Below are 102,164 nucleotides of genomic sequence, written 5' to 3' on the forward strand. Positions count from 1 at the left end.
CCGGTCAACCAGCCGTTGCTCAATTCCCTTCATGCTGAACGCCAAGCGAGTAAGTTACAATTTCGTCTTTTCAGGTCTTAGGTGTGGCTTGACCCAGGATTGACACTGGAGTGACCCAGGATTGACCCTGGATCTACCACTCCCGTTGCGGACACTCTACCAACTGTTCTATCGTGGACGGTCGATATATTGATGATCTGCTGGCTTTAAACAATCCATATATAGCAAAGGCTGTGGAAGATGTTTACCCACCTTCGTTGGATTTATATTTGTACATAGATCAAAACGTTCCCTCTCTCGCAGACTTTACGACAAGGGGGATAGTTTCAGTTTTGACACTGTAAATTATCCTTGCTTGGACAGCAGCACATCGAAGGGACCTGCATATAGCGAGTACATATCTCGCCTTGTAGCATTTCGATCCTGCGTGTTGTGTGACGATTTCAATCAAAGTCACCACTTATTACTACAAAAACTAGTGTGTCAAGGTTATTCCATCAAACGCCTTCACTCCAGGTTTCTTAAGTTCTACAATGAATACAGTTCTCTTGTAAGTAAATATGGACAAAGCGTTTAGAATCTCTGGCAATCCGCTTCATGTCTAATTCCGCTTAACCCGGGGGCTAGGGGCTGTATATTCATCGTGTTGAATTAGATCGCCACGTTGAGATATGTGAATAGTTGCACAATAAAAGCCCAACTGAGATACATTTTTTGTTGTCGACAACTGATATTTTAGCATGGTACACAATTAGAACATACCGCGCGTCTTTCCTACATCAGTGAAAACCGTTGACCGTTTCTCTTTGTATCATTCCGTCCTATTTTCATGCTTTATATACTTTCTTAGTTCTTTGGTAATTTGTGTTAAACGTCGCTTTGGAAATTGGCCTTGTAATTACTGACACGGACGTCCTTATTGGTTGACGACAGGTATACGAATGTCTGTTTCGACGCATAGATCCTCACGATACCTCTACGTGAGGCAGGTGGGGCAATAAGGTACACTTAACTTTGGACAACTGTAAGAGCTATTAATATTAAACAGTTCGTCCCAAATTGGAGTTAGAGCTATTATTATACTCATTAAATATAAGATAATGTTCACCATATGTGTACTGGCGTATTTAAATTCAGGTACAAGCCCGTTAAAAAAAGCGAATTTCTCATTTTGTCCCATATTTGGGGCAAATTTGTACACTGTCTGGGGCAAAATGAAACGCAGGTTTCATGTTACAAAAGTACACAAGTGGATAAAAAAGTTCACAGTCTGAGGTAGAGTTCAAATTTATTCACTTCAGAGTTAGCACAAATATAATTGGGAAATTCTTCTCCTTGGAAACACTGCTTGGATGACTTCATTCGGTTTAATGGAATAAAAATACAACCAAACAAACACGCGAACAATAGGCAAAAATGCATTATAGATCGAAGACGTCTGACCCAAAAATCAGAAGTAGAGGAGACTTTGTCATCACTAATTCGTGCACAGGCTGGGGAGTGCCCAGCAAATAGGGCACTGTATCATTCTGGCCTGCATACTTGTGCTCCACAGTTCCAAACAGTAAATACATTCTACATTTTCTCCCACCCTTGTCACTGACCTTTCAAGTGTTGGTCTCGTCTTCCTGTAGTTTGTCCGACACGCCTCCAGCGGCGAACTGTTATCAGTTGTTAAGTTTATTGTACCAGGTGGATTCTTTTTGCTATTTGTGCTTTTTTTTGTGAGCCTCACTGCGCGTTCAAACAGCTTTTGTTTGCACGGACTGCTGGAGAGTACGGCAGCTCTTCCACAGCGAGAGTTTGGTTTACCTTATGGTCCGACAGTAGATTTTGGCAGACAGAAGTTAAATGGTGAAATATATGAAGCATCAGATTCTGTTCGCGCTAATGAGGATGGTAGATGAGCTGTGGATTGCATGGTATATGTACCTGTTACGGCAGCTGTCGAGAACACAGGAGCAGCGGATAGTACAGGTTCACTGGCTTGTATTGGATCAGTGAATGATAATGAAGTTATGAATGGGATGTTGGCTGTGGATGGTACAGAGGTTGTGGATGGCACAGGAGGAGCACATGGTATGGGATCACTAGCTGGTACGGGATCAGTGGATGGTACTGGAGTTGTGTATGGATTAGTAGCTGTGGATGGCGCATAAGCAGCGGATGGTTTGGGATCAGTGGATGGTACTGGAGTTGTGTATGGCTTGGTAGCTGTGGATGGCGCAGAAGCCGCGGATGGTATGGGATCAGTGGATGTTGCTTGAGTTGTGGATGGCACAGGAGCAGCGGATTGTACGGGATCTCTGGATGGTTCGGGATCGGTGGATGACATGTTGGCTGTGCATGGTACGGGAGCTGTGGACGGCTTAGGAGCAGCGGATGGCACTGGTAGATCTGTGAACGGACCATTGGCATCAGCAGGAAGTATGGCTGGAGCATGGAGAGCTGTAGGCCCAGCAGCTGCAAATTGGTGTGCCTCATATATGTCCCTGTTTGCAGGGAAAATTTCAGTTCCGCGAAAACCGCATTAAGCGGTTGCATCTTAACATAGCCATTTAAGTCCGTTTTATCTTGCTAGGTCGATCACACCGACAGTCTTTGTGTTTGTGGAATCTAGTCCATCTAGTACCAAAAGGACGCGGCTGTCTTTGGTGGCGCCTGGCGTCTTCACGAAATGTTTAGGTATTCGGTACTCCAGCGGCTCAAGGCAGGCGGAGCCTGGCCTGGCCACCAGGTGTCGCCTGTGTCTATAGCTTAGGGGATTCCCGATGTTGCCATGACACCGCAAGGATGAACCGGAGTCTAAAAACAGTCATTAAATCCAAAGATAAAGGTTTACCTTGCTAAATTGTAAGAAAATATTTATTCTGTAATGATCGCACTTCTCAATTAGCCTATCTTCCCGTCAGGTTGCCACAACAGTACTAGGAATAATATGTGAAAATACGTCACGCTTTCCACGTGATCGTCATTTCACTGAAACAACAGCAATGAAGGGCGACGACAATGCATATTTAGGCTACATGCTTGCGGAATGTCGGATTAAATGTGTTTGCTAAATTAATTTTAGTGGAAGGAACATACTGATTTTATACATCGAACATGTAACTAGGGCACGTGTCATGTATCAGCATGCGTTCAATGAAGTGTGTATCATTCAAGGGGAGTAACTCGTGTATTTAATTATCACAAAGAACGGAAAGACGCATCTATTTTCTGCATACTATTTGGGAAATGTTTAAATGTTTTGAAATTATCAGTCGATAATGAAAATAATCAAGCAGATAGTATTTATGGACATAATTTTCTAAAATTTCTCATTAAATCAAAGTTTAAAAAATGCAAACAGGGATTAAATTTTCTGTCGACATATCAAACAAGATACTCACTGAAGTTACTCTTGCCAACAGACATATTTACTGTTTAACTATTTTGCACCATTACACCAGTTTGAGGCCAAAGTTGTTTGGGATTGTGTTCCTTTTGTCTGTTCGTTCGGAACAGTCCAGGCCTACTTAGTGCATGATGACCTTCATGCGGTGGCCGTAATCCCGTCTGTGTCTTTGGAACATATGACACAGTTCAGATGCTTCGAAAGACATTTTTTCTCACAAAAACGTAAATGCTGAGCAGAATCAAGCCTCATGCCTTGGTTTCTCCTATGTATTTTTAATCTATGCTCAAAGATCTGGGCAATGTTGTGCAGCATTATTTGTAAAAAAATATTGCTCGGTCCCATGATTCCTGTAATATTGGGTGGAATTATAACTAGTAAGCTATGTGTTTTTATCTCCTTTGTTGATTACAAGAATTCCAAGCGCAGTTACAGAATTTCAATAAATCCTTGCAGTGTTTACCACCACTCAAAATTATCCATCATAGATGAACTTTCCAATTATCCAATCTGATGGCGCGGCACGGAGAGTATTTCAATCAAGTTTGCAAGTAGATATATAAAGACTACATTAGATTTTACCGTACCAGTACATTATAGTATAATAAAAGTTTTACAGCATTAAGAGTGAAACCAGAGCGGCAACGACAGATTGTTAGCTAGCAAATGGTCACAGGTAACCGGTGAAAAACACGTTACTGGTCTAGAATTTCTCAAAATGCTGTATTGTCATCACATTTTTATGGCATTCAATAACATCACAACAATGCAAAGGGACCAGGCCGCGGGGATGCTTAATCTACCAGCAGTATCCTGGTTTGTAAGACTTTATCAAGAAACATAACAAAGCTGTTCTTATTCATTCCAGGATTCAGTCCCTCTGAACACAGCTGGGGACACATCAACTACCGCCCACGATACCAAGTTAACGCTGGTGCCATGACGGGATTGGATTCTATTCATCAGACAACACGGTTTAACTAACAGACGTATGTAATTCACTTTTATCAATCTTATATGTCCAGATATGAGAACTGTGGCATTTCTGAACATCTTATGGAATAAATGCACGTTTTCCTCCAAAGAGTTCCGGTAAGTCATGTTACAAGTAGTAAGGTTGTTGAGATAGCTGACATGTACTGCTAATGATCGTGACCCGTAAATTTTCTGCTCTAGAATTAGGGAATAACGGTTTGATTTTTTTTGCATTATATTCCATGGTTTCGTGCGGAGACAACAGACATGCCCACTTTTTATCGCGGCATAAACCATAGGCACTTACAGCAAATCTAACCCTAATTTCTATTCAAATAAGTCATTTTCAACACAATGTTAGTTGATGAATTTCTAACCAGTTCCTTGTCAAAATGACTGAATTTTAATCTCTACATGCTACACACATAGAAGTGCCCGATTAGCCCAACGCGTATAAGCCGTGGATTTCAACGTGAAGACGACAGAGAAGTTAATGAAAGTGTGCTATTTATATATCTGATTTGTACTTTTCCATTAAACCTGGCACACTGTCCAATATTTAAGGGATCCATTTTGACCATGGCGTTATTTATCTTTTGTTTGAAGCAGAAGACACTTATAACCATATCTTATTTACCTTTTGGAAAAGTTCAACTTGGCTAGACGGTGCGAATCTTGGCAAGATGCCAACGTACATGAAACGTCATTTTACCTCGCGTTTGTCTGCCTAATGTTTTCCTGGCTTAGAATATGATTGAACCTGTTTTCATCCAGAAAGTGTAAAGCCAACAATTTCCATTCACAGAAATTTCAAACTATTTTCAGGTAAAATATCCATTAAAAAATCTCAGCCGAAAGGGCAAACGAAAAACTTTTAGCGCGTGCTTTGGCATTATCAATCATGATATGGCAGGGTAGTATGTAATGTATACAGAGGTGCAAACTTTGAAATGATAAAAGACACCGCTACATTGCCACCTGTTACCTGTTTAACTTGCAAGTCATAATATTTATCACTGAAAAGCAATTCTTCCTTTTACGTTGGAAATTCGTGTGCCACTTGGATAAAGATTTATGCTTAAACTCTTTCTCCAATATATAAGTTCTACTGTCCAATAAGTTTTGTTATTAAAAACATGTGTGGCAGATCACGCAGAGTAGTGAAATCCATCTAACGTTTGCAGCTTGGCTGATTAAACTGGACATTAAGCCCCGTCCAGACTACCCAACTTCTCTCGACTTTTGTTGACTCAACAAGAGTCAACTTGAAGATGAGTCAACAAGTTGAGCCGTGTTGAGTAGTCTGGGCGGGTTCTTCAATTCCATTCAACAACTCTCAACGCCATTCAACTTTGGAATCGGAAACGTGCATGTGTATTTTTGTCATCAAGTTGAGTCAAGTTGAGTGAACGTAGCCAATCACCGGGCGTGTAGAAATATCGTGACCGTCTAAACGCACGTGATCTGGGCAAAATGGCCGCGCCAAAGATGAAAGAGAGAAACTGGTCTCACCATGAGACAGTTTTGTTGGTACAAGATTATGGCCATGGCGATAAGCGCAGCCGATAATCTCACGACACAATTCTTCCGGCTGATCGACATTGTGTCTCGTGCATTGGAGAGAAAGATAGAAATTCCCTCCAGTTTATCGAAGTTTGGTTCAAAAGGACACAGCTCAGCACTGTTCAACACACGACAACAGTGTTGGACAGTGTTGACCTATCTGATTTGTAGTGTGGACGGGACACTCAACTTACTTCAATAGCATTCAACTTGCTGTTGAGTCAACAAAAGTTGAACGATATTGAATAGTCTGGATGGGGGTTTTACCAATTGTCCAACATTTTGCCATACAAGCCTAATGGTTTACACTAAAATGGCATTAGCTTTCGTCGTCTTATAGAACCTCTCGTCGTGAGAAGATTCCATTTGCTGCATGTTACCGGAGTTGTGAAGCTGTGACAGAAACTCTACACCAAATAGGTCAGCAAACTGACTCCCAGTTCAATTTCAGCGACAGAGACTCGATGTCATATGGCCTCTATAAAAGCAATCTTGACTTGGTTACATAACATGTCTCACCTCGACCACAGGTTCTCTATCCGAAAGTGTCTTAAATGGGAATTTGCAAAACACTGTAAATCCTACATAAAAAGAAAATAAAAATAGATTCGGGTGTAAGGTGGAATTCAGTCTATCAAAAATCAGTTCATACTGATGATAGGCTGACTGAATCAAGCAGGTTAATTGCATTATTGTAAACAGTTTTTAAGGGAATATAACGTAAGGATGTTCGCCTTACTCGTCAGGTTAGTGACAGGCTTCTTGTTAGAAAAGCTCAGACAGTCTGGCTGTATTGCTCAAGATTTATGTTCATAAACTTTGGCGTCTAACTATGAAACCGGTATTGGTCTCCAATTTTCTGCTTTTAATTTGTCGCTTATATTCAGTTGTCTGTAATGTTAGTCGTCCTCACTACAATGTACCAAAATTGCCTTACGTCAGTGACACATGACGCGACGAGCTCCACACATAAATATGTTGGGCGTACATAATATCGCAAACAAATGCAGTTAGATTTCTATTTCTGAGTCATAATGTTAGACTGCACGAGCTCGTTTTCGACACCTAGAGGTTAATGCTTCGGGTGACGTCATAATTGTTCAAAAGAAGGTAGACAATGGGTGTGGAATTTGTTTTGCAATAGCAGAACAACAAGTGGTCAGAACACACTCCACGCAGTGGAATGCTAACATCGAACTCTGAAGCTTTAAATCTGAACTCATATAGCCTCTTGTAGCTATCTTACTGGCTTAAGATCATATACATGTTGCTACAGGAGGGAAAAAAGTTTCATTTATTAGGATTATATTCAAACTTTAAACTTGAAATAATTTTAAACATGGCAGTTTGAGACTTCAGAGTCGATCATTGTTTATTTAACTCGTGTCGTTCTACGTCAAACACACCCAAGTCTGCCCATTACTCAGCCTGTCACTAGTTTTTGAGTAAATATGACACCAGAGTTAATGGAGACTCGATGTTGAAAACCAGTTTTCCTCTCTACACACATAGCCATGTCCCAACCAGTTTGGAGTGTGGAAGTCGTTTATTCTAATTTAATAATGACAACAGAGGAGACAAGCTTTCGACTGATGATAATGTTCTGTTTAGATTTCCATGCATTGTTTCTATTAAATTTAACACCTTGTCGAAGGGTTGCGGGAACCATTTTAACAAGTGCGTGTGAGTTGTTAGATTTCTGATTGAAGATGAACGCAACTATGACCTTGATGTATGCAATCTTTATTGGAAACAGTCGAATTTGGCTAAGTCCTAGTGGCTAATACGTCATTTAGATCGCGTCTATCTGTCCAGTGTGTACGAGACCAACGTGTCAGCATTTGTACTGCAATCTACATGTTATTCTGAAGGCGTTATCTCAGCAGCTCAGTTAATAAACGAGTATAAGTGCAATTCATGACATCAGAAATGAATTGCTGTGGTCCAAAATGACACCCGTCTATCAAAAATATCCATTTACACCGATTTCATACTGTTACAAGGCAAAATACTCATTACAAAAAGCTTTTTGTCAATCCCAAGCGCAAGTGTGACACCTTGAGCATGTGTTATGGGATCATCAGTCATTACATGACAAGTTTATATGATATGTATATCAATATATACACACAGAGGAGTACAGTGAGGGATGATGAAAACTTTTTCTACTTTTGCAAATAAGTTTTTATCTACACACCGCTACGTTCCCACCTGTTATATTATATAAGATTATGAAACATGTTTGCTGTTGTGGGGCAACTGCCTGTTAAGCCCAAAGGATGATATCCATCAATGAGAACCGATTCATCCTTTTACACCTTGCAATTTGTGTGCCAGTTTTGTGCAGCATTCTATGCAGAAAATCCCGTGCCTTGAAAGGCAAAGTCCTACTGCCAAAGTTTCCTCTTGTTTAAGTGCTTTGCCGAAAATTCCAAGCGGTAAAATGTATCACTTGTTTGCAGTTTGACTGGCTTGACTATAGACATGACCAATTATCAAAGATGTCAAATAATCTCCACAAGGTTATTTTTACTGCTTGCTTCCTCCTCGGAGTTGTGGCAGAAAGTCTAAGCTGACCCAATGGCACATTGATTCTCAGTTTTGTTTACGCAACACAAACGCGATGTAAGAAGAACAATCTTGACTTGACTAAATGAGAAGCTCAGAGTCAGATGTTATTAAAACAAAACACTTTTTGAAAAAGAGAAAAACAGAAACTGGCAAATCACATTAGATCTTCGCTTGAAAAACAAATAGATTCTATTGGAACTGAATTACTTGGACAAGAGTTGGTATAGAGAGAATTTTAATCCACATGGAAAGTCAGATGGAATGCCAAATGTCCCTGAAAAGTTAGCAAAAATTTATTTGTTTTTTGTGTAGTAAGTTGAACGTTTTACAAAATGTGTATATCGTGTCAGTATTTGCTGACGAACAGTCTGAATTTAATCATTAAGAATTCTTCTTCCAATACCTGACTTGCAGAAATATTCCTGGTTTGTACCGTTGCTCCTGACTTATACCACTATCCTTGTCTTGCACCAGTATCACTGATATGTACCGTTGTCCATGATTTGTACCATTGTCCCTAACTTGTACCACTGTCCTTGACTTGTATCGGTATCCCGGACTTGTACCCTTGCCCCTGACTTCTACCGTGCCCCTGACTTCTACCGTTGACTATGACTTCTACCGTTGCCCCTGATCTCTACCTTAGACCCGGACTTGTACCGTTGCCGCTGGCTCGTACAACTATCCTGGACTTTTAAAAGTCCAGATTGCCCCTGACTTCTACTGTTCCCCCTGATTTGTACCATTATCGCTAACGTGTACCATTGCCTCTGACTAGTACCGTGGTCCCTGACTTGTACCACTGTCCCTAACTTGCTCCACTATCTCTGATTTGTACTGCGTGTACCCTTACTCCTTACTTGTAATACTGCCCCTGACTTGTACCAGTATCCCTGACTTGTACCGTTGCCTCTGACTTGTACCAGCATCCCTGACATGTGCTGTTGCCTCTGACTTACACCGGTACCCCTGACATGTGACGTGGTCTCTGACATGTACCAGCATCATTGACAATCAGGGGCAACTTGTGCCGTTGCCCCGGACTTGCAGGAGTATCCCTGACATTTACCGTTGCCTCTGACTTGCACCAGTATCCCTGACTTGTACCGTTTGCCTCTGACTTGTACCAGCATCCCTGACATTTGCCATTGCCTCTGACTTGCACCAGTATCCCTGACTTGTACCGTTGCCTCTGGCTTGTACCAGTATCCCTGACATTTACCGTTGCCCATGACTTGTACCAGCATTCCTGACATGTGTTGTCGCCTCCAACTTACACCAATACCCCTGACATTTACCGTTGCCCCTGACTTGCACCAGTATCCCTGACTCGAACCACAACCTCTGACTTATACCGATGCCCCTGACGTTGTCCACATCCGGTGAATTGATTATTATTATTATGATAACGCTTTATTTCATTCATTATTAACACCGTAATCAGATATTTTTCACTAATATGTAGATTGCCAGGTTTATGGGTGGACTGGCAGTCCCCGAGTAAATGGGAGTAAATCTTCATAAGGTGCCTGACAAACCTCCATATTTAAACTCGTAGTAGAATCTGGATTCAGCGAAAACTAGATTCGAACACACGACCTGATTGTCATGGGCCTGATAGTCGGAGCCTTTTTAACGACGTAAACCAGTAAGGAACAGCGCTCTTTGAGATGTATAGGCCTTCTTACATCGAAGAAGATGCTTGCACCCAGGAAGGAGCGTACATGTATAGGTAGCAACTGGCTGCACTGTAGACCGATGCATAAATAACTGGTCAATCCAATGTATCAGACCGGCCCCGATAGGTCAGTTGGTAGCGTGCGCTACTGGGACGGTGGATCCAGGGTCAATCTTCAGTCGGGTCCCAACGAAGACCTTCCTTGCTTGGCGTTCAGCATTCAGCGGATAGTGCAACGACTGGTTGACCTGTATCACGTGCTATCGGTAAGTCGTCTCAGTGAAGCAGCACTAGATCAAAAAGCAGTGGAAATCCGTCCTGCAACAAGGAGGCACATTATATGCACCCTGAAGATTTCTTGGTCGTCATATGACTGAAAAGTTGTTAAGTACGTCGTTAAAACCCAAGAATTCACTCATTCCCTTCAATGTATTATTTTAAGTTTCGTCGCATGGAGCGTGAGCTCAAACTAGCTAGTGAATGTAACAGAGATGCAAGCCTGCTAATTGACACACGCAGGTGTTGAAGGACGTCTTTAAATAATGTCCGTAAGTGGGAAGGTCTGTCGGCAACCTGAGGATGGCCGTGGGTTTCCCCCGGGCTCTGCCCAGTGTCCTCCCACCATAGTGGTGGCCGCCGTCGTATACGTATAAGTGAAATGTTCTTGAGTATGGCGTATAACACCAATGAAATAAATAAATAAATAAATAAATAAATAAAATTATGTCCCTAAGACTATACTGGAGACAGAGTGGATTAGCTTAGTGTTGGTGGATATATGAACAAGTGCCAAAAGTTTTAGCATTTTGTTTGACAATGAATTTCTGATTTTACACCTTTGGCAGAGGATTACTGACGTTAAACCGTCAGTCACAGTTGGCCTTCGATATTCCACAAGGCTCCGCAAAGTCACAGACTAAAGCGGGTCACAGTGTAATATTATCAATGTTTTGAGCAATCAACACGCGTGCTGCTCTTGACAGGAATGTTATTTGTTTTATGGATCGTCTCGAATTCGCGGACAAAAACCGTGAAACTTTGAATAATCAAAGCCTTTGGATTTGTCATCCAAATCGCATTCTGAGCACGTCTTGCTCAAAAAGTGAGATTTAGTTCGGTTTTGTTAGCCATGTGGAAGTTTTAATCCCAATTTGCGTGAAATGCCTTATGGTGCTTAATGAAAGAAGTTTGGTGAAAAATGTCCAGAAACGAAAGTCAGTAAATTTGACAGATGACTAGTGCTTTGTGTCCTGTAATCAAGGCTTTCTTCTGCTACTAGCCGTGGGACGCATGGACCAACCACAAGTAATACACAAAAAAAGCAATCACAATCACAAGTTCTCTTCACCTTTTATGAAAAATAAAATCAGGAGAGTGATAATAACTGTCAAGAGAAAGTTGCATATTTTAACTGAGAGAATTAATGAAAAACAGAAGCCGAACAGAAGTTTCATGTACATCTATTATTTATTATATGCCACACAGGCCTAAAGGTCATGACCTTGCGTGTGGTCAAGACGGCTATTTTTCAATAGTTCGGAAATGAGGTGTTGGTCCAACAGACTCAGATTCAGGCATGGACACTCTGGGAGGCCCCTGTGTCTATCCATTTCATTCTGTGGTTCACAACACGCTCGTAAGATGTTCAGGGGGCGCTGCAATCAACCAGACGAAAAACTAATAATCGCTCCCAATCCTGAAAGTACAGTTGTCGTTGTTGTTGTTAAGATAATCAGACGTCAGTCATGGATGAGTTATGCTAATTACACAAAAAATTACCTGGACTTTTTAGTAGTTTTGCTGATGATTTAATTACAGGTGTTGTGACAATATTTGACAACCCTTTTGAATTTGTAATGATATTATGAGTGTTGTCAATATTTCAGCAGCTGATTCAAACCTGTTGTTGTTTACATTTTGGTCGAAGTAGTCCCTAGTGTCCACCATCATCTTGCATGGGCACACTCACAGTCAGAAGTTGCCCATCAGCCCCATGGGTTTAGGGGGCCCCTAAATTTACACTGACTTTCAAAATGTAATATTGTTTTTTTTTCCTTGTTGTTTTGTTTTTTGATTTTTTTTGTTTTTCTTTTTGCATATGTGGCAGGCGACAACCCATATGTTTGCCCAGGGACCCATGATAATATCATGGTTAGACATGTAAGTCTAAAGACGTACAGCCCTGGTGCCCAGGCAATTAACCCGATACACACTGAAACATTTGATATAGGTCCCCTTATGACATTGAAACATTAGTATTTTGTATGCCAGTGGGCACTAATCATGTTCTATGGGGAACTCACTTGGAATGTTACAAACAATACGTGTAACAGGTGGTAGTCTTCACATCTGACCGGCCCTGATAACACAGTTGGTAGAGCGTCCGCTTCTAAGGCGGTAGATCCAGAGTCAATCCTGGGTCGAGTCAAACCTAAGTTGTCACTTCCTCGCTTGTCCTTCAGCATGAAGGGGATTGTGCAACGACTGGTTGACCCATATCAGTATAATGGCTTGGGTGGTGCGGCGTACTTGCCTTCGGTAAGGCGTCTGAGTAAAGCAACAAAAGATAAAAAAAGGCGGTGAAAATCTGTCCTGCAACAAGGAGGCACATTACATGTATTCTAAGGATTCCTTCGTTGTCATATGACTGAAAAATTGTTAAGTACGACATTAAACCCCAACCACTCACTCACTCACTCTTCACATTTGCTCACTGAGTGTTACTTTCACTTTCAAGGACAACAATAACAACTGTGCTCTTCTATATATATTGAACGTCAGGCAGAAATGAAAACATGTACATGATTGAAAATCTAATCAAAAAAAGTAACGGTGTATTTGGGGCAGTGTTCTCGTAGACTTTATTTCACTATAATTTGAACTTCATGTGAGCCCTGTCCTTAATACCAGTAAAGTTCTACGGCCCGTTCATGTACCAAGAGTCATGAGAGTAGGCCTACTAGCCAACAGCCAACACAAGAATACATACCAAAAATGGTCTTGGGGCAATAAAATTTTAAAACATAAAGACTAATAAATTTATCTTTCACCAAAAGAAAATATTTCTTATGAAGTAAGAAACAAAAGAGCACACAAGTACGTCCGAACATGGGAAATCAGCTGAAAGGAAATGTGGTAATTCTTGACGCGGGAGGGGTTGTTATTTCAATTTACCATTGACAGAAGCGCCCCCTATAGCCATAACGGGGGCATCGCCACAGATGAGAGCAGCTCAAGCGCTCATCTGTGGTGATGCACCGCTATGATACCCAGGGACGCTTACAAGCTTTCTCGTTGGAAAGACAGAGCCTGCGGCATCACAATTTACAATGTTCAGATTACAAACCGTACCCACATTTCGGTAGCCACATAGCCGAATGTCGGTAGACGCACAGCCAAAGCTGCAGACTTACATAGCAGTGTAGAACTTGCAACGTTCAAAGTTACACGCATACAGTTTTGGCGGACATCCCCTCCCATAATGATTAGCCCTCCACCAATGTGAGTACTAATCGTATTTAAGCACCGTAAGGTTCCGGAAGAAAGAAGCCAGTATCCGATAGGTCGAACAGCGGACGGACTGGAAACAGATGTTACAATCATATCTAGTAAAAATCTGAGGTTATAAGCTGAGGTAAGTAGACATGACCAGCTTGCTTACAAAATCACCCATGATGAAATCCCAGTTGCTACACATCATTCACCAAAAAATCATCAACCCCCGATGATGAATTCCCCCGTTGGATCAAATCATTCACCAAACACATCATCAGATCACCGATGATGAAACCTTTCGTTGGTGCCCATTATTCACCAAACAATTCATCAGATCACCGATGATGACACCCTTCGTTGGTGCCCATTATTCACCAAACAAATCATCAGATCACCGATGATGACACCCTTCGTTGGTGCCCATTATTCACCAAACAATTCATCAGATCACCGATGATGACACCCTTCGTTGGTGCCCATTATTCACCAAACAATTCATCAGATCACCGATGATGACACCCTTCGTTGGTGCCCATTATTCACCAAACAAATCATCAGATCACCGATGATGACACCCTTCGTTGGTGCCCATTATTCACCAAACAATTCATCAGATCACCGATGATGAAACCCTTCGTTGGTGCCCATTATTCACCAAACAAATCATCAGATCACCGATGATGAAACCCTTCGTTGGTGCCCATTATTCACCAAACAAGTCATCAAATCATTGAGGAGGAAATCCCCCGTGGGCGCACATCATTCAACAAACAAATCATCAAATCATCGATGACGAAAGCTCCCATCATTCAACAAACAACTGATAAGCATTGTACAATTTTACAGCTTATAATGAGTCGTCCGGAATTTGCATAAAGTAACAAGTGAATAATTTGCTGACTTGACCCGTGGATTTATTAACAGTTAGCAACGTTTGACTTTGTGGACTAATTCTGGTGTTAATAATACCATTAACTTAGCCGTTTTTCCACAACTTCGTCTTCCATGTTGGAATATCTGTGGAATGGATCATGGAATCGCATAATGCATATCTGTCTTGTGTGCATGGAATCGCATAATACAAGCACACTTAACAAGGATTTCATCTCAACGCGAAAATAACAGCTGGAAAATTCTAGTGTTCACATTGTCTGCTTTGAACCGTTTGGATGTCGTCGATAAAACCGTACTTAGCACCCATACACTTAACCGCCATTAAAACGGTGAAAATAATAAAAAAAAACAACAAATAATGTTAATTAAAATATGGCTCTAAGTGCTCTTTCAGACAAAGCTTAATCACTTAGTCCTTTCGTTTACTTTGGGCTTTATAAATGGTTTTGGTAAACTGACAAATAAGCTTCATGTTTCGGTATCCATAAATCTATAACATAAATATAATCGGTGTTGTTCGTGATTTCTTCCTCAGCTTCTTCCATTATAGGATAAAGCTGAGAGACTTTGAATGATTAGGCCGCCCTGTTTTGTCCTGTCATCCATATTCCGAGCACGACTGCCATGGCAAATGAGTTGTGTTGTTTTGCCATCTCGAGGTTTTGGACCTGCCAGGGAGTGGTTGAAATGAGCAACATTTTATTTAATGTCCCACGCAAACTAGTTATTGGCAAACTTCTCAGGAGCCTTGAAACAGGACGTCAGTAAATCTTAAACCTCCCCAGAGTTCTTGAGAGCATAATTAATGTGTCGGCGACGAGATTTTTTTTATTCTGTCCAAGTTTTAGTTCAACGAATGACTTTAACGGATACATATGATATGTGAATGCAATACACAAGTAGATGGTCACTTAATTCTGATTCGACTTACCATCTACTGTCGTTGTGTCATTTACTCAAAGTTTTAATCAGATGAATTTTCTATCTGTACAGTTTCACGTTATCAAACTTTTCATCAACAGGCTCAGCCTGCGACCGAGTTTTTTTGAATATTTTGTGCATGAAAGTTTTAAACATAAATCATAAAATCTGAATCAAAGAACAGATACTCTTTGGAGGCGTCTTCAAGGCAAGGTCAAAGTCTCCCTATTAGTTTGATTTAATAGTTTTGGTTGAATACATTTTCACTGTGCTTGCACTCAAAGCTTTTAGTTAAATAAATGGCTCCTGCTTAAAGGACGGATGTCAAAAATGTGACCGCAGGCCGACCGACATACTGACGTGCAGACAGACAGGCAACAGACAGTGATTGAAACGACTCTTTGCCGTAGGCATTTTTATTTATTCATTTTATTTATATGATTTGTGTTTTACGCCAAACTTAAGAATATTTCACTTATGCCACGGCGGTACAAATTATGGTGGGAGAAAACCAAGCAGAGGCTGGGGGAAACCCACGACCATCTGCTGCTTGCTGGCAGACCTTTACACGTACAACCACAGAGAAAGCCAGCATGAACTGGACGACCTCACACCAACGGCATTGGTAAGAGGTTCCTGGTTCATTGCACCTTGATGGCACGCTAACCACCTCGGCAAGGGAAGCACCTAAGACACTTGTGGGTGTAATAAATAAAACAGAATACACATTAGACGTCCTAAACCAAACTAATAAGCGGCTAGAAGTTTTACGCTTTGTTTGTCTTTAGTTCCAAGAAAATTCCCCATTGGAGCCAGTCAAGCAGTTTATGTCCTGAAGATGGTCGTTGAGAGCAATGAATTCCCAGTCATCCGTGCCAAGTTGCCGACTCAGTATTCTCAAAGGGTAAGTCAATCATCATTTCGTACTCACCTCACCTGAACGAACAATGCTCTGTTCTGCATAGGTATTGTCTTATTTTGGTTAGATTCTGGAGAAGGAAGACGGTCCAGTAAATTTGGCGACGGTATCAGATCAATTGATTCAGCTAAGATGAGATGTCAGGTAATGATTCAGTAGTCTAATGATCCAATCAGGAATTACCAAGTCTGAGGTGTAGAGATCAATGAAAACTTAGCCAGGTGTTATTCCAAATTCGTTACATGCATGCAGAATATTGAATTTATCAACTTATTTGATTGATCTTTTACGCCGTATTCAGCAATATTTCACTTATACGACGGCGGCCAGCATTATGGTTGGAGGAAACCAGTCACGACCATCCGCAGGTTGCTGCACACCTTCATCTGATCTCGCCATGAAATGTAGATGGGTTGATAAACATCGAGATACACGTGGATTGAGTGAACCAGTGTTTGTAGATGAAGCGGTGTTATGGGCATATTAATTTTGTGATGATGCAACCGCATTGTTGATGCATTGGATGGACTGTGCTGTTGAGGAATAGACGATAAATGCTCGTTGGTGCTGGTGACTGGACTTTGTTGTTAGTGCTGGTGAATGAAGTGCTATTAATGACAGTGAATGGACGGTGCTGTTGGTGAATGGACGATTGGCTTGTGATTGTTAGTGACAGCGAGCGCACATTGCTGATCTGTATGATGAAAAGACGGTATTTTAGGTTATGGTAAGCAGACAGTGGCTCTTGCTAGGCTGACATAAAACGTTTATTCATATTCACTCATACAGCTACTACAGCTCTAAACTGACAAGAGGCCGTATTTCACCGGTTACGTGTGACCATCTGCCAACTATCACTCTGTCGACGTTGATCTGGTTTTACTCTCTATGCTGTAGCCGTATTTCACAGGTTATGTGTGACTATTTGCCGGCTATCACACTGTCGTCGTAGCTTTGGTATTACTCTCTGTGCTGTACGTCTTTAAGGAGCACAAGGTTTCACCCAACTCAAACGCACAGTTACAGATTTGTGAGTCGAATTCGACCACGGAACCGCTTTGGTCAAGGCCCGGCCATCTTTTGAAAGAGCCCATGGAACCACTTGGTCAAATCACACTTGTTCGTTTCGTTCCTGCACAGTTGTGCACACACGGCTACTGACAAATTACAGCAGTCGGCTGTTCAGAAATCCAGTATTTTCTTGTCACATGTAATCGTGGTTCAGAATTGATTCGGAATAAAAGTGTAATATGTTTCCTTTAAACAACTGCCGGAGTGTCCACTCCTATTTTTAGACGGCAAATGACTTGAAACAAAGCACGAAACCAGTGGGATAGAGCTGCCGTGTATTTCAGTGTGTCGTTCAATTTCACATATGGTCTACTTGACCAACTCGACTGTGTAACGGTATCTTTTGATTGGGCCAATAATCGCGTCTTCTTCACGAGGATATTGGTTTTACACGACCATTGTGTTGGCACGGGGTAAGGTAATCGTGCCCAATTACTGGCACTCTGGCATGAAATGGATCTGACATTTTCGAAAAAAGGAAATTAAGCTGTCGGTCTGTGGCTGCTGTACAATTTGTTGTGTTGCACAGAACATCGCATTCTCATTGCTTTTTTTACAAGATTTCAACAGCTGGATGAAAATTAGGCTCATAGTGTGACTGTCAGGTATAAAATCCTTTTCGCAAGGCTGGAAGCGGCAAAATACAATTTAAAATGAGACATTATACGTTAATTTGACATTGACAGTGTTTTAAGAGAGCACAGCAAAAGGTTTACATCTCAGATCAAACCATTGTCCAAGAAACACCAATTTTAGTGAATAAGAAATAAATGGATTGGGTCATAAATTCCAAAACTGGTCTAGGAGTATTGCCTTAGAGTGCTGTGTTTTACCGTCTGATTTGGTATAAACGCTCAATCCCTGTAATGCCTAATTGTAGACCCTTTTTACAAAACTTCCCGGCATATACACTAAGTCATCCAGAGTCACCATATTCATTTTGTCAAGATCGTTGTGGGTGATGTAAGTGGCATTTTATGACAGGCTAGTTAAAGAGAATATATCTTGAAGCCTTGATGATCAAGTTTCGTCAAAGATATGCACTTAGTCAAGGAAAAGAACCGTTTTGTGTTTCATTGATCTTAAACTACTTTTTTGTTGTTGTGCCTACTCCTCCGTTATCTTGTAAACACATCATATCTTCTATCTGTGTTCATGGCCAAGGGGTATTTAGTGAATTAGAAAAGCGCTGTGGGCGAGTGCGAAATATGTTTATTGTTTTAATCTCTTGAACACCTGAGGCGTTGTTTCATGCCGAGCCCAGAGCAGAAAATCACCGAGATAGCTTGTCTCTCATCAGTACGGTATGTGAGGAAAAGTTCATTAGGTTTGTTCATCGTGTAAGTATAAGAAGTTAAAACCTTATTGAAGAAAAAATGAACAAAATATCCGTGTTATGTGCTTTGATTCTAAACTACCATGAAGGTGTGGTATGCTGTAAATGTACTCTATTAAGTCTCGCAATTAGGACAATAATTATGAATTGTCATATTTAAGACATGGCATAGTAAGGCGCGGAGTCGGCCTGGTGCAAGAAACTGTGCACCTGAAGGAATAAAATAGACTATAGTTGTGACTGACAGCTGCTGACTCTGGTCACACTGAAATATTGGTGGGTGGGAGCGGAAGGGGTAGTGGGGAAAAATTGTGTCACAAATGACACTTTGTGAAAAGTTCTTGTCCACGTCGTTAAACACCAATCGAATAACTAAGTTCATAACATTGCTTGACAAATTAATCATAAACGACCATATGTGCTCAAAAGCAAGATTCGCTTATGTTTTCTGTATAGTTGTGACATATTACCTATCAGCATATCTTAACAATTATCAATTGTAATTCATGATAACACTTATTTATTATAAGTAGGCCTTTATTTTCACAAAAGTATGTTTCAATGGAAGTAAAGAGAAAAACTGAGATTCGAACTCATTCTTAAAGTGTTACAAGTTCACCAAATTGTTACTGTACTATGTAGGATGACACGTAAACATTGTTCTGCAGAAATACGGATTTTAAACTTCAGCTACCTGCGAATGGTCGTGGATTTCCCTCGGGCTCTGCCCGGTTTCCTCCGACCATAATGCTGGCAGCCGTCGTACAAGTGAAATATTCTTGAGTACGGCGTAAAACACCAATCAAATAAATAAATAAATAAATCTAATAAATTTTATGGCCATATAAACTCTATGGGCTCTTTGACCAAGTTTTATACGGAATTCGGAATTTTAGAGACTTTCTCTGGGATTTTGACCTTTGCACTTTCTTATCCTTTCTGTCTTTGACCGATTCTGCGCCCTACCGTACCAGGTCATTGTTGTATGTAGTCATATTTATGTAGGCATAGGTGTATGTACTGTTTGGCGTACATCGTCCAGCTTGGGTGGGTAGACGTCAATAATAGGGTTAATTCCTGTTTTATTATAATCTCGCTGGGGATAAGGGGTTGGGAATACATTAATAAATAACGAGTCTTGTCATTAGAGACATATGATGATATAACTGATGTGTGTTTGGTGGAAATGACCAAAACTACTGACCAAATTCGCGTTGAAATAGTGTTGTGTAATCCAATTCAGAGATATGATGAAACGGACTTTCAGGGGTGGTTTCGTTTTTGGCTCGTGTTTGGATCGTTTCATCTTAACATCACCATTTTCATTCCCCAGCCATCCGTATCATGATTACAGTCATTGCCAAAAACATCTGTTGTGTCGTATCCTTGAAGCAATGCGCCGAAAACAAATCTGTATATTCATGTGAATTGCAGTTGTGTGGTCATCGGTTTAAAAGTCCGTTGTAATCCCGATCGGTTGTGAGGATTTGGACTCAGTTGTCTCCCGGCTCTGTTCTTTTGTGAAGAACTTCACTTCCGCCATCGTACACCAACATGACCCAGATAAGACTCCAGGTGGTGTGATAATATCCTGCACTCAGAATCTCCTGGCGATTTGACATTGTGCTGACCACGAATCTCTTCTAAAGCCCCTTCTCAATATTATAGACGTGTTTAGTTGCAGATAGATTGTAATAAAGTGCTTTGATCACATTATGTCTGTGTTAGGAATATAGCAAATATCTCTGATTATAAATGAAAGGTATGTGCCGATTTGGTCGATGTCATTTTTAAAGTACTGTAAGTAAGAATGTTTTCGTTATTTAGAATTATAGTGAAAAACACTGATTTGGACCACTGCAGGTTTTGAACAGATATAGCTGGTGGGTTGTTTTTACGATGAAATATACATTTGGTGGATACCATATGCAAAGTGGATGAAAAAGAAAAAAAAGAATCCTCCGAGTGGTTTTAGCATTGAAATCTGTATTACACCATAAATGTGAAAATCCCAAATATCGATAAACTCATATGCAGTGAAATTCTATTTTCTATATACATATTTCCCAGGAGGTAGGTAAGCCTTATCAGGGTGTTGGATACCTATTGTGACCAGAGATAAAAGGGAGATAAGGAGACCACAGGAAATATATGGTTGCTCATGCAGTTACCGGGATTAGAAATGAGCGCTGTCCTCGGCAGAATTGCAAGCGGGGTTTGATTTCCTAGGGACATAATGTGGCATGAGTGCTAACATACATGTATTTTTAAGAAAAGAAAAAAACCTTCGAAAGCTAGATAATGGATACCGCTGAGCCAGGCTTGGGCTGTTAATGCGGAATCTAAGCATTCTGTTTCCATTAATAGTTCAAGAGGCCATCAGACAAGCCCCAGATGTTAACGGTAAAAAAGAAGACGTCAGCATCAGATTAACATTGGAGTTTAGACTGAAGGCGCTGAGTGTGTGGGGAAACAATCTCTGTCGTCCTGACCACCGGGGATTCTAAATTATTTCCTGTGAAATCCGGAGCGATTTGCAAGTGGAAATCATTCAGACGAGTCATTTTGGCTGTAATTGTTCTTAGCTTACATCGTAGTATTTGACAAAAACGGTCATGAAACCGAAATTGTGTATATACCGATAGACGATCGGCGTGTGGAAGTGATCCGCCACACTGCTTTCTCTACAAGTACTTTGTATTGTCGATTTGTATGAAGTAATTGTTTCCAGGATTATAAAACGAGTGTTGCGCATCTTGCTTGTGTACTTCTTTTTTGACTGGGCGTTTAACCTATGTGACGACAGTCAATTTTATTGGTGGCCTTAGTAAGGCATCAGCTTTCAAAGTCCAAACTTTCTCCACGTCTAATATGACTATACTACATGGAAAGTGATACAATAGCGGCGATGACTATGTCATAACCGGCAAATGTGGCCTCTTGTTAATTTACCTCGAGTGCTCGAAGTTTAAAGTCGTACTTAAACGATTAGCATTCAGATTTAGCTACTGGCCCTAATTATAAAGATTATAACCGGGACAGTTTCGTTATAATGACTTTAAATCAACCAAATAACCAGATTTACTGCCCTAGCCGATCTCCGGATCTCAGTTTTCAGTTCAGTTAATAAAATTTTAAAAGTACTGTGTCGTTGTGGAAATTCCGTTGTATTATAGCCTTCAGCTATAAAATGGCAAGAGCAGATACGGATGTTTTCGGTGGGAACAAAATCCTTCCTTTTTGTGCTGTAAATCCACTCCTTCCACGTCTGGAAACTTGAGATTCCAGGGTTCTTCGATGACCCGTGTTTATAAACGTAAGCAAATTATTTCGTGGAGAAATTCGATATTCTTGCAGTCACTCTTCACGACAGCTCTTGAAGGTTTGAACTGTATCCCGTAATTCGCCGGAGACCACCGATTGTTGGCAGAAAAAATCCATAAAACCAGTCTCATTATCTAGTGATTTTAAATGCCATATTATTCAGGTTAATGTACCCTTTTTCAATATTTTTTTTACGCTCAATTTAACAATATACACAGGTGTGGCTAATTATGAATAAATACTGAATCTGGACACTAATCCTTAAACAATTTTTCAGTCATACAACGACGGAGTCCTTATGGTGCATGTAATATGCCTCCTTGTTACTGGACGGATTTCCACCGCTCTTTTATCTAGAGCTGCTTCACTGAAACGACTCACCAAAGGTAAGTAAGCGGCACCACCCGAGCCATTATACTCGGGTGGTGCCGGTCATTGCACTTCCGCTTAATTTTGAATGCCAGGCGAAGAGGCTACAACTTCCTCTTTTAAGGTTTTAGGTGTGACCCGACCCATAGCTGACCCTAGATCTACCGCCCAAGAAGCGGACGCTTTACCAACTGAGCCATTGAGGCCGGTCGGTTAGTTAGATACACATCGATAAAATCTTAAGTTAATTCGATTAACATGCATATATATTCAGCGGTAATGTTTTAATGTTTTAGCGTTATTTTTTTTGTATTTTCTAATTGATTTTACATTGTACCTCGTTTAATGATTTATATATCTGTGTACATGTGTGTTCTACAATTGTCAACTCGTGTATGTTGACATCATCATCTTGTCTTTAGTTTTCTTTCGTTTCTCGGTAGTTAATAATTCCTACTTCAGGCACGCTCTATCTCGGCTCTCTTTCAGCTATTTTCTATCCACTGAGTACCCACTGGCTGGCTATGTAATCACTTATTTACAACTGACTACAGCCATTGCAGAATTAGAGCGAGACGGCTGAGCGGACCGAGGAGACTACATGCTGACCGGAAGTGGCCATATGAGTGTCACGTGACACATTGATTTTCCATATTCAAGGTTACAGCTGAAAACCTTCTTTGCCATCTGCATACAGACCATAAACAGCAAAACCTGGTTCAGGGGAAACTATGAATGTTGTTCCAGCTATTTTCAGCTGTAACATTGCTTTGGCTTGGCTTATTTTTGCCCTTTTCTGTTCTATGCTGGGTGTCAAACTGTAGGCAGCTATTGATTCAAGTTTTCTTTCTCAGCGCCTTCAGTCATTAGTTTTAACCTGGACAGATGCACTCATGGAACTGTGGTGAATGGTAGGTGTTATTCAGCTTACACTACTAGATTCTAAATCATTATGATCCCTTCAGCATATTTCCCAGTGTTTCACAGATGTGTCTGCAAAAGGCCAGGAGATTTTGTGACTTGTAGATGTAGGGACTGCTCAGCATCACCCATTAAAGTTAAAATATAAGTAAGTAGAAAATTCATTAACTGCCCCAGACTATCTGGAAGTTGTATACCACTCGTCAAAGAATAAAGACCGATTTGGGAAGGATCCAATTGTCCAAATCTGTATCTGAAGTCCGGATTGAACTCTAAAGCGGTCTTTAATAGCATACGACATGGTCTCTTTGCATATATCCGCCCTGATGTAATAATTTTTTCGCTTTCTGTGGCTTGTATTGAGCGTTGTTTTGGAAATTGCTCTTGCTCTTATTGACCAGGAACAATCGCAGGTTTGAACTCTTAACTAGGTTCCATTTGCTTCACACAATAGTGAGTGTGATGTGGGGCCAGGTCGTTTGAGCTGCAACAAGCGGCTTTACAAATGGCTATGTCTGTTTGTCTGTCAGTTCGTCTGTTTGGCACAAAAGATGCAACCTGTTATCGCAAGTTCTTCTCCCACCGTGAACTTGCAGGTTTCCAGCTCGAACTGAAATAATATTTACGGCCAGTTTTGCGTTAACTATCTACCTTAGGCACTGACCTTCGGCTAATCTTTCTCATGTGACCTAAAATTTCGTCAAAATAAACATACGATACTTTTGCGTTGTTATCTTTGTGTAGATGTTATGTGAATTTATGTAATAATGTCTTCCTTCTTCACGCATTGAATGGCACGATATTAACCCCGTGAGTGATGAGGAAGTACTTTTAAAATGCCTTACCAGCTAGGCTTGCGGGTTTGTGTGAGTTACCAACGCGACAGAGCATATATAGCTCTCGATGACGCGTGGATCTCGGATGACTTCTCTCAATAGTCTCAAGACCTAGGAGAACGTTTCTTGGGATAGAACCCCCGGTGATTTACAGGAAATCCCTTGCCAGTGAAATATTCTTGAATACTAGATCGGTATGAATGAGAAGATATTTCACACCTTTGGCTTTACTCAGTGTGTATCGATATACCAACTGAAAACTGATCAAAGACTAAAAATGTTTCTTGCTGCTGCCTCGCTTGGCGCTCAGCACTGACAGCTTGGATAAAAGAAACAGGACTGGTTGGCCTAATGTTAATATAATGTGACTGGGTGGGAGGTCATTTCTGGTGTCTTAATTTAGCATGATATGTTAATGTCGGCAGCACTATGGTGACATGCACTCGCTGTTTTACAAGAAGACTAAGTATACAATAACACCTAGAATGACTGAAAAAAACCTCAAGTATTCATACAAATATGTATTTCAACAGTGTTTTACAGTCCCTGTTTATGTATTAACGTCTACGTTTAAATTTGCACTATATCTGTTCTTTTTGCTTCTGTTGTTTTTCGTGACTTTAGTGCCTTTAAATTCTTAATTACGTAACTTATATTTTGTGTGTTTTCTTTTCATTTTATATAAAACATATCTGTGATCCCTGCAATATTATGTGCTGACCCATGTATGGTTTCGTTTTCTGGTAGGTCCATATATGCAAACTGTACACAGCCGATGGTGGCCTCCTTGACCGAGATGATTATAGCATGGTAAAGCGGCGCAATGACCCAGGAACCTCACACCAATGCGGTCGCGGTGAGTTCAAGTCCAGCTCATGCTTGGTTCCTCTCCGGTCTACGTAGGAAGGTCTGGCTGCGATCTGAAGATGATCGTTGGTTTCTTCCGGGCTCTGCTCTGTTTCCTCCGACCATAATTATTCTTGATTATTCTTGATAAGAAAATACATACACCGCTGAGGTGATAGGTCTAGACAGAAATTTGACTCTGATTCGTGTCGTTTTACATGAAAATAAACTGCGACCGGTGGCAATTGTCTTTCTCGGCCTAATAGTTTTCTAACCCATTATAAACATAGCCTGTCAAGCTAACGGTCAATATGTGTGGCTTGATTGCTCGTCGTGTACAACCTTTTCTATCATGTTCTAAGTTTCATATTGGATGAAACTTAGACAATTAGCTTTTTTGTCAAGGGCTAAGGCTTACAATTACATACATTGCTGCTTATTTAATGAAAGTAAAGCCTAAAGTGACAGTCTTACAACGATGGCGTGGCAGGTTTCGGGAAAGACTTCTAATATTTGTTTTATATCACCAGCTGTCATCACATCACTGAAAAATTGTTAAGTACGGAGTTAAACCCCAAACACTCACTCACTCAATAGCTTCCGGTTTAGCTTCTCATCATTAAAGTCGGAATTGGAACACTACGGTGGCCTAATGGTTAGAACGTCCGCGTCGAAGTGATCTGTGGTCAATTCCTGGTCGGGCCACCAAAGACTTCGAATGGCGCTCAGCACAGAGAGGCTAGAACAAAATATATACGTACATAATACACTTTACAGCGGTGTAGATTTAAGATTTAGGAAAGTGCTACCGGCATATTGTATTCAAGTGAATCCTTCAATTTGTATTTACCTCTTGAACGAGCGAATACCATGAATCTATTTCACTGATAGTTAATTTGGATTTCGTTCTTTTGATTTTTCCTCAGTGCTTAAAGACTCGTCCGTTAAGTTCAAGTTAAACACAGTAGCAGGATGAAACCAACCGAATACATATTCCTGAGAAATTAATTAATTAATTTTGTTAGAGATGCACTAATCATGTTGATGAAATGAAATACGCAATAAATATCCAATGGGTTGGTGGGGGAAGGTGAAGGTAACATCAGGCCTGCTGCGTAACGTGATTTGTGAAAAGTGTAAGGCGACATGTTGACATTAAGTAACACTTATCTCGTCGTGTTCCAGATGTACAAATGACACCCCTTTCCTGCGGGAACTTCACAAACGTTCAGCTCCTCAACTTTCTCTATCGTTCTCTTACTCTAAATAACTTTTTGTGAAACTTTTTTTCAGATGCCCTCTCTATAGTAAAGGCGACCAACAGTAGTACTCTAATATTTTTGCCAGGTCACGTGATGCAGTGGGACTTTTTTGACCTTTAGCTATAAAAGAGTTCTAACTCGAGACTCTCCTACTGCTATACATCTCAGTTTGGGGCTGGAAGAGATTGGGCTGTGAAGTGCACCCGTAACTAATACATAGATGTATCTATCACGCTTGCCCAGCGTCGTTAGTTTTTTTCTCCCCTGTTTTATGACGTCTGTAGTTTCTTCCCACACACGTTAGGTACTGTGTCCAAACCGCGCAGCCGTGCATATCAGAAACAAGCTGGATCTAATGGAGAAACGATATGTATAATTGGAGGGCGCGTCTAGCCTTGATGAGAACAGGCTCCTTTCTGTCAGTCCTCAGCTATCTCCTCCCTCCCCCTCCCAGATCGATACCGATTACAATGGCCACTGCCTCGAGCTGAGCACTGACTGACAAGCACGGCTGCTGTAAGGAAGGACAGTATAAAACAGGGTCGTTAGTTAACTGGATTGTTGGTGTTTACTGGACGCTAACCATCGAAAGAGTCCTGGACAATCGGGACCTGCAATTTAGGCATTGTTGGATTAGTCGGTGGAAGTGGAACAGAAACTTATGACCATCGATTTTCCAACTAGTGAAGTTCTATTTGTTAGTTTTCCTCTACCTGTGAGGGAGATCGCTGTGCGTTTTATTACAGGACATTTGCTATATATATATAAAAGGCATATACCCTTAGTCTTCTCAGCGTTTCTTTCCAGTAATTGTGTTTTATCGACGACAGCAAGAACACAGACACAACCTGTGGAGCATGTTTTTATTTTCTTGCAGTTGGCTATTGCCTGGGTTCTAAGAGGGAATATCGTCCGTCTCTCTGAAAGTCTTCTCCGCGGGTTGTTCCTAGAACTGCGCTCGTCCGATCTACTCTTAAATGTGTCCTCCAGTCTCAAATAATCGTTACTCCCACTTCGTCAAGCTGTGATGACCTTCTCACAAATGCGAAAACCAGCAGACTACATTGTCGTGCAGTATATGGTGGTGTCTGACTTACCTTCACATCCCAGTTCAGGGGTTCAATTAACTGGATTTCTATTGTCGCTGCAGTCTATTTCAGTTTACCACATGGTTTGTTTTCATTGCTCTTTATAACCAGGTTTCTTCTGTGACTTAATTTCTCACGCTTGTACCCATTATGCTTGAATTCTGATCACAGATGTGATATTCGTGAAGTAAGGATTAGGATATAAATATTCAACAGTAGTACTCTCATGTCCACTACCTACTAACTTTCTTCTGATGGTGTGGTATCCTTCGCAACGGGGACATTTTGACGGCCTTCCAAGTGAAAGTCTTTGGTGGCGAAACTACTGGCGACTGTTAAAAAAAACCTCAACAAAGGGTAAGTAATATGTTACTTCTGATTACTTATCTAAGTACTTATGATACAGTCTAATATGAATACCCCCCTCCCCCTTCTCTCTCTCATTACTCTTGTCACTGTTAATTACCCCATTTCTTTTAAACTTGGGACAACTGGTCTGCTCAGTTTAGCTAATTTATATGTAATTCTAGCAGGTATATTGAATTTCTTTTTTCTCACATGGTTCGACCATCTAATGAACAACATACTCATATCTTTACATTTCCAAAAGACTGGTAAAGAAATGTAATATTCTACTTTCAACACTATTAATATCTGTCCCAAATTTGAGAAGAATTAGGGTAGTTTTTTAGTGTTTACGTTATCTCACATGCGACATATGGTCAAATAGTTTTTGGGATAACGCCACCAATACCGCCACGGTGATCTCTTATCAAACATTTAAGAGTCTGTATAGCTGCTAATCCTTACAGCAGCCTACTCTATTGATTTTATCTGATCTCTCCTGTTTCATCTCAGTCGAGTCTAGAAATATAGGCCCATGTGGAAAGCTGCGCTGCTTTGATGCCAACTTTTATGTTTCGTTCCAACCGTATGCACTAACAATTATAACGACCGATCTCATGTATTTTGTCTCACTTAAGTTATAATAAAGATTTAATAATGTGTGAACGAATAACGATGATGATACAATCAAAGGCCCACAGATCTTGTTGAGTGGACAGAAACGCTCAAAACAAAATTATAAATGATTGTAGCTAGTGCAAAACGCCGAGTTCATGCAGATGAGATTTTTCACATGCATTCGTTAAATGCAACTATTCGACTAAAATTAGGACAAACTCTTTTGTCATGTGATTTGTACCTCTCCACTAAGATCGAAGGACTTTTTGAACGAATTCCGCAAGTCGGTACAACGAAAAACCCGGATTGTCCACACGGCTTTGGCGGTTCAGTAAAAGTCGGCATGTTGGTATGATCCATGTAACATCAGTCTTGGAACCCTGGCCGTTGGATTTTTTTCTTGATAACAAAACGATGCTGTCCATTTTGTTTTTGTTGATAGATTTTTTCTTTTTTTTTTTCTTTTTGTGATAGATAACGTGTACAGAAATAAGGTATTATCGTTGCTTCCATTCACTGCACACACAGAAACCGCAGTAAAATATGTTCTTCAATCGTTACATGTGTTTTTCCATGATTAGAGCTCCAGGCAGACCCACCCAGCGGCTGTCTGTAGTTATACATCTTCCCACAGGTCTTTAGCCTTTTATCGCCTCTAACTGGAATTATAGCTTATACGATTGTCTATTTTTGGCGTACAATTTTTTCAGAGTTATCCTTTCATCTTGTGTACTGTGTCAGATGGCTGTTCGCACATTATAAATAAATGAAGAAGATGTTATAAAGGTTAGTTGCGGTCTATTTCGCGATTAACGTTTCAAAGATCTCGAGTCTCACGGCAATAATGTCTCAAGTGCAGTCCCTTGAGACATTACTTCTCAGAAATTCTCATTCAGCCCACGTACCAAGAGAGAACCGAGCACCCTTGAAGTGTTTTAGAGAACATGGCGTAAGATAACGAGTTCAAAAGGACGACCCTGGTCAAATGGCTGCTTTTTCGAAGATGACCGACAGTTGCCAAAACATTTGGATCGTGTATGCTATAACTACAAAATTCCATGGTCGTTAGTTAAACGTCAGGATGGTTTGTGTTAACGTTGTTTTGGAAACTGATTTATCGTTTACTGACCTGTGCTCCCCGGCCACCATGCATGGTTGACGATATGCATACGGGGACCTATTAAACATCTGGCAGTGAGACCTTGACGTCAAACGTTCGTTCTCCACCTCATCAATATGACGTCACAATAAAGACAGAACGACGTGATAGTAGAAACTTATACACTGCAACATTGTAGACGTTGGGAAACATTTTGACATAACAGTAGATCGAGACCCTGCTTCACACTGGCGCCATCTTACTGGATTAATAAATATGCCGCCTTCCCATTGTTGTTTCATCTTATTCTAAACATTTATACCCAGTGTAACAATCCCATTTAGAAATATTGGTTGTCTGTCCATGTTGTTCGTTTCTCAGTTCCATTATTTTGTTTCATTATTTTACTATATATATCTCAAAGTGATTGGTCTGACAGCAATCTGCGGATGGTTGTGGGTTTCCATTGGGCTCTGCCCGATGTCCTCCCACCATAATGCTGGTCGCCTTCGTATAACTGAAATATTCTTGAATACGGCGTTTAACACCAATCAGATAAATAAATAAATGAATGTTGGAACACTGGCAAATGCATTTGATCCAGTAAAAGAAAAAGACAGGAGAAAAAATAAAACTTTAATTGCTTTGAGAGCTAGCACTGACGTCAAACGTGTATTGTAAATTATTTACCATGGAAAAAGATTAATTTAGATTTTTTTGGAGTTAATATAACTACTTACTTGATTGAGCTTTAACGCGTAGCTCGTGGAAAAACTCCTGATTTAAAGCAAGAGAAGAGCTGGATTCGAGCCTGCAAACTCATGGAGCAAGTATTATACTGTTATACTGCATGCATAGCCAGTACAAACAGGACGGCGACCCCAGTCATGTCAGTGAGTTAGCAAATCATCACACGTGTTAGGTGAAATCCGGCCTTTTGCGATTGTTGGCAAATCATCACACGTGTTAGGTGAAATCAGGCCTCCTGTCACTTACCGTTTTATTCTAACTGTTCATGTAAATACCGAAATAGTAGCAAATCACACTGCCTATAGTACCATGGCTTTAGCAGAAGTATGCTTAAAAAAAATTAGCGTTGTGCTATGTATGATGCATGACGTCAGTGGCCTAGAATTACTCAGAATGCCGTGTTTTTTCTTTACATTAGACAAGGCGCTAAGAGCAACGCTTTATGTATGAGCAATAAAGGATCTTGGAGATTTTTCTACCAAGTAATGGTCTCAAGTTAGTTGTTTAATTATTTAAATGATGACATATAAAAATCGCATAACTGCGTCAATGATTGCACACTTTGGAAACATTGGAATTGGCATTTGCCTTGAATCTATCGACACAGTTTAATCTTTAAAGGAGGAAAAAACATAATACGTGCATAAAGGTCAGATGAAAGAGTGTGAAAAATGAGTCTTAAATGTGGTCTTCAATATTTTTCGATATATATATGTATATAGTCTTCGTGTAAGTTATGAATGAGGATGTAGCACATGTTTAATAAATATATTTGCACTAGAATTTGCTCTTTTCAGATAACAAATGCGTTAAACCTTTATTGTGATCATGCTGATTTTTGTAATCTGTTCTTAAATATTATCATAAGTCAGATCAAATGCTGTTTGTTGTTTGGATATAAACAACAAATTTACATTCAAATAAATCTATTAGACATGCCTCACATCCTTATTTAGAACATTATTATGCAACAACGATAAATCTGAAAATGTGGTCCCAAATACCCGCCACTCAAAAATGCCCTTCAAATACCCTTTTCTCTAGAAAAAAAACCGAAAAAAGTATTAAAGACCATATTTGCAAATACGTTTTGAAGCTCTTTCGTCTGATTTTGGCATCATTTATGTTATTTTCTCCTTTAACCACATAATATAGTACATTTGCTTTGATTACATTTGTTCTGATGTGTTTATCATTAGACGTTCATTTTATATCGAAAATTTCTGTCTTTCCTTTTTTGCCTGTCCAGCTTCCAAGGAACTGAAATTTTCGGACACACGTCGGCTTGTTTGCATAGTTAATCAATGAGTGAGTTAGCAGTCACGTTATTGACGATTGCCACTGGTGTATATTGTATATACATATAAATGAAACTTTTACTCTTTGATAATCAACATCCCCTTTCTCACGTAAGGTAAACAACCTAGATGGTAATGTGAGACTTCCTTTACATTTTTGATTGATGTTTTACTCCGTACTCAAGAATATTTCATTTATACGACGGTAGCGAGAGTTCTCCTGTAAGCCTGACGTTATCTCAAAATTATTCTTTGTAAATGTTAAGGATGACGTGACTATAAATTGAACTGCAAGTGCAAAACTCACGGACCCCATTTAGGACTAATTTTTCGCACTCTTTCTTTATGTATTTTTTATGTTTTTTTCCTCCTTTAAAGATTAAACTGTGTCGATAGATTCAAGGCAAATGTCAATTCCATGTTCCCATAGTATGCAATCGTTGACGCAGTTATGCGATTTTTATATGCTATCATTTAAATAATTAAACAACTAACTTGAAACCATTACTTGGCAGAAAAATCTCCAAGACCCTTTATTGCTCATACATAAAGCGTTGCTCTTAGTTGCAAATAGAACATTACAACACTCTAAACATTCGCACTTTGATAACAAGGCCGCGTTCTGACGTCATTAGAACCCCTTTCTTTTCTGTCTCACAAGTGTCAGTTCCTCTTCGGTTGCACATGGGAAGGTCTGTCAGCAACGTACGGATGGTCATTGGTTTCCCGTGGCTCTGCCCGGTGTCCCCTCCCCCCCTCTAATAGTGGCTGCCGTCGTAAGTGAAATATTCGTGAGTACGGCTTAAAACACTAATCAAATAAATAAATGAATCAGCTAATTTCCGGTCCAAACAAATTACTGTGCAATTTCCATTCTGTCGGGCCGAAGATAAAGATTTTTAGCCTTTGGAGATTGAACAGATCGACCTCGTGCTGTATTTGTATCGACTAGAGCATTTTGTCTTGTAATGTGCATAAAATCACTAATTACAAAACAATAAAACTGAAAATTAAGATCCTGATAGAGTTTTAATTCTGGATTTCCTTACTAAGACGGCTCAATAGGATAACTTATTCTAAAATTTTGGAAATCATCCATTTTACTGAACTGGAGGTATCTCGTAATTAGGAGGAAACTGTCTCGTAATTAACTAACTGGTTTCCGATTGGATCAGCGTACCCCTCGAGAAGATATACTTACGTAAATACGCAAATACGGTCGCGAATACTTCACTTCACTTAGTCATGTCAATTAGAGGAAGCACATATGACCTTCATGTGACTTTATGTGTGCTTGGCCTGTTGTTTGTGTTCTAATTGCTGTTACACAATGAAGCTCTGTTTCGCTAATTATCGTGGATATAAGGTTCTCGAGGCTATTCATGCCAGCTTATGACAAGTCCAATAATGGACGTATATCAAGATTGGTTAATGGGTATCTAACTAACCGCCAAGGCCATTAGTAGGTGCATGGTTTGATATTTGTACAATGCCTGTAAACATGAATTTCATACGATATGCCTGGAATGCTTACTAAGCAAATTGTAAACACACACTTACTGGTAAGCTGTCAATAATCATCGAACTGATTCCATCAGGCAGTTCACTGTTATTGGAAAAATGCCTGGAATATTGGAGATCAAAACTCAACAGAACTCAGCAGAACGGTTTGAAGTGGTTAATAATCAATACTAACTACATAGCAATGGACTGTTTTCTAACATTACATATACATTTGCAATTGTGCCTTTTCCTTGGTTAATTACGATTTTCTGTAGTTAATAAAGGCTGTGTTCGCTGTATTATATTAATAGAGAAACTTGTTGAGCGGGGGTAGGGGAGGGGAGGGGGAGGCTTTTGTAAGCAGGTCGTTGGATTTTGTGAGCATAAACAATTGCTCAATTACAAGCCATTGAGATTAGTGTGATAGATACATCGGCAATGGAATGGGAATGGCCTCGGAAGGTTTCAGCGTTGAAGATGAACAGAATGGCTTTGCGCGTACGGGATATAGATTATAGGAAGGCCTGTAATTTTATCTCGGTTTTAACTGTATGCTACAGTTGAACTGACATCGGTAGATAATTACCCGTCTTGCATCCATACGTGTCAACAAAGTACCCTAGGCATTTTTATATTGGAATGTGTTGGTAGATAAGTGTCAAAACAGACATTTATAAAAAAGCTCTAATCCATGCAAGTCTAGTATATACAAAATGATAGGTTTCCAAAAATCTGTTAGACTTACAGGCAAATTCTCGTCTCTGGCGAGATTTCCTTGCTGTGTTGATCGGCTACCGCCTTTATTCATTATGTTAGTCAGGCACCTTGCCAGGTGTTTTGCTCGTTTTCGATCACTCTGGTCAGAACGGTGTAAAATGCCATTCACATAAAGAGATGTGACCTAATTCCCACATCTTTAGAGTTGGCATTTGCTTGATGTAGCAAAGACTGATTATAGCTGACTGTCATATGCTCGTATGTCTCTGAGCCGCGCCCTGTGGTCACGCCGCCGCACAGGCGATTGACTGACTTCAGCGGAAGCAACAGCTGTATTCTAATCAGACGGAGCTATTTGCCCAAAGAGACACAGAACCTAAATCCTCTTAGCCAGAAATAATCGTTCATTCACCAGCTTGAAGCAAAAACGTGTCTGAAATGTTTGGTACGGGAATATGCACCATCTTGAACAACCTCGCGCAAATTTGACTGTACCGTAAAGCATGCATTGCTCCCTATGTTCTCATTACATTGCTGCTACATGTATCACATAGGCGGGAAGTGATGTGAGAAAATACAAAATCTGTTAAGATTTGATGCACATGTTTTTTTTTTAATCTAAAGTATTTTCAACATGATTCTAATGGTCACCTGGCGCAGTTTCGTTGATGAATGCTGTTTACAGGTGAGGCAAACGCGCGTCGCACGGGCTCCAACGCTCAAGCTTACGTAGTAGTTGCAGTGGTGTAAAGCGAGCGTGTACAATTAGAGGGATTGGTGCCGGACTTTACCTCTAAAATATTTACAAAACTGGCTCCTAAATACTCACGATTTTTGAGTTTTAAGTTGATGAAGTACTGGACTATAATGCAGATCGATGACTCCATGTGAAAATCTCTCGCAGCTTTAGGCTTTTCCCTTCAAACGAACAACTCAGATTAAAGGCATTTGTATGATTTAGCAGTAAATATTGATTGACGATCAAAAGGCGCTGTCATCATGCAGGCTCAGACCTCTAGTGTCTAATAGACAAAACTGATACTCTTGCAAAAAATCGAAGGCCGCACATATCATTAAAGTCGCAGATCAATGTTAAATCAATCATGTTTGATCAGGTTAGGTACGGACGGTTAGGATTCAGATATACAACAGTGGCATGTTTGGCATCGATGCATTGTCAAAGACAGTGGAGGGCTTCTCAAGGACTAAACATGCTCGGCCTGGAGATGAAGTTTGATTCTTATTTGTATTCCCCTAGAGAAAGATATTTTTATAGTTACCTTTGTGTTTTCTAAACTCATCGAAATTTTAATCAGTTTTAAACCTATTTCCAAATAATAATAAAAAAATGCGTGTATATAAAAAAGAAACAAAAACACACAAAAAACAAAGGGTAAAATAATAATGGTTGTTGGATAACATTGTCTGCCCCATGTTTATCATGGTATGGTAACTGGCTATTTCTTTTAATGTATTTTGACACTTAACACCCAGGGCTGAAGTGTGTTCACACTTGTGTGTCAGCCTATCGGCGTTTGTATACAGATAGACAGACCATCTTCATTCCTTATATTCTCACGAGAGAGGAAGAACTTGACAGCCCTTCAATTTCTTGCTTTATTTGCCGTCTCATTTCTGTGTGTGGGCTACAGTTATCCGCGGTTGCTGTCAAGTGATTTATGAATATCCAAGTATTTGATACTTCAATGGGATATTCACGCAGGTAGCAATAAGCGATGGACAGCTTTGCGGGCCGTTTTTACATCAATCTAAAATGGAAGTACGACCCGAAAGATTTGAACACATTAAGGAGATAAGCTCCACAATGTATGCACGAAATTTTTGCAAGCAGCTAGTATGCAAATAACTCACGTTTTCTCGGTCGTAAAATTGTTGCTCAAAGCCATCTTGGGGGCCTTTGTGGCCGACTGGATGACGCGCCAGTGGTCATTGGCCCAAGAGTCTCTCACCAATGAAGTGCAGCTCAAGCTACCTTCCTCTCCGACCGTACGTGGCTCCGCGCGGTTTTCTCCCACAATATTGCTGGCTGCCGTCGTATAAGTGATATATTCTTGAGTGCGGCATAAAATACCAATCAAATAAATAAGTAACTAAACAAAGCCATTTTGTTTGTCAGTTAATATTTCAAACGGTCGTTTAACTGGTTGTTAACGGGTGTCATTGAACCACAAAGACACGTCCTTTCCCTCCCAAAAGTTTTAGTTTCGGTTGTGTTTTTTTCTGTCATCGTTCCACTTAAAGTTCGTTAAGGAAGCAATATGGCGTGTCCGCTGTGCTCGTTTTAAAGGTGAAGGCCGTTTGAAAGTTCATCAGGTAATTGCCAAAATGCCGGTGGTTTACTCCAGGCATTCCAGTCTATTTCACCCATTGAACTGACAACCGTGGTTGGCAATAAGAATGAATCAAATAAATAATAATAATAATAATGATAAAAGTATCAATTTATCAATTAAACTTCCTTGACATTTAAAGAGAAATAACAACCCGCGCTGGTATACACTGGTTTCGTGCGCAGTTCAAGAAAACGCGTACAAGACTTGCATCACAAATTTTCAAAGAAATGAATCATGATTGCTGATCATTACAACCCGAATTCTTTTAGAGTTATAGACTATGAAAGAAAAGAAACAAAACTGAGCTGAAGCCTAACCCATGATTTAAAACCAGGAAAACGAGCCACTTGTCCTCTTCTGAATCGAAATTCTATACGGTATTTAAACCAGGAAAACAAAACACTTTCGAGCTTAAGACCAAAAATCATATGAATAACCGTGTGACATATAAAATCCATTGACTCTTAACAAACAAAAACGTACTGAGATGTTAGTAGCATCAAGAATTGTGGTGATGTAGACTTTATATCCTCTAATTGATGAGGGCTATCGTAGCGTTTTTCGATAAAAAATGGTGGCACGCGGTGAAAAGGTGAGCATTGTTTAATGGTAGCTGTGATGTAAAGCGAAGGTAAAGAGAGGACCGCATGGGCTGTCACGTAGTATATTGTCTGAGAAGAGGCAAGTAATTTGTGGCGGTTGATCAACTTCCCGTGCCAGATGTGACATAGTTAGGCCTTTCCCGGCTCGGGAAACCCACGACCATCCGCAGGTTGCTGATAAACCTTCCCACGTACGTCCGACATAAGCATTGATATCTGTGACGAAATGAAGACCCATTGGCATAAAGTTGCACAATTTGTAATGTATAAAATAATACAACAAAACAGCCTTCTAACAATTCGTACGAACTCGTTGATCGGTTGTTGTCTAGAGTCGATTAACAACACAAGAGCACAACTATCAGTTGGCCCACATATAAGCTTGTTTGTATTCAATGCCGCCATATTTGTCTGTTTCATTTCACTATATAAATCCTTCGCAGTTCTTTTGTCTCTGATATGCAGTCAGTCATGTTGTTGATGAATAGTTTTGGCATTCTAATAACTGGGTCACGAAGCTGTTTTGAAGGAGAATGAAAATTATATTTCATATCGACTGATGGAGTAAAAGTATGACGAGACAGGCCGCTGATATCCCTAGCGTGTGGAATATGGTAGCAATACTTGGAGATCTTAAACTTACCGAGTACGTACCTTTTCTTTAAATACTTAGGCAAGAAATTCCGCGATAAGAAAGGAGCTTTTAACGGAATTGCTAATAAAAACTGACATCATGAAGCATGTGTCGTCACCGGTCAAGAGATGTGGAATATAAAAGACTTACATCTTAGGGAGGAAAACCAGAGCAGGGACGACAGTATGATAGATGGCGAATGCTCACACGTAACCGGCGAAACACAGCCTACTGTCAGTTTAGATTAGTGAGAGATTTATTCCAACTGCCCATGTAAAGGCTTAAATAAGAGCAATTTTGGCGGTCAGTTAAAATGTAAGAGTTGCAGCCTAAGCGAAGACATTATTGGGGCACACCTTTCCTTTGTAAAATGTTTTACAATGGTTAATAGTTTTCCTTCTAGTACAAGATTGCGCATAAACCGTTTCGTCTGAAACAAGGCTACCCGCCGACTTCACGAGTATTAGATTTGAACAAATTGGGATAGGAGTCTATTCAGTTCGCACCAATCGTTATGCTCCGCAGTTCAGAATTGTGTGTGTACCTCGACGAGTGTATATAATGATGGAAACAAAGTCACATAGGACCTGCAGTTTTACATGAGTAAATGTTTTCAGATGCATATAATACATCAACATACAGCATGGGAAGTATCACCTATTGTTTGTTAGACGAGTGAAAAGAATGAAATGAAGTTAATTTTATTTTTCATCTCGGCTGGTAGGTAGATTGCTGTATGCTCTAGGGCAGGTAGCTCTTGAGTGAATGGTTAAACATATTGATTTTCATATCAAGCCATTCTGCTTTTGAAAGCTGATATATCCATGTAGGCAGTTGCGAAATATCATAGTACATTGAAGTGTCAGTTCAATCAAAACTCAATTACAAGGCGGTAAAATATTCATACAACCCTCGAGTCCGCGGGACGAAGGATCGACGGTTGTATCAATATTTTTACCGCTTTGTGACTGAGTTGTGTTTGGACTGATACTTGATTAGTTCATTATTTCACTGTTTGACGAAATTATACCGGTTTAAAACATCTTCTGCTATATAAATTTCCATAGAACTTCTAGCCAGACATTTCGCACCGTTTCGTCGAAGTGATCCCCAGGATATAAAGGTAAAATTAGTTGAAAATGGACAGGAGAGCTTGAGGTGACTTAGCCTTAGGGCGCAATTCCAAGCTGCTGGCATAAGGGGCAGGGGTTCAATCCCAGTCATGGAAATGGAGATAGTAGATTCCCCCGCTATCACTGTTCGCGTGGCCTTTGCGACAATAACTGGTCATCGGTATTACTGTGGCGCCCCGGCTACATGTGATCATTCGCTAATTCTCACACTGTCGTTGTTACCCTGGTTTTACGCTCCATGCTGTCAGTCGTTTACTATATTAGTGTGTGGTCCTGCGTTATTTGAGGATCAAAGGTACCTCAGCAAAAAATGACGTGCAGGTATGCAAGTCGCAGGTGAGAAAGTTCACCAGTAACTTGCTAAAGGTCAAGGGTTTATCCCAGACACTCAGTAATCTTCCACCAAGGAAGCTGACAGCCATAGTACAAGTAGTACAGGAATTATGGTGTTAATCAACAGTCAAATAACTGAAATGAGATTGGACTGTGTCAAATTACCCTTGTATCTCTCCTAAAACTTCAATCTTTCATAAAGTTGTGCCAAATATATTTCGTTTACAATATAGCATAGGGAAGACTTAGCTTTTCATGCTAATTTCCTCGTGTCGTTTGATGTAAAGTGAAGCCTGCATAATTCCCGGTTTCTTCTTCTGACTTCATTATCCAGACGAGAAATTTAGGATTTTGTCTTTTGTGTTCTTCATTTTTTCCATTGTGAAGAAATTTTCATTCTTGGTTAAATTTGATACCTGAATCCTTTGAAATATCTCCTCCTACCTCCCCCAAGAAATGCAAATGGGCTTAATAATTAGTTGCAAGCCATTTGACGCACGAGGATGGGCAAAAAACGAGCTTTTGAGGTTTATTTGGATGGCAGTCGTGAGTTCTTTCTCGTGGAGAAGCCAAGTGAATATGTGCGCAACTGTCAGGCAATTCCAAAATGGACAGAAGACAATAAAATGCACGCTTTACTGAAATTTGGAACCTAATTACGACAACATATTCACAGATAACTTGGAGGAAACAAAATTAAACACAAGATTATTATTCGTTGAAAAATGTCATGGGATAGATCAGACCTTATCACCGTCACAGTCTGTAATCATGAGAATTCCAGTCCATTATTTGTAATTTAACTTTAACTATGTCATAACCATAACACTTAGGAAGGAACAAATCACCAAAATATCCTGTGAATGAACCACCAAGATGTCCTGTAAAATGAGTCGCCAAAATCTGCGGTGAAAGGAACCATGTCCGAGAAACGAACCACCAAAATGTCCAGACAAATCATCAAGGTTTCCAGTAAAACCAACCACTAAAATGTCCAGTGAAACGAGACTCAAAAATGTTCGGTGAAACGAATTACTTTCCAGCTTTCCGTATAAAATTTAACATTTATATCTATACCCCTAATGTCCGATGTGTTGATCATGTGCTTCAACGACACCCTTTAGAGTCAATATAGATCTGTGTCTACGTCCTGCATAAAGAAGACATAACTACATATATTTGGCCTGGCCTAGAGGTAATTATGGCTTAACGTGGCAAAGACAATATTTCAGCCATATCGTGGCAAAGCCTTATACTATAAATTGTTGATATTGCGTACCACCACACTGGTGATATTGTAATCATATCGTGGCTAAGCGGTAGTGTGAATGAATGATTATAGTTTAACGTTGCATCGACAATATTTCAGTCATGTCGTGGCTAAGCGGTAGTGTAATGATTATGGCTCAGCGCGGCAGCAGCAATATTTCTTAACGCATTTAGTCTTTGTATACAATATTTTTGAAACTCCAATTAAATAAAAAAATTGCATCACACTATGGAATTTCATTAAGCAGTAGTGTGAATAAATGATTATGGTTTAATGCCACGTCGACAATATTTCAGTCATATCGCGTGACGAAACGGTAGTGTGAATGACTGATTATAGTTTAACGCCACGTCGACAATATTTCAGTTATATAGCGTGGAAAAGCGGAAGTGTAAATGAATGATCATGGCTTAGCGCCGCATCTGCAATATTTCTATTATATGGCGTGGTGAAGCTTTAGCGTGAATGAATGATAACTGGCTTATCGCCGCCTCGGCAATATTTCTATCATATGGCGTGGTGAAGCTTTAGCGTGAATGAATGACAACTGGCTTATCGCCGCCTCGGCAATATTTCTATCATATGGCGTGGTGAAGATTTAGCGTGAATGAATGATAACTGGCTTATCGCCGCCTCGGCAATATTTCTATCATATGGCGGGGTGAAGCTTTAGCGTGAATGAATGATAACTGGCTTATCGCCGCCTCGGCAATATTTCTATCATATCGCGTGGCGAAGCTTTAGCGTGAATGAATGACAACTGGCTTATCGCCGCCTCGGCAATATTTCTATCATATCGCGTGGTGAAGCTTTAGTGCGAATGGATGATTACTGGCTTAACGCCGCTTCGGCAATATTTCTATCATATCGCGTGGTGAAGCTTTAGTGCAAATGAATGATTACTGGCTTAACGCCGCTTCGGCAATATTTCTATCATATCTCGTGGTGAAGATTTAGCGTGAATGAATGATTACTGGCTTTTCGCCGCTTCGGCAATATTTCTATCATATCGCGTGGCGAAGTTTTAGCGTGAATGAATGATTACTGGCTTAACGCCGCATCGGCAATATTTCTATTACATCGCGTGGCGAAGCTTTAGCGTGAATGAATGATTACTGGCTTAACGCCGCATCGGCAGTATTTCTCCACTTAACGCCTTTAGTCTTTGATCTATAGAACATCTTTGAAAACCCAATCAAATGATGAATTGCATCAATCTATTATCGTTGAGGAAATTCCATTTTCCATAACCATCTGGAACACTAACAATGCTTTGTATTAGCAACGTAATGTGTCATATTTCCATGCGATAGCATTAAGAGGCCTGGCTTTGAAAAGGAGGGATTCTCATATAGAGTATCGGAGTGACCTGATAGACTGAACTGATGCCTCCAACATTTTGAACGAGAGAATCCCATTTTCGTTAGTGACAAACACTGTACGAACCCACAGGGACTGTTGTTTTCTTCACATCAAAGTACAGCTGTCAGTGCAACAAATAAGCATGTGGAGCCACGGGGGCACGCAATCGATTCGAAATGAAAGCCATGTTAGGAGTGTGTCAGCTACTGGCCACTGATCTGAAACCTGATAGCTGTCAGGCTGTTTGCTAAAGTCAAGGACTTGTGGGATAACTCGGTCACTATAGTGGGGAACAAGCACAGGGAGAAGCCAGGGCAGAGGCCGATAAGCCGGCAGCAGTAAGCAAAGCGTCACCATCAATAAAACTGAGAGACACTGCAGCGGGGAGAAAACAGAGGAACGGACCTGCAAGGCGTTCAGTTCTCTCCATCTCGGAATTCTACCGTCTGTTTTCCATCACTCGCTCAAAAAATGTGCTGGCAGGAGAGTGTATGAAAAACGTAGGAGCGAGAGTAAAAAAAATGACATGAAAAATAACATCATTATCACATAAATGACAACGACTGCCCAATTCAGAATCCTGACCGCCTGTAAGTCATTAAGCAAAGTCCAGTTCTCAAGGGCAAGTTAAAAGAAATAGCACTGCAATTGGTTAAAACTATCTTACATGTACGCATGAGATGACATAGATGTTCTCAATGATCTCCCACAATCCATATTGGAAGCAGAAATATTCTGCAGATTTCATGTGACCAATCTACATGTCAGCAGATTGTACCTTGGGGATAGTAAAGCTGTACTAATTGACTTCTTGTAGGGAAATCAAAAACTTCATGGTCTGTACCATCGTTTTACGAAGCCTTAACCTGTCCATAACTCACCGTAGCTCATCGAATTTTTTTGTTTGTGTTTTTTTTTCAGTTGCAAATTTCTTACAGCAGCCACATTCTCGCTATAACGTTTTCAAATCCGCTGTGGATTTAGCCCTCGACCATGCTGATACTATATATTTCTTAATTTGGCTGCTGCTTAATGTTGTAATAAAGCCTATTTCACATATATGTCGCCTCCAGGGCATACTGAGAGACCTAACACTCTCACAGACCCAGTGCTTTAACCAGCGCCTACAAGTAAAGTGGAGTAAGTTTCAGTGTGCTGTGCTTACATATTGCTACAGGAAAATATCATATTACATTGACAGGGATTGTCGCAGCTTGAAACATATAGTCCACATTCTTTTTAAAATGAATTCGGCGCATTTTCTTCCTGGTTCTCTAAATAAAGCCGTATTCCTTATTCGTGTTTGACTAAATGATAGAAGACATGTACATTGGAGGAAGACAGCAGTTTTGCCCGAGGTATAAACTTCTCGATACGTATTCCTATTTCTAAAGAGATTATTTTCATACATAGAAACCATTATGATCTCACCGTCTGCTCAAACTTCGTCTTCTCAAAGAATATTATCCTAGGTAACAAGCCGTTTTAGGGGTCACAGAAGAAGTCAGCTTGATGCTAGAGAACATCACGTTCTTTAATAAGCTGTGATAGACATTAAAAAGCATTAGAAAAAAATCGAACATACAAGCCAGTCTAGGATAGTACACAGCGGGCACACAAGAAGACATCAATCCGACAGACATCTGTCACGCAAGAAGACATCAATCCTGGATACATCCGGCACACAAGAAGACATCAATCCGGGATACATTCGGCACACAAGAAGACATCAATCCGACCTACATCTGTCACGCAAGACAACATACATCCCGGATACATCCGGCACACAAGAAGACATCAATCCGGAATACACCCGGCACGCAAGAAGACATCAATCCGGGATACATCCGACAAACAAGACGACGTCCATCTGGAATACATACGACACACAACACAGCGTCAATCTGGAATGCATCCGCACACAAGACGACATAAATCCGGGACACATGGGTCACAAAAGACGACATTCATCCGGAAAACATCAGTCATACAAGGAGGCATCCACCCGGAATACCTAAAACACACAAGGCGACGTTCATGTGGAATACATCCGACACACAAGGCCACGTCCATCTGGAATACATCCAACACACAAGACGACGTCCATCTGGAATACATTCGACACACAAGACGACGTCCATCTGGAATGTATCCGCATGCAAGACGACATAAATCCTTGACACATCGGTCACAAAAGACGACATTCATCCAGAACACATCCGTCACACCAGGAGCCATCCACCCGGAATACATCCAACACACAAGACGACGTTCATGTGGAATACATCCGACACACAAGACGACGTTAATGTGGAATACATACGACAGACAAGACGATGTCCATCTGGAATACATACGACACACAACACAACGCCAATCTGGAATACATCCGCACACAAGACGACATAAATCCGGGACACATGGGTCACAAAAGACGACATTCATCCGGAAAACATCTGTCATACAAGGAGGTATCCACCCGGAATACCTAAAACACACAAGGCGACGTTCATGTGGAATACATCCGACACACAAGGCGACGTCTAACTGGAATACATCTGCACACAAGACGACGTCCATCTGGAATACATCCGACACACAAGCCGACGTCCATCTGGAATGCATCCGCATGCAAGACGACATAAATCCGGGACACAAGGGTCACAAGAGACGACATTCGCCCGGAACACATCCGTCACACAAGGAGTCATCCAACCGGAATACATCCAACACACAAGACGACGTTAATGTGGAATACATCCGACACACAAGACGACGTTAATGTGGAACACATCCGACACACAAGACGATGTTCATGTGGAATACATCAGACACACAAGACGACGTCTATCTGGAATACATCCGCATACAAGACGACATAAATCCGGGACACATGGATCACAAAAGACGACATTCGTCAGGAACACATCCGTCACACAAGGAGACATCCAAGAATCTGTGTCATTAAGTAAATGTGTCCTTAAATCGTGATAATATTTAGGACCTGACTCTCTGAATAGCTGTTTTTAACGTCATTAAACGCCGTTTTGGGAATTGGACTTGCCACTATTGCGACCTGCAACGACCATCTTGGTTGACGGCTGGTATACGAATGTTTGTTTCGATGCATATGTTTAAAAGCTGTGTCTTGGCGTATAGCTGTGTATTTGAATGAATGATTATGGCTTAGCGCCAGGTCGCTGTGTCCTTGTGCAATTATATGTTTAGCCACCATTGTCTCAGTAGCTCTGTTTTTACGTACTAATAATCGCTTATCATTAAGGAAAATTACAATTATATTTCTTTGTAGCAAACTGTAATGGCATGTGAACTGACATTTGACACGCGGGAATAACATGTAAATGTATGCAGGATAACTCAGAAAGTCCACGAAAGTTATGTTACTGAGTGGAAGGCGACCTGTGTCGCAACTTGGGAATTCTCGGCGATATATTTCGTTTCCCTTCTGACAATGCCTAATTTTCCAAGTACTGCAAACCTGGTTACATTGACATAAATGAAGAAATGTTGAGAGCAATGGGAAATTCCATGAAATAACTAACGAAAAATTTGATAAAGGAGATTATTATATCTCATAGGGTAATTCTCAGTTTTCAGTGGTCGAGAAACGGTCACATGATATTTTGTCAAACATGATGTACAACGATCACGCGCGCCAAGCAATGCAATGTCACGCTCACAAAGCATTATTCCACGTTGACGAGGCAATGTCCAACGATCTCGTGCTAATTCCACAACAGTTATCTTCCTTTGAAAGCTCTGGCGCCTGTTTGTTCGTAAAGTAAACACCAGACGGTGGTTATAGCTCCCTTATCGACGTACAAATGCATGCACTATCTGTATAATGTACCATGATCGCATGAACTGGTTTAGGCTCGGATGTGTTTTTTTATTGTCATTTTTTATTGCAAAAATGGGAAGTGGTTACACTATAGTAAGGTTCTCCGGAGAACGTTAAACTATTAAGTCCCTGGAGGTTTTCAGCCATTAAAACGTCACAAGTAAACTCGATTTGATATACGAGCACTTACTTACTCATGAGGAACGGCAGTGAATTCAAAACCTATGTTTCCAGCCATGATTAGACTTAACTCTTAACGGCAACTAATCTTCGTACAGTCAAGAGTATTGATTTTCCGTTAAAGTAGTGCGATTCAACTCATCTCCATATGAGATTGAATGTCTTATGTGTTATGTGTGTGTGTGTGTGTGTGTGTGTGTGTGTGCGTGTGTGTGTGAGAGAGAGAGAGAGAGAGAGAGAGAGAGAGAGAGAGAGAGAGAGAGAGAGAGAGAGAGAGAGAGAGAGAGAGAGAGAGAGAGAGAGAGAGAGAGAGAGATTTCCAAGGTCAAATTTGTTATGATGTCTGTGGTGGCTTTGATGTTAGATTTGCGAACGAGGCCATCTAATTCAGTGGATATCGTTAATATTTCTGTCCTCTGTGGCATTTTTTTATAGGGATCACGGTAACAAAGCCCTTTAGAGCTTAATAAACGACCAAATTGTTCACTTAGTCATGACCCTGTAGTATCAATTCCAGCAGAGCGCACGGGATTCCACTGGTCGTAGAAAGTCAATAAATTAACTCTGAGATAATCTGATTATGATATATGTCTCTATGACAATGCTGATTTATTGATGTGAAGATAAATGAGAATGTCTAAGGATGGGCTTATTCGGCTTATTCGGCTTAGCCCCCCCCCCCTTCCCCCGGTTAACGTTGACCTTAATGTGTAAGAATTTACTCTTGTTAGGAATCAGAAGGAATTAGGTCAGAGGACCTGGTTTTACAAACCCAGAGTGGGCTGAAATCTGAAATTTTAATTTCCTTTATTTGAAGCTGACTGCTCAAACTTGACAGAAATTGTAACAATACATCATAGAGTCAGCACTCAGAAATAATATCCATGTAAGCCATGTACAGAGTTATATAGGTTTAATTTGGACTCCAATAATAAGGTAAAGACTAAAATCGCCTGTAATTTTGGTGCTTAGCACAGTCGGTATGATTTATAATTGGTCGCTTACGTAACCAAAGAAAGCTTACTCAGATTTATATTCATTTCACCAATAGAAAAAGAAACATGAGACATCCCGTAGTTATGGGAACGCTTTGAGAATAAGCTGTCCTTACAAGGCGCCAGGAAGCGAGTTTTGCATGGCAACAATTATTGTTACCACATGTGACTTCTTTTGACTGCGCCATTGTAACAGTCACGTTATCAGACTCAGCCTGCGACATAGTAAGAGTCACGTTATCAGACTCAGCTTGCGACATTGTAACAGTCACGTTATCAGACTCAGCCTGCGCCATTGTAACAGTCACGATATCAGACTCAGCATGCAGTACTGGAACTGAATGGCTGCCCTAACATATTAAAATGTATTAAATGCACTCAATAATATTTCACTTATACGACGGCCACTAGCATTGTGGTGGGATTTTGATTTGATTTGTTTTTTGTACGCCGTTCTCAAGAAAATTTCACTTACACGACAACATTGTGGTAGGATGAAACAGGGCAGAGCCAAACGGGATCTAGGACCGTCAGCAGGTTGCTGCCAGACCCTATATGACTGGAGAAGAAGCCAGAATAAGCTGTATTTGGATTGATGCTAACCATATTAAGCTGAATTGCTGGAGTATCCAGTATAAACCACTCGGGCCACGGAGCATGTGTTTTTGAACATAAAATTTGACGAGCACATTATTATATGAATGGCATGAAACTATTCTGACAGACAATTCTATATTACGTTTTAAGAGAAGACAAATATAACACATTTGACGGACTCTTCTATTTGTCTCCGTACAGGTACATTTGGCACCTGTTACTAATGGGACACGACCTCCGTGGCTCAGTTGGTTAGCGCGCTAGCACAGCGCAATGACTCAGGAGTCTCTCACCAATGCGGTCGTTGTGAATTCAAGTCCAGCTCATGCTGGCTTCCTCACCGGTAAGAAGGTCTGCCAGCAACCTGCGGATGGTCGTGGGTTTCCCCCGGGCTTTGCCCGGTTTCCTCCCACCACAATGCTGGCCGCCGTCGTATGAGTGAAATATTCTTGAGTACGGCGTAAAACACCAATGAAATAAATAATAAATAAATACTAATGGGACAAATGTACATTGTGTTGCGTAAAAGTCGGTATTCTTTCAGACCCCTCTGTTGTCTCGTACTTTTTTATTTGACTGATTTTTGACTTCTTGAACTGAAACAAAGGTTACACATGTATAACCCTTAAGAAGTTCGCCAAAATATAACTCCTAACGCTTTACGTAAGCTGCGACACTCGGACGTTGCTAAACGTCTTAGCGTTAAAGACTTTACAATGGCGACTTACAGTGCCACCAGCATTACCGTAGGTATCTAAACTTATATTTACTGGCCCGGATAGCCCAGTTATGGAGCGTCCGCATCGGGAGCGGTAGATCCAGGATCAATCCTGGGTCGAGTCACACCTAAGGCTTTAAAAGAGGAAGTTGTAATTTCCTCGCTTGGCGCTCAGCATGATAGTGCAACGACTGGTTGACCCGTATCAGTGTAATGCTTCGGGCGGGGCAAATTACTTCGGCCCGTATAGCACAGTTGGTGGAGCGTCCGCTTCGGGAGCGGTAGATCCAGGATCAGTCCTGTGTCGACTCACACCTAAGAATTTAAAAGAGAGAGTTGTAACTTCAACGCTTGGCGTTCAACATGAAGGGGATGGTGCAACGACTCGTATCAGTATAATGGTTCGGGCGGTAAAGTAGCACTAGATAAAAGAGCGGTGGAAATCCGTCCTGCAACAAGGAGGTACATTACACACACCCTAAGGATTCCTTCGTCGTCTGAAAAATATGACTGAAAAATTGTAGAGCACGACGTTAAACCCCAAGCACACACTCACTCACTCACTGAAGTTATTATCCAGTTTGCTACTTTCTTGTGAATAACTACGTCGAAGAATCATGGATTAGAAGAGTATTCAAACTGGAAGGTCTTTGCAAGAACGCGGATGTACGATATATCGGTGTGTATAGCTTTTGGAATAACGTGTCCGTGACGAAATGCCTCTTTGGTAGTGAGTACTGATTTTACAGATAGCTGAATCTATTCAACATGTTAAAAGAAGCAGAAAATAGGAGAAATATTACCAAAAAGTGACCACGCCGTCAAGACATAAGCATTCAACCCTGATCTACAAAGTGACGGGTATTGGCTGTATTGTAAGTGTGACACTTACTGTGACAACAAGCCGCATGTCAGTGGTCACGTTCTAGTGTTTGTTATCATTCACAATGTTGACTCTGGTTTTACACTTTATGGTGTTAATGTTTTACATTGCATTCCTGCAACAATCAGAATTCGACTCGTGGACTAAGCATCCCCCAGGCCTTGTATATCTGGACTGTTTTCATGTTGCTGTGTGTTAACTGTGATGATGACAATGCACTGAGAGTAATTCTAGACCAGTGACTTCTGATTTTTGTTACTTAATTCTGCTCAGGCCATAACGGTAGGGGGCTTGTAAATTGCTACTATATAATAATTTACATGAAAAGTTAGAATAGAACTCTAGCTGAGTTTAGCTGAAAAGTGGCCGTCTTTCGCAGATTACGTGTAACCATCTGTGGTCCATTACACTGTCATCGCTGCTCTGGTTTCACTCTCTGTGCTGTAAATCTTTTATAATGTATTATTTATATGTTGGGTGATTGGAGGCACGGGATTCAGTCATTAACTGTGATGATAAACGCAATCAGTGAACCGATATCTTGGGCAATCAGGTCAATAACGCGAAACTTTCCTTCAAGATAAAAAAATTGTCACTTAGCATCATTCGGGGATGAAGATTTCGTTCCACGTACTCGAATAACTGTATTAAGCATGCGATTTGTCTTTCACGTGCCGAGATGGCTTAAATGCCACAAATATGAATAACAATCGGAAAAGTATTGCTTCTTCACTTAGTAGGCTATCCACATTTAGAATGATGCCATGCTAATATAAGGATTGTATAAAACAATTCAGAGCCACGTGCGAAGGTCACATTCGGGTTTAGATCCACTTAGGACTGCCCCCCTTAAGCGCGATCATCATTCTGCGGAAAGTGCCGTCAAATTTCTCATGCAAATCTGCAATCGTCTAGAACACGTTTTACTCGAGTGGTGTTTTCAACCCGGGAAATTCGGCGCTGAAATTCGCATTTCTGTGATAAGAGCATTCCTGACCATTCGATTCCCGACGGCATCAAATAAACTCCCTACTTTTGAGAGTAAAAGGGCTTTTCGAAATACGACACCCTGAGGTATATCTGGTCTGAGTGGTTCTGTAAAACGACGGTGTAGATACGATTACTTCGCGAAGAGTACAGACACGTAAATGACGACGTGTACTCTGATGTGCGAGCTAACGCCATCGAGTGCCATAAGACTTCATGTTTGTCGCTAACAAGCGTCTGTCTTTACCATTCACGATTGTTGGTCTTCGGTTGACAGAGAGACGTGCAACTGATATCATTTCATGTTGTAAATTTGACCCCAATCTATGATAGGATTACCCCTTAGATTGTTCGCAAGGCAATTTGAATCTTGTGTTCAGTATAACACAACAAGGCATTATAGTTGTTTTTGTTAGTTAGTTCCCCAAATAGATGGCAAATTTTGAGCTCAAGAGATGAGCGGGAAAAGTTTTAAAACATTGATAGTAACATTTTGTAGACCACGGGAAATATTTTCTTTGTTTGAAGAACGTTTATAAGGTGGATTTAAGAGAAATGTTACAAAAATGGTATCTGGTGTTAATATTTGTTTTTTTTTTCTGTTCCGAAGTACATTGCTTTTTAGCACTAAACGATAAGCAGACACGGCTCACAGTGAATATGTCAGAAAAAACACAATTTATATATGGTGCCATATATACCGCTTCTGTTTAACGGTTCACTAACGCATGGAGTGAAAAATCTTTAACACTGTTGTAAATCAGCCTGCTGGCCTTAACAATTCACACCTCATTGTTTAGCCAATTGCATTATACTCCCAGATGTAGGTGTGACCCCTTTTAGTCGTTAGAAACATTGCTTGCCTTCTCTACTTTATTGTCGTGTCTGGGGCTCGATTCACAAAAGTTTCTGAGATTGGCTTCGTGTGAGCTGTCTCACCACAGGGGCATCGACCGGAAGACAGGGTAATGAAGAAGAAAATGTGCTAAAGACGTTTGGGTGCGGCAGCGCCTAAGGGGGAAATTGTGCGGTTGTTGAAATGGATGCCAACTGTTATTGTAACGCCTGAAATCGAAGTCACATGCCCACCAATCATATAAAAGCCTAACACCTTGTCTGGAAGCAATTCCTCTGGGCATACTGAGCACTAACATGACTAGAATCGTACAACAGTGGAATTACTGAGTTTAGCTTAGCTATGGTAGGCCTATCGCATCGACCAGTCAAGTAGTGGACATTCTATGTTGTCTCTCTGAAGGCACAGTATTCGTAAGGAACCATTAGTTACGTACAAGCACATCAAATTAAGTATCCCGGGCAAAAACAACTAAATACCTGCAGCCTTTTTCTTCGGCAGGGGTTTCGATTCTGACTGTTTAGGATGAAGTTGTAACTTGAAAAGTCTGCTTTAAGAAGCGAAGCGTAGCAAAACACTATTTCTTACTTAAGCATAATAGCCACAAAAGACGTTGTTATTCTCGTATTGGACCCTCGGTAGTCAGACGTATACATATAAGTCACAGCATACCATGTAACAAATGCACCACCTTTTCCAGCGCAGTTGTGTCGTGGATCCAAACCAGAGTGATCCTTGTTGTGCTCTGATACATGGCTTCTTTTTTATGAGTTTTCCCACAAAATCGCCATAGCAATCATAGGAATGAACAAACACTGTACAGCTGTGACTCGAATTACTTTAGGCAAGCAAAGTTTCCCACGAAACAAAAGTTTGTCGCATGAAAGTTGGCATGTGATTCTATGAGCTATTGATACTGACAGCCAAATCATTGCTTAAAACCATTTTTTCTACATGCATCCAATCACAGCTGTCACAAACAGTCCAGCCAAAGCCTAGCTAACAAATGACCATGATTATATGATTTCCGGTGAAGCCATATTCAATAATTGCGTTATGTGTGAGTACAGGAAGTTAACCAGATAACAAATCTCGTGGAATCATCTTGGGTATTGGCACAATCTTCCGATCTCTCGCCACCTTTGATCTTTCTAATTCCATAAAGAACAAAGTGTTCCTTCGGGAAGTAGTAGTTAATTCGAAAAATACGAAACAGTACCGGCTTTGTTGATGTGTTGTAGGACAAATGTAATACGAAAAATCATTATTCACAGAGACAAACCATCACTTCCATCACAAGGTCACCGAATACTGCAAATATAATTACACAAATGCCGGAAAGAAGTAATCATGAAATTTTGTTAGCTACGACTTAAAGACACGGAAAGGACCTGGTATGGTAAGGCTGGGAATCGGCCCAGGTTCAAGAAATTGTGCACCTCAAGAAACGAAACTGACTATAGCTGTGAGTGACAGCTGCTGACACACTCGTAAGGCTACATGTTTTCAGTTCTGTTTTACTCTTATTTTCCTGTTATATGATAAGCATTCGACTTATAAAGCTCCAAACATACACTGAAGCAATGTACAGGGAATAAAATCGAAAGATGTTAGACTGCTCCAGTCGCACTGAAATATCGTTCTGTGCATCAGACACTGTAAAGGGGTAAAATCACGGCATCACAAGTTTAACTTTCCTAAATTCTTGACTCATGCACCGATCAATCAAATACACATACAACAAATGCTCAGCTTTATACTTCTGCTATCATAAACATGTTAATGTTAATGATAGCTAGAGGACCACATGTGCTCTCAATCAGAATTGACGTATGATTTCGTTATAGTTGCCACAAGTTACGTAACACCATAGCTTAACAATTAGCAATTCTTATTTATGACAACACTTATCAAAAAAGAAACAAGGCAGACTCGAACTTCCTTGAGTGACTTCATTAGTTCTATGTGCTATGAAGTATGCCTGGGAGAAAATGGCCGAAATACAAATTTCAAACATATCACAACATGACATGTTTTACATATGAAGACCAACGTTAACCAGAACGAAACTTTGACAGCACGTAGAAATACACACATAAAAGTGTCAGGGAAGATTTTCTTTTGGTTAACGTTGATCTTCATACTGTAAATTAAAGACACAGTGCCGCGTTTGAAGAAAAAATTGGCTTTTTTGAACGAAAGTGCATTTTTGTCAGGGTTATTACAAAGCAACCAATCCATATAACTTTTATGGGTGATTCCATAAAGTTATATACTTCTTATTTAGAAATTTACAGAACTTTGCTGGATTTTGAAATTTGCATTTTCTTATCCTACGTCTCTGGGAGTGATCCTCCGCCTTACCTTTCCAGGTACTTTGGGACAAACTTTACATGCATGGAATACAGGGATGTCAATTATTGTTTGTAAGCAAAGTGAACTTTAAAACCACAATGATTTCATTTGATATATTGCAATGTGTGGTAATAACCAAGTCTGGAAGGTAGTTCTAGACGCTTTCACATTTAAGACCAATATCGATGTACCCAGTTTCATTCCTTCTGTAAATGAGTTCAGATCAGCTGTTTCCTGATTTTGTTTGTCTGTGCGGAATTGATTTTATTGCCCTCCTCTAAAAATAAATTCCTCACACTTAAACGATTTATTTCTTCAATTGTTCTTTTAAGCCATGCCCATAGATTTCTCCTCTTTAAATATGGCCAGTTTGTCAAGTGGGAGAAATCGGGCTAAACCACCGTCCTTTGGCGAGTTACTGGCAGACAGTCCCACGTGTGTCACTCTCATATTAGTGGAAGGCAAATGATTTGTAAAGAGCTTCATGCAATGCCACACAAGACAACAGTGTTCCCTGTCCGCTAATGCGACTGAACCAGCATGAGTTATAATAGTTGGAGTTTTGTAACATTCATTCAAGTCGCCTTTGACATGAATGTATGACATGTATCTAAACATTTGTTGCGTTGATGAGCATCGTCTTAAACTTGTGGAGTGGTAGATCCAGGGTCAATCGTGGGTCGAGTCACACCTAACACTTTAAAAGAAGTTGCGGCTTCCTCGCTGTTTGACCCATATCATTATAATGGCTCGGGCGGGGCAGCTTACTTGCCGTCGGTAAGGCGTCTCAGTGAAGCAGCACTAGATAAAAGAGCGGTGGAAATTCGTCCTGCAACAAGGAGGCTCACTACATGCACTATTAGGATTCCTTCGCGTTATATGACTGAAAAATTGTTAAGAGCGACGTTAAACCCCAAGCACTCACTGACTCTTAAACTTGTGAACGAAGGCTTTGGATGCATATAGGATGTTATTTCCCTGTAATCTTATGTTTTGGTCAAGTGGTGATTGTAGTACTGTTGTAATCATACTTCTAATCTTTATAATAACGTTACAAAGAATTAGACATGACCTCGTCACATTGGTTTCAGCGCAACTGGAATACATATTTTCATTATCGACAACTTATAAACTAGCAAGTTATACATGTCGGATACTGTCCATTCACATAGAATATTTCGTCTTTCTAACATTGATGAAATCCATTGACGGTTTCTCTTTACATGAATCCGTCAAAATCTCGTATTTTACACATCCATTTTGGTTGACAGATGTTTTACAATTGGTGAGCTGTGAACAAGCTCCGCGCGTCGATGTGCAGGAAGTCAATATAGTTGCAAAGGAAATAAAATTAAAACAGTGTTTCTAATTTATTAAACTCTATAACCCTTGTTTCGACACCAAGAACTCATTACCTGGGGTGAAGTCATAATTATCCAGAGACAAGGGAGCTTGTGCTATTACATGCCATGGACTAAATCCGATTTTGTTAGCTAGTGTGACTGATTTTACACATAGTTGAATATTTTATTTATTTATTTATTTGACTGGTGTTATACGCCACACTCAAGAATATTTCACTTATACGACGACGGCCAGCATTTTGGTGGGAGGAAACCGGACAGAGTCTGGGAGAAAACCAAGACAATCCGCAGGCTGCTGGCAGACCTTCCCACGTACGGCCGGCAGCTGAATTTAGGAGACTGGTTAAAAGAGAAAGATGATAATACAAATAACCTATTTACACACAGTACAAACGAATAAATGGGTCTGCTTAAACTGGAGCCGATTTGCATTCTAGAACAAGTCTTATCGACGTTTAAGACTTCTTGTGGTTTTATTTTCTATGCTGTAGACTTGCATATTCTATTCTGCCTCATCAGTGTACTCTATGCAGATAATGGAGATGGTACTTTATATTGTGGATTATAAACCTGGAAGCGCTGGATGAATGAGTGATAGGCTGTGATAAGTGTTTTTTCCCGTGGTAAGCATTCCTTCAGTGATAGGCTGTAATACCTGTTTTCCCCGTGGTAAGCATTCCTTCAGTGATAGGCTGTAATACCTGTTTTCCAGGTGGTAAGCATTCCTTCAGTGATAGGCTGTAATACCTATTTTCCCCGTGGTAAGCATTCCTTCAGTGATAGGCTGTAATACCTGTTTTCCACGTGGTAAGCATTCCTTCAGTGATAGGCTGTAATACCTGTTTCAACCGTGGTAGGCATTCCTTCAGTGATAGGCTGTAATACTGTTTCCCCCGTGGTAAGCATTCCTTCAGTGATAGGCTGTAATACCTGTTTTCCCCGTGGTAAGCATTCCTTCAGTGATAGGCTGTAATACCTGTTTTCCCCCTGGAAAACATTCCTTCAGTGATAGGCTGTAATACCTGTTTTCCCCGTGGTAAGCATTCCTTCAGTGATAGGCTGTAATACCTGTTTTCCCCGTGGTAAGCATTCCTTCAGTGATAGGCTGTAATACCTGTTTTCCCCGTGGTAAGCATTCCTTCAGTGATAGGTTGTAATACCTGTTTTCCCCGTGGTAAGCATTCCTTCAGTGATAGGCTGTAATACCTGTTTTCCCCGTGGTAAGCATTCCTTCAGTGATAGGCTGTAATACCTGTTTTCCCCGTGGTAAGCATTCCTTCAGTGATAGGCTGTAATACCTGTTTTCCCCGTGGTAAGCATTCCTTCAATGATAGGCTGTAATACCTGTTTTCCCCGTGGTAAGCATTCCTTCAGTGATAGGCTGTAATACGTTTTCCCCGTGGTAAGCATTCCTTCGGTGATAGGCTGTAATACCTATTTCCCCCGTGGTAAGCATTCCTTCAGTGATAGGCTGTAGTACCTGTTTTCCCCGTGGTAAGCATTCCTTCAGTGATAGGCTGTAATACCTGTTTTCCCCGTGGTAAGCATTCCTTCAGTGATAGGCTGTAATACCTGTTTTCCCCGTGGTAAGCATTCCTTCAGTGATAGGCTGTAATACCTGTTTCCCCCGTGGTAAGCATTCCTTCAGTGATAGGTTGTAATACCTGTTTTCCCCGTGGTAAGCATTCCTTCAGTGATAGGCTGTAATACCTGTTTTCCCCGTGGAAAGCATTCCTTCGGTGATAGGCTGTAATACCTATTTCCCTTGTGGTAAGCATTCCTTCAGTGATAGGCTGTAATACCTGTTTTCCCCATGGTAAGCAATCCTTCAGTGATAGGCTGTAATATCTATTTTCCCTGTGGTAAGCATTCCTTCAAGGTTTTACTCAAATCATTTGATCTATTTTTCGTCTAAGTGAAAGAATCAGGAATGTCATATGAATTCTGCTCGTCTACAATAATGATTTAATGCCTTGAATCATGCTGTTCATGCGGATGGCAGTGCGGTCAAATATGAAATTCTACACATGTCCCCGCTCCCGCTGCTGTGCAAGCCGATTCATCTGGCTGCTAACGTTGTCATGCAAATAACAGATATGACCGCTAGTGGCGGGCGGTTAACTTCGCTATCAATGTTCAGTGATGTTAACATGCCTTCCCCCATATGCCATACACATTGAACTCTCTCTCTCAGGAGACTGTCTTTGCGTTGTAAAGTCTGTCACTTTCTTGCCAAAGACCGGTGGTTTACTAATGAAACCGATCACCATCTCAACAAAGTGCGATGAACTAGAAATAAAATTTTTCAAAGTCCTACAACTCTACACCTACAACGATTCTAAGTGAATATTATAGAATACAGCATTGACGGTGTACAAGTCACATCTAGCTTCTAATTGTCGGTGTCAGGATCGTGTAAGCCGAGTCGTCATTTTAGGGCTCTCGCGAATTTACGCAAGAAAAGGCAGTGACTCTGTAAAAGATGTTATTTCGCCCATGTTGTTTGGAGCGCCGTTACGCTGACGGGTCCGACTATGCACGACGTTTAATCGGACTAGTAGTTGACCTTAAAATCACATCTTTTGGCTGCGTTAGTTTGCGAGAGCCCGTACCCGGTCTCATCTAAACATGTACAAAGTCCAGAGAATCTTGGAATACCAGTTAGGTTTACTGACCATTACTGGCATGTGGGCTCCAGTGGGAAAACATGAATACCAGTGTGGGACCCGGCAAACAAATGGAAACACCGGAGAGACATTAACGATATGATCCATGACGAATCAAATCAAATAAATAAACAAATTGTAAAAATGACATTTGTAGTCCGCAATTTTTGTATTGAGTATTGACTTTTGTCGATGATAATCTGGCTGCTATTTTCCTATTTGTCATTTTCAATTTGTGGACATCGGGGAAAATGTCAGTCAGGAAATAGATTTGGAAACGACCATCAGTTTTATATGTACCCCTCAAGTGTTATTTTCTCAGAATATGCCCAACACTGAGCTAATAACGAGATCGTGGAACAGTACACAGTGTTCTCTTGCAACGTCCACAACGCTCTATCCCCACCTCCAACTTCATAACTCTCTTCATGGCAGACCTGACAGACCTGTCGGGCTACTAGCAAATAGGACCAGAAACTTAATATAACCTGTCAGCAGTGCCCTTGTCGAATTTCGTGAACTCCATACGTCATTTCACTGGAGAATGAAGGGTAAAAAGTTCCGGCACAGTTCTGTCGGGATATTGGACTCGTAGACATTATTGAATAAGATAGATTGAGACGGACAGCTATAACTGTAATGAAGTCCGGCTCCCTGTGTCTGGGTAAACGACAGGCTATTGTCTGTCAGGTCAGCCCGTGTGGACACACTCCCTGGGGTATATTTCTTCCCAAGCCGTGTCGTCTTACGTTACTAATAACACGCCCTGAGGTCTGGACCAAACCGCTCGGTTCCACCAGCGAGCGATTCGTTGGTTAGTTGGTTACGGTTACACGCGGCACAGTCCCTTGCAGCTTTACGATATTCCACTTTCACCTGACTTTTAAATGCGCTAAATGGGTTCTCAACGGGAATGTTCTTCTACTGACACGCGTGAACACGAGTTCGTGTGATAACATACAAATTTCGTTTAAAGCATGATTTTGCCTTAAGTGAATTTTACGCCGGTGTCCAGAGAATTTGTAACCTTTATACCTAGTTTAGGTTGAAATCGAGGTACCAGTTAAATTTCCGAATGTCGTACTTCATATACTTTCTTAGTTCTTTGGTGAATTGTGTTAGACAGTGTTTTGGGAATTGGCCTTGCGACACGGGACGTCCATTTCGCTTGACGGTTGGTTTCGACGAATGGATTCAGAGAGATTTCCCTTCGCTCTACGAGCCTTCAGCCGCATGCCAGTTTTCAGAGAGTAGATGTGCAACTTCTGTGCATCCCTGCATCTGCGGCTTATGTCAACATTTTGCCAGGTACAGACAAAGAAGGTTGTTTTACTCCAGCAACTCCGGTCTTTTCCACAATGAAATCTGACATGTAGGCCTCTAACAGAATCCTCGCCACGGCATTAAACGACATTCGAATAAATGAATGGGCCGCCGTCGTATAAGTGAAATATTCTTGAGTACAGCGTAGAACTCCAATCAAATAAATAAATAAATAAATCGAATTCCCAGAGACTAGTTTCATAAATAAGACTAGCATCACAAACTCTAAGAAGTATATATTTGTTGAACGGAAGACAGTTGCTTGGAAGTAGAAGTAGTCAGCAGTTTTCAATAATGACGGGAAAATATTGGTGTGTAGTATCCGGTGCGTCAAATATGGCACATAGTCTACAAATGTTTATCTAAAAACACTGAATGTTTTTATAATAACAGTGAAACGTATTGAATTAAAAAGCGACATTCTTGGCCGATGTGGGTAGCACACCAGCACGGCGCAATGGCCCAGGAACCTGTCGCCAATGCGGTCTCTGCGAGTTCAAATCCAACTCATACTGGCTTCCTCTCCAGCCGTAGGTGGGAAGGTCTGCAGCAACCTGCGGATTTTTCGTGGGTTTTCACCGGTTTCTATCCGGTTTCCTCCCACTGGCCGCCGTCGTGTTTGGTAAAATATCCTTGAGCACGACGTAAAACACCAATCAAATAAATAGATAAATAAATAAAACACTGAATTGTCGGTACATGTATTATTCATATTATCCTGGTATGAAGTAAGCAAAAGAGTAGGGCTGTTAAAAAACGCCAAGAAATAATGCCTACTGTAAGGGAACGTTCAAATATAGTCAGAAAAATTGCTATGTACATGTTTTCAGCTACAGTCTATTTCTCTGTGAAATCGGTCCTACTTGCTACGACAATTGGTAATAGTCAGTGAAACGTAACAACCCAAGCGTGTTGTCACCCGAGGCAATCGGGGTTTTTGCCGTCGAATCCGATCTACCGGCCCCGATGGCTGAGTTGGTAGAGCGTCCGTTTCCGGGCTGTAGATCCAGGGTCTGTCCTAGGTTGGGTCACACCTAAGTCCTAAGACATAGGAGGAAGTTGTAGCTTTCTTGCTTTGGGTTCAACATTAAGGGGATAGTGCAACGACCCGTATCAGTATAATGGCTCGGGTAGGAGGTTTACTTGCCTTCGGCAAGTAAATAAAAGAGCGGTGGAAATTCGTGCTGCAACAAGGAGGCACATTACATGCATGCTAAGGACTCCTTCGTCATCATATGAGTGAAGAATTCTTAAGTACGACGTTAAACCTTAAGCACTCACTCACTCACTCACTCACTCGAAACCGAGCTTATGGATTTTACGAATTACGGATTAAAAACTAAAAAAAATTCTAACTTAATTTTCCTTGTAAGAATTTGAACTTTCAACGTATCCACGTATAGAGTTTGGGTTGTTAGCTGTCACTGACTAAAGGCAATTTTGCTAGCAAGTACGACCGATTTTACAGAGATCTGAATATTCATCTAGACGACTGGCTAAATGACCGGCCCGGATAGCACAGTTGGTAGAGCGTCCGCTTCGGGACCGGTAGATTCAGGATCAATCCTTGATCGAGTCATACCTAAGACTTTAAAGGAGGAAGTTGTAACTTCCTCGCTTGGCGTTCAGCATGAAGGGGATAGTGCAACGACTGGTTGACCCGTATCAGTATAATGGCTCGGGCGGGCGGCTTACTTGCCTTCGGTAAGTCGTCTCAGTGAGGCAGCACTAAATAAAAGAGCGGTGGAAATCCGTCCTGCCACGTTACACGTGCACCCTAAAGATTTCATATGAAATATGACTGAAAAATTGTTGAGTACGACGTTAAACCCCAAGCACTCACTCACGACTGGCTAAATGAAATAGACTATACTATTCATGTGCAGTTATAACCTATTGCAAAACCACTTCTTCGAGCCACAAGACAAAACTAAACCTTAACAAATATATACACGTGGGTGTAAACAGTTACATTAGGGATTGTCTAATATCAGCCTGGCATGCGTGTCCACTAATCTGGAGGCTTTGTGTTCCAAATAGCTTTACAATACGCTCGTTCCATTATCCACAAAGCAGAGCTATTATAGGAACGGTCACGTCATTAAATAGATCAATGTTCTAGTTCTTGTGTTTTATTTATAGTTTTTACGCTATTTCTGGACGCGTAGTGAGGGTTTCCTTTTCTACAAAGGCTTAAACATACCACCAGCTTAAGCAGCCCAGTGAAATCGTAATATCATATCCGTAGTGATAGCAAATCCGTATAGTATAGCGAGTGCGCTATCAGACGTTTAAATGGCTGGATCGCGGCTACGGGCAGGCTCTTAAACAAAGAAATCGGATTTTCAAATCCAGATCTCGTTTTTCTTTTTTTGGACTGCAGTTTTAAGTCAGGAAGGTTTGTGAGATGCCTGAGGCAGGACAGTTGTTTCCTCTGGGTACTACGATTTCCTCCACCAATAAATATGACGCTGACTCTTCACGGCAACTTCATGGCAACTTGGTGACAGTTTATAATAGCTAAGACTTATGCTCACTGCAGTCGATTTGCTTTACACCAATGAGGTGTTCAAGTACCAAAACTGGGTGGCTTACTCCTGACAACCCGTTTCCCTCCGTCATAAAACTGACGGACATTGTATAAGAAGAAGAAGAAAAAAAATGCAATTCAATACGGCGGTAAAAGAACAGTTGGTCTTACCAGCGTGTTTGACTTTGACTCCTTTTTGTCTTTGAGCTATTTAGTATTTGTTGTCGTTGAAAGACAGCGTGTTCCACCTTGGTTTTGTCTGTGAGAGCTATTCAATTTTCACTGTCGCTCTTAGATAATTTGTTCTACTTTGATCCTTTTCGTTGATGTTATTCAGTGATGTCATTTATGAGACAATGTATTTGACATCGATCCTGCCGGCACCGGCCCGTATAGCACAGTTGGTAGAGCGGGAGCGGTAGATCCAGGATCAGTCCTGTGTCGACTCACACCTAAGAATTTAAAAGAGAGAGTTGTAACTTCAACGCTTGGCGTTCAACATGAAGGGGATAGTGCAACGACTCGTATCAGTATAATGGCTCGGGCGGTGAAGTAGCACTAGATAAAAGAGCGGTGGAAATCCGTCCTGCAACAACGAGGCACATTACATACACTCTAAGGATTCTTTCGTCGTCATGTGACTGAAAAATTGTTGAGTACGATGTTAAACCCCAAGCACTCACTCACTTACTCACTTACTCACTCGATCCTGTGCGTTAAGGCTGTACAGGTTTTATTGGCAATATTTAAGCCACAATGAGACAATAACCAGACACATGTACTAGTTGGAGACGACCGGGAATTTGCTTCCAGTATGATGAAACTAAGTAATCAATACTAGGACCTGATTGTGATTTGAGACCATGAGACCTCAATAGGCTGGGACAAAGCAAAACGGTCGTCATCAAGCCGGAGTGAATCTCAGCTAATCTGGGCGCTTTGTAGGATAAATAGGTAAAAGTCCATAAGCTCATTTCAGTTGTTGACTTGAATACGGTTACCCGTTGTTAAACGTAAGAGCCATCTGCTGGTGCAAGAGAACGATCTAAAGTCACACTCTCCAAGATAAATGACTTCCCGTGGTTTGAGCGTACCAGGAACGGAAAGCAATTAAAGTTCATAGATGAAGTTTCTACCTTAATTTGCGATGGGTTTTTTTGTATATTATTTAGAATGGTCTGACGGACTGAGGCAGGACATTGAACTGGTTAATCGAACGCATCGACTGAGGATTAATTTCTTTCTCATTTTCTCAGTCTCATTTTTTTCGAACCCACCTACCCTTCCCCGAGGGGTATTGGTCAACGAAGTTCCCTAATCCGCCAATTTGGTTCACCGGTTGTTTTACAAATATGTAAATCTCAAAAGAAAGATGAAAAGGTGAAATTCAGTGAGTGACGTTGTCTGATTTCTTGAGAGATCTTGAAAAACATTATGAGAGTTTAGGTGACCTCTAAAATAGAAAAACAATAGCCATTGGTAAACCGAATGGAAGTTTCAAAGAAAAAGAACGCATGTAAGGACTTAAAGTATACCAATAGTCACTTCATAGGTTACGAATCTGATAAATTGTTACGAAGACTCTCTGATGATCACCAGGCATACGGTACAAGAACGACCAAATGCCCTTGACATAGCAAATGTAGTGTGTGCAGGGATTTTCCAGACAGTGGCAGCTGTATCGGAGACCTGGACAGATGAAACAATGATTAACTGATGAATTACTAGACTAGAATGTCTGACCATGTGACAGCTTTGCATGTTCCTCCTTATACTTCCGGAGAAACATGACTAAAAGGACTGATGGGATAGGTCACCATTTGATGCACCCTTACATGTATATCTTAGATAAACAGTTTTTGTGGTGTCTTGTAATGCCAAACGCGGTATAAAATTACGTCTAGCGTCTCATGGTGAGGTGAAATGTGACAGTTGTCTTCAACCACTTTCATGCTGATTTCTGCTGTGATTATTCTGCAGGTGTTTTGCCACCAAAAGAAGGCAAGCATGAGTTAGATTTGAACTCACATCGATCCTGAACCACGGTTCAAAATATGACCATTTATGTTTTAAAACACGATTGACGTTGACACGATATGACTGACATTCTGTAAAGTTTCGTTAAACCCATTCATTCATTCATTCATTTAAAGCTCGACCCAAATACAAAGCTTGACCCGCTGCTTGCCTTGGCCTAGGGGTGAGAGGGCTTTCCATTTCACAAGTGAATAAAATGTCTTTGATGCTAGTGAATTTCAGGCTAGTTGCTTATGAAAACCCAAGTCTTCATCTTTTGAGATATAAAGGGAACCATTGCTGACTTCTAGTGTTCAATAGGCTGACAATTTCCTTTTTGTTCAGTCTAGGAACCTTTGTTGAGTCCTTTTTTAATGCTGCTAGAGACTTAGTGGCATAAATATAACTCTGGCCGTGTGCTGACGTCACAACGCGTGCTTAGTAAACTGGCAGGTTCGTCCTGAACTCGCGTGAGCTTTGTGTCTATTTCTGTACCATATATGGAAGTGTACTGTATTGGATGTTGACAAAGGAAATAATTTGTAACAGTGTCATAGATGTAACGCCTTTTTTGTTTGGAAAAGAACGAATTCAGATGTATTGCTAATTGCAGGGACTATTATTCTGTTATCAGGAAGAGGCGCCATTAGAACCGAGCACATCGTTAGAGTATCGGAGAAAAAACCACCATTACAGACTTTAACTTTGTCACGCCATAGCCTTTACAGGAACCATTGCTTCCGTCAAGAATTAATGTAAGTACCTAATTGTAACAGATTCGCTCTTGGAGTGAACAATCTCTCAGATTAGGCCTATCTCTGTCGATTTTTCATTGGCTACATTGGCCGTGTATAAAACCTTCGGTGACACTGAGGATAATTATCTAACAAATCCTCAGTGTTTTTCAGGATGTTTCTAGTGTTTTTTTTCAATACTAATGTCTTAAAATGAATATTTGATTAACAGCCAATTAAACACATAGTTTTGAGCATGCGAAAGAAACCGCTCTTAATAACAGGAAGTTGATTCCTCCATTGGCAGAAGGAAATGCTGTCTTCTGGCGGATATTGTTTCCTCTTTTTCTGATTGGATGCTGCATTTTTCTAGCTGATTCTGACGTGGCTTCAAGAGGTTTCACAGGCTCTTGGTCGGTGAGGTGGTTTCCTTCCGGTGCATATTCCATACATGTGTAAAAAGCGTGTTAAAGAAAAGACGAAATTGTATAATGTGATAAAGAAAGGGACCAGCATCTAGACCAGAAATGATACAACCCGAGTTATTTAGGAATAGGGGTGTAGACAACAAATAATACAACCCGAGATATTTAGGAATAGGGGTGTAGACAACAAATAATACAACCCGAGTTATTTAGAAATAGGGGGTGTAGACAACAAATAATACATCCCGAGGTATTTAGGAATAGGGGTGTAGACAGCAAATAATACAACCCGAGTTATTTAGGAATAGGGGCATAGACAACAAATAATGCAACCCGAGATATTTAGGAATAAAGGTGTAGACAACAAATAATACATCCCGAGGTATTTAGGAATAGGGGTGTAGACAACAAATAATACAACCCCAGTTATTTAGGAATAGGGGTGTAGACAACAAATAATACAATCCCAGTTATTTAGGAATAGAGGTGTAGACAACAAATAATACAACCCGAGATATTTAGGAATATGGGTGTAGACAACAAATAATACGACAAGAGTTATTTGGGAATAGAGGTGTAGACAACAATAAATACAACCCCAGTTATTTAGGAATGGGGGTGTAGACAACAAATAATATAACCCAAGTCATTTAGAAATAGAGGTGAGAACGGACCTAAGCGCTCACAGGCACTGTTTTGTGACATGTTTTGGTGACTTGCGAGAGATGCGCCATGTTAGAGTAACTGAAAAACAGGGTGTCACTCGTACCCGATGAGCATATGGTTTATAGGTATAACAGTCCGGGTGACGTAAGCAGAAACAGACACATCATCGGGTTTTCAGAAATAACTCGCACCTGCTTTGATAAAACGGATAACATGGCGGCACTTCGGATAGTCTCGATGAGCGTAATTCTGAACATTTGAAACTGCAAAATCTCGGTTATTTAACATCATAAACATAAAAAGTTATGCTTTTTAAATGTAGTGTGAGATACTTTATCGGTGCATGTATGTATTTTGTTTAGGGCTGTCTATTCTTTTAACCATAATGGTTAGATGATAACCGTTTACGTTAGCGGTGAGAATTGGTTGTGGTATGTGTTATAAAATGAGGTCTATGTAATCACATATCAAGCATACAAAAGCATTGCTTTTTCTGTGGTATTAAATCATGTGTGTGCCGTTACGCGTTAACAAGAATTTCAGTGTTTTGGTGGGTAAATTTTTGACCGACGTGTTTTATGCCGAATTAAACTGTTTCATTTATACGGCGGCGGCCAGCATTATGGTGGGGAGAAACCGGGCAGAGGCATAGGGAAAGCCACGACTATCCGCAGGCTGCTGGCAGATCTTTCCACGTACGACCGGAGATGAAACCAGCATGCATGGGCACTCACATCGACCGCACTAGTCAGGGGCTCCTGAGTCAATGTGCTGGACTAGCACCCTGACCCGGGGGACCATTTCCGGTGTTAGTTAGACATACAACAGGACCGTTTCACAAAGCGCACGTAGCGCTACATCCACGTGCACGTATCTACCCTAGCGATGTAATACCTGCAATACTGGTCTCCATGGAAGTTAAGAGCACGTAACGTTACGTGCCCTTTGTAAAAGCGGCCTCTGGCTTTTAAACGACCATAGCACTGCGCACTGTCCCATTGGTGCGTCGATCGGTTATTGCCACGACGTCCCTTTCGTACAAAAATTGCTGCACGGGAATCTAGAAATCCGCTGTCCAATACAGGGATTAAGCTGAAGCCTTGTAAACCAACAGTTCTGGGGAAGGATTGAAATTGTTTTGATTTAAACTGAATAAATACACCATAATAAGGTAAGCGTTACTGAAAAGACTATTGGAAACTATATTATGAATAGCTATGCTTGTGTATTTTGACGTTTTTGATTGGGTACGGTAACGTGTAACGTTTAAACGAACGATAATGGTTTAATTCCAAAGTGGCATTATGTCACAAATGTTTCTTCCCGTTAAAATTTTGTAAAATCTCTTTCTGTGCACACGTAGACCATTACACAACATAATTTATCAACGGGGTTCACAAAACCCACTACAGAAGTCAAACAAACATGTAGCCTATATCTGCATTCCTTCCTTTCAAAAGAAATGGTAGTTGTATTTGGACATATCTTTTATGGCATTTCCACTGATACTTGATTAATTTTCCCAACACTTACACATATTTAATACAGTGTACAGCTTATACTAAAGAAATGGGCTGCCCTTGTCCTCCTGTTGAAATGTAATTTATTTTGAGGAACCAAGACAAAAATGAGGAAAAAAATGGGTGCCTGGGATATGGATATGTGTGCAATGGCTATGCTCATATTTATTTGAATTTAACGACACAATGTTTTAATTGCTCTGTCTGGTAAACAAATTACCTCACTTTTTTGTGGTGAAAGAAAAAAAAATCTGCTTAGCAAATACCTTAGGAATTTTCATAATAACTGATAAGTGGACTTTAACATCAGAAGAAATTTTTCTTTCTTTTGACATACTAATTTTTTTAATAATATTTCCCCCCCCCCCCCCCCCCAAAAAAAAAAAAAAAAAAAAACAGTGTGAGAAAAGATTTATTCCAACCTATGAATATCGAATTCTTGTAAACATATGGCTCCAGAGTCTCGGAAACTGGGTGATAGATGTGACATAGATATATGGGAATCTGTGTGACCTGTTACAGTTAATGTATCGTTGTAATTTCGCATGACGAATGACTGGGTTGTATCGCCTTCTTGGATACAACAGATAAAGCGAGGTATAACAAAAAAGTCATTTTTATTTTTTTAATGCTTAGGCCTATCGGATATAAAAGTTGACACGTTAGATTTGTTTTACACGCTAAACCACATTAAAAATAGCCCTGTGGCGACGTAATTGCGTTGTATAGTATCACTCTTTGCTTTTCATGTGGCAAACATTGATTCACCGATTTAACGAGTCGCTGAGCAGTGGCACAGCTTTTTGGCGTAAAACAGTTTGCATGTTCCAGGAACGGATGGTTGTCTTGTAGTCAGGCTATACATCAACTTCAACAGAAGAGAAACCGACCTGTGTGTCGTGAAACCGATATTAATAAACTCTGTCTGACAGAGGACATGGGAGTTGGCGCCAAACGCCAGACACAAAGCCAACAACAAGTTCTGGGGTACTGGTGATATCAATTCATTTCAGTGCAATGCAATATCCCGAATACTGAGCATTAATATCCCAATATCGAAAAACACAAGAACAGAGGGAACAACGGTTAAGACAGAAATGGCCTTAACTGCTTCCTAGACAGTGGATATGAAGAACTCAATTGCTCTTATAACCATAAAAAAGCTTATCGAAGCCCATGGGAAAATTGTTTTTGAGGCTCTCCTTCATATGTTCAAAGCATGCTCGCGGACGAGCTGTTCTTAATCCTCGACCTGAGCTTATCTATAACCAATCAATGGCGCGATAACTCGACAATAGCGCTTCATCTCATTTCGACTTAAGGTCTGGCAGTTGCTAAAACAGCAGCCATCTGTTACAACGTGTGTGGTAAATATTTAAAGGCCTTGTATGCATGGCCTGGTGTTTGTAATGATACATCGGTTACACATCGTTTACATACTGCAGAGACAAATATGTGTTTGCCTTCTAGGTAAATACCATGGGAGATAGAAGGCGGTCTGATCCTTGGATTCAGGCCTACCTCTGAGACCTTACACTGCCACATCACCATGCTGACTGACGGGATCTACCTACTCATCCTACTGGTAAGTAGTTCTTATTTCATTACCACACACCAAATCTGACCAAGTGATCTACTGGAGGTTGTATCGATGTACGTTACTTACATTGTAACTACTGACCTTATCGCACACATCCAATCTGATCAAACGATCCACTGGACATAAAACGTACATTGTAACTATGCACATTACTTACATTGTAACTACTGACCTTATCGCTAACATTAAATCTGATCAAGTGTTCTACTGTATTTAAGACGTGCAATTGTAACTACGCACATTGTGTTCATTGTATCTTGGTACTATATGGACACAGTAACTACCTACTTTATTTGTAACTCTGTACACGATGCATCTAGGTGCATCACATACAAAGTAAATACGTATATTACGTTCACTGTGATTATGCACGATGTAACCAGGTACATAGCGTACATTCTATCTACATCTACGTACAAAGATTACGTGCACTGCAAATACGTACATTACGACAAGTGGAGTGGTTAGCGCGTCAGTTCAAATCCAGATTATGCTGGCTTCCTTTCCGATTTTACGTGTGAAGATCTGCGGGTGGTTGTGGGTATCCCCCCCCCCCCCCCACCATAATGCTGGTCTCCTCCGTAAAAGCGAAATATTCTTACATTACGGACTTGGTAACTGTATATATATATATATATATATATATATATATATATATATATATATATATATATATATATATATATATATATATATATATATATTGTTATATATTACGTCACCACATATATCCTTTACATTATAACTAAGTACATGAAGTATACTGTAAGTAAAATCACGTTCAGATGTAAGAATATACATGTACATTGTGTGAGTGGTATTATTTGTACGTACGTGTAAATACAACTCTTACAACCCATTCAACGTTGTTAAAGAAACGCTCCCCAGATGACGGAAAGCGAAAAGATCAAAACAGTTTCTTGAATGATCCCCTTGCCCATTCCTTGATCCAGTTTCACTTTCGTTCCAGCTCTGGCTGCGTCGGCCGATTGTTTATGTCATGAGTTTTGTCATGAATACATGTGAACATTTTTGCCATAGACGCTTTATGCATAAAACCTGTTGGACAGCCGTAGTAAAACTGAGGACAGGGGTGAAAACACACCAATCAAATAAATAAAAGATATCAAGGCGTTCAGAGGATTACATTATTTTGATATTTTGTCCATTCACAGATCGATACATATATTTTATAACACTACCATGGCTTGCTAGTTATCTTTAAGTAACTCGCTAACCAGCCGAAACCCCGACGGCGGCACAAAAGCACGTAAAAACGATGCCGACTCCATGTAATCTTTAAGTTTGGTAAAAAATAATTACGTAACACTCAGCAGAAAGGTCTTTAAAAAGGCATTTCTGTATCTTTTCCTTCTTTATTTTTTCCTTCTTTTTTCTGTCTTTTCACTGACATAAATGCTGTCAAATTTTTTTCTACACTGCTTACTTACATAACAATTTTATCTGAACAAAAAAAGATTAAAGTACACTGTGTTTGAATGTAGCAGGAGTTTTCCAATAAACCAAATGTAAAAGCAATTTTCATTTCATAAAGTAAACGGAAAACCCATAGCTTTTTGGATAAGTGCTTTTCGTCCAGAGATCTTCTCACGACCTGAGGGAGAAAACGAACAGATGCACAAGTGTTTTCGTCTCAACTTGGAACCAGTGCACGGAATAGGCGTACATGCTAGAACTTTACTTTAACTGTTCATGTAAATTCTGAAATATTAACAAATCAAACGCCCTTAGCACCATGGCTAAAACTGAATTAGGTAAAAAGAATTGTAGTGGTGTTACTTTATTGAACGTCACTGGTCTAGGAATAAAAATTCTGTATTGTCATCACATTTAATAAACAGTAACATGAAAATAACGTAAATGGAGCAGGTCTAGGGAATGTCCACCAGCAGAATCCAGGTTTGTATGGGAAGACAACATAAAAAAATTCGGAGCATGGAGAGTAAAACTAGAGCAGCGATGCTTAGAACTTAATTTTCTGAAGTCATTTTGAAGGTGTACTCTCTTTTCAAGACATGCATGGTTATTTGTAATCGGAATGGTTATTTGTATAGTGTACTCGGAACAATGGTAACCGAGTTTAGCTGAATGCGATTAGGTTGTATCTGTGTATGTGAATATAATATAAAAGATTATTGGAGCGAAAAGCCAGCGCAGTGACGGCGGAGTAATTACTAAATGGTCATTCGTGGCTTTTGAAGCCAAGTCTCTTGTGAGTTTACATCAGCTTCTCATGTAAATGCTTAAAATGTAGCAAATGAAGCATTTGCTTGCACCATGGCTTAAGTAGACTTAGGTAAGAGGTGCAGTGTTATTAACTGCAGTTTATCGGGCGACTTTGGTCTAGAATGACTGATGAGGGGAATCTATTTCAGTTCAACCTTCCAGTTTACAATATACCACGCTGAGCCGTCAGTCACCAGCAATGACCTGTCACTACCATTATTAACTTCCCGTTCTTTGTTCGTTTTCTCAAACACGACAGGGGATATATTAATTACACATCCAGGCAGCAACCTACTTACGATATTCTCAGAAGAGATATCAGTGCTCATCGAACTTCAGGTAAGCGCGTGGTTGTTAATGAGTAGCACCACTCTTTCAAGGCTCGGTGTATACACATAAATTTCGAACGCGCCTGACGGTCTTTTGTCTTTGTCGCTGATTTGTGCGTTTGGATCACGCCTCGGTCTGTCATCGGTTATGATATAGGGGCGGAGAAATGTCCGGTGTCTGGTGCGTGTACCTACATTCACCTGTGAACGCGGAGGGATTAAAGAACTGTCACAAGGAATTATTACTCAGAGACAAAGTTTTAAATTAAAAACGGAAGACTATCCGTAATGTATTACACGTCTAGCCTGACTTCACGCCAATGCGACAAAGAGAAGCTTTATATTATCTGTATCTTCTACTTATTTTTAAAATGAATTTTAACGGCGATACATTGTTCACGATTACTTACACACGTATAGATAAGTATAAGTGCGTATGTATAAACCTTTTGGTAAACTCATTGTCTATACCTTTATCGTTATAACAAAACATTTTAGAGGTGATTAATTTTTTCATACATATAAGATTCCTAATTCGGTGAAATTGGACCTCTTGTCCATTTTCCTCACATGGGGTATTATTCCAATCGTTCATGTACATACCCGAACTTTATCAATTTTTTTTGCTGCCCCTAGCTCTCTGGATATAAAGGTTTTAGGCGTTCCGGGCTTTGCCATTCTTCCAAAAAACTCGACAACTCCGGTGTCTCTCGTTGCTCTTGTCTAAGCTGCTTTAGTAAGTTCATAATCCCGGTATTTTTTGAAATCTCTCCTGCGGTGAGTGGCTGTGTTTTCCACTCGAAGAATCATTACAGTTAGTTTCAGTGTCAGATCTGAAACCATATATAACGGAATCTATAATCGATTGGACCATTTGCTGGATGTATCTGCTCTTCTCGACGAGCGAATCAAACCCTACGCCCTTCATAAACCTCCTTCAACAGCTCTGTTTGCGGATTGCTGGTAAGATTAAAGCTCTCCTGGCTGAAGCTGTGTTAAATCGCGCACTTCCAGTGACCAATCGGGCAAAGCACGTAATCTATCTATTAGAAGGTCCACTTATACTCTCGTTTTAGTAAAACCATGAGCGTGTCCAACTTCAGTGACCAATCAAGGTCAGACAAGGAGGTTTACCAGTGCGTATATGGGTGCCTTCTGCCACTCTAGCCTAGGAACCGCTTTGGTGGCCTATAAACCCAGATCGAGTCATACCAAAGATTTGAAAAATGGCAAAAGTTGTTGCCTCGCTTGGCACTCAGTCCGGTGTCAGTATAATGCGACAAGGTGGGGTTTCATGTCTGGTGTCATGGGCATGACACTTCAGTGAAGGCAGCATTTTGGCGGTATGGACTCGCCCTGCCATAAGAAGACATGGTAATGGTACACAAACGGAACGTCTCCTCGTTGTCATATAATTGAAAAATATTTAAGTACGACGTACACCCCCCCTCCCCCCCCCCCCAAATAAAAACAAAAAGAAAAAAAAGAGAAAAAAAAAACCAAAAAAACAAACAAACCCCAAAGCATTCATATATACTTTCGCTACGGTAACGTTGTATCAATGGGCATATCCTATGTAATGCCGGGTTTAACGGACCAGTAGAATACATACACGAGAAGCCGTTATTCTGTTCGTGATTTAATTCTCAGTCTTATATCCAAGACCCATTATAGTTTTTCTAAGTTTTCAAAAACCTATGATATTCTTGTCTCAGTATTTTCCACCACCTGCGACGTCTTTGTAAATGCTGGACTAAATATCTTCGAAGTATGGTTCCATTCCATTGTTCATATGTTATTGTTTGTTAAATTTGATGACAACGCCGTATTTTGAGTAATTTTAAACCAATGACTTCTAATAAATTAATGTAACGTAACTATACTTTTTACCTATTTCTACTTAAGCCCCAGTGCTAGATGAATGACCCTGACTGAGGTAAGTTGACAAGAGGTCATACTTCACCGGAAACGTTCATGTAAGCAGTAGCCAGCTATCACATTGTCGTCGCTGCACTGGTGTTACTCTCTGTAAATCTAGCGCTCTTGTTCTATAACGTTCATTCGGCTTTAGCGCGGAAATGAACTATATAGTTTTAGTGTTTTGTGCTTCATGGCTGTACTTTCATCGTAAACATTCAACCGATTTAGCAAGCGTAGTAGTAGTGCAGTAGGTATTCAAAGGTTTCTGCGTATTTTCTTTATTACGGCATTAATGGCGACTGGTGTGGCCAGTTATCATAATGCAGGTGACAGTTTCTAAGCTTCTCACTGGTCAATCCACCTTGGATAAGCTACCGCAATTAACCCAACAGGAATACATCTCCACTCACTGGATTTGTTTTCTGTGTACACGGGCCGCCAGATAGCAATGCTGGTTGACAATGTACGAGTCAATAACTTTTCTTGCCTTGGTTTTCAAAAATGAGTTTAAACGATTCAGGAGGTAACAACAAGTTAAAAAAAAACTGTATCGAAAATGACTATGTAGCAGTCCTCATTAGGCAAGTATTTTCTCTCAAATCAACCAAGGCTACGAACCGGGCCCTGTGCCCTTCGTCATGTGGCTCGTGATGCCGGATTTTGCCGCACAGTAGGAAAGCGTTCGTCAAAACACAGCGTTCGCTGGCTCAAGTACCGGTACTAGTATAAATTAAAGAAAAGTTGTTCGTCGTGCTCTTCAGTGTGACAAATAAGTAATATCAGCGTGTTCCATGGGTATACGGCCTGATATTTCTTCTCAGGGAAATATCAAGCCGTATATACATGTAGTCCCCTATATATATATATCCACGCAGCACGCTGGTTTTACAACGCTGATGAGGACCAAAGAGCAATGGTGGCATCTGGCACTGGGATTTATGCTGTACGTATACTTTAGGTGAAACAGTCACGAACATTACCACGTTACGCCATTTAGGTACTGAGGCAACCATACTTTTAAAAATGTTATTTAGCCCATGATTCCTGTAGATATCTCCACCATAATGCTTATCGACCTTGCATAAGTGAAATATCCTTGAGTGCAGCGTAAAACTGCAGGAAATAAATGAATACATGTGGGCATCTTCGGCAGACAAGAAATTCGAGGAAAGTTGTCATCCATCTGATTTGAATCACTTGACTAAAAACCGAAAATACATGATTTTTAACACATAGACTACAATGAGGTGCAAAGATCAGTACGCCACTAGTGGCGCGGGTAACTTACCACAAGTCGGTGGTTTTACACTAAGCAATCCGTTTCCTTTACGCACTAGGTTCATCACTTCCCAGCGCCTTGAGCTGAGTCGTTTGTTCTTGTCTATCGCCTTTCGACTTCAGATGGGCAAGGTTTGAGCTGAAAATAAATATCCGGGTTTTGTGCGATATCTGTCGGCATCTCGCGGATGTGCACTGTTTAACCAGGCTTATGTAACTCACAGTGATACATCACTCGTTAACGGTCGTCAAGAATTAGGTGCAAAAATCAACAAGCTGTGATTAGAGAAATCCATTAATTTACAGCTCTTCAAAATGTATTTATTTCCAATTTTATGGCATTATCCAACTCCCGTAACCGGATTACATTCTCACTGTTCTGTCTTCCCCAAGCTTCAGTTATCGTCAAATCCCATGTGTAATTCCGAGCTAAAAATGAATTAATCTTCGGAAGAAGATGCCTATCATGATGTCATTTTTCCTTCGACTTCCATTAGGTACGATGACTTGCAAATAACACTTATTCCTTTCACCCTTTAAACATAAACATTTTATAGATGGAAAATAAGTTAGTTTTTGTTGACACATGCGTTTTACAATCGTTTGAAATGGAATGGAAAGCAATACTTTTTCTGATTAAAAGCTAATGAGAATTCTCTTTCAGATCGTCAGGAGAGTTATAAGGCATAACAGTACATCGATATTGGGACCCTCCGGGCGTGTATATGCGCGGGAAAGCATTGTTAAAAGTTAATGATTACGCAAACCTTTTTGTGCGCACAATACAGGAACGCACATAGGTGGATCGATGTTCGCTGACTTTAGGATATCAAGATACCTGTAGAACAGAGCAGTTGCAGATATCGCCGCACGGTCTTCATTGGGTTATATTGTATCGAAAACAAATAATGGCATCTCTTTGCATTGTTGCATAATGAAGAACAACACAGTGTAGTGTAACACGATCCAGTGCAACGTAATCCGATGCAATACTACTCAGTGCAACACAATACATGGTAACAAATCTAGTGCCACACAAAACAGCGCAACACAACCCAGAACCAAGCAGTTTAGCTGGGCGCAATCTGGTAGAAGATAATCCCGCAGTACAAGGTAATCTAGAAAAAGACAGCGCAGAGCTCTTCAACCAAGTACAAGACACCCTAAAACAGCACAGTCTGGGAAACACATTTCTGTGCAACCCAGTGAAGAATAAAGTAAAATAACCCAGTCCAGTGCAACATAATCCAGCCTAAGGCAATCTGTGGCAACATAATTCTACTTAACACAGTCCAGTGTAACATAAATCCAGCCTAAGGCAATCTGTGGCAACATAATTCTACTTAACACAGTCCAGTGTAACATAAATCAATGCAACATACAATTACATGAAGAACAATGAGTGCCACAAGGTGAGTTGTAACATAAAACAGTATAACACAATCCAGTGAAGCACAGTAAGAGTCACAAAAGTGAGTTGCAACATAAAACAGTATAACACAATGTAGTGCCTGAGATGGTGTGTGATGGATGTAGCTTGGAAAGCTACCTAGGACACATTTCTATACTTATATAATGAGACTTAGTACACAGCTAGTAAACCTAGAGCAACGACGGCAGTGTGATAATTGGCATAAGGTCATACATAACCACGTGACCATTTTCTCATTGACGACGTGATCTTCCGTCAGCTGGTTTCTACGTGTGACAAGTGTTCTTTTGAGTTGCCCTGACGACAGCTAGTTTTTGACAAATGACATAGCGATTTCAAATACAGCTCATGGCTCTATTTCAGCTGTGGTTTTGGTAGGCATCTAACAAATGACTCCTGTTTTCCTACTCCATAGCACTACGCAGTGACGTTAGTTGCACTTTATTAGACGTCACTGGTATAGGATGACTCAGTGTGTTACCCATTACATTAAACATAAATAACACTAAAGCAAAATAAAATATATACAATGTTCTAAATTTCTACCAGCCACCTAAAGATGGTGTTATTTAGGAATTGGATTACTAGGCCAACCCTCAACGTCCCTGTGTTCAAATCGCTCGGCGTGCAGTACCGTTAGATCTATCTGATCTGAAGGGTTGCCAGATGCATGTGTGTATGTGAGAAACCGGGGGAAACCCGTGCCCTAATGCAGATACTAGAGAAACCTCTCGCCGTATAGTCACGGCGGAAGGATTGGATTTGAGCCTTTGACCGATCAATCACGGCGATTTATTGACTGACTGGTGTTTGATACCGTGCTTCTGAATTTACGAATATGACGGTAGCATGGGTGGAGAAAACCCGAGTGCCCGAAGCAGATCACTGACCCCCGCCACTTCTTCACTTCAGCCAGTAGGTGAAACAGCGAGAGATGTATTCGAACACGCGACCTCATTCGTACTAGACCTAGCTGTGGCGACATGAACGCTTCAGGCGAACTCTTGAGCCACGAAGGTTTAATAGATCTAGATAGAAGAGAAGTAGGGGACAACTTCTCACTAAATTTCATTATCACCTGGTAGGTGGTTAGGACGTCGTGTCAGAATTTCGAGTCGAATTATTCAGTAACTGTTTTGGCAATTAGCCAAACCCCTGAATTGAGCTTCACCTGCGTGCACATTCGACGATACAGGATTGCCACGTTCATTTGACACGGGGCCGGCCAGGGTGTGCTGATAAATGATGCGTCTAGTTTGATGAACCACATGTATTAGAAAGAAGTATGCATCCTGGAAGCACGGTTTAACTCGGACACGATTTTATATAAGAACAACGGCATCTACTACCCGTGAACATGAAATGATAACACTGTGTATTAGATAATGCCGTTACAATCTCTATGGTTCTTGTAGACAGCTTTAATCACCCGTACCCTGATTGTTCCAGGCTATGGAATGAGGCGGGAGTTGTCTTTCAGGTGATGTGTTTACTGAACCGAGACGGCACATTTAATTACTACCTGTTCTAAAGGAAACCATCCTGCACACCACCTTGGATGGAGGTCACTCATCATACGCACTAATGGATTCTGCCGGAAGTACGCTCTCAGTTGTCTCTTCAGATCTCACGTTTGATATCAGCTCTCGCTGAAGCTGATTGGAAGACTTTTATCAAAATCTGAACAAACAAAATACGATCTTCAGTGAATAATTTATGCCGTGAAAGTCTTTCTGGTTTGTGTTCAGATAAACAGCCGTTCTAGTATATATGTAAACCCGCTTCAAAAACATTTCACGTTTTCAACGGCTGGAACAGAAACTATACATACATTTTGAGACATAAAGTAAATGTACTGTTATATCTTGATTTATTAATTAATAATAAGGAGCCAAGATGAGCTGGATCTGAACTCACAGCGGTGCTGAGGAAATCATGCTGTTCAGGGAAGGCTTGTGTTTGGCTATATATTGACTCTTTTACTCTAAGTTTGAAATCGGTTCAACTGTAATCAAGAGTTTCATGCGCAAGTTATTTGGACTATTGAGACAGTGGTCACCTACAGCAGAAAAGTTATATTTATAGCTGGTGACGTCGTGTTCAAGTAACCTGTCAGTTAGATGTCTGTACGTTTTACCGATATAGCTTTTAGAACATTTCCCACAGTTCATTTTGTAAACAACTTTACTTCTGAATGCAGGGAGCTCTGTGTCTTTGACAGGAAAGAGAGAACTAATTTATTACACATTTATTTTCGGAAATTAAAACAATTTTGGTGCAGGGAATGAAATTGTTAAGAGCTTTCAGGTCACCGCGAAGCTGGTTTGTGATTGTCCCGAGATATGGTAATTTAAGACAGATAAGTTTCTATTCAGTGCGAAATTGTTTTTATTTCTCTATCTTAGGTTTGAATTTTTTGTCTAAAAATTGTTTAATGGTTTGGTCAATTATATGCTGTGGGAATTTATTTTGTTGTAAGGTTTCCTAAGATGATGTAATTGCGAGTGAAAATTTTTTTATGAGCTGCATATCTGCCAAGATCTGTGCAGCAATGTCCTGATGAGGTTGATTTTGTGCATTGATTGTGTTCTGAGGTTTCTGAGGGTCTTAATTTCGTCGTCTTTGTGGATTGAGTTGTTTTTCATCCAGAAGAAGCCGTTTACAAACTTTTCGTACATTGATATTAATTCATATTTTATCCTCAACTTGGTGGAGTGAGTTGACACTGTTTTATCAGGTTTTGGAACAGGGCTTTGAATTCAGGTTGAATGTCAATAATCCGTAAGCAGTCAGGAAAAATGTTGAATATAAGTCCTTTGCCCAGCATAGCCATTTCCTTCTGGTTGAGCCTCCGAGAGGAGAGGTTGAAAACATTCTTCGGCAAGTCTTGATTTGCTCTGTCGATTCCTAAGTTTAAAATGTGTACACCGATTTACTGTACCAAGCACAGTTTCAATTCTTTCCTATTCTAGGTATGTTTTGAAGCATTTATTTGATGACTTAAGTGTTAAAGGAAAAGAAAACTTAAAAAATGACACTATAGGCTTAAAATAGCACATTTTGTTCTATCTGATGGTGCCTGCTACATAATTTTGCGATTTTCCTCGCCATACGCGTAAAGCCTGAAAACGGCAAAGCTGGCATAAATCGCTGAGTCCATCGAATCCTCATCTTTAACACCCTGTAGTTTATGCTGGGGCTGTGTCGCCTCTCAGCCATTGAGAGTCGTTAAAACTTCCGGCTTGTTCGTGTAAACTCTGAACCTACGTTCAACATCCCGGTTTCCTGATCGTTAAGTGCTGACTTTATTAATAATTTATCAACTGGAGGTACATGTTACGATTTTTTTGTGGCATGCACCTGCGAGGAAATGCATACTCTTTTCAATGGTATTTATTTGATATTTACATTTTCTTCTCCTTTAAGGAGCTTGATAAATACGTCATGTGTCTGAACCAAATGACTGAACTGTCCAAATACTTAGTGTTCTTCACTCATTTGCTTTTTGTTTTTATGTTTTCTTATCTCCAAAGGTGATAACGACAGTGGATGGCAGGCTCCCGCGTACGTGCAGAGAGCGACACGGCGTGCCCCTTGACCCTGAAATATTTCGAATGTGGACATGCGCAGAGTGTTACCGGTACTTGTTTCCAAAGCGCATTCTAACACCACTGTACCCAAAGTACTTGAGTACTTCCGGCAACTCATCTTCTGGTTACAGCATCGAGTATGAGGCAAATATCCACGATGACGTCAGCCGACTAGGTGTCTGCTCGACGCTAGGAGAAGACGAGTGTCACAGGTGGATTTCTTGTTGTGAAGCAGCACACGACTGTTGTCAGCAGCAATTGGCTGAAAATGTCAGCAGCGTTCTGACTCAGTGTCCCAGGACGTGGGATGGGTGGGGCTGCTGGAGAGACACGCCCCTGGATAGCCACGCCCATATTAGCTGTCCACCATTCATCCTTTACTCAATACCCTCCAGTAAGTAACAACAAATTGTTACAGCTTCCGAGAAACGTTTTTTGAGAAGTAGTCAACATTGCATAATGTTTTATTGGTGTTTCAAATGAAACCGAGTCTGTGACCGGAGAAAAATGGCTGGTACATGTACATGTTGAGTATTGGTGTATATGAATGCCTGTCACCCACGATGGTGAATGTGTATCAGTGTCTATTATCTACTGAGTAATGGTGTATGTGAATGTCTGTTAAGTACTGAGTATTGGTGAATGTGAATATCTGTTACCTTCTGAGTATTAGTCTATATAAATATTTGTTACCTACTGTAAGTGTATTAGTGATTAGTGTATATGAATGCCTGTTATCCATTCAGGATTAGTGTAAATGAATGCCTGTTACCTACTGAGAATTGGATCTATATGAATGTCTTTTCCCCACTGAGTATTAGTGTATATGAATGTCTGTTACCTACTGAGTATTGGTGTATGTGAATGTCTGTTACCTACTGAGTATTGGTATATGTGAATATCTGTTACCTTCTGAATATTAGTATATATGAATGTCTGTTACCTACTGAGTATTGGTGTATATAAATATTTGTTACCTACTGTAAGTGTATTAGTGATTAGTGTATATGAATGCCTGTTATCCACTGAGGATTAGTGTAAATGAATGCCTGTTACCTCCTGAGAATTGGATCTATATGAATGTCTTTTCCCCACTGAGGATTAGTGTATATGAATGTCTGTTATCTACTTAGTATTGGTGTATGTGAATGTCTGTTACCTACTGCGGATTATGTTGAAGATTAGTCTTTGTGAATGTGTGTTAATTACTGGGGATTAGTGTACACGATTGTGTGTTAATTACTGGGGATTAGTGTGTACGACTGTCAGGGCACTACTGAGGATTAGTGTGTTCGACTGTCAGGTCACTACTGAGGATTAGTGTGTAGGACTGTCAGGTAACTACTGAGGATTAGTGTGTACGACTGTCAGGTCACTACTGAGGATTAGTGTGTAGGACTGTTAAACCACTACTGAGGATTGGTGTGTAGGACTGTCAGGTCAGTACTGAGGATTGGTGTGAACAACTGTCAGATCACTACTTAGGATTAGTGTGTACGACTGTCAGGTCAATACTGAGGATTAGTGTGTACGACTGTCAAGTCAGTACTGAGGATTAGTGTTTACGACTGTCAGGTAACTACTGAGGATTAGTGTGTACGACTGTCAGGTAACTACTGAGGATTAGTGTGTACGACTATCAGGTCACTACTTACGATTAGTGTGTACGAATGTATTGTCACTACTTAGGATTAGTGTGTACAACTGTCAGGTCACTACTTACGATTAGTGTGTACGAATGTATTGTCACTACTGAGGATTGGTGTGTAGGACTGTCAGGTCACTACTTAGGATTAGTGTGTACGACTGTCAGGTCAGTACTGGGGATTAGTGTGTACGAAAGACATGTCACTACTGAGGATAGTGTGTACGAATGACATGTCACTACTGAGGATTAGTGTGTACGACTGTCAGGTCACTTCTGAGGATTAGTGTATATGAATGCCTGTTATCTACTGGAGATTTGTTTTTATAATTGTATGCTTAGTACAAAGTGTTACCGTTATCTCGTGCACTGGAGATAAGAAAAGATTCCTGCTTTCCGATATTTGATTAGATCTTGAACAAACTTGTCAGCCCACACCTAAGTATAATTTCTCCGTTTGCTTACAGGTTCAGCAGTCAAGAAATGTAACTTGAATGGTACCTGGGTGCGGAAGGATATGATGGAATGGACGGACTACACTCCCTGTTTGGACAAAGATGTGCGTTAACAGTTTCCACTGCCGGACTAAACGTTTTAACATTTTTTTCTTGGTGTTTTTTTTTTTTATAAAGGAGAAAGCACAGCAATTGAGTAATTTTACTCCAGTGACATCTTCTAAATTGCAATTATCGTCATTGCATTTTAAATCTAATTCTTCATAAGACTTGGTGTCGGGGGAGTGTGTTAGTGTTTCTAGTTAGCAACGGGTTCATTTACATGAAAAGTTATAATAAAACGCCAACTGAGGTAAACTGGCGAAAGATTGGACTTTCACTTGTTGCGTGGTAACATTTACCAACTACAACACTGTCATCGCGCCTCTGGTTTTACTCTCTGTGCTGTTAGCCTTTTGTGTTGTTTACCAGACATTGAAAAGAAATCATGTTGGGTTTTATGATAAAATTATAATCCAAATATACGCAATAAAATAATAAAATTTGAACCTCTGATTCTTCACCGTTAGAGCTATAACAGTTTGAGTATCTAGCTCCAATTGCTTTGTCTTACAAAGAAGATTGGGGCCTTCGTGTCTGAGTGGTTTGCATGCCAGCTTGACGTATTGACTCAGTACAGTCTTACCATTGCAGTCTATGTGAGTTCAAGTCCAGCTGATGTTGGCTTCCTCTCTAGCCGTACGTTGGAAGGTCTACCAGCAGCATACGGATGGTTGTAGGTTGTTAATTTCCTTCCACCATAATGCTGACCGCCGTCGTATTCGTGAAATATTCTTGAGTACGGCGTAAGACCCTATCAAATGAATAAATAAATACAAAAAATATTCACGTTTTCAACTTACGTTTTATGTAAGAGAGCTTTGTCATTGAAATGCATTGCGCTGAGGCAAAGGCAAGTGTTGTTAAGTCACGGTTATTCACAACTTCCTTATTTTTTCTTGCAGGGTTTGATCATGACCGTGTACATTAGCCTGGCCTGTAACGTTATCAGTATTATTCTCCTCATCCCCGGTACTGTCATCTTCGTTGGTTTCAGGTAGGTCTTCTCTTTACATTGTACATGTATTTACGTTATTGTGTGTTAAATATGACAAGAACGTGACACTTTGAGTAATTCCAGAGCAGTGGCGTCTAAAAAAAGATTGATATTGTTGTCAGCTTCCTCTTAATACCCCGTGGGCCGTAAGTGGGAAGGTCTGCCAGCAACGTGCGGATGGTCGTGGACTTCCCACGGGCTCTGCCCGGTTGCCTCCTACCATAAGGTTGGCCGCCGTCGTATAAGTGAAATATTCTTGGGTACGGCGTAAAACACCAATTAAATAATTAAATAAATAAACTTAATACCCCGTGGAACAGGGACTACGACTAGCTATGACCTCTTTTGATATTTTGATAGTGTCCATTCGCGGCCGATTTATCTCGATTTGAAATACCCATGTTTATACGCGTTAGCCACGTGATTAAATGAAATCAAAGGCACTTTGTGACAAAAATGTACGTACGATGCATGAAGATCACTTTGTTATGCTCGTACGACAAAGCCCGACCGATTAGGATTTTGCATGTACAAAGACCATACCCGATCACAGACGATATCTGAAGACTCTTCAAGATTCGCAAAGATCCCCTGCGACTACGATTAATTCCAGGTTTATTTGCAAGTTCTTGCTATCTTAGCAAAGGATGCAAAGGAGACCTGGGCTGATGCGTTATTCTGCATCGGTCAGGATGCTGTAGACGTTTGACTTTCTACTTTTGACACCCAAACTGAGATATAACTTACAAGAGACCGTATTTCACCGGTTAAGCGTGACCATTTGGCAGCTATCACAGTGTCGTCGCTGCTCTGGTTTCGCTCTCTATGCTGCAAGTCATTTATAATGTATTTATTTATATGTTGACACCGTAGGTGATACGAGGCACGTGATTCAGTCATTAACTGTGATGATAAACGTAATCTGTAAACCGTTATCTTTGGGGATGAGCTCAATTACGGGAAACTCTCCTTCAAGATAAAAAAATGTCACAAAGCATGATCCTAGGATAAAGATTTCTTTCCGTGTAGAGGAATAACTGTATTAGGCACGCGATCTGTGGTTTACGCGCCAAGATACCTTAAGCGCCACAAATATAAATGAATGAATGACTATAGATCAACCCCACATTCCCCAAATATATATAACTACATAGTAATTATATGTAGTCTTTTATGTTGAAGCTTACAAAATATGTATGTCTTACAAAGACAACTGCACAAAACGTAATCATCTTGGACTTAAATTAGAGCAAACTTTATCCCAGTGTCTGAGCCTTGAAAACAAAAACGATTGTTGGTTATGTTGGTTGTAACTACGAAAATTAAGGATACATTTTTGTATACAAGATGGTAACAATCAAGTTAACTTTTGATTTGTTTACAGCAATATAATATGCTCCTGTGATCGTTAACGTCTTTCTTTGTCCAAACGTTGCCTGCAATTTGTTTACAGGTATATGATATGCTCGTGGGAACGTTCATGTCCTCCTTTGTCCAAACGTTGCCTGCGATTTGTTTACAGGAATATAATATGCTCGTGCGAACGTTCATGTCCTCCTTTGCCCAAACGTAGCCTACGATTTGTTTACAGGAATACGATATGCTCGTGGGAACGTTCATGTCCTCCTTTGTCCAAACGTTGCCTGCGATTTGTTTACAGGAATACGATATGCTCGTTGGAACGTTCATGTCCTCCTTTGCCCAAACGTAGCCTACGATTTGTTTACAGGAATACGATATGCTCGTGGGAACGTTCATGTCCTCCTTTGTCCAAAAGTAGCCTACGATTTGTTTACAGGAATACGATATGGTCGTGCGAACGTTCATGACCTCCTTTGTCCAAACGTTTCCTGCGATTTGTTTACAGGAATACGATATGCTCGTTGGAACGTTCATGCCCTCCTTTGTCCAAACGTAGCCTACGATTTGTTTACAGGAATACGATATGCTCGTTGGAACGTCCATGTCCTCTTTGCCCAAACGTCGCCTGCGATTTGTTTAAAGGAAAAAGATATGCTCGTGGGAACGTTCATGCCCTCCTTTGTCCAATCGTTGCCTGCGATTTGTTTAAAGGAAAAAGATATGCTCGTAGGACGTTCATGCCCTCCTTTGTGCAGACGTAGCGGTGCTTATACCGTTTGAGTGACCGATTGTAACGGGATTAAGAACGACGATACGTGTGATGTGTATTTTGTTTGTCCCCATAAATAGTTGCAAGGGAAATATTCTTGAGTATGACGTAAAACGCGAATCAAATAAATAAATATATATAGTTGCACGTGTGTGTCAGATTAGGAGACAGAATAGAAAGACAGTTGACGTTGGTTTAATACATTCCTTACCTTGTTGGGCCGTTCGTTGTCATTAGTCTGATGATATCTTGAATTACTGCTGGAGGTATTAGTGGTCCGATAATCCGCCTCCTGAGAGGATACACAGGGTTTAATTCAGGGTCGAATTTGGATTAACACTAGACTTTTGTGGGTAATCCTGTTAATCGCTCATCTGTCTTTTTGCATTGAGACACGGTCCCGTGCAGCCCGGTTTAAATATCATGTGACTGGGTGGGATGTTATGAACTGTGTAATTTTACCCTGTTCATGCATGGCGACATGTAGTCTAGCTCCTCCTGGTTTCCCTGCGGCTTTAAGTCAGCGGATTACTCTGGTACCTTAGGAAGGGCGGGTTTATGTAGTGTCCGGGTTTCCCACACTCACAAACCTTAAAGCCGTTAAGCAAGTGAAATATTTAATATTGAGTCTTCTGGTGCATTGAAATATGTATTCAATTTGGTAATGAAACCAGGAATCTAATCTCTATAGAGACGAACTCCTTGGGTTTTTTTATTGTCGTAAATTTTCGACCCTAATACAGTGTTCAAGCTTTGCCGCATTGTAACATGAATTGAAGATAACGTTTGACCTCGTTTTGCACTATTGCTGTGAATCTCAGGATTGATTTACTTAGTCAATAGATTTACGTTTAAAACGGAAAGCTGTCTATCTGTGCTTTTCCAACAGGACTCTGAGACGGCAACACAGGATAAAGGTTCACATTAACTTCTTCCTGTCCTTCATTGTGAGCGGATTAAGCGTAATCCTGTGGGACATACTTGTCACGTATGACAAGCTCACCAACCCTAACATGGCGGACACAAGGATGTACCAGAACAATGTAAGTTATGGGAGCAAACGTTTTACAGCGCACGTAGAGTGAGCGTAAAAAACTCGTAGACGTCAACCACATAAATTTATGCGTCTAAACAGACATTTGTATACAAGCCGTCAACAACAATGGATGTTCCCGGTCAATAATCACAAAGAAAATGCCTAAAACGATATTTAACACAAACTACCGAAGAACTAAGGAAGTATATAAATTCAGAAATAAGGACAGCATCCTGCAAAGAGAAGTAGTCAATGATGTTGAAAAGGCTCGAGGTATGTTCTTGGCAACTGAGTGAAATCAGTATTCAAATCCTGTACCAGGCTAGGATACAAGTAGTCCATAATCAAAACGTGTGACATAATGCCTACGTCTTTCATATTAAGCGCTTTATACCTGCAATATGTTATTACTTGACAGACAGTCCTATATGCTTTAACTGACTTTTGTATTTTGTTCACAGATAGTAAGTATACTCTTATGATCAAAAGCAATTACCAGAAACAGTATGAAATATACTGAATTTTTTCTGAAGTGATTCAAAAGCTTACAAAAATGCCTTCTGTGGTTAGGTCTGATAAGCATGTGCTATGTGCAAGAATGTACAAGTATCATAACAACTGTTTACCGAGCAATCGTAGCACGCAGCTGGCGTAACGTCAGCCAAGAATTACACGTCACCTTGATAAATGCGTTTAAAGCAGTGCTGAGGCAGTTTGCAAAATTAACCTCAATGAGTGTCTTTACAGCTTGTGTGCCACTACCAAGGTAGTCAGTTGTAGGTATCATGTCCCCTTGGTAGTTGCGTACATAATAATTGCGTAATATTGAATCTAGTATAAGTCCATTTCGTCAGTAGAATAAAAATATACGACCGTTGTGAATTAAGTATTGCGCACGATATAGGGTTATTTTACTATTGCACTCATAAAACTAATAGTAAATTATTTTCATAAAACAATTTTACTGTTGCGATTGTTTCAAGTCCTTGTGCATGTAGAACGTAATCACCAACTATGAACTGAGTGTTCAGAACCTCTGGCACTCTCTGTTTCATAACTGAGTCTGATTCCGCCTAACAAGTGGCTAGGGGCTGTATATTCGTTGAGATACACATTTTGATTATGGGCAACTTATAAACTAGCAAGTCACGCACTATGGCTGCTGTTTTCATTCAGTCGTCAAGGACATTCGTTGCGTAGTTCAAACATCATTGAAAACTATCGACAGCTTTTCCTTGTAGGAGTCAGTTTACTGATGGTCGAATTCTACTGAGTCCGAGAAATGGAATAAAATCTGCATTAAAAATACATCAGCCTCCAGAGACGACCGCGCTGTCTTCACTTCACTTCACATGCTGCCACGTGTCTTTATATTGTCGACAAATTCTGCTTTGATGCATTAAGACGAAAGCACTTAAGGTAGCAGGGATTCGTTGATTACATCAATGATTGCCTTACATTAGATATACACTGTGGAATGTATTTCTTTCAGTTGTCCTCCGGAAAATGTAGATTATCTGATGAGAGCAAGTTTGTTTTGACAAAAATGAATATATCAGCAATATTTGGAAATCTTTATTATTTATTTATTTGATTGGGGAAATCTTGATATAGAGAAAGTAAGATGAAAGCTTAAATAAGAATAGTTTCAAGGAAAACGTGGTATAGCTTAAATTAAGTCATGTTTAAAGTTCAAAAAACGTCATGTTTGTTCCCAACGCGGAAGTTGAAGGAAAAATTTCAAATAGATATTACAGTTATTCACTGAACACGAAATTGTTTTGTCTTCTTGTAAAATGATGTGCTTATGTCATATCGTATATATTGACATACTTCTTTTTGGCATTCTTTTTCTTCATTGGTCGGATTATTATTTTTTATTACATTGAGTACGTCTATCTTTTCTAAGTACCGCTGACTTGCTGATGTTATTGTTCCCTTGTCAAATACAGCGCTACGTCTAATGTGCCGCTGCAAGTCCTCATCGTCGAACAGCAGGGTTCAGTTAGAATAATACATTAGGAACTCAGCTGGAATCTGCTTGTAAATCGTTCCAAGAACGTCTGTCAGCGAATGATTTCTAGACAAAATGAGGCATATCACGGACACAATACCGTAGGAGGAAACATGCTAAAATCCATTATATTCCCGAGAGACAACAATAGCGTTTTACATCTTCTTTACTGGAAATGTCTGGCTTCAATGAAAAATTGATTATTTTTCCAGATTGTGCACGACGAAAATCATCGGGAAATGCAATATTGCGCCAGCTTGAATGTAAATAAGCTTGAAATTTTTATGATTTATGACCTGATTTTGTATTAACTGAGGAATACAAATGTGTAGACTACTACATTTATATCAAAAGCCCTAAGATTTCTGCGTTGTTAGATGTGAGTATATTTTTTATAGCCCTTTGTAACCTTTGTGGCCATTTTTCATCGACTCACCATTAAAGTTTTCTGATGTAATTGGAAGGTCTGCCAGCAACCTGCAAACACATGTAATCTGTTAATTTACATTGGGACACACTGTTGGCAAGCATGAAACTAAATGTGCTAGAAAATGTCTGCCATATATTTTGGAAAATCTTTAATTCTAGCTCGGTTTATAGGCTGTATTTCACCGGTTAAGTGTGACCATCTACCGATTATCACACTGTGGTCGCTGCTCTACGTCTTTTATGCTATATAATTAAGGTATAATTTTGCGGCAATACTTAACAACTTATATCTGTGGTCAGTTTAATTCTTTTAGTCATATGAGGACAAGAAGTCATTAAGGTGTGTGCACATATATATCGTCTTCTCGTGGCATGGCGAGTCATGGCGCCCTTTGTGCTGCTGCCAAGGAACCAGTTATGACCCCCCACCCTGTCACATTATACACACACCCGGCACAGCAGTCATGTTTCCTTGTCCTAACTTCTCAGTGCTTAAGACCGGCAACGAATTCCATTTTTAAAGTCTGTGGTGTGGCCCGACCCGGATTTGATCCCTAATCTCCCGACCACGAGGCGGACGCTCAAATAATTGGACCATTTGGTCGGGCATTTTAATGGCGTGGAAATATACATCTGACACATAATATACGATATACCTTCGTAATTGATGATCGAAATGATGTGTTAACCACCAAAGAAACACAGCAAACTACTAGCTTTCATCCTTCTTGATACAAGCTCCATTTTCCCTTCAGTGGATTATTTTAATTATAAGCTCTCAAAGAGAATCGTCCTAGCTTTTATACATGGAGACATACTTCCTGTATTCATCAATTAGAAAGATCTTTGTCATGTGTTAGTGGTAATATGTGGCCAAAATACCTAGAGCCAACCTATATGTCCCCTCCCACTGATATTACCTCACCTGGGTTCCAATTACCCACTGTGCCACCTTTCACACAGCGAGGAATCAACTAAGACAGAGTAATTATCCGGTCTCGTGTGGTCTAGCTGGAGGGTAGAACGGTCAAGTCGTCGAGATAGACTGCGTGTATCCAGGTAACCGTCTCATTAACACGCTAATGGTCCCTGGCTATCAACGTTTTTTTCTTTTTTTCATGATATCAATCAATAAGATGTCGGCAAACGCCAAGCAATCCAGTAAATAAATAAATAAGCAATGGGATTTTAAAACACTCCATTAAACAACAAAGCCCATGAAGAGAAACAAAACCATTACAGCGAGATTTGCACTTTGCTGTTATCAGATTTGTCGCTATTACACATGGTATTTAGTCGTATGTTGTTAATCGTTAGCTCTGATCACACCACTCTTATTCCGAAGCTGTATTGAGACGAAGAAATCTGGTGTTGCACCAGTAAGCTGTCATAGTTAATAGCGAAGTTTCGAGTTAGAACTCTGTTGTCGCAATGGTTAAATACCCGCTTCGGTGGCCTAATGGTTAGAGCGTCCGCTTCGAAGTCGAGAGATACGAGATAAAAATGGTGTCGGGTTATACAAAAGACAAGGTGCTCTTGCTGCATCGCTTGGCGCTCAGCACTGAGAGGTTAGAGCAAAGAAATAGGACTGTTTGGGTCGGTGTCAGTATAATGTGACTGCACGGGGTGTCATGTCTGGTGTCTTCGGCATAATACTTTATTGGCGGCAGCGCTTTGGCGGCCTGGTCACGCCCTACCACAAGAAGAAATTGTGTACACGCACCCAATCACTCCTCGTCGTCATACAGTAAACACACATAAATAAATACTAAAGATTTACCATAACATGAGCGCCTGAAAGCAAGTTTCACAAAGAGGTATTTAGAATTAACGAACGATGAATTCAGTTGAAGAACGGAACATTTATATACTTGAGAAGTTTCTAAAGGAAAAAGGTATCATTAGTGCCTCTGAAACACGGTGAATGGTAAATTAGTGTCAACAAAAGATGTCTAAAGTCACATCATATAGACGGTCTGTTTTTACCTTAAACGGGAAATACTTCGAACTCGACCCTCCGCTACTGTGTCATTGACGTGAACAAAATATGTATACCTCTGATATTTTCTATTTCAGATAGGATGCAAAGTGTTGTCTTATCTAAAGATTTATTCCAAAAGTACAAACTACATGTGGATGTTTTGCGAAGGGTATTACCTACATCGGCTAATATCAAATGCCTTCAAGCCTCCCTCGTCCCTCTTACCGCTGTATATCGTGGCGTGGGGTAAGTCCCCGTCGAGCTGTTTGCCCACTCTCTAAAATGGCCGTGAAATTCATGTCACACCTTACAGCGAGACTCGTTATCAAATCAACGTGTCAGAATATGATTTGTCCACCAAAAATGCAAGTACTCTTCAAATTTTAGATTTTTGAGCCACAGCATTGTGTTAAGTTCTCAATGGATTGACCACAATTAAAACAACCTGAATCCCTGAAACACATCTTATTGCCTTGGCGAAAATCATTCCATGGAATGGAGTCGCCCTGCAAAGTAATTTATGTACGTGTGGTGCACCTATTATTTTAAAGAATATCCACGTTGAGAATTAGGATTACATGAGTCGTGCTCACACTGTGCTCAAACGAAAAGTAGTGTCCTGCTTATAACTAGTGTTTCTTCAAACTGATTGCCGAACAGGTGTGCCACTGGTGTCCTCGACGATCTACAGCGTCCTGAGAGTGTTATATGCAAATAAAAGGTAAGACTCACATCAGTGCCAACAATTACCGGCAGCATACGTGTAGTAATTGTACACCAATGGTTCCCTAATTTCTGATGGACGTGATTCAGCTTAATCCTGGGCTAGGCACTGGTCGTACATCTTGTTGAATGAAATTGTCACCAGTGCATCACAACGACTGAGGAGCCTCTCACCATTGCAGTCGGGGTGAGTTCCTGTCCATCTAATGCTGGCTTTTCGTGGGAAAGCAGCCTGCAGATGGTCGTGGAACACCTAATGCAAGGATAAACCTAGCTGATTCTGTATTCTGATCCTGACGAGAAAGTATCAGCTTTTATGTCCTTTATAGAGAATATCAGTCATCCCATGACATAGCGAAAATCTTGTTATAAATCATGTAGATATATTTGAGAGAGTAATTGCTTTATCTCTTGTCCATAGTAATCAAAATTACCTGTCCTCGTCTTGTGATCAGCCATTTGTTGTGGTCAACGGTTATAGTAGCTAGAAGCATAATATTTCCCGAAAAGTTCCAAGCCTCTTCAAACCATGTATTAACGTCATCATGGAGGTATGAAGCACTTCAATTGCTCTGAGCAGATCACGTGTCCATCTTGTGACAGTGAAGCGTGTGAAAATAACTATCACTACTTGACGCATCCAACCATGAAATTTATCGTCCAACATCCTAACCAGCCATAAAATGGACTAATGACTGTCTTGGTTCGTCTTTCAGCTGCTGGGCGATCAGTTTTGGAGAGTATGAATGGATTATCTATACACCCAACCTCGTGTGTCTAGCGGTATGTATATGCGACTTTCGTATTCAGTATTCAGTGTTTGTCGCAACGCTTTGTTAGACTACGGGCTGTTTGATGTAAATTAATTTTGACAATGCCTTTGAGTCGATTTAATACGGTGTAAGAGGTGGTAGTCATGCCTACAATTGCATCTGTAATTCATTATAACAGCAAAATTAAAACTGTTGTAGACATCACACTCGCGGAACAGACCACCATCGCGTAAATGAAGCATTCTTGAGAGCCTGATTAGGGCTGACACTGGCAAGTGATAGATGAAGATGGAAGACTATGTCATGTGACTAGATTTAAAAGTAAAGAAAACACTGAAATAAAGTATATATCACATGAAAAACCACTGAACACTGTTCAAGAAAATAATTCGATTTTTTTTAGTTTTGCAACCGAGTAACATCAGTTTATAACATCAGATTTTACGTTGGCCTGCAGTGAACTAGAAGCTATCAGTGACGTCACATCCATATTTTGTGGTTGAAATACTTCATTTCAGGGCCCATTCGGTGAATGCATTTATAGATATATATGGATATGCATTGTGAATGATGGCAAAAACCATGTCACCGTAGAATGCAATGATTCAAATGCATTTTAAATGTATATATTTAGGAAGGCACTAAATTACTACTCCAAGTCAAGTAATGAGAGATAAAAAGTTAAATGACTAGATTTTGTAGCATGGAATCTTTGCATTACAGTGATATTTAGATGAGATATGCCTATCTAATTTCAGACAAATTTCTTCTTCCTGTGTATGATTTTACGAATCCTGACAACTCAAATTCACGTGCATCCTAATGAACCGAGCAGTTTCCGGTAAGTTTTCCTATCCATGGAAACAAACGCCCTGTTGCCCGAGAGACTACAGAACATTCAGCATTTAGCAATATTATAAAAGAGTTGCAACATAGAGTAAAAAAATGCGCCGGCAGTGCGATAATTGATAAATGATCAACCGTAACCGACGAAATACGGTGTCTTATCAATTTACCTCAGGATTTTATTATAATTTTTCATGTAAATGCTTAAATTGTAGCAAAACACACGCCCCCTAGCACCATGGCTTAAGCAGAGTTAGGTAAAAAATTTAATTCAGTTAGAATAAAGCCCTAAGTGAGGTAAACTGACAATTAACGTTTCACGAATAACATTTGGACCCATGGCGCTGTTTCGGTTCGTTGACGATCGTTGACGATCTCTATCAATAAACCTGGCGTGCACATGTCTACACGTTAGGTGGGAATAAGTCTGTCAGTTAAAATCATTATTTAACAATAAAATAAGGTAATAAAGCGGTCACCTGAAAATGTACCGGGACTCTCTTCGACTCTTTTTACTTCGACAACCTTAACATAAATGAAAAAATGAAAAATATGTGCGTGTAGCGTGAGCAACAAACCACCTCAAAAAATTTAAAAAATAATCCCTCTAGCCTGTTTTTTTTAATGGAAATACTTATTTGTGTACTCTAATATGATAGCCCATGGCCTAATTTGCCTTGGTCGGGGGGCAGGGGGAAAGAATTAGGTCGGTGATCGTTGTAAATAATTTACCCTGCAATGTACTAGAGCGCCTCTAGGGTATTAAGAACAGCTTGATCTAACAGCCACGTCTTCTCTCGAGCTACCAAGCATCATTGACGATAATCCAGTGTTGTCCTATTTTGCTGGTACTGTTGAAGTTATTAGAGGTAACTATGGGTTAAGCTAAGTAGTTAGGCTGCTATATATTGCCGGGGTAATTATGGTGCTTGGTGGTATGTGTGGAAAATAATATCAAGAGGCTTGCTCTTGTGGCTTCCGGACACAGCAATCATCTTTGAGAATAGAATACAATAGATTATAGCATGAGGATGAACCAGCAGGGCAGCAACGACAGTGTCATACTTGGTAAACGGTTTACGGTGGATAAGGCCTATTGTCAATTCACCTAATTTAGGGCTTTATCCTAATTTCATGTAGATGCTGACAGAAACTGTTCGTAGTATGCTGTAATATTATTTGTCATTTACTAGCGCAGCGTAATGAGCCAGGAGCCTGTCGCCAGTGCGCTCGCTGTGAGTTCAAGTCCAGCTCATGCTGGTTTCCTCTGCGGCCGTATGTGGGAAGGACTGTCAGCATTATGCGGATGGTCGTGGGTTTACCCCGGGCTCTGCGCGGTTTCCTCCCACCATAATGCTGACCGCCGTCGTATAAAAGAAATATTTTTGAGTACGGCGTAAAACACCAATAAAATAAATCAATATATAAATATTTGTCATTTATTAAACATAACTGGTCAAGAAATACTCAACATGCCGTGTTCACACATTTAATAATTACCTGAGAACAATGCAGTGGGACCAGACCTCGGGAATGCTCAGTCACCAGGGGCCGATTCCACAAGGCTATTTCTGACTTAATAGCCTAAATGAGAATTCGATCATAAAGCTTATTTTTCGGCTTTAGAAATTAAAATTTTGCTCACCTCATCAGTATTAGATAAACACAAACGTGTCCAACTTTCTACGCCCAGAATCAAAAACTACACATTCTAAAGAGGTTCTAAATTTTGACTTAAGTCAAAAAAGGCTTTGTTGAATCGGCCCTTGGTTTATGATGGAATACAATTCTACAATTTAAAGCCTACATCATGGCAAGTAAAGCGAAAGTAGTCACGTCAGGGCAATAGCCGCAAATGGTCACAAATGGTAAGTTGTCACAACAGAAGACAAAGAATAGAATGCAGTTTCAGTACTTCTAATGTCAAGATCAACGCCTATGATATGGTGTTGTTAAAATGACATGTGAGGGAGAGTAATCAGATATGCAAAAATAGCATCTACACACCTTTACAAAATAATGGTATCTCTCTTTCATTTTAGGCGTGCCTTAAAAGCGACGTTTGTTCTTCTGCCGTTATTTGGTATTCAGCTGTTTGTCACAATATACAGATTTCCACCGGGGACCCAGGAGAGGCGAATTACGAACAGTTCACCATATTTGTGATGAATTCTCAGGTCACATATCTCTTATGAATTTTCAGACATTCCTTTTTCATTTTCACTTTCAAATATTGCTGGTATAGAAGGATGGTGGTATATTAACTTGACATCTTTGACTAATTGCTTGATGTCGCGTATTTCACATATGGCATGTTTTCATAGGATGAGTGTTTGTGTGTGTGGAGATTGAGGGGAGTGGGAGGGGGGTGGGGTGGGGAGGGGGGGTGGGGGTCGGTGGACCACAGGACATGCCAAATGCCCTGAAAATCTCGTAACTTAAAGCCACAGCCAACCCAATGTTGATTGGACCACGCGTCCTTGATGATTGAGCCGAGTCGTCACTCTCGTCTGTTTCTGGATTCACAATAAATTTATATTTAGCCATATTAAATAAATCAAGTAAAGATAGCCAGCAACAATCAGAGATTCATATAATAATATTTGGTCATGTGGGATAGTTTACGTCACTATATGAGATAGCTGTATTCACAGAAATAATCAGCAAATCGCCGAGTCAATACACATATAATAAAACGAACATTACTTCTTACAATGACAGTTGCTGGCTTTCTCTCCTGCCGTACATGGGAAGGTCTGCCAGCAGCCTGCGGGTGGTCGTGGGAGAAAAACGTCTGTACCCGGTTAAATAAATACAATAAGAGCTGAGTGGGTAAATCAAATTCTTACAGTCATTGTGTAAGGGAGTTAACTTTTGTTCTTTCTTTTCAGGGACTATTTGTTGCCCTTCTCTTCTGTTTCTTTAATGGAGAGGTAAGTAAAGTCGTCTACTAATTGATCAATATCATAGGTTTCAATATACTACAATTTTTATAAATAAAATAGTAAAACTGAACCACTGATTTTATAGTTATTAAGTTATTATAAACAACATATTTCTATGACCGTTTCTTTACTGACTTCCCCACCAATATGGTGTGCATATAGTTAGGTCACATCTTGGAAAGTTCGTCAGTCGTTTGCCATAGGTATGTGGTTTATGACGCGGTCCAATTGCGGTCCTACCATGAAACCGATCTCCATAGTATAAGTGGAATAATCTTCAGTATAGAAGATTATATAGAATAAATACATATTTACTGATTCTCCAACAATCAACAAAAACTCGTTCGTTTTCCTCCACCAGAACGGTGGCCGCCGTCGTATAAGTGAAATATTCTTTAGTACGGCGTAAAACACTAATCAAATAAAAAAATGAAACATAACTCATTTAGTCAGCCTGCCATTGTATTTCAGGTGCTTGGGCTGTTAAGACTGACATGCCCCTGCTGTCGTCGTGCCCCCTCACCCACGTTCACTACACGCAGGAGCCTCCTGGAGTCCTCTCCGTACGACAGTCCCAACCACGTGACCCAGAGCATTCGAATGACTCCCCGGAACACGGATCGTGATTACGCCAGTGTCCGGACGGTCCCGAACGCTGCAGATTCAACGGGCAGAGCGTCTGACGAGCCTAACGGAAAAGGACGATGTCCTCAGACAGATGGAAAGTTTGGAGAATTAGGAAATGGAAAATTGAAATGCTGAAGATAGTTGAAGCCCGTCCTAGTGTCTACTAGAAATGGTACAGAAAGCTAGTGCGATGCAGGCCGACTGTCGTTCCCAGGATGACTGTTGCGTAATGAGATCGCGCATAGTCCGTAATGAGATCGCGCACAGCCCGGAAGGAGGAGGGGAGGCAAAATAACGAGAAATGTTGACTGTTGAGAGTTATCAGTCGGAACTGGTTAACAAAACTAATGTTGTGCTGGTTGTCGGTTGCACTTAGGAGGATTCGAGCGAAATGAGAACGCTGAAACTCCGGAAGAAGGGGAAATAAAATAATGAAGGACTGCCTTTATATCAGTTGATAATGGCTCGTGAGACCAACAGCGTGCTTGTCATCAGTCGCTCCCGGGAATACCCTTTGTGAAAAGCAAAAAAACAGCGGGACGGTGAAATAGCGATGGTACCGCGTTTCGGTGATAAGGATGCAATCATGTCGTGTAAAATTCCAGAGTAGAGGTAGTTTACATCGTTACCATGGTGACTTTTGTGGAAATGAAACAAGGGAACTGCAGAAGCGCTGTGTTACATGACGTGATCATTTGGTAGCCATCACACTCTCCATGCTGTAGACTTCTATATCAAGACTAGGATAAGGGTAAAGGCAAGGATGCATGCAAGGTCCACTGTCACGTGATCATTTGTGTATCGAAACAAGGTGGGGTTTACCATTCGTACGTGGGGTCACGACATCGTCGGCTGACATAGTGTTGTAGCGTTTAAAGAAACACATTCAATTCATGACGCTTTGATGAGAGTACTCAGTGATACAAAATGTCGCTGAAAGAGCTCTAGTCAGTGTATACCTGTAACAGTCTGTAGCATGAGCCCTGCTAATAATTCCAACATGTGTGGGTGTGACCGATCGAACCGTGAGAACGTTGTTTGGTATTAAGTATATGTTCTCAGGTAAAGTGTGATGATTGTCTATTGGTCACCTGCTCGATTATGTGACATACGTGGCACGTTACACAGTGTGACTCTGTACGTGCTATCCTTTGATATTTGTACATGCGTTAGACAGCTGTATGCAATTGTGCAAAATGTGTCACCGTTTGCGTACAACAATGCAAAATGATGCAAAGAGGAGACAACTTGCTAGCTTACATTGTACTTCGTAACTCTTCGTTTTTCCTTTCGCTTCTTATAATGTCATGATCATGACCTGTGATATGTATGGCGATCCAAAGATGTAACGCATCCGTTGGATTTTTCACCTTTAACGTAAGCTTTGTTCAAATGTAAATGATTGAGTAAATAAATACGCTGTGATTTTCAGCCAAACTACCAAATGCAAAAAAGTAGAATGTTAATAATCAAGAAATAAGCAGTGGGATGTCTTTCAACCCTGGCACGGCTCACAAAGGCACGTTCATTGTGGGCGTTGGAAACACCTGATGTCATCAGCGGTGATGTCATCTGGAGTCACCAACATGTTTTAACCCTGCGCCTTTGTGTTTAAGAGTACAGCTCCTGTATGTGAAGTTATGAACCTTAACCAAAGCGTGAGGGACATTACTGCGTAATGTCACTGACGAGAGAGATTTTGTATACTGAAATTGCAATATGGAATGAGATCTCGTCTTTATTTTCGTTCAATGGTAAATTTATTATCATTTATTATATTCAGGGTAATAATCGTGTAATCTCTATAGTTAACGGATAGCAATGTTTGTGAGTTATTCAAAATCTTGGAAGGCAGTTCTAAACAATATTGTCATTTGCGCATCATAGTGGTTTTCAACGAGCCTTAAACTGCCCAAAGGGCCCCACAAGCGTCACGGATCCCTCATTGACACCACTGAACCGCAAACAGTGAGCGTGGGAGTTAGAATCTACAGGAATCTACTAGTCTGAGGTCGGGTTTGAACCCGTGTCCTGTGTGCGCTATCGATTAAATTTATTTTACTTATTTGATTGGTGTTTTACACCGTACTCAAGTATATTTCTCTTATACTACGGCGGACAGCATTATGGAAGGAGGAAACCAGGCAGAGACCAGGACAACCCACGACCATACGCAGGTTTTACTATCTCGCCTAAAAAAACATATTATGTAGCCGTTATGTAAAATAGCAGTGAGTGTTTTCTGACATTGCTTATACGCTGTATTTGGATATGATTATTTGTTTTCTTTTGTGACGATATATTAAGGTGTGAGAAATAACATGAATTGAAACAAATAAATAATAAAACGTAAAAGAATGCAAAGAAAGTTTGTGTTGTGATAGTAGCGTATGAAATGTTTTGTTGTCACACGTCATAAGTAATTAGTACCCTTGAACTATCGTGCTCGTGTGTATGATTTTAATTGTTCAGGTTCTGCTCAATATTCAGGACAGCAATTTTTGGATGTAATAATTCAAGTATTGAAATGTAGCTGGACACTCGACACAGCTCTTTCATCTTCTATTTATTTGATCGGTGTTTTACACCTTACTCAAGAATATTTCACTTAAAAGAAAACGGCCAGCATCATTGTGGAAAGAAATCGAACAGAGCCCAGGGGAAAACCACGACCATCTGTAGGTTGCTGACATACTCACATTCCAGCTCCCAATCACCTGACATACTTAGGCATCCTACCAACAGACTTCACGGCGATCAAGCATTAGCTCATTAAACACATCATTTTGAGAATTTCTAAACCAGCGACTTATAAAATTGCAACGAACATCATCACATGTTTTTTTTCACCTACTTCTGCCCTATTTATCTCCATCTATCCATATACTGAGTAGTGGTTTTAACTGCACTCGTGTTGCCTTTTGCTTGTTGAAGGAGACATGTTTTCCACAAATATTAAGCCTGTGTTTTACACGTTCGTCAGTATCGTGCTTAAAAACCAGTGATTTATCCTGGTTTTCTCCACCCATAAAACTTAACCGCAAATCGTACAGAGGTCAATAATTCTTGAGCATGGATTTAAAGAAAATTCAAATAAATAAGAGCCAGGAAATATCAATGGTGACTTGATGTCTGACTAAAACCGTCCAGCTCAGGAACTGTGGACGTAGCCTGGTCTTCCGACTATATACAACCCGTATCTGATAACAATTCAAATCACTGCAAATTATCTATAACATTTACCAATCCACGGTCACGCATCATAATTATTGCAAGCAAACAGCGCAATACAAGCATCGCATCTTTGACGAAAATACGAATAACTTGGTGTTGTTCTTAGACACAGCTCTCGAGAGTGGCGGATTTAACGTTATTGTTGAACCCTCCACTTTTAGCCTGTGGGAGAAATATATCATTTGTGATAGTAATGAGTCAACAACAGGTGTGGTGATAAAAATAAGAGGCAAAACAACGGTTTGTTTATAACAAAATATTATTCATTCTTTTATGGAATCCAGCTGAAATTTGTACATGCAGAAAATTTAATTCTTGTGGAAAAAAAATACGTTACTGTATCTATTCTCGTGCAAGTCGAACACTAGACCCGAAATAATAGCCCCAAAACAAAACTAACAAAATTTATCTTAAGGACTTTGTTAACTCTCGCGAGAGCGTGGTTAACTTTCGTGTGGTCGTATTTATCTGCCAATCTATCAATAACACGACAGTGGCCATATTACCGTCTGAAAACAATTGATCCTATTTAAAATATGTCATCATATTAGAAATTCAAATTCTACAAACTCAGATCTCATGTAGCAAAGTTTGCTACATGAGGCCCATACATATCACATGTTTAGTCATATCTTTTAATTTAAAACGTTAAAATGTACTTTCCCAGTTTGCAGCTGACTTCCGATGTTACAATTATTTGATATACTTGACATAATTTTAACGTTTTATTTACGAACACATGCATTCAAATACGTTAAACTTTGTCCAATAATTGTATTTAAAAACATCTCATCCCTGTTTCAATTTGGACTGTACATGATTTTATAATGAAACCATTTGGTTATATACGAAAGCAACACAGCATGTGGATATGTTAAAATTAACGTCGATGCCAGGCTTAAATTACGGCACAAAAATGAGATCAAAATAATGGGCTGAAATTTCCTGGCAAGACGTGCAAAACATAGAAAAATACCTCCATAACAAATGTGTAAAAGATCATATCTGCGCTTATAAGAAGTTCTTGAAACTGGAATGATTGTCGGTCTGCTCCGTTTGCTTCGGATATTTGGTTTCCACGGACTCTGGTGTATTTATTACGGCGTCGTGTTCTAGGGCAATGCTTCCCAGTAGTTCAGATCTATAGATGGTATCTGCGAACAAGACTCAATCGTATTCCTGAAAAAATATATATATATAAAGAAATACATATGTGCATATATATATATATATATATATATATATATATATATATATATATATATATATATATATATATATATATATATATATATATATATATATATATATATATATATATACTCGAACTGATAATAATAATATTATAATATATAATATTATATATATTTATTATACTCGAACTAAAACAGGCAGGTATGACTAAAACCAAACCACCTGCATTTGATTTTTAAGGTAAGCAGTTTTAAGTGAGTATACTTTTTTTTAGCCTGGATCATTTCTTGAAGTCAACTCGTGGATTCCCCCATTTCCACGTGAGACTTCTGTGGCAATCAGGTGAAACAGCTTTTAATGAGGCTCGCGACTTCATGTAGGTTTGGTCAAGGTGAGATATCTCGCGTACTAACGCGGCTAAAAGACGGTATTTCACGCCGCTGAGCCGACATACAAGACGTGTATTCAATCCAGCAGCTCCTGTCAGGAAAATCACGCCTTTCAAAGGCGTGAGTTTGCGAGAGTCTCCTCATTGTCTCGCCGAAACCTGCATGAACTGGCGAGACTCCTGAAATACTTTTTTTTTCGATTTATAAAAATATGAATCATATTTGTTTATTAAGAAGGGAATTCCCTCAGAAAGAGGTCTTAAGACAGCAAAATCTGCTTTTGAAACAACTTTTGTCTTAAAAGTATAAGTATATATCATTTGACTCCAAGTTTTCACACAATGTTAAGTCAGTCGCTGGATTTTATGCTTCAATTTTGTAGCGGTGGCATCTAGAATGAATGCAGTGCATGCCTAGTTTTCGCGAACGTCAGTGAAAGCACCTTGGCTTTCTTGGCTGCCTTGACTCACACCAGCCATTTGTGCAGTGCTGTCATTTTGTTCTGCATGTTATTCGGTGAAACCTCATTAAAATAATGTAGTATGATACTTATTAGACAGCTTGAGTATTCTGTTTTCGATTGTAACATGTTTTAGCCAGATGCTGTCTTGTCCCTGTCTTTCGCTGCTGTGTGCGTGAAAAAAACATACACCTCACTTCTGCAAAGAAGTAGGACAATTTCTTGTTTATTGCAAGGTGTCTTCTGAGACTGTTGAGATATTAAAGTGTTCTTCACAGGACTTCTGTTGTCATTGCCACTTACCCTGAAGATTGTGGTGTATGAAAAGCTCTTCTCTGTATCGTGCTAAAGCTGTAGGAGTCACACAAAACACGGGCTAGGGTAATCTTCCGTATTTCACTCAGTTGACCTGACAAAGTAAAGCAAATACCTGAACAATATATTTTTATATACAAAAGCGCACTTTTATAAAGGAAAAAAAACATCAGAGGCGATTCTGAAAAGAAGATATTTCGCTAACGGGCGTGCAGTTTCCTTTGGTTAGAATAATGCCCTCATGTAAATGGACAAGAGGCCGTATTTCACCGTTTATACGTGTGAGCATTTATCACACTGTTGTCGCTGCTTTGATTTTACTCTGTATGGAAGTCTATTATTACATCCATGTATAAGTCGCTGTAGGAAAAAATGGTAAAACAAAAACCTGGTACGGGATCTTAGGAGAGCATGTGAGCACAAGAATTTGTCCCACATGATTATGTCCCATAATAAATATAAATATAAAGGGAGAGTTGTTATCTCCAATTAATCATGTTGTTCGGTATATGATGGCAGACCTTCCCACTTACGGCCGGAGAGGAAGCCAGCATGAGCTGGTCTTGAACTCACAGCGACCGCATTGGTGAGAGGCTTCTGGGTCACTACGCTGCGCTAGCGCGCTAAACGACTGAGCCACGGAGGCCCCATGAATATAGATGGTGATATCATAAAATGATATGGTTCAGTAGTGGTTCTAAACATGAAAAGACATTTACATAAGTTGTGGAGGTACACGTCCGAAGACACCAATATAACTGCAAGCGTTACTTTTGAGGAATTCCAATCATCAGTGTGTAATAAAAACATACACTCAAGAAATTAATGTCTTAACTTAACAGAAAGTCTGTTGTCTTAGTGATGCTAGAATGTATTCCGTTATACATTCCCACGTATAGCCGGAGAGGAAGCCAGCCAGAATCTTTTATGTTGAATTAATAGAAAATGTGTGTTATATTTAACAGAATAACCTGCTGCAATAACAGAATATATTCCAACATCACTCAGACAGAAAAAAATTTGTTAAATTTAACAGCTTATTTTTTGAGGGTATTTCTTGTCCTTTATTTGCATCAAGATTGGAAGGCTTTTTTGCTAAACTGTTATGATCGGGTTTTAAAGAACAAACAAAATGTATTTCTGTGTGTTTATTTTTGTTTTTAAAGAAGACAGAGTCAATCCAAGTTACTGAGTAGAGGTGACAGTATGACGCCATGCCGTCTCAAATAGAGACGTGGGTGCTTGACAAAATACCGGGGTGCTAAGCGCACATTGTTCGATTGCTCGGTTAGGAAAAGATTTTTCAGTGTTCTG

At 40.3% G+C, this 102,164-nt stretch overlaps 1 protein-coding gene across 1 annotated transcript; it reads left to right on the forward strand.

Moving 5' to 3' along the window:
• Positions 1-1,919: 1,919 nt before the first annotated feature.
• On the forward strand, positions 1,920-95,393 carry LOC135477768 (calcitonin gene-related peptide type 1 receptor-like). Its single transcript, XM_064757971.1, is given in 15 exon segments — positions 1,920-2,079; positions 2,284-2,450; positions 78,501-78,951; positions 80,670-80,761; positions 81,662-81,753; positions 84,774-84,914; positions 86,165-86,178; positions 89,444-89,590; positions 90,005-90,065; positions 90,784-90,850; positions 91,599-91,681; positions 93,729-93,811; positions 93,814-93,863; positions 94,578-94,619; positions 95,103-95,393. Coding segments are annotated over 15 exon segments (1,941 nt in total).
• Positions 95,394-102,164: the final 6,771 nt, after the last annotated feature.

The sequence above is a fragment of the Liolophura sinensis genome, chromosome 11 (genome assembly GCF_032854445.1).
Source record: "Liolophura sinensis isolate JHLJ2023 chromosome 11, CUHK_Ljap_v2, whole genome shotgun sequence".
Taxonomy (NCBI): Eukaryota; Metazoa; Mollusca; class Polyplacophora; order Chitonida; family Chitonidae; genus Liolophura; species Liolophura sinensis.